Below are 144,179 nucleotides of genomic sequence, written 5' to 3'. Positions count from 1 at the left end.
ACAGCACGTCAGATAGAATTTGACTAGATACAGAACAGATTGAACCTTCCAGCGATGTAAGCAATACTTTCGATACACAGACTCTTGTTCACGAAAATGTTATTACTTTTGAAGACATCCGAGACACTCTTTTGCAGGAAAAACCAGTTATTCAAAAAACCATTTGCCACCCTGTCATTGAAGTAAAGATTGGATCATCCACATTTTCAGCAGTAATCGACTCTGGATCACCTATGTCAGTTATAAATGAGGAACCTTTCAACGCATGTGACAAAGAGAATACTAATCCTACGTTACCATTAGGCAAAAATAAAGTAAAAGGAGCAGTATTTGGTAAAGGAGTAGATGTAAAATTGCACACACACTTATCATTTTGTATTGCAGGTCATACGTTCCACACAAATTTTTGGCTTGTTCCCTTATTGACAACAGGCGTTATTTTAGGTAAGATTTTTTTTGTTACAACACGACGTAGTTATTGACTTTCAAAATTCCTATTTAATGTTAAAGGATAAAAATGTACAACTGGCATTAGAATTTCAGCACTCTTTATCTGCAGAAGAATAAACAATTAATCGGACAGAGGTCATTTCTGCATCACGTAACATAAACTGTCATTCGACATTGTTCACAGATACGTATGTTCACAACTACAATACACCAGACGAAGTCGACTATGACGTACGCAACTACGCAAAATTCTTTTACAGCAAGCTCCAGTTTTTGACAACGTCCCTGGTACTATGTCCGGTTTCATGTATGAATTTCAAGTTAAACAGCACGACACATTTAAAGCTAAACATTATCCCATCCCGTATATTCACAGAGAACAGGTTAAGAAAGAGTTGCAAGCTATGCTTGACCAAGGTATTATTGAACCGGCAGTTAGTCCGTACATAAACACGCTCCATATTGTTAAGAAAAAGGATGGATCACTTCGACTCGTACTTGATGCGCGTCATGTCAACGTCAGTATTATTAATGATACAGATCACCTACAGACACTAGAAGAACTTCTACAGAAATTTCATGGTACTGCTGTTTATTCCACATTAGGTTTGAAATCGGGATTTTGGCAAATTCAGCTCCATCCGAACTGCAGAAAGTACACATCAATTCTCTGTTTTGGTGACTGTTATCAATTTTGCAAATTACCGTTCGATTTAACAATTTCTTCAGCAGCATTTATTCGCGGTTTGAATACTATACTTCCGACAGAACTTAAAGACAGAATCACAACGTATGTAGACGACATTCTTATTGCAGAAGCTAACTGGTCTGAACACAATTTGATTCTGGAACAACTGTTGCAAACTTTTCGTGCACGAGGACTGACAGTTAATCTTAGCAAATCACACTTTGGCAAAACTTCTATAAAATTTCTTGGACATGTAATTTCAGCAGAAGGCATAGCGCCTGTCCCGGAAAAACTTCAAGCTTTACGTGACATTACTGTTCCAACGACGAAGAAACAACTACGCAGCTTTCTGGGTTTAATTAACTTTTTCTGTAAACTTATTCATTACTCTGCTTTAGACACCCCTAGATTATTCCAACTGACGGGTACAAACACTATTTGGTCCTGGGATAGCCAAGCGCAGTCTGAATTTGTCAATCTGAAACAAGCTTTGTTGAACGCACCACTTTTATCACACCCAGATCTTACTAGAAATTTTTCCATTGCCACCGACAGTTCTAACACCGCTTTAGGCGTACATATTTTTCAGGAAATTGAAGAAGACGGTACTACATTAATTAAAAACATCGCCTTTGCAAGTCGCGTTCTGTCACCTGCTGAACTCAATTATTCTGTTACAGAACATGAAACATTATGTGTTGTATGGGCATTTACGAGATTTAGGCATTTTCTTTATGGAAGACATACTACCGTTTACACAGACCACAGAGCTATCCAGTTTTTACTTTCAGCTAAATTTACACATGACAGATTAAGCAGATGGAAACTGTATTTACAGGAATTTTATTTTACAATTGTTCACATTCGCGGTACACAAAATATTGTAGCAGACGCACTATCCCGTTCTCTCTGCAACAATCAGCAAGACATCGCAACCAACTTCTGTCAAGCAAATTCTAGCGTCATGTATATTCAACATGTCGCATTTGAAAATTTCATTTCATCGTCATTACGAGACACAGCACAAGAGCAGAGTAAAGACAACGTATGGAAAGAAATTAAACACCTTTGGCAAGATAAGAATAACTTTACCATTAGAAACCATTATATGGTACGCAATAACATTCTGTTCCGCCGCTCTCACCCTGACAGCAACAACTGATTATTATGTATTCCTATCGAGCTTGTTAACAAATTAATTTGGTATACTCATTTAAGTTACGCACATTATGCAGCCAGAAAATGTTTTCTTATACTGAGACAGAACTGTTATTTTGCCAACATGGAGAAACGTATTCGACGAGTTTTAGCGTCATGTAAAACCTGCCAGAAAGCTAAATCAGACACGACTTCACATATTCCTCCGTTACATCCCATTGTACCTGTTAAATTGAGACACATGGCCTCTGTAGTCATTTTGGGACGGATTCCCAGAACTAATAGAGGTTTTTGCTACATCTTTGTCGCTGTTGAACTCACTTCGAAATTTGTTACCTTCACTCCGTTGCGCAAAGCTACTGCTAAACCTATTTCGAAAGCATTTGTAAAACATTTTTTATTTCATGTAGGGCATGTATTGAAAGTAATTTTCGACAATGGACCACAATTTCGATCTGCGATATGGACATGTATGTTACGAGCTAGAAACATTTCTCCGATCTATGTATCCAAGTATCACGCTTCTTCGACCCTTGTGAACGACAGATGAAAGAAATTGGTAAACTGTGTAGAATGTACTGCCATAAAAGACATATTGATTGAGATACACACATACTCTCATTCCAGGACGTAATTAACTCCATACCAAATGAATCCACTATGGTATCTCCAGCTGTTATATTGAAAAATGTTGAACCACCTAACAAAATTAAAGAATTAGTATCCTTTCTTGCATCTCGTCGACTACGACACCATGAAATAATTGAGATTGCGCTCGACAACATCAACGGAGAAGACAGCAAAAACAGGTTTGTACACGCCGTAACTTTCACATGGGACAGGAGATATTAGTACGCACACACTATTTATCCATCAGAGGAAAGAGTAGATGCAGTAAATTTGAACTTCTATACGCAGGTCCATACAGAATTCGCAGCATTCCTCATCCCAATGTGGTGCACGTCGAAACTTTGACAACCAGAAAAAGCAAGGGCAATCACTATGTTTCCAATATTAAACCCTTTATTGAATGAACACACTTTATGATTATAACACTGTAATGCCATTTCCTGATATATATATATATATTATATTATATTTATGTGACTACTTACTGATGATGATTATATTTTTTCTTGGCAAGTGCCCGGCAAGGTAAGGTTAGTAGGTCGCTTTTCTTGTCGTATATCAGACCGTGCACATTTTCGATTTTGTGTATGTATGATTGTTTTCCTATCGAAAGTAGAATTTTTGTCTGTATGCACTATGAAATGTTTAAGATGTAACAAACACCAGTTGACATAGATGTAACAAACACCAGTTGACATTGACATTTTGCATTATGATATCTCAACATCTTGAGTATTCTACATTTTTTGCTACTACATTATGATACTGTGTGTACATTTTTTGCACTTGAAAACTGTCTGTTTTTGACCTAATATGTTTTCTGTCATGCTATGCTGTATGCTTAATTATATTACTAGAAACAAGTTTTTATTTAATGGGTATATGAATTAAATGCAAGATATTAATCCATATTCATCATTTTTCAGAAAGCAATACCGTGTAAAAGAAATGATTAAAATGGAAATTTTACCATCAGAACGAAGGGAAGAAAATTCAATATATTGTCATGAAGAGTAAATGGATCAGCATTAACAAGCATTAACCAGAATATAGTGTACACATCGTATGATAGCAGTCTTGATAAATTGTTTTTCTTTCAGAATACAAGGCGATTGATGCAGACTGTCAGACAGAACTACAGATGTTAATTTTAGTGATGAAATATGCTAGAAGTAAGAAACTCTATAGTATATGAAGTAATGAATGATAATGAATAGTTGTATGAAGTAAATGGTAATATGAATATGCATAATGAAGTGTCTATTTTTTGCAGATGATAATAAATGATGATGAATAGTTATATTGTAAGTAGGATGTTAAGGTTTCTTTTTTATTGGTAACGCCGCCGCCACGTAGCGCTCTGTATGAAAATCACTGGCTGTGCCGTGTGCAGTCTGTGGCTGGTTTGCATTGTTGTGTGTCATTGTAGTGTTGGGCAGCGGCAGTTGGATGTTAACAGCGCGTAGCGTTGCGCAGTTGGAGGTGAGCTGCCAGCAGTGGTGGACGTGGGGAGAGAGATGGCGGAGTTTTGAAATTTGTAAGAATGGATGTCATGAACTGATATATATATTATGACTACAAAGGTAAATACATTGTTTGTTCTCTATTAAAATCTTTCATTTGCTAACTGTGCCTATCAGTAGTTAGTGACTTCCGTAGTTTGAATCTTTTAGTTAGCTGGCAGTAGTGGCGCTTGCTGTATTGCAGTAGTTCGAGTAACGAAGATTTTTGTAAGTGATTTGTGAAACATATAGGTTAATGTTCGTCAGGGCCACTCTCTTGTAGGGATTATTGAAAGTCAGATTGCGTTGCGCTAAAAATATTGTGTGTCAGTTTAAGCACATTTGTGTATAATAGTTCAAAGAGGACGTTTCACATAGACCATTCTTGTATAATTTTTCTAAGGGGACGTTTCAATATGAAGAATATGCTAATACGAATAATGAAGTTTTTCTTTGCAGGCAATTATAGTGATGAAGTTATGGTAATATGAATAATGAAGTTTTTCTTTGCAGATGATGATAATGATGTAGTTTATATATTTACTGTTAGTTAAGAAATGCTATGTAGTTATTTAAGTATTTGTTGCAGTTCCTTTTGACAGTATGTCTTATGTCACATAGTATAATGACTGAATGTTTTGGAAAAGACAGCTAGAGTACATACATATTAAGTATACGTCTCATTACCTGTTAATTCAAAGTTCACTATTTTTCAGCATAATATGCATTTCTTCTTTCAGCTCAATAATCCATTTTGTATTTTTTCCAGGAGAAGCTTTTCTTGACATAATATGCTATAAGTAGTTAGTTATTAAGCCTGTTCTAATACTTCCATTTTTTTACCCAGTTGTGTCTATCATTTATGAATGTGATCACATATACTGTACTTGTTTCATAACCTTGCTACAGCTGACTCATGACGAATGACGTTAATAATCCTTATTTCCAGCAATAGGTCAAAAGCAAATATTTTCGTGCCCCAGCAATTAATTATCGATCCCAGTGCAATGCATTGCTTAAAAAAAATTATTACGAGTCCCAACTATTACTAGTATACAACTAAATAATGCTACCAGTTTAAGATATATTTTTAGTCTTAAAGATAATGGAAATTTTCTGTATATTGATTCCATTATGTCTATGTATTATTGGACTACCGACCTTGAGTAATAGTTCCAATGTCTTACATTTTAAATATGTCTTATGTCACTTACATGATATCATATATAAACACCAGTAGCTTGCTGCTACACCCAATAGCTCCTGTTTTAAATGATGACTTGTGAATAACACTGAATAATGTTTTGTAACACTATACAAATACTTTGTAACTGGCCAGTGAATGCCACTGATTCAATCAGATGAGTTAATAATAGTGTTTTGTAATACTCAATACTTACTACATCTTTAGTAACTAGCCAATGAGTGCCAATAATTATTCAAATCGGTTGATACACTAGGGTAATTCTATGATGACTAGCATAAGACTTAATATGTCCTTCACCTTCTGACCTAATTATCAGCAATTACTGCAATATCCGTTTGTCCTGTCCATCTTCATGATCATGGAGCACTATATTGGTTTTTATACTAATTCTACGTTGCTGTAAGAGTATGGATTCTACAAAAATATGGTGTTGACATATCAAGCTGTCCACGATGGAGAAGTTATTATGGTCCTACTGTTTGGTGTACCTAATGTACTACCAAAATGAGAACACTGAATATTAATACAACATTTCAGTGTGTTGGCTACACTGATAAATACTTCAGGGAAGAGAACTTCAGATTGTCTCACTTGGTGTTGTGCTTCTGGAGAAAGATATGGACTTTCAGTGCAGCTAAGTGCAGCTTATTGTGCTACAACCATGATGCAATCCTTCCCATTCCTTTCCTAGTTCTAGTGCGTGTGCACTTTATTTCATTTGTTAATGTGATCAGTTCATGTAGAAATGCTAAGGACCTCTACAGTGCATGTGCACTTTATGTCATTGTTAATATACATATTTTGTACCCATTGCGTATATACTTTGTCATTTCTGAATATGTTTTGTACTCAGTGCATGTGCACTCTATTTCATTTCTTAATATGTTCTGCACTTATCAATGATGTATATACTCTGTGACTGTAGACAAAGTAGGTAAATAGATTATAGAAAAATTTGTTGCTCATGGCAAGTCCAATTGACTCACCATCGCTGCGAAATTTTGTCCCCCAGTGGAGGGTTATGTAAGAGGTCCATAATTAAAGAATTTGTTGCTAGCGCACTCGAGCTGATGTAATTTCGATGTATTGCTCATACGATGCCAGCGATATGTAAGCTAGAAGAGAATCTGAGAACAAAGAGCAGTATTGACTGCAGTAAGAACTGTGTTTTAGTAGGAGTATGTTGTTGCTAGCGAGCAGTCGCGTCTGGTGTATCGTGTTGGCTGGGCCGGTCGTGTGCAGCGATGGCGGAGCCTGAGCGTTGTAGGATAAGGTAAAAGCAGCCTCGCGCATATGTAGTATTGTTACATCAAGTCCCATGTAAATGTTTAAAAAAATCTGTTAATAATAATCTTTATCATAAAAAGTAACAGTTGACATTCATCTCAGTTTAAAGAATTCACTAATTTCTCTTATCCTTGGCCATCCCGATTATTGAAAAGGAAAATCAGTTTTTTTTCCGTTTATCTAAGACAAATCTATCGGCCAGCATTGCACTTAGGTGCGCCAGGAAAATTTCTTATAGGAGCAGATATATACGCGTTATCTGGCGATCTAATTGAGGTAAGATTTTTCATTTTATTCAGAATAATGTATCAGGGCCACGACGCAGCATTGCTGATGTCCAAAATTTACCAGGTTAAATTGACTGTCAATTATTGAAAGGTTATAAGCGACCCACATTTTTTTATTGAGAGATTAGTCACATTTTACCACTGATACGTTACGCAATTTTCGTGTTGGTAGGTTAACTGAATGTGAACGACACAATTATATATTTTTTACTGTTTAGAGGTTTAGGAATTTTTCTGTTTTGAGGTTACACTAAATGAGAATAATAATCATATTATTTTATTTTGTGGTGAGGTTACAAAGTCTGTTTTTCTGTAACTCGATAAATATCATAAAACTTTGGCTATATAAGAAACTTTTAGAGTAAACAAAATTTGGCATAATGCAACCATCTCGATTACGATGCGCAGAACTTTTATCTGATTGTCTTGAATAACAGCAAAATTAACATTGAGAAGGGAGTCTTTCGAAATGACACTCTTTTATAAAACATTATTGCCACATCAGCCAACCTCGAGCTCTCGACAATAACCTCCACCTTCATCGTCAGCTGAAACTGATTGTCTCCTCTCCTTCACCCCATGTGGGCTGGGGATGGGCTGTCAGCAGTACAGTTCCTTGATCTTCAGCTAGGCGAATTAAAAAACTTACAACGAGAAATAAAAACAAAATTTGGAACTATTTTCTATTTTAAATTTAAAAAAACAAATACATAAAGTTAAAAAAGAGAAAAACACAAGTACATCCATTTTCAAAACACACTGCAGGAAGGGGAAATAATTCTGACAAAGACACCAAAGCTTTCACTTAGTTTGAAGGACATGTACTAGAGTGTGAGGTACTGCTGGAAGAGAGAGTATATTCCATAGGGTTGAGAGGCGTGAGTAGAAAGGTAGTGTTTTGTTAGATAGAAAAACCTTGGAGATGAGAGGAACTGTGGTGAATAGTGAGAAATATAGTAGATGTGAGGGACAGAGGGTGAGGTGTCGTGTTCATGTGGGTAGGGAAGTAGTTGAAATAGGGAAGGGATGAGGTTGGACGGCGAAGGAAAGGACAGATAAGCCCTGATGTATGGTTGAATGGTATAGTTGGGGAAGAGTTAAGATCTCAGTGTTTGGGAGAATGAATTCGTTGGAGTTGCATTGATAAAGGATATGGAGTGTGTTTAGGTGTTGGGATGGAAGGCTGTGTTTGTAAAAGTATGGCAGCATACCAGGGTTGATAATCAGAGGGGAGACAATGCGGCTATTAGCATCTAGGTTGCAGACAGTATAGTAGATACAGAGGTATTCGACATCGGTGAGGTTAGGTGGAATTTTGATGAAATGGTAGAGCATCCAGGTGGAGGAAGGTAGACGGATGCACAAAACGAAATGGAGTCGATGGCGTTAGAGGTTTTGGAAGGATGTATAGAACTAAGGGGGGGGGGGGGGGGCACAGGAGGATTGGTTAGATCAGGGTTTGTAGGTGTAGAGAACAGAGTGCAATCCACGAGTCCAGCCTGTTAATAGTTGTAGTCTGTTGTGGGGTCTCTGTTGGGTAGTAAGTAGATGAGGTTTCCACATTAGCTGCCGGTTGAGGGTTATTCCAAGATACTTTATTTTGTTAGTTAGCTAGATAGGACGGTTGTAAATGGTAAAGTAGAAGTGATGGAGGAGGAAGCTGCAGGTGGTTTCTCCTATAACTATTGCCTCTTCTTGCGGAGTCATTGGTTACAACAGGAGGTGTACTGATTGAGGTGGATTTGGAGGGATCTTTCTGGTTTCTGAAGTGTTGAGTAGTGGGCAAGGAAAGTGGTGTCGTCAGCATACTGCAAGAGGCTGTGACGTCGGTGCCATTAGTTACGTTATTTATAAAAATTATTACATATATATTTTATATATTTTATACTTTATTTTTTATTTATCAGCATGAATTAGATTTTGAACGTAATGACTAAAATATAGTTGCCGTTAACTGAACTGAATGTAATTTTGGTAATTTCTATTTATTGATTGCAAAGCAAGGCTCGAGAGAATTTCGATTGTTGCCTTGGAGCGGCCAAGATAAAACTAATTGAACTCATAGAAACTATGTAATTTAAAAAATGAACTTTAACGTAAATTAATTATCTGTTGCAATTTAAAAAGATTCTTACAACGAAATCTCTCGCATTTACATTTACTGTTAACACTTTGAAAAATAAATTAATACTTCGGCGCGTAATGGCCGACCAGAGGCTGCATCGGAAGATGATCTTCTCGAAGCGCAAATTACTGAAAAAATGCGTATTAATAATACTTAGCCACTGCGAGCATTTGAGGTGACAACTATTACAAAGAAATTCATTTTGCGATAATAATAACAATTTTATTTTAGCAGAAATACGAATAACTTACGTAAAACATGTGTAGCCACTCAGTGGCTGCCTTCCGTATAGCGAAACAAAACAGTGTGTGTTCCATAAAGTACGTCCTTCCTTCTCGGCAGTACAATCGCATCTCTTTCTATCCTTTTTTATTTTCATAGACATTTAATAAAAATGCTACTCTTAAACTATCGTTGCATAACAGTTGTTTCAAGAACATTAACTTTATCTTTTACAATAATTATACTCATAAAATACTTTAACTGCGGTTTACAACCGATAAAAATATCAATATTTATGTGATGTACCGTCACAAGGTGGACTGTGGGGACGGTTTGGACATATAAGTTGTGTAGAGGAGATAAAGAAGAAGAGAGAAGACAGAATCGTGGAACACTTCTGCACTGTGATGGAAGATCCGGGAATTGGTATTGTTAGTAGTGACAAAGAATAGACGACTAGTTAGGAAGGTTGCAATAAGGCGGACATAGGCAGTTTAAGTGCATATGTCAGAATTTTTAAAGGAAGACCGGAATGCCATAGACTTTTTCTAGGTTCAGGGAGACAAATTAGCTGATTTATGGGATAGGAGGTAGGTGAGGTGCAGGAGCTAGACATCAGAGGAGAAACTGGGATGAAGGTGAAATTGGTACAGATGTTGATGGATGTGACAGGAGAGCATGGGTTCGAAGGCCTTGCTAAATACTGAGTTGAAGCAGATGGGACGATAGGAGGCAGTAGCAGTAAGAGATTTGTGGGGTTTGAAGAAAAGTAGGATTTTCAATGTTTTCCATTGTTGTTGTTGTTGTTGTTGTTGTGTTCTTCAGTCCTGAGACTGGTTTGATGCAGCTGTCCAAACTAATCTATCCTGTGCAAGCTCCTTCATCTCCCAGTACCTACCGCAACCTACATCCTTCTGAATCTGCTTAGTGTATTCATCTCTTGGTCTCCCTCTACGATTTTTACCCTCCACGCTGCCCTCCAGTGCTAAATTTGTGATCCCTTGATGCCTCAGGACATGTCCTACCAACCGATCCCTTATTTTAGTCAAGTTGTGCCACAAACTTCTCTTCTCCCTAATCCTATTCAATACCTCCTCATTTGTTACGTGATCAACCCACCTAATCTTCAACATTCTTCTGTAGCACCATATTTCCAAAGTTTCTATACTCTTCTTGTCCAAACTATTTGTTGTCCATGTTTCACTTCCATACATAGCTACACTCCATACAAATACCTTCAGAAACGACTTCCTGACAATTAAATCTATGCTCGATGTTAACAAATTTCTCTCCTTCAGAAACGCTTTCTTTGCCATTCCCAGTCTACATTTTATATCCACTCTACTTCGACCATCATCAGTTATTTTGCTCCCCAAATAGCAAAACCCGTTCACTACTTTAAGTGTCTCATTTCCAAATCTAATTCCCTCAGCATCACCCAACTTAATTCGATTACATTCCATTATCATTGTTTTGCTTTTGTTGATGTTCATCTTAAATCCTCCTTTCAAGACACTATCCATTCCGTTCAACTGCTCTTCCAAGTCCTTTGCTGTCTATGACAGAATTACAATGTCATCGTCGAAACTCAAAGTTTTTATTTCTTCTCCCTGGATTTTAATACCTACTCCAAATTTTTCTTTTGTTTCCTTTACTGCTTGCTCAATATACAGATTGAATAACATTGGGGAGAGGCTACAACCCTGTCTCACTCCCTTCCCAACCACTGCTTCCCTTTCATGCCCCTAGACTACTATAACTGCCATCTGGTTTCTGTACAAATTGTTAATAGCCTTTTGCTCCATGTATTTTACCTCAGCCACCTTTAGAATTTGAAAGAGAGTATTGCAGTCAACATTGTCTAAAGCTTTTTCTAAGTCTACAAATGCTAGAAGTGTAGGTTTGCCTTTCCTTAATCTTTCTTCTAAGATACGTCGTAAGGTCAGTATTGCCTCACGTGTTCCAACATTTCTACGGAATCCAAACTGGTCTTCCCCGAGGTCGGCTTCTACCAGTTTTTCCATTATTCTGTAAAGAATTTGTGTTAGTATTTTGCAGCTGTGACTTATTAAACTTATTGTTTGGTAATTTTCACATCTGTCAACACCTGCTTTCTTTGGGATTGGAATTATTATATTCTTCTTGAAGTCTGAGGGTATTTCGCCTGTCTCGTACATCTTGCTCACCAGATGGTAGAGTTTTGTCAGGACTGGCTCCCCCAAAGCGGTCAGTAGTTCTAATGGAATATTGTCTACACCCGGGGCCTTGTTTCGACTCAGGTCTTTCAGTGCTCTGTCAAACTCTTCACGTAGTATCGTATCTCCCATTTCATCCTTATCTGCATCCTATTCCATTTTCGTACTATTGCCCTCAAGTACATCACCCTTGTATAGACCCTCTATATACTCCTTCCACATTTCTGCTTTCCCCTCTTTACTTAGAACTGGGTTGCCATCTGAGCTCTTGATATTCATACAGGTGGCTCTCTTTTCTCCAAACGTCTCTTTAATTTTCCTGTAGGCTGTATCTATCTTACCCCTCGTGAGATAAGCCTCCACATCCTTACATTTGTCCTCTAGCCATTCCTGCTTAGCCATTTTGCACTTCCTGTCGATCTCATTTTTAAGACGTTTGTATTCCTTTTTGCCTGCTTCATTTACTGGATTCATATATTTTCTCCTTTCATCAGTTAAATTCAATATTTCTTCTGTCACCCAAGGATTTCTACTAGCCCTCGTCTTTTTACCTACTTGATCGTCTGCTACCTTCACTACTTCATCCCTCAGAGCTACCCATTCGTCTTCTACTGTATTTCTTTCCACCATTCCTGTCAATTGTTCCCTTATGCTCTCCCTGAAACTCTGTACAATCTCTGGTTTAGTCAATTTATTCAGGTCCCATCTCCTTAAATTCCCACCTTTTTGCAATTTCTTCAGTTTTAATCTACATTTCATAACGAATAGATTGTGGTCAGAGTCCACATCTGCCCCTGGAAATGTCCTACAGTTTAGAACCTGGTTCCTAAATCTCTGTCTTACCCTATATAATCTATCTGATACCCTTTAGTATCTCCAGGATTCTTCCATGTATACAACCTTCTTTTATGATTCTTGAACCAAGTGTTAGCTATGATTAAGTTATGCTCTGTGCAAAATTCTAACAGACGGCTTCCTCTTTCATTTCTTAGCCGCAATCCATATTCACCTACTATGTTTCTTTCTCTCGCTTTTCCTACTGTCGAATTCCAGTCACCCATGACTATTAAATTTTCGTCTCCCTTCACTACCTGAATAATTTCTTTTATCTCATCATACAGTTCTTCAATTTCTTCGTCATCTGCAGAGCTAGTTGGCATATAAACTTGTACTACTGTGGTAGGCATGGGCTTCGTGTCAATCTTGGCCACTATAATACGTTCACTATGCTGTTTGTAGTAGCTTACCCACACTCCTATTTTTTTATTCATTATTAAACCTCCTGCACTACACCTATTTGATTTTGTATTTATAACCCTGTATTCACCTGACCAAAAGTCTTGTTCCTCCTGCCACCGAACTTCACTAATTCCCACTACATCTAACTTTAACCTATCCATTTTCCTTTTTAAATTTTCTAACCTACCTGCCCGATTAAGGGATCTGACATTCCACGCTCCGATCCGTAGAACGACAGTTTTCTTTCTCCTGATAATGACGTCCTCTTGAGTAGTCCCCGCCCGGAGATCCGAATGGGGGACTATTTTACCTTCGGAATATTTTACCCAAGAGGATGCCATCATCATTTAACCATACAGTAAAGCTGCATGCCCTCGGGAAAAATTACAGCCATAGTTTCCCCTTGCTTTCAGCCGTTCACAGTACCAGCACAGCAAGGCCGTTTTGGTTATTGTTGCAAGGCCAGATCAGTCAATCATCCAGACTGTTGCCCCTGCAACTACTGAAAAGGCTGCTGCCCCTCTTCAGGAACCACACTTAGTTCTGCCCTGTCAACAGATACCCCTCCGTTGTGGTTGCACCTACGGTACGGCTATCTGCATCGTTGAGGCACGCAAGCCTCCCCACCAATGGCAAGGTCCATGGTTCATGGGGGTAGTTTTCGTTGAGGATAATAACCTGTGGAGATGATAGTGGTGTAAAGGGTTGCAAGGATGATGAAAAGGGAGAGGTTCTATTCTTTGAGATGTCGTTACGTAATCGGTCGTGAGTGGGAGATGTTTTGCGTATTTTGTGGAGTACTTGTTGTATGTAGCTTGCTGTAACTAGCGTATTTAATGCTGTTTGTGGCATGTTGTTAAAGTTCTGGAAGCTATAAACCATGGATGGGACATTGGTGTTTGCATGCTTACAGATAAGGAAAAGTGAGTATTAAAAATGTGGGCCATTAGGGATGCAGAAGATGTCAGACAGACAGGACGCAGAATGCTTAGCTTTACTCAGCGAGGAATGGCAGCGAAGGCGACGACGATGACAAAGACGATTGGAAACTATTCCCTGTCGGAAGTTCAATCTTGAAAGCAGCCATGGAAGTTTTATTCCCGAGAGTAAGAAGGGTCCTGCCCCTCGAATCTGTCTAAAATGCTGTTTTGGTGGCCTTACTTAGCTTATAGAGGCTTGTGATTGTTTAGTAATTACATAATGCTGACGCAGATGGTGCCATCATTTGCACTGGTGGCCCCACTACTCCAATAGTGGCGTAAATATTACAACGAATATCTCTGCCTCTTCTCTGCATTAACAGCTCGTCGTCACAGTTGAAGTTCTTCTCACACATTTTTATTTCCACAGCCTTTTTACCTACAGAATCCCAGTATCTAGGAACCTGGCGCAAAAGTTTAGTTTATGTGTGAGGCTGCTCTAAGCAACCACAGATTTCTGCAGTTCTCGATTTTTAGTATGCCGCTGATGTTCTATACAGTGGTCGGAAACAGTAAGGAACAAGAATATCTTACCAACAAAAAGTAAGCATACATCGAGAAATGTGTTGAGTAACTCACTGAACAAGAAATGCAGCTCGCGAAAAAAAAATAAATAAATAAATAACTACAGCATCAAAGAGTGTCACCAGATGAAAAATTTGAATATAACGCAGGCTGCTTTACTCGAGCAATCACAGCAAGCATTTTTATGGTAGGTTTGCAAGCATGCCGTATAGTGGGTGTTTGCAAATTTTCTGACTTCACATGAGACATGAGAATCTACGAAACATCCAAATGCATTGAATGAATGGTACAGCACGTATGACTAGTGTCTCCAGGCCATACGTTGCACACTGTAGCGCTATACTTACAGGTATACGTATTCGAATACAGAGATATTTATTCGGACCTGAAGTCGGCAACGTCTATATAATACAAGTGTCTCGCGCAGTTAGATGGATTACTGCTGCTGCAATGGCAGTTTATCAAGATTTAAGTGACTTTGAACGTGGTGTTATAGTCAACATGTTGCCTGGTCTGACAAGCCTCGTTTCAAATTGTATTCTGCAAATGGCCGTGTATGAGTATGGAGACAACCTCATGAATCCATGGAGTGTGCATGCCAACACTGTTCAAGCTGTGGTGAAGGCTCTGTAACAGTGTGGGACGAGTGCAGTTGGAGTGTTATGTGAACCTGTTACGTCTACAAACGACGCTGACAGGTGACATGTACGTAAGCATCTTGTCTGATCACCTGCATCCATTCATGTCCATTGTGCATTTCGACAGACTTGGATAATTCCAGTAGGACAATGAGAAACCCACGTCCAGAATTTCTACAGAGTGGCTCCAGGAACACTCTTCTGAGGTTAAACGCTTCCGCTGGCCAACAAACTATCCAGACATGGATATTATTGAGCATATCTGGGATGCCTTGCAACGTGCTGTTCAGAATAGATATCCACCCCCCTCGCACTCTTATGGCTTTATGGACTGCCCTACATGGCTTATGGTGTCAGTTCCCTCCAGCACTACTTCAGCTATTACTCGAGTCCATGCAAAGTCTTGTTGCGGCACTTCTGCGTGCTCGCGGGGCTCTACACTATATTAGGCACGTGTACCAGTTTATTTGGCTTTTCTGTTGCAAATAACGAAGAGACTTCTGTACTGTTGCAGCTTTCGTAATCAGGTTGATACTCGTATCGTTGGGCTACAGTACCAGGGTACAAACGAAATGAAATAGGTAACACTGCCTTCTTTACGGAATATATTTGTTTATATTACGTCGTACTCCGTGGCATTTAGAAAACAGCTTGTGTTCAGTGATTGACCAAAACACAGTCCTCGAAATATACAAGGGTTGACTGAAAAGTAATGCCTCCACCTTCGTAACTCTTCAACAGTTAGCAACGTTGGTATACGGCAGGTACTGACTTGTTTCGTAGCCTCTTCTCTACAGCTCCAGTTGGCGGGAAGCCTTAGCGTTGAACGTTTGGGTTGTTACTGTGTAAAGTATTGAACCTTGCGCAGACGGTCGATGAATGCGATTTAAGTAACGTGATGTCACTGAATTCTTGAAAGCAAAAGGTATCACCCCAAAGGAGATTCATCAGAGAATGAAAGCATTTTGTGGTGATTGTGTTGATGTGAGAAATGTGCGTCGTTGGGCGAGTAAGTTTAAAGATGTTCAGGCGGCAACATCTAACCAGCGTGACAAACAAGGAATTGGACGTCCTGTGACAGCAACCACAGAGTGTCGCAATCAAAACGTCGACAGATTGATTCAGGACGATCGTCATATCACTCAGAGAGAAACTGCAACCACAATCGGCATTTCACAAGAACATGTGGGTCACATTACTATCTTGCTTGGCTATGGGAAGATCTGTGCACGATGGGTACCCCGGATGACAGTATAAATCCGAAATCGTGCACACGGATTGTTTTAGCAAGGAGACTCCGATTTGGGCCCATTGTTCACACGAAACGTGTCTGAAGTCTATAAAGGAATAAAAGCAGAGCGCACATGTCACACATTGCTCAGTAGTAAATACTGCCTTTCTGTAGCTTACATCGATGCTATGCGTATTAGTGTAGATGTCGTAGCCGCGTCTTCACACGAGAAAGGCAGCACACTAGCCATACTTCCATGTCAACAAGCACCTCTTCGTCACCGGTCCTACTACTAGACTTTTCAGTTTGGTTACTCGAAACTGGCTCTTTTACAGCAAAGATTCGTACAGATACACTGAAACTTACATACACAGGGGGTGACGGGTGTAAGTGCAGGCTCTGTGATGCGTGGTACATTAATATGTACACACATCAATGTCTTGGTAAGTTTTCTCTGCTTCGAGCAGTCTTCCCACAAAAATCCCTCAAACATTACGACCTCATAGTGCATCACTAAATTATCTACATCTTTCAACATAGGCTGACCGTTTTGCCTCCCTACATCCACACTTCAACATCTGACCTGCTGCCTAGGAGAAAACAGGCATTAAATGCTTACTCTTGGAGGACGTAACAAGCTATAAACATACGACTTGTAATGGCTGTAATTATTAGTCTGCAAATGACGTAAATACTGATGGAATGTTACTCAGTACACCTTCCCCAATCACCAACGGAAAATCTGCACTTATACTCCTTACTCGCTGTATAAATAGACTAGCTGAGTACCTGGAATTACTGGGTATGTATTTACTCCTATTAGTCCATCTCCTCTTCGCCTCCCTCCCCGAGTGTCTTCTTCTGCCCCATCTTTGTCATTCTGCTCTCTCTCTCTTTCCTCACCAGCACCCACCACTCTGTCGTCTCCCCCTTCCCCTCTCTCTGTCTCTCACCCCTCTCTCTGTCTCTCTGCTTCTCCACCCTGTAAATCCTAATGCCCCCTATGTCTCCCCCCTATTCTCACCATTCGCTGTATCTTATTCCACCCCTTCCGTCCATCTCGCCATCTTTCTCTGCCCATTTCCTCCTCTCTCTGTCCATCTCTTCCCTTTCTCTGCCCATCTTCCATTCCCATTCTCTCTGTCCATCTCCTATCTCATATCTGTATCCATCTGATCACCCTGCCCCCTCTATCCATCTCTTTCTCTCCCCCTCCCCATGTGTCCCTTCATGTTATCATTCACATCCTAATAGAAGCTTGCTGGCTCTTTTCACCGAAGAATCACTTCCTACATTGTGTGCCAGATGTATACCAGTTTTGGTTTGGTTCTGCCAGCATGTGCACAAGTGACAGCTACATGTTTTTCTCATATGTAACATAGTTCACACGTATATGTACACACTTTTCCACCATATCTGTTGTGAATTTCGCCCTGCAGTTAGTTTCTACACAGGCCAATATTTATGACGTCATGTTTCCTGAACTAAGTGCCGTACATTGATATAATTATGGACATACAATGGTATGTGTGACATGGTGAAATGTTTTGCGAATAGAGTTCGTAGTAAAGGAGTCATAAATTAAAACGTCATACATTATCCGGTAGTTTCTTACGCGTCTCAACGTTTATGACGTCATATTTACTAAACTATAAGTCGTATAATGATGTATTTTTTCTGATACATTCAGTGGTATATGTGAATCCCGTCTACAAAATGTGTAGTGAGTAGTATTGGTATATGTGAATCCCGTCTACAAAATATGTAGCGAGTAGTATTTTTAGTAAAGAAGTAATAAATTAATAGGTCATGCCTGATGTGGTAGTTTTACTGTTTGAACAGCGAAAATGTAGGGGGTGATGAAGTTTGGTCCTTTCATCATTATGCGAAGGAAGTGAGCGAAAAGTTTCGCAAAGGTTTGAAATTGTGTGGAAAGTTTGTTGCAATTCAATAAGTGCTCTCATTTTCAAATTCGCCTTCGGTCCCAGGTTGGAATTCAACTCTGTTAAAATTTTGATTAATAATCTGCAATGGAGGCTGAAGACTTCCGACATAAGAAGTCACCCTCATTCTGCCAACAGCCTTGTCAGAGGGGGCGGAGGAGCGAACAGAGGTTCAGTGCACCCTCTTGTCCTAGGGGTGGTAATCAGCGATGATCAACGGCATGAGGAAGCAGAAGGCGATGGAAACCACTGGGTTAAAACACATAACATGTATCCACAGGACATGTGGCCTGTAATTGAAAGTGTCATGATGATTTCTTCATTGGCAAAAGTTTCCGGATTAGTCCCCATTCGGATCTCTGGGAGCAACTGCCAAGAGGGAGATGATTAAAAAAAAAAGACTGAGGAACCAGCGAAAGGATAACGTTCTACTAGTCGGGCCGTGGAAGGCCAGAAACTAGAACATTTGAAAAGGGAAATGCGAAGGGTAAATGTAGATATAGTAGGGCTCAGTGAAGTGAAATGGAAAGAAGACGAGGATTTCTGTTCAGATGAGTGAAGGATAATATCAACAGAAACAGAATGGTATAAAGGCGTAGAAATAAGAAGGTAGGGCAGAGAATGGGTTACTGTGAACAGCTCCACGATAGGGTTGTTCTTATCAGAATCGACAGCAAACCAACACCGTCAACGATAGATCAGGCATACATGCTGTTGTCGCAAGCTGAAGACGGAGATAGAGAAAGTATACGAGGATATTGAAAGGGTAATACACCACGTGAAAGGAGATGAAAATCTAATAGTGGTGGGGGACTGGCATTCAGTTGTAGAGGAATGAGTAGAAGAAAAGGTTACAGAGGAATATGGGATTGGGACACGGAGTAAGAGAGGAAAGAGACAGCTAGTAATAGCGCGTCCTCTGTTCAAATATCACAAGAGCAAGAGTTATACTTGGAAAAGGCCGGTTGATACGGGAAGATTTCAGTTAGATTACATCATGGTCAGATAGAGATTCCGGAATCAGATATTGGATTGTAAGGCGTACCCAGGAGCGGAATACACTCATATCACAATATAGTAGTGATAAAGAGTAGGTATGAAGTTTAAGACATTAGACAATAAGAATCAATCCGCAAAGGAGTGGGATACGGAAGTACTAAGGAATGACAAGATACACTTGAAGTTCTCTAAGGCTATAGATACAGAAATAACGAATCATTCAGTTGGCAGTATAGTTGAAGATGAATGGACATTTCTAAAAAGGGCCATTACCCAAGTTGGAAAGAAAAACATACGTACAAAGAAGGTCAATGCGAAGAAACCTTGGGCAGAAGAAGGGAAACTCAGGAATACAGAAATACAGGTCGCTGAGGAATGAAATAAACAGGAAATGGAAGGAAGTTAAGACCGAATGGCTGCATGAAAAATGTGAAGAAGTCGAAAAAGAAATGCTTGTCGGAAGGACAGACTCAGGATACAGGAATATCAAAACAACCTTCGATGACATTAAAAGCAAGGGTGGTATCATTAAGAGTGCAGCGGGAATTCCACTGATAAACGCAGAGGAGAGGTCGGATAGGTGGAAAGAATACATTGAAAGCCTCTGTGAGGGGGAAGACTTGCCTGATGTGACAGAAGAAGAAACAGGAGTCGATTTAGAAGAGATATGGGATCCAGTGGTAGAATCAGCATTTAAAAGAGCTTTCGAGGGCTTAAGATCAAAGAAGGCAGAAGGGATAGACAACATTAAATCAGAATTTCTAAATCATTAGCGGAAGTGGCACCAAAACGGCTGTTAACGTTGGCATGTAGAATGTACAAATCTGTCGACATACCATCTGACTTTCGAAAAAAGAAGTCATCCATACAATTACGATGACTACAAGAGCTGGACAGCGCGAGAATTACCGCACGATCAACTTAACAGCTCATGCATCCAAGTTTCTGACAGGAATAATATACAGAAGAATGGAAAAAATTGAGAATGCGCTAGATGACGATCAGTTTGGATTTATAGAAGATAAAGGCACGAGAGAGAGTTCTGACGTTGCGGTTGACAACGGAAGCAAGAAAAAAAAAACTGACACGATCATAGGATTAGTTGACATGGTAAAAGTAAATACTGCAAGAAGTTCGGAATTCTGAGAAAAACAGGGGTAAATTACAGGGATAGACGGGTGTACAAGAGCTAAGAGTGGACGAACAAGAACGAAGTGCTCGGATTGAAAAGAGTGTAAGACAGAGATTTACTTTTCGCCCCTATTGTTCATTCTATACATCAAAGAAGCAATGATGGAAATAAAAAGTTTCAGGGGAGAAATTAAAATGCAATGTGAAAGGATATCAACTCTACGATTCGCCGATGACTGTCACTCTGAGTGAAAGTGAAGAAGAATTACATGATCTGTTGAATGGAATGAACAATCTAATGAGTACAGAACAAATATAAGAAAGACGAAAGTAATGAGAAGTAACAGAAATTAGAACAACGAGAAAACATCAGCACCGATGGTCACGAACTAGACGAAGTTAAGGAATTCTGCAACCTACGCAACAAATTAACCAATGACAGCCGAAGCAAGGAGGACATCACAAGCAGACTATCAAAGGCAAAAGGGGCATTCCTGGTCAGGAGAATCGACTAGTATCAAACATAGGCCCTAATCCGAGGAAAACATTGCTGAGATGTACGTGTGGATTACAGCATTATATGCTAGTGAAACATGGACTGCGGGAAAGAAGGAACAGAAGAGAGTCGAAGCAGTTGACATGTGGTTTTACAGACGAATCTTGAAAATTATTTCGACTGTTAAGGTAAGGAATGAGGAGGTTCTGCGCAGAATCGGAGAGGAAACGAATATGTGGGAAACACGGATGGGGAGAAGGCACAGGATGATAGGACATCCGTTGACATGAGGGTACGACTTCCATGGTAGTAGTGAAGCTCTAGAGAGCAAAAACTGCAGAGGAAGACAAAACTGGAATATATCCAGCAAGAGGGTGGTACAGGAGAGGAATTTGTGGCAGGCCGCATTAAACCAGTCAGAAGACTGATGAATAAAAAAAAATGTTAAAAAAATTGCGCTTCGTAATTATGATTATTTCACATCGCCACCTCCACCCCTTTGTGATGTGCTTCTTTCTAGTCACAACGTCATACGTGCAGTGAAATCAGTACATCCAGAACACACATTCACTTTTATAATAGCTGTGGATGTATTTGTAACATTTTCACGTATTGGCGTTTGCCAGTAAACAAAATGAATAAAACAAATGATGAACAATAAAAATACTAGGCACCGCCTTGTCAACCGCTGTGAAAGTCAGACGAGCTCCAGCACAGGTACCTGGTTGCTCTGCGCATGTTAAAGACACAGACGTATCTCCAGAGCGAGTGCCCTGTAGCTGTTAAATGTTCGTCCTGCGCGGAATTCACATGTGTATTTGATGTGGTTTCACTTAGGAATTTCGTCTTCTTTTCCACTTAATATGTGTTGGCGTTCTGGTCGCTACAGCCAAGGAGTTTCGTCTTTGACAACTAAACTCAAATTTAATGGTTCCCATCTTCTATCTCAGGCAGTGGTTTCATTTTAAATAAAAATATTCAGTTATGGCAGCCGAAGACTTCCTGGATAAGGAGTTAACCTCGTTCTGCCAACGGCCCTGTCAAAGAGGGCGGAGAAGCAGACTATGGTTAAATGCACCCTTTGACCTTTGGGTGGGAAATTATCCATAAAAGGCGAAAGAATTAGCAATGCTCAACGGCATTACGATGCTAAAGGCAATGCATGGCATTAAAGAAACGTAATTTGCATCTATAGAACGTCCGGACTGTAACTGGAAAAGCATCTGCTTATATCTGGGCCGTATGCGAACTGCGAACTAACAAGGCGAAGCAACCATGAGGAAAAAGAAACAAGGGGCAATGTGCTACGAGTCGGGGCATTGGATGTCAGAACTTCGTACGTTGTAGGGAAGTCACAAAATCTGAAAACAGAGACGCTAAGGCTCAATTTAAATATAGTGGGGTCCGTGATGTGAAATGGAAAGAAGATAAAATTTTGGGCCAGAAGAACACGGCTAATAACAACAATACAATGGTATAACGGCAATACGATTTCTTATGAATAGGAAGGAGATCAGGGAGGATTGATTAAGTTAGAAGAACGTGTTGATAGGATTATGCTCACCGACACCGATAGCAAACGAATGCCAACTACAACAATTCGGATATACATGCCGAGGTCACAAGAATGATGAAGAGATATTGAGAGTGTACAAGTTCACTGCACGAGTCAGTCAGAATCTAAACGGAGACGACACTCTAATATTCATTGGAGATTGGAATGCTGGGATGGAGAAAGGAACTAGAGTGGGCACTACAGGATACTATTGGCTCGATAGTAAGCATGATGGAGGGGAAAAACAAATACAGTTCTGCAACAAGTTTGGAAATTGGATAGAGAATACGGTGTTCAAATACCATAAGAAGAGACCTGGAGTCGAGGGAAATTGCCATTTATATTATATCATGGTGACATACAGGTTCGGACATTAGATATTGGATTGTAGCGCGTGATACGCCCGCTAAACCTGCTGGGCAGAACAGGTGCTTAGGATTGTGGAAAGGGCCAAATAAGGTTGGCATCAGTTTCACTCAAAATTATGATTTATTGTAATTTAATAACACATTTACAACCAAAGCGGCACATAGCCGAACTTTTACAACTACGAGTTTCAAACTCAAAATCTTTCATGACTGAAGGCCTCCAAATAAGAAATCTTAAAAACCGAGAAGGTAATTTTCAAGTAACTGAAAACAGACAGTTACAAATAAAAAGAATATATATATATATATATATATATATATATATATATATATATATATATATATATATATATATATATATATATACGACAGCTAGGCTCAAAGCCTCAAGGTAAGGGTGGATATACAAGCATAAACAAGACGCAATACAAACAGCTGAAGGCCCACAATAAAATTTTCAAAATTTTAACATATAATACCATAAACTTTCAAAGGCAGAAGGCCGCAATGTTTAAGCTTGAAAGGTAATTTAAAGAATAAGGTTTGTAATGGGACTTGAATTACATAACCATTACGGCAGCTCACCTCAACCTCTCGATACCAGCAATATTATACTGTGTTTCAGTAATGTAGTTAACATATTTCTGAGACAACATTCAGATTTGATTTCATTAGTGTAGAGGTACTTTGATACATCGATATGTTAATACTGCAGTGATATTATTCTTACTGTTGTGGTTGGCAGGAGAGCCAACCGTGTTTTTCTAAAGGAGGCCGAAATACACGCGTCTCAGCTCCCGCAGGCTGGCGTGAGGTCTGGAACATGACAAGGGAATTAGAATTGAGAAATTAACTATAATCCATTAATGGACTTCCATGGGGCAAAATGGAAGGCAGCGTCGGTAACATCTGGGACTGAGGCGAGCCAGTAGATGGGTCCCCAGGGCGCTGACCGGACGGCACCGTCGCTGAAAGCAGACGGCGAGCGGCAGATCCTGTGCGACGACAGAGGCGCAGCTGATTGAGATGCCGACGCACCTCACCAGAGGCCCCCAAAACCAGATAGATAGCGCGACCGAGGCAGCGAAGAATGCGCCCTTCGAGCAAACGCCTTGAACCTCCATATTGGCGATAGTAGACAACGTCGCCGGGAGCAAAAGCAAGTGTCTGCTGCTGCACAGGAACCTGATGCGACGGATGTAGCAAAGACATCAAGGTTCGATGACGACGACCGTGGAGCAACTCAGCCGGCGAGCGACCATCTCGGGGCTGAGAGCGATACGAGGACAAAAAGAGCTATAACGCGTCCTCCCGAGAATGAAACTCTTTTAACTTCAACATCTGTGACCTGAAAGTCCCGACCAATCGTTCAGCGGCACCATTTGACTGTGACGAAAGCAGCGCGGACGTCAGATGTTGAATACCATTAGCCCTGCAGAATGACTGAAATTCTGCGGGCATGAATTGTGGGCTATTGTCGGAAACAATAGTCTGTGGAAGACCTTCAGTGCAAAAGATGGCGGATAACCCTTGGATGGTGGCCGATGACGTCGTGGAAGACATCCGGACAACAAAAAGGAAAATTACTGAATGAATCTACCACAACCAAACATCGAGCATTCCAGAATGGACCAGCAAAATCGAGATGTAAGCGTTGCCAAGGGGAAGTGGCTTTTGGCCATGCAAAGAATTTCCGCTGTGGTGCTGAGTGTTGTTCGGCACACACCATGCAAGAAGAGCACATATTCGTAATCGCGCCATCGATTCCGAACCAAGTGCAGTGCTGACGAGCAAGTTGTTTCGTTCTCACTATACCCCAATGTCCTTGGTGGAGAAGCTGTAAGACAGAGGATTGTAACGAACGTGGTATCACGACCCTAGACTGATCATTATCAGAACGCAAAAGCAAAACACCACGTCGTACAAAAAGTCTCTCCATGTGAGCAAAAGAATCGGCGAACCAATGGGTCACCGATCCGTGACTTTGACAAGGGCCATTGCGTAGCAACAAAACGCAGAACGGGAGCAAGGACAGGGTCGGCAGCTGTGGCTGTAGCTACACGACGAAAATAAATCGGAAACGAATCGACCACGTCCTCGGTTTCCGCATCAATGAACATGCAAGCAAGTTCGGAGGAATCGAATGCCCTATCCTCAGCAACAGGCAAGCGGGACAACGCATCGGCGTTTCCGTGCTTAGCAGGGGACCGATACAAGACATCGTAGCGGTACTGCGAGAGGAAAATAGACCAGCGAATGAATTTCTGCGCTGTACGTGGAGGTACAGGCTTGCTCGGATGAAAAAGCGATGTCAAAGGTTTGTGGTCTGTGATTATGGTAAAGTGACGACCATACAATAAATCATGAAACTTTGTAACACAATACGAGAGCCAATGCTTCTTTCTCGATCTGTGAATAATTTCTTTGCGCAGACGAGAGCAATTTGGACGCAAAGGTAATAGGGCGATCGTGCGATCCATCATTGTGCGCAAGCACAGCACCGATCCCGAAATCCGATGCAACCACCATCAACAAAAGAGGCTTCTGGGGATCGAATGGCGTAAGGCAAGTATTGGAAAGCAACGCCGATTTCAACTGGCGAAAGGCGCGTTCGCATTCTGTCGTCCAGACGAACGGAACACCTTTACGGCGTAAGCGATGAAGCGGAGCTGAAATAGAAGAGGCATGCGCAATATATTTATGATTATAGTAGATTTTTCCCAGCACACTCTGTAGCTGCTTCAAATTCTGCGGCGAAGGCAACTCTTGTACGGCACGAAGGTTCGTGGGACTTGGATGTATGCCTTGGGCATTGAGTACATGGCCCAAGTATGGCAAGTCCCGAGCAAAAAACACACATTTGTCCTTCTGCAAGCGAAGACCATTTTGTCGCAAGACCTGAAATAATGTTCTGAGATTGGCCAAATGTTCTTCTTCCGTCTTTCCGGAGATCACAATATCGTCCAAATAATTTGCTGCAGTAGGGACCGACGCACAAACAGTTTGTAGATATTGCTGAAACAATGCAGGGGCGGATGCACACCCGAATGGCAGTCGTTTGAATCGATACAAACCAAGATGCGTGTTAACCACCAAAACGCGCTGGGATTCTTCGTCCACCGGTATTTGCAAGTAAGCATCTGCTAGGTCCAACTTCGAAAAATATTTACCCGGGCACAGTTTGTCAAAAAGATCTTCCGGGCGGGGTAAAGGAAAAGTTGCAATCACTAGCTGTGGATTCACTGTTGCCTTGAAGTCCACACAAAGTCGCAATTTGCCGAAAGGTTTTGGCAAAATTACTAAGGGTGATGCCCAGAGAGAAGCCTGCACACGTTCAATTACGAGATTCCAAATCATGTAATGTTTTTGCGACCTCATCAGGCAATGCGTGAGGAACATTGCGCGCTCTGAAAAATTTCGGTTGCGCGTTTGCTTTCAGTTCCAAATGTGCTTTATAGTTCTTAGCGCAACCGCGGCCTGGTGCAAAAATGTCTACAAATTCTTCACATAGACGAGAAACACTGTCTGAAGGCACAGTCTGGTTCACTGATAGGACCTGATTTACTATAGACAAGTTAAACAACTGAAATAAATCCGAAACCAAACAAGTTCACTGCAGAAGAAGAACGGAGGACGAAAATGACACAAGTTTTGTTTGTCCTTTATATGTTGCAAGAAGGCTGCACTATTCTAAAACAGGGATCTTGACCTGAATAGCTAGTTAACATAACGTATGCGGCACGCAACGGAGGTGTGCCCAGCAGTTTGTAAGTGTCTTGATTCATCAGTGAAACTGCAGCTCCGGTATCGAGCTCAAATGGTATCACTTTGCCGTTAATGTCCAAGTCCACAAAAAGTTTATCGTCCTGCTGACGACAAGAGCGACTGTCTCGTGCAACGTGAACTGACACTGGTACATAATCACGTGCGACTTGACGGGAGTTCCGGCGATGTCGACGCACACTATTTGTGGAACGAACACAGTCACTGTTAGAGAGAGTGGCACTGCGCGGAGTGGAATGAACTACATGAATTTCCTTTGGCGAAGTTTCGCGAGCCTGAGTATCCTTGGTTCGATTCCGAATCCAGCTCGAAGCAAAGGGCCTGGAACGGTTTTGAGCTTCCGATCTGAGCGTTTTCTGACAAACACACTGAAAATGTCCTTTTTTATTACAATAAAAGCAAAAAGCGTGGCGTGACGGGCAGTTCTCACGCGAATGTTTAGTAGCACACCGCGGGCATGATTTGATCACTGCATTTGTTTGCCGGCGCGACACATGTGGCCCGGTGGGGCCAGTTAACCTGACACACTGCTGGCGAAGTTTCAAATGAGTCCTGAGCAAAGTCAAGTGTGTCCTGCCGATCCAATATGTCCATCACTTGTTGAAGGGAGGGATTTACTAGTTTCAAAATCTGTTCCCTTATACGAACATCAGAAACGTTCTGTGCAATTGCATCACGTACCATAGTATCTGAATAAGGGAGTCCACATTGACACTCAAAAGCACAATCCCTAGTAAGGGCTTGCAACGTTGTAATCCACTCCCTATTAGTCTAACGTGCCGTACGTTTTGTACGAAAGAAGGCATACCTTTTCGCAACTACATTGACTGATTCTTTGAAATATGCATGTAATGCAGACAAACTTTCTTCGTAGGACAGAGTTGCGGAAATAATTTGACTATCACACGGTACGTGGTCACACCTACGGAAGGAAGGAGAAAAGGCTGCCGCACGTTGCCTTGAATTCTGTAGGCGGCGAGATGGAATCCAAATTGGCGTGACCACTCCATCCAGCTTTCCAGTGCGGCATCAAAAAGGTCGAAAAGTGGGTGCAACAGCGTGTTGTGGCTGCGTTAGCGATAAAGCGCCTGCTGCTGCATCGTTTTGCATTGCACGTTGACCCTGGACGAGCTGTACAAGGGCATCCAGTAAGGCCTGCGTCTGCTGATTCTGTAAGGGATAGAATTCGGACAGTACATCTGGAGATTGTGGAGAAGCCATTATACAAGTAAATCAGGGCAATATCGATACGAACGCGGTTTTGCCTCGTCGCCAATGTTGTGGTTGGCTGGAGAGCCAACCGTGTTTTTCTAAACGAGGCCGAAATGCACGCGTCTCAGCTCACGCAGGCTGGCTTGAGGTCTGGAACATGACAAGGGAATTAGAATTGAGAAAAACGGACGTAGCTGGTGGAATACTTAACTTTAATCCATTAATGGAGAACGTCGCTCTTTATGGTACATGATTCACAATATCAATAGTACGGATACTGGCTCCTTGCTAGGTCGTAGCAAATAACGTAGCTGAAGGCTATGCTAACTATCATCTCGGCAAATGAGAGCGTAGAAGTCAGTGAACCATCGCTAGCAAAGTCGGCTGTACAACTGGGGCGAGTGCTAGGAAGTCTCTCTAGACCTGCCGTGTGGCGGCGCTCGGTCTGCAATCATTGATAGTGGCGACACGCGGGTCCGACGTATACTACCGGACCGCGGCCGATTTAAAGGCTACCACCTAGCAAGTGTGGTGTCTGGCGGTGACACCACACTTACGTGTATTCTTTCTTTTGTCACTATGATCTTTGACGTACTTGTAACTCTGATTATTGGGAGCAGAAGCGGTTATTAGAGAGTCAAGTCTTCGTCGTCATGTTGAAAAGACGCAAATGGAAGACAGTTTATAAAATGTGAACTTTAACAGTGAGGAAGATATTTTCAAGTATGTTTTATATTGTGAAGTGATTATTTGTGTGTTACGTGGTACTGTAACAAAAGTAATAAGAAAGAAGTGTAACTTAAATTCGGAGTGCTGATTACTTTTTTACATCACCATTGTGCTAACTTCCAAAAGTTCAATCTTCAAGAATGGTTTATGAAACATATCTGTAAGGCTTTTGAATATCGCAGAATAACACCTAGGCCTCTTTGCATCCTAGCTTGGAATCATCACAACCTAGATTTTCGACGATTGAGACCAGCGTGGGAAACACGAAAAGATGAATGCCTAGTTTATGATTTATTTCATGAATGACTTTATTAACTGTGCTCTAATGACACCTGCCACATAATATAACCTTGTGGTTGCCCGAAAATGCATTATTTAGCAACGTGAGCAACACCACAATCAGAATTAATTTTTGACCTTTGTTGTGGTAGGGTTGTTCGAGGTTCCAAGGCTGAACGCCCACAATTAATTTTCCAAAATTAAAAAAAAATAACCATAATCATTAAGTTTTAAATAGCTGAAACCGGACTAAAAGAACAGACAACACAACGGCAATAACCTTTCAGCAAATATCCGCTTGCCGGAATTCAAACTTACTTACATAAAACACAGTAAAACCAAGAACTTTTCCTTTATCATTGGCTATGATAGATTATAAACGGACAATTAAACACCAATGAGAAAGACAGTAAAGACAACAGCAGTCAGGTGCCTCCAGGGGGTCGGTCTACTCTCGATCACTTAGGTGAGACAGGTATTGAGCCCAACTACACTTGGTCCATCAGAACCCAATCAAGGGGCAGCCACAGACCGACCGACGAACGACTTATTTGCCACCAATCGGTACGTGAAAATTCAAACACAAAATTTTATGGGCGCGATTATCCACAATCAAATAAACTCCTGGAAATTGAAATAAGAACACCGTGAATTTATTGTCCCAGGAAGGGGAAACTTTATTGACACATTCCTGGGGTCAGATACATCACATGATCACACTGACAGAACCACAGGCACATAGACACAGGCAACAGAGCATGCACAATGTCGGCACTAGTACAGTGTATATCCACCTTTCGCAGCAATGCAGGCTGCTATTCTCCCATGGAGACGATCGTAGAGATGCTGGAGACGCTTCATCCAGTCCCAAACATGCTCAATGGGGGACAGATCCGGAGATCTTGCTGGCCAGGGTAGTTGACTTACACCTTCTAGAGCACGTTGGGTGGCACGGGATACATGCGGACGTGCATTGTCCTGTTGGAACAGCAAGTTCCCTTGCCGGTCTAGGAATGGTAGAACGATGGGTTCGATGACGGTTTGGATGTAACGTGCACTATTCAGTGTCCCCTCGACGATCACCAGAGGTGAACGGCCAGTGTAGGAGATCGCTCCCCACACCATGATGCCGGGTGTTGGCCCTGTGTGCCTCGGTCGTATGCAGTCCTGATTGTGGCGCTCACCTGCACGGCGCCAAACACGCATACGACCATCATTGGCACCAAGGCAGAAGCGACTCTCATCGCTGAAGAGGACACGTCTCCATTCGTCCCTCCATTCACGCCTGTCGCGACGCCACTGGAGGCGGGCTGCACGATGTTGGGGCGTGAGCGGAAGACGGCCTTCCGGTGTGCGGGACCGTAGCCCAGCTTCATGGAGACGGTTGCGAATGGTCCTCGCCGATACCCCAGAAGCAACAGTGTCCCTAATTTGGTGGGAAGTGGCGGTGCGGTCCCCTACGGCACTGCGTAGGATCCTACGGTCTTGGCGTGCATCCGTGCGTCGCTGCGGTCCGGTCCCAGGTCGACGGGCACATGCACCTTCCGCCGACCACTGGCGACAACATCGATGTACTGTGCAGACCTCACGCCCCACGTGTTGAGCAATTCGGCGGTACGTCCACCCGGCCTCCCGCATGCCCACTATACGCCCTCGCTCAAAGTCCGTCAGCTGCACATACGGTTCACGTCCACGCTGTCGCGGCATGCTACCAGTGTTAAAGACTGCGATGGAGCTCCGTATGCCACGGCAAACTGGCTGACACTGACGGCGGCAGTGCACAAATGCTGCGTAGCTAGCGGTTCCTGGTGTGTCCGTTGTGCCGTGCGTGTGATCATTGCTTGTACAGCCCTCTCGCAGTGTCCGGAGCAAGTATGGTGGGTCTGACACACCGGTGTCAATGTGTTCTTTTTTCCATTTCCAGGAGTGTATGTATATGTATTAAGCTGTCAAAACTACACAGTGTTACACAACAATAGCAGGTGAGGAAAGGACACTGCCTGAAATTACATTAGTGGCCGGTGCAGGTAACCGGAACACTAGCGGCCACAAGGCAGAAAACTCCGATGGTACACTTGAATTGTAGTCAACCAATAGAGTTAACTCCACCGCATGGGGACTAAATTTCAGCATTAGAAACACACGGTGTTGCTCACAGGGAAACATCCCCAACAGTGAAACACCGTAACCAACCACACAAAATGTTGGACATGGCTTGGGTACTTGAAAACACTACTCAACTTTGACGTCCTGGGTCGGTGAACCACGAAGCTCATAGCGATCGGACAGCTCCTAACACGCTCCGACACTGCGCAGGGACCGCCAGCAGACCCAGCCGGCTGCCCCGCGCGGAGACAACTCCCCCTTTTCCGCAGTAACCGACCGACTCGCCGCAGAATGCCGACAACATCTAAAATAGTCGTCAGTGGAAATAACGCCCACTACACACACAACCTGACAAACACTTGCACGAAGACCTGAACGATACCCAACAGTAAACACACACGAAGACAAATCGGGAGTCGAAGCGCGCGCGCACCCACACACCCACCCACCCACCCACACACACACACAGACACACAGACACACACACACACATACAGTCGACTCATGGACGATCGGCGAGCCAAAACGCGTCGTCCGGTAGGACGACCGACCAACGTTCCACCAAGACCGTGGCCCGGCTCAAGTGATGCGTGGCGGCAGCGGTCGGGCGAGCCATGCCGACGCAGACCTCACTGCTGCTCCAAACCGAGTGCACTAGTGCCGCATTGCAAATCCCCGACTTGCAGGTCCGGACTGCGCTCCAGACGCGTTCCAACTGGCTGGCAGACCCGACATCGCGATCCGAACTCCCCTACGACAGACAGCGACCGGGAAGTAATAGCAGTCGAGCAAAGATACTACAAGAGGGGATATATCGATACGCAGTGTTAGCGTCCCTCACTGTCAGGCAAAGTAGCCGGCACGGTAGCTCAGCGTGTTCGGTCAGAGGGTTAGCTGCCCTCTGTAATAAAAAACCGGAGTTAATAGATCAACAACGAACTTAAAAGGGTGTCTTACGACGTCCGCCCTGACCAGATGCAACGAACGAAAACGAATAAAATGAAATTAAAAAAAAAACAGCAACTCAGTGACACCAGTAACTTAAATTAACGTAGTGAGGTGGAAATACTTTAAAACAGGATGTAAATAAAATGCATGATTGCGGGAACATGAGCTACGCACGGCTCAACCTGTACACAGGAGTAGATACAGAAACAGATACAGACTCAGTCCACAATTTAGTAATGACAGAATTTTTTGAGGATGTGTCTGGAGCACAGAATTGTACACGGGTGAATCATGGAGTAGGGGAGACCGGGAAGGAAGAGAATCGAAGCATTTGAGATGGGGTAACATACAGTGCAGGATAAGGAAACACCCTGAAGGACGGCGTTCAACGGCGCCAGCGTAAATATGTACATAATTGTCGTGATCATCATGCAGTAACTGTGCAGACCTTGCACGTGAACAATGATTGTAATACAGTATTCATTCCAGGTTACAATCATGCCCCGACATCGCGTACGTTCTCCTGATGAGCAACTTCAGCCATTTGAACAGGGTCGCATTACGGATTTGCGCGAAGCTGGATGGACGTATAGACGTATTTTGTCACAAGGTACACGTGATGCTGCCTTCAGCAGTTGTCTGTGGAACACTCTGGCACCAGCACTGGACGTCCTTGTAGAAAAGACGCACATGAACGTCGACGCATTTTGAGCTCAACGTTGGCCGACCGAAAATTATCCAGGAAACAAATCCTGGCACACATTGCACCTGAGGTGTCTGCGAGGACCATTGGGAACTCTGTCTGTACCAGGACTGTGATCACGTGTTGCTCTGGCCAGGCTGTTACTGACACGACAACACTGTCAAGAATGACTAATCATGTGCCGTGAAAGATCCAACTGGAGAGTGAAATTGAACTGCTTTGCCTTCAGTGATGAGAGTAGCATCTGTCTCCATGCGTGTGGCCGACGTACCAGTGTACAGCGTATACCAGGTGAGCGCCCTATTCCGGTGTCCATTTACAGATGGAGCACAAGTCACAATCCAAGCTTCATAGTGTGGGTTAGTGTGGGCGAGGGCGTCAGTTAAAACTCGCAGTCACATTTAGTGTATTCGCATATAAAACCAACCATTGCTTATATTACAGGACCCTCAACAGGTGTAGCTGAATATTGACGAAAGAATTATGTTTGAAAGAATTATTTTTGAAACACCAATATGTGTTGCCGCCAGAGGCAGTTGGCAGTTGTACTGTGTAATCACTTTAGCACATGTACATTGCGGCATATGTTTGATTTGTTCTGAGATCGTTATCGTATACGCCTACGATGAGAAACTACGTGTCACATTAATTGTCAATAAAACATCGTTGCCCTATAGATTATGGCATTCCTTTCCGATTGTGTTGAAGGGTAATCAAAATTACCTAGTCCGATACAATGAACAATGAGGATCCGCAGAATCGCTAACAATTATGCAGAGGGCTCTAACAAGATGATAAGACAGATTGTAGAACATGTGTCCAAACGTCAGACTGGAACTTCTATCGTGCTAGACGGAGCTGTAGATTTTACAACCTCTAAAGAAAGACAAAGATTAGAATGCATAAAAGAAATAGTGGTGGACGATGGGCGTAAGTGCTACTTTGAAGTGAAGAAGTTATCATAGGAGATGAAGCCCTGGCGAGATCCATTAGGGCCGATGGCCAAAATCAATCTGAAAGTAAGACAATTATTTGCAAAGAAAATTACGACACTGAAAAAGTTTGGACTATACGGTTATTTTCGATTAATGAACGAATAATTTGACAAAGTAAAATTGGAGTCGAACTACAATTTCTTGAAACCCGCGAATACTTCACACTGAAGTAACTATTGATGGAAACTCGCAACATGTTGGCGAAACATTGATTAAACTGCCCCTAAAAATACGTATTAAATTTAGTCTCAAAGATGTGAAATTGAGTTTTTGGTTATCAGGGAAATGCAAAAAGAAAATGATGAACCAAGTGAACTTTGAACATGTTGTAGAGTGTGAGCCAGCTGAAATCAAACTGGACATAAAACATACTGTACAAAAAATGTAGTATCAACTGTTCCTATAAATGTGAATGTTATATATTTTAATGTTAACTAAACATTACTTGTTGTTGTTGTGGTCTTGAGTCCAGAGACTGGTTTGATGCAGCTCTCCACGTTACTCTATCCCGTGCAAGCTCCTTCATTTGCCAGTACTTACTGCAACCTACATCCTTCTGAATCTGATGAGTGTATTCATCTCTTGGTCTCCCTCTACGATTTTTACCCTCCACGCTGCCCTCCAATACTAAGTTGGTGATCCGTTGAAGCCTCAGAACAAGTCGTACCAAACGATCCCTTCTTCAAGTCAAGTTGTGCCACAAATTCCTCTTCCAAATTCTATTCAGCACCTCCTCATTAGTTATGTGAACTCTCCTCAACATCTGAGGTCATCAGTCCCCTAGAACTTAGAACGACTTAAACCTAACTAACCTAAGGACATCACACACATCCATGCCCGAGGCAGGATTCGAACCTGCGACCGTAGCAGTCGCGCGGTTCCGGACTACAGCGCCTAGAACCGCATGGCCATCGGGACCGGCCGAACTATCCATCTAATCTTCAGCATTCTTCTATAGCACCACATTTCGAAAGCTTCTATTCTCTTTACCGTCCATGTTTCAATTCCATACACGGCTACACTCCACACAAATACCCTCAGACACGACTTCCTGACACTTCAATCTATACTCGATGTCAACAAATTTCTCTTCCTCAGAAAAACTTTCCTTGTCATTACCAGTCTACGTTTTATATCCTCTCTACTTCGATCATCATCAGTAATTTTGCTCCCCAAATAGCAAAACTCATCTACTACTTTAAGTGTCTCATTTCCTAATCTAGTTCCCTCAGCATCACCAGATTTAATTCTACTACAGTCCAATACCCTCGTTTTGCTTTTGTTGATGTTCATCTTATATCCCCCTTTCAAGACACTGTCCATTCCGTTCAACTGTTCTTCCAGGTCCTTTGGTGTCTCTTTCGTATTTTGAGAAGTATGACTGACAATTTTTTGTTTTGTTTTAAGAATTTAATGAGTTTTATTTCATAAATTTGACATTTAGGTTGGAGCTCTACATTATTCGAGGTACTGGTGTAAACCTAATCGCGTTCTGAAGTAATGGGCTCAGGAAGAATGGGGACCACTGTGTCAGAGCGTCAAAAAGAAAAACAAAAACCGAGGGATGAGCATCTAACTCTCTTATATCTACATATACATACATATTCTGCAAGCCAACATACAGTGCGCGACGGAGGGTGTGTAGTACCACTGCTAGTCATTTCTCTTCCCGTTCAACCCACAAATAGAACGAGGAAAGAAGTGTCTATATGCATCCGCACGAGCCCAAATTACTCTTATTTCATATTCATGTTCTTTACACGAAATGTTCGTTGGCGATAAATCAGCTCCAGTTGTTGGTTTTGTACATTTTCTCAATAGTGTTACTCGAAAAGAATGTCCTTTTCCATCAAGGGACTCCCGTTTGAGTTCCCGGAGTATCTCCGCAATACTGAAGTGTTGACAGAACCTATGACAGAACCTACCTGTAACAAATCTACCATCCCGCCTCTGAACTGCGTCTATGTCTTCCTTTAATCATGCCTGGTGTGCCCCAAAACCTCGAGCAGCACTCATGAAGGGGTCGCATTAGTGTTCTATATTACAGATGAGACACACTTTCGCAAACCTCTCTCAACAAACCGAAAACGACCATTCGCCTTCTCCACTCCAAACGTTACATGCTCTTACCATTTCATGTCGCTCTGCAGCAATGAGCCTAGATATTTAACCGGCCTGGCTTTTTGTAAGTAGAGCATTACTAATGTTGTTGGGCGATCTAATGCTGTAATTTATAATCTTGGTAGTCAAGATCGCTTGATGTGGAACAGTTTATTTCATGACTAGTTTCGACAGTAACAAGCTATAAGGTTCAGATTCTCAGATCTCTCAAAGTATAACTACACATCAATCGCGTCGACCTTCTGGAACATGCTCCACTTCAAGCGATCTTGGCTTCTAACATTATAAATTCCAATACTAATTCTCTATTGGAAATGTTTGTCGTAAAACATTGCGCGGAGAGCGTTCGGTAGCCCTAATACAGGTTTCCAGCAGCTGAGAGGTACGGCTAGGGCTGCGGTGCGGTAGGTCGCGGCTCGCCGTGTTCTGCCGGTGAGTCTGCAGGCTCCAGAGCCGTCTGCGGGGTTGAGGACCTGGCGGACGCATTACGGTGGCCCTCACTTCCGCATGCAAATGGCCGCCCTGCGGCCTGAATATTCAGCAGCGTAACACAGAACCAACCGGCGCTACGGTTCCTCTGCTAGATGTAATTGGCCCCGTCTTAGCGAAAGTAAAAGCTTCCTGTCGGTCGATACGGTAGCCGATACGATTCTCTCGCAGACCTCTGTCCACATGCTATCTACTCTCACGTGTAAAGATTCTGCGAACAGCGTGGCAGTGTTTGTTTTAAGGGGGACATTGTGTAGTAATTCGCAAACAAGGAACTTGACTAGTCATAGCAATTCTTAAACTGTTATATTTATCGAAACAGAGCATACAGCAAGTAAAATATATCGACGGAACACCATAGTTATGTTCACTACCTGAAAAAAAGTGTCTAGACACCCATTAGTGAAAATCAATATGGGATGTGTACACTTTTCGCCTTTACGACTGTTTTGCTGGACACACTTTGAATGCGGTTTCTGAATATCTGTGGGAGAGTGGCAGCCCATTCTTCCTCTAGAGCCGAAACCAGTCTGGAAGGAAACCGAGGTTGTAACTCATACCAAGGTATAGCATTGGGTTCAGGTCGTTACACAAGGCATGCCAGTGCATTTCAGGAATTTTATTGTCCATAACCAACTCCCTCACTGATGCTGCTTTATGACACAATTCACTGTCCTGGTAATACAGTCATTATATTTCTGCTGTACACAGTACACAATGCTACAAAATATGTTACTATCCCTCGCATTCACAGGGCACAACATATTAACCACGAAAACACACCCATACCGTAACAACACCGCCTACGTACAAAACATTCGCCAATCCCTAATCTTTGCACTGAGCGAAGTGGCTCAGTGGTTAACATACGGGATGGCTCAAACCCGCATCCAGGCATCCTGAATTAGGACTTCCACAATTTCCTTAAATCGCTTCAGCAAAATGCCAGGATGGTTTCTTTGGAAGGGCATGGCCGATTTCCTTCCCAATCCTTTGCTATTTCGATGGGTCCGAAAACCTGTTTGCCCCCCCTCCTAAATCAACCAACCAAGCTAACCCTTCCAGCTGATTACCATCAGTTGATCAGTCCAAGTCAGTAGTTCAGTGATCCACTGTCCAGTGGCGTCGCCCTCTACACCCCATGAAGCGTCATTTAGCTTTGAAACAGAAATGTTTGGCTTTTTAGGAGCTGCTCGCTCAGTGTACCCCATTCTTTTAAACTCCCTAAAAAGGATCACTGTGCTAGCTGGGCTGACAGTAGCACTTTGGAGTTTCAATCCTTCCGCTCATTTCATGAGATTTTTTTACAACCACCAGGCGAAAAGATCAATGGTCCCTCTCCGTTAGCACATGAGATCTTCCTGCTTATGTTTTACTTGCGGTTGTTCCTTCGATTTTCCACTTTACAGTCATATCACCAAATGCCGACTTCAGAAGTTTCAGAATTGTTAAAATATCCCTGATGGATTTGTTACTCAGGTGAGGTCCACTAACCAGTTCTCGATCGAAGTCTCCCAGTTCTTTTGACCGCCCAATTATGTTGTTGGTTGGTTGGTTTAAAGGGGGGGGAGGGACCAAACTGCGAGGTCATCGACCTCTTGTTCCCGGTAAAATGATGACACAAGAGAAAGAAGAAAAGAAAGGAGACCCACAGCACAATAACAGGAGAATGGAAGAACCAGATGATCGACAGAAGGACAGCCAACACTACTATGGTCAAAACAGGAAAAGAAAACCACAGAGAGAAGCAAGAAACAGGTAGAAGGGATAAAAACAAGACAGCAGATGACCGTGGCTGGCCGACCACGAGAATAAAAAGGAAAAGCCAGCCACTCTACTACACATTAAAACATCCAGCCTAAAAACATTAGAGTGGAGAAGACGAAGCGACACAGGACATGCGCTAAAACTTATATACACTCCTGGAAATGGAAAAAAGAACACATTGACACCGGTGTGTCAGACCCACCATACTAGCTCCGGACACTGCGAGAGGGCTGTACAAGCAATGATCACACGCAACGCACAGCGGACACACCAGGAACCGCGGTGTTGGCCGTCGAATGGCGGTAGCTGCGCAGCATTTGTGCACCGCCGCCGTCAGTGTCAGCCAGTTTGCCGTGGCATACGGAGCTCCATCGCAATCTTTAACACTGGTAGCATGCCGCGACAGCGTGGACGTGAACCGTATGTGCAGTTGACGGACTTTGAGCGAGGGCGTATAGTGGGCATGCGGGAGGCCAGGTGGACGTACCGCCGAATTCCTCAACACGTGGGGCCTGAGGTCTCCACAGTACATCGATGTTGTCGCCAGTGGTCGGCGGAAGGTGCACGTGTCCGTCGACCTGGGACCGGACCGCAGCGACGCACGGATGTACGCCAAGACCGTAGGATCCTACGCAGTGCCGTAGGGGACCGCACCGCCACTTCCCACCAAATTAGGGACACTGTTGCTTCTGGGGTATCGGCGAGGACCATTCGCAACCGTCTCCATGAAGCTGGGCTACGGTTCCGCACACCGTTAGGCCGTCTTCCGCTCACGCCCCAACATCGTGCAGCCCGCCTCTAGTGGCGTCGCGACAGGCGTGAATGGAGGGACGAATGGAGACGTGTCGTCTTCAGCGATGAGAGTCGCTTCTGCCTTGGTGCCAATGATGGTCGTATGCGCGTTTGGCGCCGTGCAGGTGAGCGCCACAATCAGGACTGCATACGACCGAGGCACACAGGGCCAACACCCGGCATCATGGTGTGGGGAGCGATCTCCTACACTGGCCGTACACCTCTGGTGATCGTCGAGGGGACACTGAATAGTGGACGGTACATCCAAACCTCATCGAACCCATCGTTCTACCATTCCTAGACCGGCAAGGGAACTTGATGTTCCAACAGGACAATGCACGTCCGGATGTATCCCGTGCCACCCAACGTGCTCTAGAAGGTGTAAGTCAACTACCCTGGCCAGCAAGATCTCCGGATATGTCCCCCATTGAGCAAGTTTGGGACTGGATGAAGCGTCGTCTCACGCGGTCTGCACGTCCAGCACGAACGCTGGTCCAACTGAGGCGCCAGGTGGAAATGGCATGGGAAGCCGTTCCACAGGACTACATCCAGCATCTCTACGATCGTCTCCATGGGAGAATAGCAGCCTGCATTGCTGCGAAAGGTGGATATACACTGTACTAGTGCCGACATTGTGCATGCTCTGTTGCCTGTGTCTATGTGCCTGTGGTTCTGTCAGTGTGATCATGTGATGTATCTGACCCCAGGAATGTGTCAATAAAGTTTCCCCTTCCTGGGACAATGAATTCACGGTGTTCTTATTTCAATTTCCTGGTGTGTAGAATGATAAATCCCACCGTCACGTATAAAACGTAAAACTAAATTAGCCGATGAGGCGTTGTCAGGTAAAATTAATGGCAACGAGTTCGGTAACTGAAGAGTCCGTCGCAGGCGAGCGAAAGAAGGACAGCTCACCAAGATATACGCCACTGTCAGCCAGGCGCCGCAACGATACTGAGGTGGGTCATCACGGCCGTGTGTCACGCAAGCATGGCCAATGCGTAGCCGACACAGAACCAAAGAGACCCTGCGAGAGGCCCGCGTGGAGGTCTTCCACACATTTGTAGTCTCCTTAATGATAAGCAGATTGTTGTGTGTGTTGTGGTTGGCAGGAGAGCCAACCGTGTTAGTAAAGGTGGCCGAAATGCACGCGTTTTAGCTCACGCAGGCTGGCGTGAGGTCTGGAACATGACAACGGAATTAGAATTGAGAAAAACGGACGTAGCTGGTGGAATACTTAACTTTAATCCGTTAATGACGAACGTCGCTCTTGACATTACATGATTTCACAATATCAATAGTACTAATATTGGCGCCTTGCTAGGTCGTAGCAAATAACGTAGCTGAAGGCTATGCTAACTATCGTCTCGGCAAATGAGAGCATAATTTGTCAGTGAACCATCGCTAGCACAGTCGGCTGTACAACTGGGGCGAGTGCTAGGAAGTCTCTCTAGACCTGCCGTGTGGCGGCGCTCGGTCTGCAATCATTGATAGTGGCGACACGCGGGTCCGACGTATACTACCGGACCGCGGCCGATTTAAAGGCTACCACCTAGCAAGTGTGGTGTCTGGCACACCACAGTGTGTCCTGAGGTAAAGCCATTCCGTCTCCCAAAGCCGCAAAACCTTCCAGGACGCAGATGGACTCCTGGATGGTCGCCACCAAAGGATGATGAGGGTAGCACTAGTCGATAGCTTGCAAGCTACTCGTCAGTAGACGAAAGAAACGACTCCCCAGGGCATGAACGGATGTGTTCAACAGCACGAGAAATAGCCACGAGCTCGGCAGTGAAAGCACTGCAGCCGTCGAGCAAGGAATGCAGATAAATATGACCTCCATGGACATAAGCGAAGCCGACGTGACCACCAGCCATCCAGCCGTCGGTGTAGACCACTTCATGGTTTCGGTACATGTAAAAAATCGTCAGGAAGTGACAGCGGAGAGCCGCGGGGTTAACTGAGTCATTAGGGGCATGTAAAATGTTCAGGCGAAGCCGCGGCCTAGGTGTACACCGTGGAGGTGTACGTAATTGCGCTGCGAAAGCTTCCCTACAGAAAACGTAATACTCCATGCTTCCTTTTAAACATACGGTTCCACTTCTGGTGAGATCTAGTGTTCAATTCCGCATTACGTAATACTCGGTGTACTTGCCACTCTGTTTCATCCGTTTATTAAAGAACCTGTCATTTCTAACCGAAAAGGTGAGCTCGCTTAAACCACTAGCTACATCTACGAAGCCGCGCGGGATAGCCACGAGGGTTAGCTGCGCGTTCTGAGGCGCCTTGCCACGGTTCGCGTGGCTCCCCCTGTCCGAGGTTCGATGGTTCAAATGGTTCAAATGGCTCTGAGCACTATGGGACTTAACTGCTGAGGTCATCAGTCCCCTAGAACTCAGAAATACTTAAACCTAACTAACCTAAGGACATCACACACATCCATGCCCGAGGCAGGATTCGAACCTGCGACCGTAGCGGTCGCAGGTTCGCAGGTTCGAGTCCTCCCTCGGGCATGTGTGTGTGTGGTACTTAGCGTAACTTATTTTAAGTTAGATTGTGGTGTGTAAGCCTAGGGACCGAAGACTTCAGCAGTTTGATCTCATAAGAACGTACCACAAATTTCCAATTTTTTTCCATTTACTTATACATAAGTACTCTGCGAACGGCTGAAGGCATAACAGAGTATTTGAGTTTTTCAGATTTTAGGGTTTGTTCCGGTTTAACTTCTCTATACAGCGTGTGAAGAGAGACTGCTTAAATGTCTCTCTGCGTACTGAACTTACCGTCCCCTTCGGAGCGATACGTAGGAAGGTGAAGAATATTTCTAGACTTAAATTTGGTTTTTGTATCTTTACAAATTGTCTATTTTCTAGATCGGTCAATTTAGGTTTTTCAACATTTCCTTGACTTCTGCCTGTCAGTCAAATGAACATGTGACCATTCTTGCCGTCTTCCAAGGTATCAGGTCAATGTTCCCTGTCAGTCCCACAAGCCTGAGATATCTTCTTAGGAGGGTCGCACACATAATTTGTAAGTAGTCTCGTTTGTAGACTAACTCCATTTTCCAAGTACGCAGCTAATGAACAGACGTCTGCCGACTGTCTTATCTACAAATGAGCCTTTGAAATTGCATTTCGCGTCCCAACAAAGTTCCACATATTTAGTGCAAAGAGGGGTACAATGAACAAGATGCCAAATTTATCAAAAAGACCAGGGATTCGTAGTAATGTGGAGACGAAATGCTGAAATCAGTTTCTGCCACATAACAATATATTTTATTGGTAGCTGCAATGTTATTACTCTTCTACACTTTCCAGAGCGCTCGAATGATAAATGAATGCTTTAACTAAAAACACAATAGATGTTTCAGTGTTACGATATAAGAGAGCCCTTACGTAAGGGCAAGGGATGGCCGCTCCCCTCTCCCTTCCTGTCAGGGAAAGAAAAAAGTATAGTGTAGTCAGACGTTTTTCGTTCTGTTCCGATTATCTCACAGTATGTGATTCACTATCATGCAGTGCTGTGCTCCAAACGTACATTCTCAAAAATTATTTCTTCATATTTAGGCCTATGATTGATGCCAGTAATCTTCTCTTGGCCGAGAAAGCCCTCTTTGCCTGTACTAGTCTGCTTTTTATATTCTCTTTCCTATGTCCCTCAGGGAATATTTTGCTTACGAGTTACGATGATTATTCAACTTCATTTGCTTCATGGTTGAGAAATATTGATTTTAAGATTTACTCTATTCTCACTCCTGCTACTTCTGATACCGTTGTCTTTTTTCCGCTTTACTCTCAGTTCATATTCTGTTCTCATAGGCTGCTCATGCCATTCAACAGGTAATTCTTCTTCAGTTCCACAGAAATGTCCTCAACGGATCTTGACATCATTTCGCGCTGAATTTTAATCCCACCTTTCAACCCGTTTTTGTGCAACACAGCTAGCTCTTTATTCGCACGAAGTAATGGACGCTATCGACAGGGAATCTCAAGTTGATTCCGTATTTCTAGATTTCCGGAAAGCTTTTGACACCGTTCCTGACAAGCGACTTCTAATCAAGCTGCGGGACTACGGGGTATCGTCTCATTTGTGCTACTGGATTCGTGATTTCCTGTCAGGAAGGTCGCAGTTCGTAGTAATAGAAGGCAAATCATCGAGTAAAACTGTAGTGATATCAGGTGTTCCACAGTGAAGCGTCCTGAGACCTCTGCTGTTCCTGATCTATATAAATGACCTGGGTGACAATCTGAGCAGTTCTTTTAGGTTGTTCACAGTTGATGTTGTAATTTACCGTCTAGTAAAGTCAGCCGAAGACCAGTGTCAGTTGAAAAGCGATTTAGAAAAGATTGCTGTATGGCGTGGCAGGTGGCAGTTGACGCTAAATAACGAAAATTGTGAGGTGATCCGCATGAGTTCCAAAATAAATCCATTGGAGTTTGATTAGTCGATAAATAGTACAATTTTGAAGGCTGTCAATTAAACTAAGTACCTTGGTGTTAAAATTACGAACAACTTCAAGGGTGCAAAAAAGGGCGGCTCGTTTTTTATTATCACGTATTAGGGGAGAGTGTGTGGCAGATATGATACGCGAGTTCGGATGGAAGTCATTTAATCAAAGAGGTTTTTCGTCGCGGCGAGATCTATTTACGAAATTTCAGTCACCAACTTTCTCTTCCGAATGCGAAAATATTTTGTTGAGCCCAACCTACATAGGAAGGATCATAAAAAAGAGAGAAATCAGAGCTCGAACAAAAAGGTTTAGGTGATCGTTTTTCCCGCGCGCTGTTCGGGAGTGGAATGGTAAAGAGATAATATGATTGTGGTTCGATGAACCCTCTGCCAAGCACTTAAATGTGAATGGCAGAGTAATCATGTAGATGTAGATGTGAACCTGCGTTATATATCCGTCAATGGTTCTTAGGTATGTAGACTGAACAGAAGCGGCGAAAGACTAACCTCTCTCTGTCTTACGTCCTCCCTAATCTTGGTCTTCCAGTCTTAATGTTCCCCCTTGGTTCTTCTTCATATTCTATATTACCCACCTTTCCCTATAGCTTACTCCAATTTTTCTCAGAATTTCGAACACCTTGTGCCATTTTATGTTTTGAACACTATTTTCTCGATCGACAAACCCTTGCTCCCATTAGCGAGCACAACGTCAGAACTCCGTCTCTGTTGCTTTAACATTTTCTAAACACAAACTGATTGCCATCTAACAGGCCGCAATGTTCTTTTCCATTCTTCTGTATACTATCCTTGTGACTAGCTTGGATGCAAGTGGCATTAAGCTGACTGTGCAATAGATCTCACACTTATCTACCCTTGTATATATTGTATTGTATGTTAATCGGGGACCTAGAAACGACCGAGAGGCTCCGTCCCCGCCGCAGCCGCGGTGGTCCACAATCCCACGACGATTACCGCAGTCCATTTCACCCCTCCACCGCCCCACACCGAACCCAGGGTTACTGTGCGGTTCGGCCCCCGGTGGACCCCCCAGGGAACATCTCACACCAGACGAATGTAACACCTATGTTTGCTTGGTAGAGTAATGGTGGTGTGCGCGTACGTGGAGAACTTGTTCTCACAGCAATCGCCGACATACTGTAACTGAGGCGGAATAAGGGGAACCAGCCCGCATTTACCGAGGCAGATGGAAAACCGGCCAACCGGGAGGGCGTGGGATCTTTACTGCCTTCGGAGTAATGCGCACTATATTTCTGCGAATATGTGATGGTACGACGTCAGTCTCATAGATCCCAAACGCCAACTTGAATAATCGCTTGGATGTCTCTTCCCGCAATGATTTCAAAAATTCCGATAGCTTGTTGTCTATCTCTTCTTCCTTATTTGATCTCAAGTCTTCCAGAACCCTCTTTAGTACTGATTCTAATACTGGCTCCCCTATGTCCCCCATGTGGACTCCAGTTTTCTGTCACGTTATTGCACAAATGCTCCCCCTTGTGCAGGCCTTTAATGTACTCTTTACACCTATTCGTTCTTTACTCTGGTTTAACAGCGAAATTCTCATTGCACTTTTAATGTTATCATCTTTGCTTTTAATTTCATCGAAGGTTGTTTTGATTTTTCTATATGCTGAGTCAGTTCGCCGGCCGGTATGGCCGAGCGGTTCTAGGCGCAACAGTCTGGAACCGCGCGACAGCTACGGTAGCAGGTTCAATTCCTGCCTTGGGCATGGATGTGTGTGATGTCCTTAGGTTAGTTACGTTTAAGTAGCTCGATGTTCTAGGGCACTGATGACCTCAGCAGTTAAGTCCCATAGTGCTCAGAGCCATTTTTGGGTCAGTTCTCCAGGCTATTGTCTCTGCCTGAAGCGAAGTTGTAGATTTCACATATTACGCAGTATTGGCGAAGCATCAGGTGCTAGCAAAACAATTGTATTGCGTTTTTAAGAAAAAAATTCGTCTGCCAAATTTGGCAAATGAAATCGAAAAGTTAGTAACGGTATCAAGGGCTCTGCTAAAGTCTAAGACGCATATTACGTCGTCTCGTGTGCTTCCCTGGCTCCCTTAAAGTCATCATTTTGTGCGGTTTCTACTGAATCCTAGTTTACACAGAACCAAAGTTTGTTTCCTTGTTAAGTAGTCTGTGATCTGATTGTGGGGTACATTTTCCAGTAATCTCGGCAGTGCCAGGAGAATACAATAGGTCCTTGCTGGGTACTGGTTTTACAAATCCCTTTATCCAGACTGCTGGTGAAACGCTTGCGGTCGAGAATCGGGTGAAGAACTCCGACATTGTGGTCAGTAGTGTATCAGTAATAAACTAGATTATTGGCACTGTAACGCGCTGAATAATCCTCGTTTTTTATAGGTTTTCCGTTACATGTGCAATTGGCAGAACTCGCTAACAGCTAAGATTCCCTTAATCTCTTCTTTCAACTTTAAAATCACATGAGTATATTCAGATAGACTGCAGATATGCGGCATTCTTAAGCGATATTATTTCAAATATCGTCGAAACCCAGTCACAAGTATTATAAAAGTCTTTATGTGCTACCCTGATCCCAGGACGGTGATGTGTCGATAGAGGAAGCAGGTAGTGTCCGCGGATAAATCGCAGCGGCTTGTCAGCATACCAGATGGCGCCGAAGCTACAACTTGAACAACTAACGTTGCCCTACATGTCAGTCTATCACTAGACGGCTCGTTCTTCCGTTAGACTTAGCCACACGTGCTGTGGTATGCACAGCGCACGCCCACCTTGTCGTGTCCCTCGCCCCTATGACAGCCTACTTCTCGTGGCCCGGCCGTAGTACGACAAAGACCTCTATTTCCCATCTGTGGTACACGCAGCACTATCACCCCCAACTTCTGTAGGCTATCGACATTGTATTTTCTTCCTTCTCAGCACGTGAGTAAAAAAGTGACCAACTTATGATACAACTACCAGTTGTGATTTAAACTAATTTGGCTTAAATCTGAACTAAAATAACAGACCTTTTTCCTCAATCATACCTACACACAGTCCTGAGCTGACCAAGAACTGTTAATCTATACGCTATTACCTATTATTGTACAGGATATAACAAAAATGTACATCACAAATTGTGGGACACACTGCTCAAACGTGGGCGAAAAAAAGTACGTCATATGAACATCTGTCGAGAAACGCTTGTTTTCCACTTACAACTCATTTTCTCCAACTCGTTAATCGTGAGAAACGCACGAACAGGACGCAGTAGCAACACTTCCTCACTGCAGATGTTCCATACGCTCTCCGTGGGCACTGATACTTGCATCAACCCGCCTTCGTAACGATTCTCGGGTGCCCTATTGTATCCGTATACTGCTGAGCATGGTTTCACAGCCTTCCATAATACGGGCAAGGAGACTCTGAACATCTCGTACTGGAGTTCCATACACAAGAGCTTTGAAATGCCCCTAGAAATAAAAGTCCAGTGGGCTTAGGCCAGGAGAGCGTCGAGGCCATGGATTAACAGATGGATAGATAGAGATGAACCAGTTGCCTGCCCTCCACGCTCTCCGGTGCTAAGCTACTGGACTTTCACTTGTGGGGGCATTTGGGAGCTCTTGTGTATGAAACCCCAGTACAAGATGCTCATAGTCTACTTGTCCGTATTGTGGAACGCTGCTAAACCACACGTAATACCCCAGCGCATCCTAGATTCACTATGACTCCGTGTTGATGGATGTATCAATGCCCATCGAGGGCATATTGAATACCTCCTGTGAGCAAGAGTTGCATGTGGTACGCTAGTGCGTCCTGTTCGAGTGTGTTTCCCATGATTAATGAGTTGGAGAAAATGAGTTGTAACACGGAAACAAAACGTTTCCAGACCCATGTTCATACAACGTAATGTATTCGCCGACGTTCGAGCAATGTGTCGTGCAACTTGTGCCGTACGTGTTTGTTACACCATTTATACTGCGGCGTTTCCAGCATTTATTTGTTAGCTTTCCAGTGGTCTGTTGAACAGCGACGGCTAGAGATCAGAGAACACAGAAACGATCCATTCTTACCGAGAAAGAATGCACAGTCTGCATGAAAAGATACAATTTGCGTGCATCTATAAATGAAGTAACTGAAATCTGTATGTGGGTTCGTCGGTCCACAGTATATAAAACAGACTACGACATAAGAGAAAGAGTCAGTATTATATTTTGTAAGATATATACTTAGTGTTGTATTCACATTGGATTTTTGATGTGTACTGAATGGACACCCGAAATCACACTTGTAAATGTGTTGGCGAAGTATTTCGATTTCTCATGAATGGCTGGAAGTAAAGAAAGGAAAGATTAAAGGGTGGAATGTTCCACTGACGAAGTTATTAGGGACAGAACACAATCTCTAATGCGGAAGGAAATCGGCCGTGTCGCTTCCTAGAAGCTTACCCAGCATTTACCTTAACCATTGGACGCATAAAAAAAGTCTCTTGGCCGCAACAACTATCCATTTTATCTGTAAACTGTCTTGAAAGTTATTTGCCGGCGGGAGTGGCCGAGCGGTTCCAGGCGCTACAGTCTGGAACCGCGCGACCGCTACGGTCGCAGATTGGAATCCTGCCTCGGGCATGGATGTGTGTGATGTCCTTAGGTTAGTTAGGTTTAGGTAGTTCTAAGTTCTAGGGGACTGATGGCCTCAGAAGTTAAGTCCCATAGTGCTCAGAGCCATTTGAACCATTTTCTTTAAAGTTATTTCTTTTTGTTTACATGGTGTGAATTCCTTTGAAAAGTTCGATTTCTTTAGGAAAAACGTTATTTGACGGAACTCAAATTATTTTCCCTTGTTTATTTTGCTATTCTATACGTCAAATGCATGGCATGAACGAACAAGCGATTTTTCGAATAGTTTATGTATTTTAATCTGTCTTATTATAACAGCAAGATTACTGATAACAATTAGTAATTCAGCACACTTACAATAATAGTTTTAGTGTCAGAAGTACTGCAAAACTGCAACTGACTATTCTTTTGGAAAATAAGTATGTTTCTTTACGCCAGTGTTTCGGCTGAGCATAGCCGCGAGGGGTAGCCGAGCCGTCTTGGGTGCCTCGTCACGGTTCACGCGGTTCCTCCCGTCGGAGGTTCGAGTCCTGCTTCGGACATGGGTGTGTGTTTGTGTGTGTGTGTGTGTTTTGTCCTTAGCGTAAGTTAGTTTAAGTTAGATTAAGTAGTGTCTAAGCTTAGGGACCGATAAATAAATAAATGTCGTGTGACTAGGGCTTCCCGTCGGGTAGACCGTACGCCGGGTGCAAGTCTTTCGATTTGACGCCACTTCGGCGACTTGCGCGTCCTTCGGGATGAAATGATGATGATTAGGACAAGACAACACCAGTCCCTGAGTGGAGAAAATCTCCGACCCAGCCGGGAATCGAACGTTGGCCCTCAGAATTTACAGTCTGTCGCGTTGACCACTCAGCTACCAGGGGCGGACTAGGGACCGATGACCTCAGCAGTTTGGTCCCATAAGATCTCACCACAAATTTCCAAATTATCTGGTGTGGATAATTTTTGTTTCGTGAACCAAGTAATGATTCAAGATGTAACGGGTGATAAACAGGTTTCCGTTCGAAATCCGCACAGTCCAGAATAGGTATGGCAATCAGACAAAACCGCCGTGGGCACTGGGACAATCATCCCACCGACGCACCAGGTTGAAGATACCGATTTGGTAGTCATAGGTTCCAAGAGGAGCAAAACGCACCAATGAAAAGAAAGAACCTTCGCCCTGTCTTGAACAGGAAGAAACACCCTCTGCCCCTTGGGCCTAAAGCTGCCAGCATGTGGCGTGTCAGAGGTGACAGGATCGATGTGCCTGCGCAACATGGGAATTCACGACGCCAAATAAGACATTAGCATCTCACATCTGTTGCAGAATGATTCCTGAGGTGGTAATCAGTTAGTTCTGCTCTGATCTGGTGTGTTAGATTCCTGCATTTGATGGCTGTCGAGGGCTGCAGGTCAGTTGTGAAATCAGTGCCTGAGCAACGCATCGTGTCGCTTACTCGTAGACGGGCAGCTCACTCATCGGGCAGCAATTTGGACGTTTAGACTACTGTCCGATGACGCACTGTAGTTTGCCACCCACGTGAATCATGCGCTGACATCGTCTCTGCCACGAAAGAAGGGTCCCAGATGGCCTGGATAAGCAGTGCAGCAAAGTCCGCCAAGCTTCATCCCCTCCAGGTGTTGTCGGAAGCCACAAAGCAGCAGTTCCAAAGCGAAGGCGTACCATGTCTCGCCGAGCGCTGGATCAGGACTGATGGCGTGACAACATTGTTGTAGGACACCCTGGACGAGGCGCATCACTACCTCTACGACGGTGCCCGGGTACCCCATTTGTCGTATTTCCATTGCTATCGCGCAGAAAAGGCATTGATTACGTCTTGTCGCTTACACAAGACCAGAATTCCTTTGCGTGTTCTGCCAGGTTTCGAGACAAATTGTCGTTGTGGAAACTACTATAAGCATCTCGCATTGATGTCCGCGCTAAATTTCACACTTCTGTAAAAGATCGCTAATCTTGGGGATTTTTAGTTCGTATAAATTTCGCATGCTTTTTTCGTTGTGTCTGTGACAGTGTTCTGACCCGTTTCGTGTTCCATGGGGTATGAGCGTCGTTGTTTGTCAATTTAATTGGTATACATCTTTCAATTGCTGTCGGTATTATTTCTTTGAGTTCAAGCCGCATCTGGTCTACACTTGCACTGTTAATTTAGAAAGAGTGGAGATTGTCTCTCAGGAAGGCATCAAGCGAATCTTTATGTAGTTTTTTTGAATAGATAAATTTTCTTTTATTTATTTACAGGTTTAGGAGTTATGTTATTCAGTCTCGCTAAGATAACTCTGCGTTCACAAGTCCCTTATACGTTTCGATGCTCGTTAATAGTTCAGGATTATTTGTTACTAAGAAGTGAAGAGTGTTTTTACAACCGTTTGCTTTTGGATTGGGTTCATGAACTAACTGCTCGAAATAATTTTCAGAGAATGCGTTTAGCACAATTTCGGATGATGTTTTATGCGCATCTACGGGTTTAAATTTGTTTTTTTTTTTTTTTTTTCGGTACCATACTCATGGTAAATTGAAGTCAACATGGAGTCAACACGAAGTATAATTGTATGAGATGGGTACGTGATTGAAATTAGACTCAAGTTTTCTTTGACCGTTTCAGTAATTAGTAGGGAGGTCGGTAAAAGGATCCAATTATTACTTTATTGCGGTTGTTAAGAATGAGCTCTGCCTGTACTAACTCACAGGAAAAATCTACTTCAATTTCGATACAAGATGACTACTACTAACAGCAACAAAAACCGCCAACTGTATTTACCCTATCCTTTATGAACATGGTTAGGTCATCCTCAAAAGTTTTCGCTTAAATTACCTCCATTTGTCCGCCCCGGTAGCTGAGTGGTCAGCGCGACAGACTTTCAATTCAAAGGGCCCGGGTTCGATTCCCGGCTGGGTCGGAGATTTTCTCAGGGACTGGGTGTTGTGTTATCTTAATCATCATCATTTCATCCCCATCGACGCGCAAGTCGCCGAAGTGGCGTCAAATCGAAAGACTTGCACCAGGCGAACGGTCTACCCGACGGGAGGCCCTAGTCACACGACATTTCGGTTCATACCTCCAGTTTTAGCCAGCTTTCAGTGCCTGTAACTGTTTGAGCGTTAGCGCTTTCCATTAGCGCTTGGAGCTCTGGTACTTTCCCAATAGTTTACAACTGTTATACCGATGGTTCCTGGATCTACGTTCTTACTCTGTTCCAACCTGCACCCTTTGCGTCTGAAGCGCTTTTTGTGTTTCCCTGAGACCCTCTACCCTAAAAAACCGCCCAGTCCACTCCACACAGACCCTGCTACCCGTGTAGCCGCCTCGAGGAATCTGCAGCCTACGCAGTCGCAGAACTGTCTGAGCCTCTGATCCAAACCATCCACTCGATTCTGTACCAGAGGTCCTGCAAATGGCCAGCTCTGCTTTCATATCGCAAGCAAGACTAGCAGCCTTTACTACTCCTGTTAGCTGCTCGAAACCAGAAAGAATCTCTTCTGATCCAAAGAGACACACATCATTGGTACCACCGTGAGCCACCAACTGCAGTTCGCTGCATCCTGTGCTCTTCATGGCATCTGGAAGGACTCGTTCCACATCTGGAATGACTCCACGCAGTATACACACTGTGTGTACATTGTCTTTTTTCCCCTTCTTTGCAACCCTGCCTCTAAGGGGCCCCCTAATGAGCTCCCAACTATCAATAACCCCCCCCCCCCCCCTGCGAATGCCCAGATCTTTCAGGCTGACAGGTTTCCTCTGAAACAGGACAGTCGACTGCAACTGGCTGAGCGACAGTGTCAGCCACAGACAGCACCTGGAATCTGTTTGTCAGGCAAAGTGGGTGGCCCCGCTGGAAGTCTTTTGCAGCCTGCCGCACCGTGAGGCTCCCCCTCACTCGACCACGGGTGAGGCGTGAAACTCTATCACGGACATCGTGAATTTGACCAAGAGACGGGTAATCAGGCCCTTAGTTGGGTCCTAGCTCGTCCTAGGAAGAGGCGAATCGCGAGATGGGCGGTCCGCATTTCGGCTTTCCATTTTAAGGTTTGGCCCTTTAAGGGATGTGATAATCAGGTTGCTGACGCCTTTGGCAGGATGTTTCAACAGCACTAGCTTGATGAGGAAACACTCACCTAGTACATACGATCCTTACCAAGGTGCCCTAGCTGTTTAATAATTTGAAAACTGAACAAGAACAAGACCGATTTTGTGTGTGTATGTGTGTGTGTGTGTGGGGGGGGGGGGCCTTATGTGTAACTGCAGGGGTAGGTCTGGGGAAGCTAGAATTAGTCTCCCATGAACCTTTGTTATTCCGATCTTCCGGTACCTCAATGACTCTGCAGTAGGACAGCATAAAACATTAGAGAAGGTCAAGGAGCAGCGGGTATGGCCGACACTTTATTAAGACATTAGAGGTTTAGTCAAAGAATGCCGAGACAGTCAGAAGGGAAAACTACGTAACTCTCCGGCTAATTCCATCTTCCATTACCAAAATTTTTAGTTCAATCAATCTTTTGGTCAGGGACCCGGTAAAGGGGAAGCTCATAAGGTTTAAACAAGATTGCTTGGTTCAATGACCTTTCGTAAATTAAAATTTTTACCAAGGCTCATTTGTTTCAAATTCAATTTTAAGTTCATATAGGTTCATTCAGTATATTGGTGGGTCCTCCCTTCCACGTTTTCCTTAATTCCAGTAAGTGCAACATATCACCGTGAATATCAGGAATCAGATAAAACATCATACCTCCGACATTGCTGCGTCCGGAAAAAGATCCTGCAAGAACGGGACTAACGACGACTGAAGAAAATTGTTCAACGTGACAGAAGTGCAACCCATCCGCGAACCGCTGCAGATCTCAATGCTCCACCATCAAGAAGTGTCACCGTGCGTACCATTTAACGAAACATCATCGATATGGGCTTTCGGGCCCGGAGGCCCACTCGTACACCCTTGATGACAGCACGACACAAAGCTTTATGCCTCATCTGGTCCTGTCATCACCAACATTGGACTTTTGATGACTGGAGACGTGTAGCCTGGTGGTACGTGTTTCGTTTCAAATTGTATCCGGAGGATGGATATGTAAGGGTATGACAAACAATCTCATCCATATACCCTGCATGTCAGTAGTGGACTGTTCAAGCTGGTGGAGACTGTGTAATGGTGTGGGGCGTGTGCAGTGGGAGGGATATGGGACCCCTCGTACGCCTAGATACGACTCTGATGGGTCACACGCACGTAACCATCCTGTCTGCTCACCTGCATTCATTCATATCCATTGTGCATTCCGATGGACTTTGAGAATTTCAGCAGGACAATGCGAAACCCCACACGTCCGGAATCGCTAAAGAGTGGCTCCAGGAACACTCTTCTGAGCTTAAACACTTATATTATAGGGGGCGTCTTGCAACGTGCTGTTCATAAGGGATCTCTACCCCCCTCATACTCTTATGGATTTATGGATAGCCGTGCGGGGTTCATGATGTCAGTTCCCTCCAGCACTACTTCAGAAGCTAGTCGAGTCAATGCCACGTCGTGTTGTGGCACTTCTGCGTACTCGCCGCGACCCTACACAATGCTAGGCAGGTGTACCAGTTTCTTTGACTCTTCAGAGTAGAAAAGCTGAACAGTGTGCTGTGATGCGCCAACACACACTATATGGACACAGCAACAAACTATTTTTGCCACTCTGTCACGTCCTTAAATTTACACATGTTTACCTACAAAGTGTGTGCGAGGTTGAGTAAGTCATTTGATCGCCGAGCCATTTGTAAAGGCTTGATTTTTCTGTGCGTCTGTACTGGGGCGACCAATTTTTTTGTCTGACGAACTTACGTTTTATTTATTTCTTAAAAATACAAATTAATAATATGGATAACCACAGCCGTTGAAATTGATGGTACTCGGAACTTTTTAAACCACCATCAGCTGTCAAGTGATGATTTATTAACGACCGGTTTCGCTGCGTTGAAATAGCATCTTCAGTTTGTTAGCAATGTCACACAGATGAGGACAGAGAGACGACCCTGAAGATGCTGTTTAAATCAGCGAAACCTGTCGTTAATAAATCAACATTTAGCAGCTGTTTGCGGTTTATTAAGTTTATCTTACCAATCTTTCTTAAAGTTGTGACTGTGCGTGTTTGCTCACCATCTGTCAGTTGTAACTGACGGAGACGGTGCGCGCGGGGAAGCACACGAAGCCGTTAGCCTTTTTCTTTTTTTATACGTTAATAGCCACGCGTTAATTTTGCCGTGTTACACTTACTAACGGTTTTGGTGTGGCCGACATTGAACTGAAATATCCATTATTTAGTAACCATGGCATGGTATTTTACTATTTTTTTATCTTGCAATAGTCTTATGAAAATGTACTTTAACATTATTACATGCTCACATTAATCGAAAGGAACCTTCTCCTGTAAATTTCCATAGATCTGAGGATGTCTGCTAGTCAAATAGTACCATTAATGAAGCTGTAATGATATTTTATTGCGAGTAAGACCAAAAAAATTATAACAATTAATACAGGCCGCTGTCGCTGTGTGTCTTTCAATGGAGATATCAGGTCTCACAAAGATGGCATTCCAAGCAAAAAGAAGGTCGTTGTTATCAATCATAGGACTTAGTTTGAGGAAGAAATTCATTTCACTTTATATTTGGAGCAAGCTATTCAGTTTGACTGAATCACGGAGCGTGGGACACGGGAAGTTGTATATGTGGCGTTAGAGAATATAGCTGAAAATGAAGTGTACTGATAAGGTAAGAAGTGAGGAGGCACTCGAGAAAATGAGTGATGAAAGGAGTATGAAGAAACCAACGAGAAAAAGAAGGTACAGGAGGGCAGGAAATGTGTTAAGGCATCAGAGAATAACTTACATAGTACTTGTGGTAGGTTCAGAAGACGAAAGCTGTAGAGGAAGACAAAGACTGCAAAAAGTACCTAGAAATAATATAGGGCGATGGAAGTACTACTGTGAAATAAAAAGGTGAGCGCAGGTGAGTCATTCCAGCACTCAAAAGAACTGTGGAAAAAGGAAGTCTCGCTAGCCCTTACAACATTGCATATGTCCAACTTAATATTTGTACTTGTGGGTTTCTATAAAGTGGACCAAATGGTATAAAGAAAAATGGAGATGTTCTGTAACGGAAATGTTACAGTATCTAAGCAGCCATTAAACAGTTTTCACCTGAATACTCGTTTGTCAATAGAAAACCAGAAATACTTTTTTTGGCCATATTGCACAACTCCATCTTTATTTAATGGTCGTTTGGTTGGAAACTCCGTGTACTTCTTGTGTTGCTGTGGAGCAAAGCATTGTGTTTGGATGAATCATGGACTGTGGGGAAATCATCTGGACGTTTGCATAAAGTGATATAGAAAAATTCTGGAGAGCGCAAGGAGCTAACTGGCGTGCTTATTCCACGTATTCTACTGTTCCAATGCAGCGCTCCCAGTATTTTGTTATAGGAACAGTTGATTTCGATACTTTCTGTAGATCTCAGCAGTAGGTTGGTGCTTATAGGAATCGCGGTTTTTCGGTGTGGTGCTTTCTCCTGCTTTCGCGTTCTTTCTCCTACGCAGAATCTTAAAACACGAGGGTGCAGTTTACACCGTATCCTTCATCGTTATTATTGTCTAATATGCAGTTTGTATCACTTCACATCGGCCTCCTCGATCGAGTGTAGATATTGCAGCGTAGGAATACGAGCAAACTCTGATATCGCATTCATGATCAACCAGGAATATCGATTGCTATGCAATGAACTTGATCAAACATTTCGTGTAGTGTTCAGAGATCTCATCAATAAATTACAAGTGATCGCTACGACCGTAGCAACCCAGTTTTCTGAAGCTGCATCCAAAGCCTACCAAGGCCGCAACGAAAAGTCCAGGTCAACTGGTCCAGTTCTTACCTTTGTATTATTAAAGCGAAAAAATTATAGCAATGATTCGAAAATATAACTTTGGTTGTTGGGAATACTGGTAAACAGGACATCCTTACTAGTATTTCAGATAACATCTGTTGAGTTCCAAGCGGATCGCAGGTAACCAAAATACTTTACTGAACTTTTTCTACTAGGGCACTGTACTCGTTTAATGTAGCTGTCCTGTAACATTTTGGAACCTAGAGTTTTAGTGCACTATATCATTCTTTCCTAAAAAACAGTAATTTTTTCCAAAACTTCTTTTCTTGAGACTGGTAGAGGGTGGTGAATGCTGGCCAAATGTGTTTCTCAACAGGAACTCTTTTTTCATGTGTTGTTGTGGTCTTCAGTCCTGGGACTGGTTTGATGTAGCTCTCCATGCTACTCTATCCTGTGCAAGCTTCTTCATCTCCCAGTACTTACTGCAACCTACATCCTTCTGAATCTGCGTATTCATCTCTTGGTCTCCCTCTACGATTTTTACCTTCCACACTGAATTTGTTAACATCGAGTATAGATTTAAGTGTCCGTAATTCTTTCCTAGTCGTGGACAATGACTAGTTTAGACAAGAAGAGGGCAGAAGTTTTATAAATGTGGTGCTACAGAAGATTAGATGGGTAGATCACGTAACTAATGAGGAGACACTGAACAGAATTGGGGAGGAGAGGAATTTGTGGCACAACTTGACCAGAAGAAATGATCGGTTGGTAGGACATGTTCTCAGACATCAAGGGATCACCAATTTAGTATTGGAGGGTAAAAATCGTAGAGGGAGACCAAGAGATGAACACACCAAGCAGATTCAGAAGGATGTAGGTTGTAGTAGGTACTGGGAGATGAAGAAGCTTGCACAGGATAGAGTAGCATGGAGAGCTGCATCAAATCAGTCTCAGGACTGAAGACTACAACAACAACAACAAGTCGTAGGGTCATTTGTTTGCCTGTCTTATACATCTTGCTCACGAGATGATAGAGTTTTGTCATCGGTGGCTCTGCCAAGGCTATCAGTAGTTCTAATGGAATTTTGTCTACTCCCTGGGCCTTGTTCTGACTTAGGTCTTTCAGTGCTCTGTCAAATTCTTCACTACCTGTCATATCTTCGAATTTCATCTTCAGCGTCCTCTTCCATTTCCGTAATGTCGCCCTTGTATAGACTCTCTATATACGCCTTCCATCTTTCTGCTTTCCTTTCTTTGCATAAAACTGGTTTTCCATCTGAGCTCTCGATATTCATACAAGAGGCCCTCTTTTCTCCAAAGGTCTCTTTAACTTCCCTGTGGGCAGTTTCTGTCATACCGCGAGTGATATCTATCTGTACATCCTTACATTTGTCCTCTAGCCATCCCTTCTTACCCATTTTGCACTTTCTGTCGATATCAATTTTGAGACGTTTGTGTTCGTTTTTGTCTACTTTATTTATTGTAGTTTTATATTTTCTCCTTTCATCAATTAAGTTCATTATCTTTTCTGTTACCCAAGGGTGCCTACTAACCCTGATCGTTTTACCCACTTGATCCTCTGTTGCCTTTACTATTTTACCTCACAAAGCAACCCATTCTTCTTCTACTATATTTATTTCCACCTTTCTTGTTAGTTGTTGCCTAATGCTGTCTCTGAAACTCTGTACAACCTCTGGTACTTTCAGTTTATCCAGATTCCATCTCCTTAAGTTCCTACCTTTTCACAATACTTGGTTTAAAAATTATGAAAGACGATTTTATACGTGGGTGAGGCCTGGAGACATTGGAAGGTTTCGGATAGATTGTGTAAGGTAAGGCATAGATTTAGGAACCATGTTTTAAAATGTAAGACACTTCCAGGGGCAGATGCGGACTCTGACTACAATCTTTTGGTTATCATCTCTTTTTTAATAGCATGCATAAAAGACAGATGCAGAAAATAAACTTTTAAATAACTAAACTGTTTGAAAGTGCAGATCGTGTGGCTTAGCTTTACCTGATGTTCGCCATATAAAGGTTACCAGAATGGACTTTGACCAGTATGTGACATTGAAATGGGCCACTTGTTTTGTTGTGGCGTAACCACAAGCACCGGAACGAAGACGAAGAACACAAGAGAAGAGAAGGCGGTGAAACGACTCTGGCCAGTTGTGCGTTGATTAGGATCGCAACACGACACGAGCGGCCTCTACAAGATGAGAATATAAGCACCACTCCTGTCAGTCTTGGCCGCTCAGTATCGTAGACCGGCACCAGCAGAACAGTTATTAGTGATCCATATCCACTCCTTACTTGAGCATTGTCCATACGAAAGAACATTAGTCATTTGCATGTTACCCATCGCTTGCGACATAGTTCTAAAGCCTAAATTAAGTATTGTCCATCTTTTTAGTTGCAACAAAAACTATTAATGTTATTTTGCTTGAATTGTTGTATAGCATTCCAAGAATGTACCAACCTTTAGGCACCCTATACAAGTGGGCCTTAATCACCCCAGAGGTTTTCTTTTCAACAACATTCACTGTTCTATCAGAAATACAAATGCAACTGTTTTACACCACCAAATAAATCTGAGAAACAAATATGATAGATTAAATAACTGAAATAATTTAAGGAGCACTTATAACAAGTAGCTGCGCTAAACTTAATAATAAGAAAATTTTTAAGAAATCCAAAGATTGTGATTGGGAACACCGGTTCCCGTCAGATCACTGAAGTTAATCGCTGTCGGGATGGGCTAGAACTTGGATGGGTGACCATGCGGCCTGCCGAACGCTGTTGTTAAGCAGGGTGCACTCAGTCCTTGAGAGGCAAACTGAGGAGATACTAGATTGAGAAGTAACGGCTCCGGTCTCGTAAACTGACATATGGTTGGGAGAGCGGTGTGCTGACCACATGCCCCTGCATATCGCATCCAGTGACGCCTGTGGGCTGAGAATGACACGGTGGCCGGTCGGTGCCGTTGGGCCTTCCAAGGCCTGTACGGAGGGAGTTCAATTCAAACATTCTGAGAAGACACACTTTCTTCTTTGACGCTTTCAGACGTCTGCCTACAGTCGTGTGCATTAACTATTTCTGTGTGTTTGATGCAACAGAAGTATTTTTTCCCAATGAAAACCTGTTGTACAAATTTGTCATACGCAAGTGCTACCAGCTGTAAGGTGTCACTATGAAAATATCAGCGCAGCAGTGAGCAGCAGAATATATGAATGTAGTTGGTTCCCAATATTCCACTGTTTAACTGAATGTTGATGCTGTTATTTTGCATAGTAATTATAGAATGATAATTTTACTATGTATTATGATAAAAACATTTTGTAATTAGTAATTTTTGTGTATAAAATCAAGCCAAGTGTACGAAGTATGTTTTGAAAATGGGTACATATTTTTGTAGAAATCTTGTATCGAAAATTAATGAAGTATCACCTAGGAGCATTACTAAATACTTAAAAAAATTCTTCCTCATAAAAAAATCTAGGTCTGAACGTGTTAACCAAGTCAGAAGTATGAATTCATTACACAACCTAATAATTGGTTAACAATTTGAAATAAAAAAAAAGGTCACCAACAACAGAAAATTACACCTCTAAAATTGTGAGTGGGGCTCATTTCCACTTTCTTCGTCTGTAAGATACAACAGACTACATTTGTTACATAAGATTACTAGATATACAGAGTAAAAGACCACAACAATAATTTTAATTACCACTGCTAATCCCCCAAAGTTTTCAAATTCTAGGGCTCATTTAAAGAGAAAAAATACAGTAGGCATAGACACAGATCAGACAGTTCGCCAAGATTTCAAATTCAATGAAACTTCTCTGTAGAGTCCAAAACTCAGACGCATTAGGCTTCAATTGCAGTATGGGGACCCGTTGCCACTGATACACACACAGGCTGCACTGGCTGACACTTTCAATGTTTGAGTTGGCTGGATATCAAAGCTCCGGTGTAAATGGTGGGTCCCTCAGGAAGGCAGTCCTCCTTGATCGGTTGGCTGCAAGGTCGAGCCAGGCCAAGCAAGCGGCAGACCAAACTTCATGAAGTCCCTTGAATAACAAACATGTCAGACTCACCTAAAGTATAGACAGACCTATTAGTTAATGTATAAATATCATGTTCCGAGCTGAGGCACTCAACAGCAAATGTGCAAATTTTGATTACGAACGATTGTCCAAATAAGACGCAAGGAGCGGAAATACAGGTTCCACAGCTACTGTCTGTCTACATTCATGCTCATAAATAAGGGATAAGTGCAAAATGTGGCGCCACACAACGTGGCACCACACAAAACTGGCGCTAATAGCATAGGCACATGGGGAACACACACGACACAGATCTGTAAGTACATGGTATTGGTGATAAGTTGAGAAAACCGTCCCGAAACACATGTGCTACAAAACGGAACTGTTTCCTGCACATATACCTCGACATCAATATGGGATATGATCACCATGCACATTCAGAAAGGTCACACAACGGGTTGGCATAGTCTGGATCAGGTGGCCGAGCATTTGCTGGGGTATAGCCTCCCATTCTTGCACCAATGTCTGTCGGAGCTCCTGAAGTGTCGTAGGGGTTTGAAAACTTGCAGCGATACGCCGACCAAGAGCATCCCAGACGTGCTCTAAGGGGTTTAGATCTGGAGAACAGGTAGGCCACTCCATTCGCCTATATTTTTTTGTTTGAAGGCAGCTCGATGGGGCTGTGCGTTATCATCCATCAGGAGGAAGGTGGGACCCACTAAACACCTGAAAAGGCGGACATACTGGTGCAAAATGATGTCCCGATACACCAATCTGTTACAGTTCCTCTGTCAAAGACATGCAGGGGTGTACGTGCACCAAACATAATCCCACCCCACACCACCAAATCACGATCTCCATACAGGTCCCTTTCAAGGACTTTAAGGAGTTGGTACCTCGTTCCTGCTTCATGTCAGATGAAAACCTGGCGAGAATCACTGTTCAGGCTAAACCTGGACTCGTCCATGCACATAACCTGGGACCACTGTTCTAATGACCATGTACTTTGTTCTTGCCACCAGGCTTTACATACTCTCCTGTGACCAGGGGTCAGTGGAATGCACCTTGCAGATCTCCAGGCGAATAAACCATGTCTGTTCAGTCATCTGTAGACTGTGTGTCTGAAGACAACTGTTCCAGTGACTGCAGTAAGGTCCCAAGCAAGACTACCTGCAGTACTCCGTGGCCGTCTGCGGACACTGATGGTGAGATATCGGTCTTCTTGCGGTGTTGTACACTGTGGAAGTCCCGTACTGTAGCGCCTTGACACGTTTCCTGTCTGCTGGAATCGCCATGATCTTGAGATCACACTTTGTGGCACACGGAGGGCCCATGCTACGACCTGCTGTGTTTGACGAGCCTAGTATTCTACTCTTCATAACATCATCAATATGCGTTCTTTGTGCCATTTTCAACACACAGTCACCATTAGCACGTCTGAAAACGTCTGCAGACTTACTCGCTGCACTGTACTCTGACATGCACCAAGACACCTCTGCATATGTGGACTGCTGCCAACGCGACCATGCGACGACCGCAGGTCAAATGCACCGCATGGTCATACCCCGAGGTGATTTAAACCTGCAAACCGCCCACCAGAGTGTTGTTTCATCATGTATCAGCATTATCCTTAATTTATGAGCGTGATTGTAGAAGTAGTAGTAGTGGTGGTGGTAGTAGTAGTTTATTCATCCAGTGACGATGTACATTGCATGAATTTCATCAAAGAACATAGTATAACAAAAATAAGATAAGTGTGTACAGTTTCCTACATAATACAATGGTTCATGGAACCCATCACAATATTTTGGGGCAATACAACTTTGATTACTGTAATAATACAAAAGTATGAGAAGGATCTTTTACATGAAATACATTACAAGTAAATAATTGATTTAACAATTTTGTTAAAAAAATTAACATTTAGGCTGTGGCAATTATTTGATTTATGGTACTATTACAATATAGCAAATGAATGTAGTTACTTGCTACAAGGTTACTGCAGATATTCATTTATACTATAATAGCAGTTAGTCATTAAGAATTTAAATATTACTTCCTTGAATGTAGACAATGTTTTATTTCTTTTAGTTGGAAGTTTGTTTTACAAAATAGTACCTTGAATGTAGGTTTGTTTTTGTGTTAAAGCCTTGTTTACTCTTTCTCTGTGGATGTCATTGCACATTCTCCTGTTGTACGAGTCAAGATTTGAGTTGGTTTTATATCAATGTGCATTTTCATATTAACAACAATTTGTTATATAGAGGCATGGTAAGGGGTTGAAATAACTGTTTGGAAAGTGTTAGTCTTTTACTGTTTCAAATTATTCTAACAGCTCGTTTTTGTAAAGTGAAGATGGTTTTCATGTTTGCCTTATTATGATCCCAGAGGGTTACGCCAAAGGTGATACTGGAGTGGATGTAAGTAGACAGTTCTGCTACACTCTCTGCTACACACAGTGCTAATTATGTGTAATGCAAAGCAAGCTGAGAATGTGGGATTTCCAGTCTAAATTTTCATCAATTTGCACACCTAAGAATTTTGTGGCAGCTACCCTTTCAATTTGTTTGTTTAAGTTTTGAGGTCCACTTCATGATGAGTTTTTGTTTTCCTGTAATGCATATAATTAGTTTTTGAAATATTTAAGGTTAGCCTGTTCTTTTCAAACCAGTTTTGTATGTATTCCAAAACTCTGGTTGCAGATGTTGGCAATACCCTATTTATGTCCATTACAACAATATTTGTGTCATCAGCAAACAAAGTTATGTGCATACCACTGATTGGGATCTTGATATCATTAATACTCGTATATGTAAGAAATAAGAGAGGTCCTAAAACGCTGCCCTGGGGTACTCTGATTGGTACAGTCTGCAGGACCGATCTGTACATAATGCTTTTGTTTTTGTTGATTGCTGAGGTAATTTATAGTACCTGTTTTCTATTGTGGAGATACGGCTGAAACGATTTTAATGCAACTCCTCATATACCTATAGCTTCTAGTTTGTCTAGCAAGATATCATGGTCAACAGTATCGAATGCATTCGATAATTCTAAGTTTATTCCTACTGTGGTGTTATTTTTGTCAAGTTCTATTACAATATTTTCGATGAATTGGGTAACTGCTGTTTCTATACTCGTGCCAATGCGAAAACCATGTTGGTTTACAGACAAGAGATTGAATTTTTTGAGGTAATTTGTAATTATATTTTTCATAGTCTCTATTATTTTTTAACATACAGATATCCAAGCTATTGGTATATAGTTTCCCACTTCATTTATATATTACCCTCTTTATACAGTGGTTTTATTTTTTAAATTTTTAAATTTTGTAGGAACGCCCCTTCTGTTAATGATATGTTTATGATATGTGAGAGTTGGTCTGCTGTGACACTAGCGCATTTAATTATGACTGAACCTGGTACCTCATAAATTCTAGAGGACATTTTATTCTTCATTGTATTTAGTATCTTAAGAATTTCTAATTTGTTTGTGGGACATAGCGTATTGAATTACCAGCTTGCTCTCTTTCACCTGTAGTACTACTATTACTAGCAAAATGTTTACTCAGACTGACTAGAGTGTTTATGAAATAGTCATTTATGTAATTTGCTAGAGTACTCTCAGTTGATTGAGAAGTTTTAGGTTTTGACTGGATACTCTGATAGCAGGTGCTACACACTGGCTGCTGTTTCTTGGCATAACATTAATTTTTGTCAATTTTTTGGAAAACGTATCTCAAATATGGACATGAGAGTATTATAAAATGCATTGAATGATTGATCAGTTGATGATTTTGAGTACACATCTTCCCAGGTTTCTTTTGCTAACGACTCAATAAGTCGCTGGGTAGAAGTGCCTTTTACATTCCCACTTGTACTTAACCACCTGAGGTACAGAAGAATTTATGCATGTTACTATTGTGTTGTGGTCTGAAAGACCTATGTTTACGTTTTGTGGCTAAGTAACATCATTTTTTATATTTGTAAAGATATGATCTAATAGGGACGAAGATGACCCTGTTATTCTAGTGGGGTCTATGAAGAGTGATTTCATGTGAAAGCTATTTAGGATATTCAAAAGCTGTCTTTTTTCTTCATTTTCAATTAAGAAGTTGATGTTAAAATCCACACATAGTAATAAGTTCACTTCATTGTTATACAAAATATTTAGCACTGCTTCCAAAATATGTTTATGTCACCTAGTGGTGACCTGTATATTGATATAGATTTTTACGCTTCTCCTTAGATATTAGCTCTATGGCACATGATTAAAATTTTTCTCGATATTTACGTGATATGTTTCAGATCTAAGTTTATACTACAGCCCAGCCCCAGTGTATGTGCATACTCCACCATTTCTACAAACACTGCGGCAATAATGAGATGCTAATTCCAAATTGCTTACATTTTATTCATTGTACCTACAGCAATGTTCTGATAGACAAATACAAGGGATACCTACAAAGTTGTTTATGGCGACTTCTAATTCCAACACTTTATTCCTGAGACACTTAATGTTGTGACTTATTATACTGAAAATTTTACAAGTATTTGTTATTTTGTCAACACCTGGTGGAGTGCTGCTTTGTTGCTGATTTTTGATACTTATCTCCAATTTTTCATGCTGATTTGTCACAATCTCTTCCTTTTCTTCGTTTGGTGCCATGAACCATCATCACTAAGTGAAGCAGCTGTACCGAGCCTTTGGCTCCTCCTCAGGCAGTGTTGATCAGCTGCCATTGTTGTTGTAAGTTCAGTGGCCGCTGCCGTTGGTGCTGTCGGTGACATGCTTTCTCGTACAGTGAATGTGTTTGCTTCTTTTTACTGACACTGTTTCAGCTGCAGGTGGGTCTGCTGCTGTTAGTGATGTTGGTTTTTCCACAACTGCTGATGGTTCTTCTGCTGTTGATGTAAGTTTAGTTGTTATTGCTGTTTCTGCTGGAGGTGGGGCTGCTGCTGTAACGGATGTTGGTTATCCCTCAGCTAATGATGGTTCTTCTGCTGCCGATGTAGATTTATTTGTTATTGCTCTTTCTTCTACTGTTGTTGTTGTCGTTGTCCTTGCTTTTGTTGATGTTGTCGGTGGTGGTGGTGGTGGGCGTGGTACTACTGCTGCTGTGATTCGTTCTGTACTTGCTGCAACTGGCTTTGGCTATTTTACTGAAACTGCTTTTTGTGTTGCAGATATTGGCAGGTGCCTCTTTATTCTTTCGAGTAATTTCTGGGTCACAATTTCCTTCCCTAGACGGCTCAAGTGAAGGCTATGTGATGTGTGAAACCTGTGCTCAATGTCGCTAGTATCAACAACACCTACATTTTTGAATTGCTTGCATACATCAGAAAGAAGGTCGTTGGCAGCTCTGATCTCCTTGTTTACACAAGATCAATGTGGCAAATCGTAGCGGTGAGGAATGGTCACAAAGAGAACGTTTGTGTGCGACATATGAAGCAGTTGATTTCTTAATTCTGAGCAAGCTGTGCTGTGGGTGTTTGTATCTCGTTTGAGCCGCCAAACAGAACTATAAAGTCGTCTGAAGATAACTTAATAATTTCTTTGTAATAGATAGCATTTATTATTTCTGAGAGGGGCGCTTCTGGCTTGACAAAGCTGGTGGCTTTCACAACTGCTGTCTCACTAACACGTGATGCAATTCCGAATCCATAGCTATCGGCTAAAATACGAAGTTTCATCAAGCGGTCACGAATTTTATGCTGCGCCTTAGGCATATGTTGTCGTAGTTTGCGAGTCTGCAGAGGTGCAGAAACGGCTACTTTAGGTATCTGAATGTTTGCAGTAGCATTTTATAATGAAGAGTCGTCACTTAGTGTATTTTGGACGTTACATCGGTTTTTTACAGGAATTGGTGAATCTGGTAACTCTCTGCTATCAACGGTATCGCATTTCCACTCTGATATTGCGTTTTCGGCTGTTTTTTTAATTTTTTTATTTATTTTTTTGCGACGGGCTGAGTTTTTCGTACCGTAAATTGAGCTCTGTTTGGCATACAATGCATATAACACCAACTTTGCCACCTCTCACGTAATTTTTACACACGCTATAACATGTTCTAGTGTTGATACAAGTTCTTGTATCCGAGTGAAATTTATCGTACCATTTACCTATGTTCTGTAGCGTGCCTTTGTTACAGTCGTGTTTTAAAACCTTGATCCGCTCCAATAACACTGAGATAATTTTGTTTGAACAGTCTTTTCCTATAAGTTTGTGAACTAAATCATTTATGAGAGATTTTGAACATAACCATATCTGATGTATTGGATCTGTATTTACACATTTATAATGGAACATACTCTTACATACATCGCACGTTACACCTTTCTGCACGTTTCTCGCAGATGCAGTGGTACGAACGTATTATTTCACTTGATTCGTCATATGACGATGTGGACACTCCATGTGTAAAGTTTTCTTCATCTCTTCTTCTGGCTTCATTGTTTTTATAGTGTTACTTAAAAACCGTCTTGATTGCAAATTTTTATTTTATTCATATGACCGGTTTCGGTTCATTCAGAAACATCTTCAGATCTGTAAAAATAATGATACTAATTTACTATTTCACGGAAGCAAATCTTTTTCATCCTATCTAATCAACATCAAATGTAGCAGAGCGTACCTGATATTTCAGTTACAGGAGTAACCCGTCCAAATCCAGCAGTTTTAACATGCTACGTCACATAAAATTGGTTGGCAGAGTGCACGTCATTTATATTAATTATAACACTATTACCAACAGGTGGCGTCTGGTACATTTATTACATTCCATTTGCAAATACTATATTCAGTAGATCTTTTTTTATTAATTAAAAATACTTAATTAAAATATGTAGATGTCAAGGTTAAAATCTGTACTTGTCAGCATTAATAAAAAAAACAGTAAAATTATCATTTTTATACGATCTAAAAAACATAGGGCGATTTATATATCTATGGTGATGGTGTGAACTTGTTTTCCTCTACGGTCTGCTTCCGTATTTCCCGCCATTTCGGTGTTGTGCCGCGGTCCGCTCAATCGTCTGATGTTCATCGCCGCGGGCAAGAGGGCCGCACAGGAGGGCCCCGTCAACGACGCCAGGCACTGCACGCGTCTTCCGGCTTCTCCAATCTGTTCCAGACAGACAGTCTACAAGACCATCGAGAACATCGAATTTGCTACAACAGCTGGAGACAAGAAGAATCGTATTCCAGTTGTCAGTCGCTGCTCAAGCCATGCTGGATGGTCCTGCTGTTTCCGTCAGTTGCAGACTTAACTTTAGTTTAGATATAAATGATTCATTTGGTCATGGTAACGGTTGGTTTACCGTAGTTATTGTTCGTGGTGGTACAGGAGTACCAAATGTTCCTGGACTTGAAAGTTTTGTGGACAGAGACATTATTGCTTTTCGAACCTACCACATTTCTGAAGTAGCTAATAAGGATTTTGGTAAATCAGCATACGTCTCGCCTTCGTCTTTGTCTTTATATACACGTAACAGGAGGAAAATATCTGTCAATGAGTCTGTATTTATATGGGTTAAAGGAAAAGGTGTATGTGAATATGTAAAGTTTGTTGGTGATTGTACTGTATATCTTCATAAATAAAGTTTTAATTTGCAAACTGGAAGACGCGTGCAGTGCCTGGCGTCGTTGACGGGGCCCTCCTGTGCGGCCCTCTTGCCCGCGGCGATGGACATCAGACGACTGAGCGGACCGCGGCACAACACCGAAAAGAAGGGAAATACGGAAGCAGACCGTAGAGGAAAACAAGTTCGCACCATCAGCATAGATTTATAAATCGCCCTATGTTTTTTAGATCGTATAAAAATGATAATTTTACTGTTTTTTTATTAATGCTGACAAGTACAGATTTTAACCTTGACATCTACATATTTTAATGAAGTATTTTTAATTAATAACAAAAAAGATCTACTGAATATAGCATGTGCAAATGGAATGTAACAAATGTACCAGACGCCACCTGTCGGTAATAGTGTTATAATTAATATAAATGACGTGCACTCTGCCAACCAATTTTATGTGACGTAGCATGTGAAAACTGTTGGATTTGGATGGGTTACTCCTGTAACTGAAATATCAGGTACGCTCTGGTACATTTTATGTTGATTAGATAGGATGAAAAAGATTTGCTTCCGTGAAATAGTAAATTAGTATCATTATTTTTACAGATCTGAAGATGGTTCTGAATGAACCGAAACCGGTCATATGAATAAAAAAAAATTTTGCAATCAAGACGGTTTTTAAGTAACACTATAAAATCACTGATTGCTGTTGTCCCATAAGACATTATGTCTGTTTTTGCAAAATTCATTGTTTTTTCCGTTACTTTTCTGACGAAGAAGCACAAAAAACACAAATATTCGCGATATACATCTATACTATTACACACTGTACACTTTTCCTCGTTCTTTTTCTACATTTGTTCCTACCTAGTATTCTTCCAATCTAAACTCGCTAACAAGGATGTCAAACAATCGGCCTAAGCAGAAGTTCGTCTTCAGTTTACATACTTCAGTGGCAAGTATCGACTAATCAGTGCACAGCAACAATATACCTCAAACATTTTTCGCCTACGCTGCACAGGAAAGCATGAATGGCAATTCCATGTAAGTGCTTTTCTTAGCAATTGGGAATTAAAAGCATCTTCATAAAACGTTAAACTACAAACAGCTCAGAGCCCTGAGAGGGCGTATATATCACAGGTTGAAATTATATCACTGACTGAAATTATATCACAGATTGAAATTATATAACAGATTGAAATTCAGTAAGTTTTAAATACTAAGAGTAGTAGTAGTAGTTTTATTAATCCATAGACCTCTTTTTGTGAGGATGTAGGACATGTAAGTATTTAGAAGTTTAAATCAATTTAAAATAAGCTTATTCATATATACATATATTTGCAGATTTCTGGTTAGAGACAAGCATTAGATTTATTCCTGGTGTGCAATCCATTCTTTACAGGTAACTATTAAATAATATAATGCCACACTGTTTACTCACATTTCACTATCAGTCCTTGTAAACACTATACACGCTTTGTTTCATAACACTTCACTCATTACACCCCCCCCCCCCCCCCCCACACACACACACACTCTTGTGATCTCTGAGTCATTTTCTGTACCACAACTTCCCATTTGCTTTCCCGAAAAACTGACTCGACATCTCTCTATAATGAGTGAGATAGTGAACTCAGGTAGAGGAAGGGGGGTTTACTGTTGTGCAATGTATAGCGTGGGACACGTTTTACTAGAAAAGGAAAAATTAAGGAAAGAAATAGTGTGAAGATTTTATGTGTGTGTGTGAAGATGTTATGTGTAATTTTGGATGATTTGTACTCATTATTATTATTTATTTTTATACCTTTTTCACCAAACCCCCACTCTGTTCTTCCTAAGTAGTCCTTGAATGTATAACACGAATTGCATAACAGGTACTATTACCTGCCTTTTTAAATAAGTGTATTTTTGCAATTTCGTTAATGTCTTTTGGTAATTTATTGTACAGTTTTATTCCTTGGTAGAAAATGCTGTTTTGAGTTTTATGTTAATTTTTCTTGGTAAATGTAAGTTGAGTCTACCTCGTGTTCCATGGTTATGGACAGAGCTGTTTGTGCAGTAATAACCAATGTCATTTCTGATGTCTACAATTCACTGGTAAATATATTCACACAGAGCATTTAAAATCCCCAGTGTTTTCAACAGATATTTACAGTGAGCTAAACTACTATATTTGGTTATTAATCTCATGGCTCTGTCCTGGAGTTTAAAAATTGTGTTCATTTTGTGCACATTTGTCCCCCAAAAAGGAATGTCATAGCTAAGAATTGAGTGTACATATGAATAGTATGTAACCAAAAGACACAGCATGTTACACACTGGTCATTCTGAGGGCATAACATGCTGATGACATTGAGCTTGCTAGGACCTTTGTGTGTTCAAACCACTTCACTGAGTATCACTATTCATTCCCAGAAATTATGCATTTGTTACATAGTCCATAGCGGTGCCAGCTACATTTAATTCAACATTGTCATTTTCCCTCTTCAAACTGAAGTTCATAGCATTAGTTTTCATTATGTTCAATGTCATTTAATTGCTTATTGACCAATCGGAAACTTCCTTGAGTTTGCATTTGCTTTCTCTGCAAGTTTTCTTTTTGTCCTAGTGACTATAATACCGCTTTCATCAGCAAAAAGAATTTTTTCACCATGGGTAACATTACTGGGAATATCAGTGATGTATATGAAGAGTAGTATTGGTCCTAAAATGTTACTTTGCGGAACACCTATATTAATGTATTTTGGCTCTGATAAGCGTTTTACTAAATGTTTGGATCTATTTGAAGTAGGTGGTATATCTACTCTTTGTAACCTATCTGCTATGTATGATCGAAACCAATCATTAGGTGCCCCTCTTATTTCTAATGCTTCTAATTTATTTAATAGAATATTGTGTTCGACTGTATCAAAGGCCTTAGAAAGATCCAAATGTATGCCTAAGACACACTCGTTATTATCAAGAGCATCAAGTACAACTTTTGTGAATTCTACTATGGCTGACTGTGTTTTTACCACTTCAGAAACCAAACTGTGATTCGCTTAAAAGATTGTATTTATTCAGGTAATTCATTAATCTGTCTTTCAAAATTGCTTCTAATATTTTTGAGAATTGTGACAGCAGGGAAATGGGCCAGCAGTTTTCTATATCTTCTGCATTACCTTCTTAAGCAAAGGTACAACTTTTGCTTGTTTTAACTGCCCTGGAAATCTGTCTGATGTGAAGGATTATTTTTTATATTTGTTTAGGGCCTTTTATAATCTCTATGCAGTGTTTCAGTACACACATTGGTACTTCATCTAAGCCTACTGACTTTTTATTTTTTAGTTTTTGAACAGTTTTATTGACTTCATTCTCTGTGGTGAGAAGTGAAATCACTGTATTTAGTGCATCATTATTCACAGGTGTTATGTTTGTTTTGGAGAATTTTTGATGTAACTTCTCAGAAATACTTGAAAAATGTTTGCTTATATAGTTTGCTAAGTGTTGTGCATCATTTATTACCTTATCCCCTTCCCTTAGCAATACATTATTCTTTATTTGTTTACCTCTTCCCGTTTCCTTTTTGATAACATCCCAGATTGCTTCGCTTTTATTCTCTGCATTATATATGATTCTGTTATCAAATGACTTTTTACAGCAATCAGCACCTTCTTATAGACCTTTTGTATATATGATAAAAATTTAAGATTTCTGAGTCATTGCGACTCTTTTTCATGGAACTGAGGTATTTAACTGTTTAGGAGGACTTCTTAATACCTGCTGTTATCCATCTGTTTTTTGAGGTGTTGATACAGACATACATACATTTTGGAAATGCCTTTTCGAAGTTCACTTTAAGTAATGTGGAAAATTTAGAAAATTTCGTATTCATATTGGTTTCTTTACACACTTCATCCCAGATTTATTTTGCTAGTTCTTTTGAAAATCTTTTATTTTGATATCTGATGGGTGTCGTTCGTGGGCTTGTAGTTTAGGGAATGATTCGCTGCCTGATTTTAGTGTTGTTATTTGACAGAGATGGTCTGATAGTCCCAGATTTAGAGTTTCATCAAATTTTTCCCTGTGCATATTTGTGGCGACATGGTGAATTACCGATGCAATCGCTGTAGTAACCCTTGTTTGACTATTGACCAATAGAGAAATGCCAAAACTTTGAAGGATTTTTACGAGGGTGCTGCTGGATTAATTTATGATATTAGTGTGGATATTAATGTCCACAAACAGAATTATGTTGACCTTTGTACTTGAGACTTCGGTTAATTTATTGAAAAAAGTATCCACACTACCCCTGGGAGATTTTTACACACACAAAATAATTACTTTCTTGGTGATATTACGCCCTATAAATTCAATAGCTGATATTTCACAGCGTTTGTCTTCACTTACTGTACTGAGGTCATGGTTTGGTTTGAACTGTAATCCTCTACTGATATAAATGCATTATCCTCCTCCCCTTGAAGCAGTTCTGCAGTAAGAGTTTGCCCTTTCATACAATCATAATACTACATGTTGGATTTCTGTGTCTCTTCACCAGTCCTCAGTAACAAAAACTACTGTGCAGTTCAAAGATTGGAGCTCAATTTACAATACCTGTATATTATTTTTTATTGAGTGCAAGTTTTGATGGAGGGTTGTTAAGTCTGTGAAATGCCCCATGTTACTCTTCCCAGTGGTTTGTTTTTCTTTGTAACATCTGGATATTTGGAGTGTTAAAATCTGTCTTATCAATGATAATTTCAGTATTTTTTAAACTCCTGGAGATACTCTTTAGGCAGGGAAAATGTCCCTCTAGTGAAGAGATTGTCCCGCACCCACCAGCTCACTGACGGCCAAAATAACACGTCTAGAACACCAACCGGCAATACCGCACGGTGACGCAGTACACACTTAGTCCCATCTCAGCTGCATAGGCAGTACTAAAACACGCTACAATGCAGCTTTATGCGATCCACAGCATGGGATTTACATTCAATATGACAAGGAGCTGTTGCTTATTTGCAAGCTGCTCACATAGAATAACACACGACACATAAACTTATAAATATATAGATACGCAAACCTTTCATATCGATTTATAAGTCAATTTCTATCTCCCACAACTAGTAATTCACAATTCTGGCATGGAGTAAGAGAATAGGAACATATGATACCCGGTTTTTCAACGGTAAAAATTTTCACCTTCTGTCCAAACACCACAATTGGGAAAAGGGAAAAAGAAACTAAGACACTTACTCGCATATGTCTTTGTTTCTTTTCGCCTTTGCCGATGGCGGTGTTTGCGGCAAAACCACCTGTCTTGACAGGAGTTGACTCCATTCCACCGACAGCTGCCCCTTTCCTCTCCACGACCCAGATCACCTCGTTTCGGCCGAGCGCCACCTAACTTTCCTTTGGCAGCCGATTAAACACTGTTTGCTCAAACTGACTCGGAGCGCGACACAACGTCTCAGAAATGTGAGGGCCAAGTACTGAGAGCTACTGACAGAATAACCAAGAAGATACGCAACGCAGTGACGGAAGGAACCTGGAGAGTTGTAATACCAAAGCTAAGTTAGGTGCAAGGTGCCAAAGTGGGTGTAAAGAAAGTTAATAATTGGAGGATTTCTACGCTACGATCTGAATAATGTCTACAGGAGTCCAAGAATCGCGAAGCCCTATCATGCCACTGATGATGACAGTTACACTACGTCTCAAACGCATCTGTTATGTTGGTTCTCGGTTTTCCCATAGAGCACAATTGCCAACGGCCTTGCCGCAGTGGCGACACTGACGTTAAGCGATGTCGGACGGGGCTAGCACTTGGATGGGTGACCATCCGGTCTGTCGATCGGTGTTTGCAAGCGGGGTGCACTAAACCCTTGTGAGGCAAACTGAGAACAACTTGATTGAGAAGTAGAGAGAGCGGTGTGCTGACCACATTGCCCTATATATCCGCATCCAGTTACGCCTGAGGGCTGAGGATGACACGGCGGCCGCTCGGTGCCGTTGGGCGTTCATGGCATGATCGGGCGGAGTTGATAGACCACAATTCAATACCAGGTAGATCTGTGCTCCTGATGTACATTCTCATAAATTTAGTCCTGAAATTTACTTTGACAGAAACAGGTTTGTTTTGAGAGAGAATGTCCTATCAGGATGTGCTAGTCAGCATTTCAAGTTCTCTTTGCTACGTCCGTCATGTGTACTTCTGCTTCAGCGGTAGCAAAATTCACTTCGTCTATCTCGTACGTATCCGAGAGTTCACCATCAGCACAACAACGGTTCTTAACAGCAGAGTAGTGCCAATTGAACTTATCTGTAGACATCCCAGTGCCAAAAAAAAGTGGTTCATATGGCTCTGAGCACTATGGGACTTAACATCTGAGGTCATCAGTCCCCTAGAACTTAGAACTACTTAAACCTAACTATCCTAAGGACATCACACACATCCATGCCCGAGGCACGATTCAAACCTGCAACCGTAGCAGCAGCGCGGTTCCAAAGTGAAGCGCATAGAACGCTCGGTCACAGTGGCCGGCTCCCAAAGAAAAGACGATGGTTCACCTGCATAAAAAAGCGGTCATAACAGAACCGCCGGTCAGCACGGACGTTTTGGTGAAACACGACGCTACCCCTCGGTGAAAGCTGCCGATTCGCTCTTGCCGGCTAGACATCTGCCAGACTAGGTCAGACAGGTCACATTATGTACTACCACATCTCAACAGGCATTCTGTTTTTTTTTTCTGAAGATATCTGTGTAGCTGTGGAATCATTCGCATATATGCAGGGTCTGCAGAAAGATCTCCGGTATTTAGAGAGGCCGCTGTGTGTCCTGTGGGAATACTGTACGGAATGGGTATCGATCGGCAGCGGTGTACCTGCCATTTACAGTAGGCACAATTGCTTCGCTGGATTTACATCGTGCTTTTGTTGTGGAGGAGTGTACCCGTAATACTCAGCGACCATTTCACATTCATTTCGAACATGACCATGATTCTGTTCGTGATAGAGAAAATATTCGAGTTTGGATATCAGAGCTTAGAGCACTGGGTTCTGCATAGAGGACTTGAACCTCCGACGGGGTGGAGGAGGCACGCGAACCGTGGCAAGGCGCCCCAGACCGCACGGCTACACCGCGTTGCCATAAGTAGATAAAAAGAATGTTATTTTTCTGGGTTTGTCACTGCATTGTCAATACATATAAAACTACCGACTTTTCGATCCCTGTTGCAAGCGACCTTCTTCGGTGTGCTTTTGCTTGAAACAGGGGCCGAAAGGTCCTATATACACACATCAAACAAAGTTTTGCATCAATCCGGCTCCCAGAACTCCTGAAGGTACACTGTGTCAGTCTCTTTCACTGTTTAGAGATGTCACTAAACCCGCCAAAGATGTAAACAACCACGCACGAGCAGCGCCAATTAGACGGAGGGAGTCCGGCAGCCGATCAGTTCCAGTCATTCCACCAGGAAGGAGGTACACGGCTCGTGTTGTCAGTAGTTCCATCATGCCTAGATGGTCAATACCGCGGTTCAATCGCGTCCGCATTGTTACTTTGCGCCAGGAAGGGGTCTCAAGAAGGGAAGTGTCCAGATCTCTCGGAGTGAACCAAAGCGATGTTGTTCGGACACGGAGGAGATACAGGAACTGCCGATGACATGCCTCGCTCAGGCCGCCCAAGGGTTACTACTGCAGAGGATGATCGCTACCTGCGGATTATGGCTTGGAGGAACCATGACAGCAACGCCACCATGTTGAACAATGCTTTTAGTGCAGCCACAGGACGTTGTTTTACGACTCAAACCGCTCGCAATAGGCTGCATTATGTGCAACTTCACTGCCGACGGCAATGGCGAGGTCCACCTTTGCAACCACGAGACCATGCAGCGCGGTACAGATGGACCCAACAACATGCCGAATGGACCGCTCAGGATTGGCATCACGTTCTCTTCGCCGATGAGTGTCGAATATTTCTTCAACCAGACAATCGTTGGAGACGTGTTTGGAGGCGACCCGGTCAGGCTGAACGCCTTAGACACACTGTCTAGAGAGTGCATCAAGGTGGAGGTTGTCTACTGTTTTGGGGTGGCATTATGTGGGGCGACCTGAGGCGAGCCTGAGCGAGGTATGTCTCTCTCTATCTCCTCCGTGTCCGAACAACATCGCTTTGTTTCACACAAAGACGCCTGGACACTTCCCTTCTTAAGAGCCCTTCCTGGTGGTCATGGAAGGCGCCGTAACGGCTGTATGACATGTGAATGCCATCCTCCGACCTATAGTGCAATCATATCGGTAGCATATTAGGGATGCATTCGTCTTCATGAACGACAATTCGGGCCCCCACCGTGCACATCTTGTGAATGACTTCCTCAGGACAACGACGTCGCTCGAGTGAATTGACCAGCATTTTCTAACCAACATGCCTGGGATAGATTGAAAAAGGCAGTTTGTGGACGTCATAACACACCAACTACTCTGAAGGATCCACGCCGAAGGGCCGTTGAGTGTTGGGAGAATCTGGACCAACAGTGCCTTGATGATCTTGTGGACAGTATGCCACGACGAATACAGGCAGCCATCATTCCAAGAGGACGTGCCGCTGGGTATTAGAGGTACTGGTGTGTACAACCATCTGTACCACCACCTATGAAGGTCTCGCTGTATGGTGGTAGAACATGCATTGTCTGGTTTTCATGGGCAATTAAAAGGGCGGAGATGATGTTTATGTTGATCTCTATTTCAATTTTCTGTACGGGTTCAGGAACTCTCGGAGCCGAGGTGATGCAAAACTTTTTTTGTTGTATTTGTATTGAGATGCTGGTCACAGTTCCAGAAAAAAATTATTGACTGTGACAATGGCCGCGGAAGCCAACGTTTATAAAAAGGAATGTCGTTGATAATTGGGGCGGTGGTCAATAGCATCGTGCTTGTATTCGTACGGCATACAGGGGCAAGTGGGCTGGAACAGCCCTTCATGTTTCAGTTTCTGCTCGTTGGCAGTGAGATAGGTCTTCGCAGGACAGAGCGGGATCAGGTTGTGGAAAGGGGCCAAGATCAGTTACTGTTAGTTACACAAGAACACACAACTCTATTCCTCGAAAACCAGTGCACAGTTTTCTCTTTAAAACAACAAGGATAAATTCACGGCTGAGGGCAGAAGTAAATTCACAATAACAAAGTTTAAATAATTCCTTTTAAAACACAGCGATTTAGAGAAACGGCTGAAGGCCTTACTTAAGTCAAATTGAAATATTTTCTCGGCTTAAGTCCCAAATAATATTTCAGATCAGGAAAGGATATCCTTTAAAAGACAAGCATTTAGAAATCTCGGCTAAAAGCCACATTAAGGAAAATTTAAATTAATTCCTCGGCTGAAAGCCCAATGGCTTTTCAGGATAATAAAAGGCAACCTTTAAAGACAAGAATTTACGCAATACAACAGAAAACTATCTTAAGAAAACTTGAAATATCTTAACGGCTGAAGGCCCAAACAGTTATTCAAAATAATTAAAGACAAACCTTACGATAAGCATTTACACTGTATGGCTGAAGGGCATTTTAAAAATTCAAGTTAATTAAAGAGGAACCTTACAGACAGGAATTTACACATTACGGCTGAAAGCCACAAATTTTAAAACAAAGGCGGCTGAAGGCCTTAATACAGGGCAAACAAGAATCTTAAAATACTTCACATAAGTTTCGGCTGAAGGCCATATACTGAACATAGAACAGACAAAATTAATACACGGCTGAAGGCCTGGGAGGTACTTGCGATGAAGGAAAATCACAATCGCAAAGAACTGAACAGTCTGCTCAAAAGTGTTCTAAGGGTCGGCCTGGGGAGGAAACTCTAACAACAGTTTAGGTGAGACAGGCACCTAAGCGTAATACTAAATAATCGGATGGCAACACGACCCATGGACGGCTGAAGGACCTCCCTAATCAATTCCCTTCCTCCGACCAACGGCAAGACAACCGAAAATGTCAGCGAGAGCGAAGATACCAGCATCACTACATCTTCAAATGCTGGCGTCTAAATACAGCTAAGGCACAATAACCACTAAAATATGTGAACAAACACGAAGGCTGTGGAACTACACACCGTGCCGGACAGCATCAACTCGGCGAGGAAACACACACTCGCTGCTCTGTCGCAACCGACCGACAGGCTGCTCCAGTACATAGACAGCATTCGTCTGCTCAGTGGAAATTACAGAAGCTACAAACACTTCCACGTTAACACTTGCACCAACAACTACGGCATCCTGAAACCAATAACCGTGGAAGAATAAGGAGAAGCGACAAGTCGACGCACACAGAGTTCCATAAGCGGTCGGCGACCAAATACACGTCCGATGAGACGACCGACCTAACGACCAACCACGGGCGTACCACTCAAGTTACGGGTGTCGGCAACGGTCGGGCGAGTCTTGACTGTCCGGAACTCACTACAGCTTCAACCCGGCTCAACTCGATGCCCGTTCGGAACTCAGAGACACGGCGACCAGGGCACAGTGGCTCGGACCCACCCATGCAGAGGTAACTCTTGCCCATCGGCAACGACATCTCTGCACGAAGAAGGAACCGACCCACGTATGGCAAGTTGACCAACTGACGAGGCCCAGAAGCGGTCAAAAGACTAAATACATGTCGCCCAATCAGACGACCGACCGAACGAGCAGCCGGCGGTCGTTCCTGCTTGAATCTCCTTCCGTCGGACAGTTCATGCGTGTGGCCAGCGGTCGGCAAGTATTGGCTGTCCGCGCCTCACTGGCGCTCCGTCCCCCTACTGCTGCTCCGACCCTGAAATACTAGTGGTCGCTCCAGAGATAGTACGACATTGGTTGGTTCAAATGTCTCTGAGCACTATGGGACTTAACATCTGAGGTCATCAGTCACCTAGAACTTAGAACTACTTAAACCTAACTAACCTAAGGACAGCACACATATCCATGCCCGAGGCAGGATTCGAACGTGCGACTGTAGCGGTCGCGCCGTTCCGGACTGAAGCGCCTAGAACCGCTCGGCCACAGCGGCCGGCTGGGAGGACATTGCACTGAAGGATAAGCTCTGCTGCTGCCACTCACGGGCAAGCAAACCAGCAACTTAGTGACGCAAGTAATTCGAATAAAAAAAGAAAGAGGGAAACGGCGGAACAGGAAAGACAAGCTGTCAAGCAACAAACGGCACGAACACGAGCTGCACACGGCTCAGGCAGAAGGATGAAAACTGTCTCGAATTTCACGTATTATTATTTTAAATGGAATAATTTTTGTGAACCAACTTTAATCGTCATCAATTAGCAAAAATACCAAAAGTACTACCTGATTATTACTGACTCACTCTCTCTCCCTCCCCCCCCCCCCAATCCCTCCTTCTCTCTCTCTCACACACACACACTCTGTCTCCTCTCTCTCTTTTCTGTGTTTTTCGAAGACTAATATTGTTCCTAACGTGGCAGGCCCTCGTGGTGCCTCGGATTTGTCATAGACTTAGCGAAAGCAGAGAAAGCCTCTACAGCAGTTACCAAAACGTTTTCGCAAGCGTCCTTTTAGTCGTCGCAGGCCAGAATGAACGTCTGAAGCACAGGATTGTGTGGTAGTGTAAACAGTCTGTTCGAAAAACGGAAAAACGGAACGGAAGAGAATCGAAGCATATGAGATGTGGTGCCGCAGAAGGCTTTATAATTAAATGGACTGACAAGGTAAGGAATGAAGAGGTTCTCCGGCCGCTGTTGGCCGAGCGCTTCTGGCGCTACAGTCTGGAACCGCGCGACCGCTACGGTCGCAGGTTCGAATCCTGCCTCGGGCATGGATGTGTGTGTTGTCCTTAGGTTAGTTAGGTTTAAGTAGTTGTAAGTTCTAGAGGACTTATGACCTCAGCAGCTGAGTCCCATAGTGCTCAGAGCCATTTGAACCATTTGAAGAGGTTCTCCTCAGAATCAGTGGGGAAATAAATATACGGGAAACACTGTCAGTAAGGTGGGACAGTATAACAGAACATGTGGTGAGGCATCAAGTAATAACTTCCATGGTACTAGAGGGAGCTGTAGCGGGTAAAAACAGTAGAGAATGACAGAGATTGTAATGTATCCAGTAAATAATCGAGGATATATGCTGCAATTGCTATTTTAAGACGAAAATATTGGTACGGGAAAGGAATTCGTGGCAGGCCGCATCAAACCAGTCAGAAAACTGACAAAGAAAGAAGAAAAGGGAAAAGCTAAACAACAGAGTTCTCGCTTCCTCTTCTGAGAATTTCGAACCAGTACGTGACGTAGAAACGCTATATACCTATCGTTTTTGATTATGTTGAAGTGATACTTGTCCAGTGGCACAACTGGATATAATACGATTTTGGATGTCGACTGCGGATATGCATTAACGACAATGGATATTGTATTACACTCACTTTAGTTATGAATCATATCCACCAATTTAGTGAAGAGCACGATCCATCAAGTGAGACCTGGTATTTCTGAACAATGTAACACTTTCCACTAACGTCTGTTACTGTCAATTATACGCAGGTGAGTTATTCATTTGATAATAAATGAAGCCAAATTAATTATTTATTTGGAATATTATGATAATAATTGCTGTGTAAACAATGTTGAACCTAATTCTTTATGTACACCTTTTTAAACGGGAATAACATTGTTTCTAAATTTAGACCTCGTTTATTTAAAATTTTAATTTTTAGAGTTTATAGTTCGAAAGGTGGCTATTTATAATCAGCTTTTATGTACTTCATAACATTATAATTGTTGATTTTATATGTATTAGAATTAATTACAATTTGTAAAACACAGTAATTTCAACTTGCTTGATTAACAAAATTTCTCGGAAATATGTTGATACCAGTCAAATAAAATATATCTATTTTTATGCTAGTGATGTTAATGTCACATGTGTGAAATTATGTTAACATTTACTTACACAAAAATCATTTATTGTCACGGAAGATTTGTATGCAGAATTAATAATATGCAGAACATGAAATTTCTGGCGAATATTGTCGGAAAGAATCACGATTTACACAATGTTAGGAGGCAATTGGCGTTGTGGAGGGTGACAAGCAGGATGTGTAGAATAAAAGTGGCTTTACAGGAACTGATTGTTTACTGGCCACAGTTGGTGATATTGTTTGTAGACCATGAGTGGCATCCACAACATAAATTTAAATATGTGCAGCAGTAAAAGTGTTTTACATGCAAACAAGTGCTGAAAACTGAGGATCGTTGGAAATAGGAAACAGTCGTCATTAGTGAAGGACGAAAGAAGGTATCAGTGACGAAGAGACTTGAACAGTGTTACGTCATTTGTACCCAAATGTTCAATTCTGTAGTTAACTTTTGTCTGTAGACAGGAAAATTCAAACATTGTGAGTATGCCTTTGCAAGATACCGAAAATCTAAATTAATTTGCAAATTTATTTCAATTTCTGTTACGCAGCTTATGTTATAGCTATAAAAAAGATCTTGTTTTAAAATGTAAGGAGGATCTGAATATGTATGTATCGAAAACTTCCATCGCGGAATTTCTCTCCTTACAAACTAATCGATGACACTTGCAAGATGGGAATTTTGCAAGCGCGGTTTGGAGCCGATATGCAGTATGAACGTTAATGGACTGAGAAAACATTGTTTCATAATAACCGTACATATCTGATGTGATCTGTATATACAGTGGCTTGAACAGGTAATGTAACTTAACCATGATGAATAAGACCGCTTCAGCTGTATGACAAATCTTCATTTCTGATCCAACAAGCTTCGCGGCGTTAGACCCGCATCTACGGGGATACAGCTGTATGTACTTGTAAACAAAAGATAAAAACGAATAATGATCCTGTTTCAGTTAAAATGTAATTTTACTATACACAAAGCTTTATATGAATATATATGTACTCACATTTATTTAATAATTTAGTCCAAACCATATGAAGTAGATGATCCAACAATCTTTGTTCAATAGCGATGACACTGTTCAACCATCAAAATGTCGGTAGTGCAATTTAAACTAAAACAGATTGCAGTGAATATCATCCCGATATAGGAAAACTAGAATAAGAATAAAGTCCAGTGTAGCTCCTTTTACGTTCTTACGCGCATGCGCTCGCTTACCTTATCGTCGCCAGCGCCGGTTCAGTTCAGTTCGTCTAGGGCTCTTCCGAACAGGCCATAAAGGCACAACAGTACTGACCGGCCACCGTGTCATCCTCAGCACATAGGTGTCACTGGATGGATACGGAGGGGCATGTGATCAGCACGCCGCTCTCCCGGCCTTATGTCAGTTTCCGAGACCGGAGCCGCTACTTCTCAATCAAGTAGCTCCTCAGTTTGCCTCACAAGGGCTGAGTGCACCCCCCTTGCCAACAGCGCTCGGCAGACCGGATGGTCACCCCTCCAAGTGCTAGCCCAGCCCGACAGCGCTTAACTCTGGTGATCTGACGGGAACCGGTGTTACCACTGCGGCAAGGCCGTTGACCCTGTTGCCACTACGGTGTTAAATGTTAGGTACATCTATATAAGATTTTACGTCTTCCTCCCTCCAGTCCTTTTATTTAGATGACGATCTATTTTCGAATCAGCATTTTATCTAAACATGACTTATGGTGCAATGCAATCAAACAAACTATGCTCTGTGATGTATTTTACCTTGTCGATGTGAATGCAGCTTTCAAGATCTACCAATATCATCTGTTTTATCTCTAACATCAATCCGAGTTATCACTTTCTCCTAAAGTGCGCGTCATTTACGACGGCTGCCGAGTTTAGGTTCGTTCTGCGCATCTGACGTCACAAAACACAGTGCCAATGAACAGAGAACGACGTTGCCAGAGCTCGATTCCAGTGCAGAACATGGACGAGTGAATTCAGTTTTAGAAACATTCAGTCATAAATAAAGTAACAGAACAAAAGCAATGTCTTGATAGCAGACTTTCTGTTATAGAAAGTTTGGAAAAAGCATTCTTTATACCAATTGCTTCATATTCTATTAATTAATTAAATCAAGGAAGCAAATTGGCTCCAAATTCAGGCGATAGCAAGGAAAGGTGTTTGTATCATTCTCACAACCCGCATTTTCTCAATAAAGAACAGCGGTAATTGTTTATTTCCTATTGTACTTCGACGGAGCGTGAGTAATTCATAGTCATATCAACAGTGTTTGTCGGTATTTTGTGTGCCGTGTTAGAATCCTCCAGGAGATCCACTGTATAACGAGCTATGCTAGCGTAATGGATAAGGTGTTGCGCTGCTAAGTGGACGGTTGTGAGTTCGAACCTTCTGCGGTGCTTTTAATGTTTTCTTCACTTAAAAACAATATCGAAGTGTCTTAATTCATGAATTTTATTCGTCTGAATGCATTTTTTTGAAATTTCTAGTGCTTTGCCTCTTCATTATCCCTTTGGCTGCTGTAGAAACGTGCTCCCCGCATTCCGCGCTGTGCGTGATTTTGTCATCACTGCACTGCTCGCCTCTGCAGACTCATGGTGTGCCGACTGCTATGACACACTTATTCGATTTCACAAAAACTATTTGGCCCAAAAATTTGATTTTTACACATCTTCTTGACTGATACCCCCCCCTTCCTCCCCCCCCCCCCCCCCCATAAATGACTTAATTTTGTCTCGATGTTCAACGCAGTTGAGAAACAAGTGTGGACAAGATACTTAAATTTCATATAAAATTTACTGTATAACAATATCTCTTTTAATGTAAGTACCAGATAGGTGTAGTATGTAATATTGAGAAATGTTCCGTATTTCGCGACTGTAATAAAAGTTTTTTTTTACAACGGGCGCGTTTGGCTTTATTTTTAAGCACTTCAGTCAATCAAAAGGAAATAGACAAAATACATCGAAACAAAATTAAGTCATTTATGGAGGGAAGGTATCAGTCAAGAAGATATGTAAAAATCAAATTTTTTGGCAAAATAGTTTTTGTGAAATAGAATGATAAGTGTCAGAAATAAAGATTTATACACGGCTGAAGCGGTCTTGTTCATCATGGTACAGCTGTGGATGGTCACAATTCAAAATTTGCTGTAATTTAACTTAGTCTCAGCGGCACGATAGCCACATTATGAAGTTATGAGAGGGATCGCATACGAGTGCCGGTGCCATTGGACCCTGGGCACACACAGGCCACGCCCTCCACACTGTGCTGACTCGGCCGTCGTCACACCTGAGGCACGTGGGCGGAGTGCAGTCCGTCCATCAGTCAACACGTCGCCTGTTGTTGACCCACCACCTGCTGACGTCACAGCGCAGGACACGTGCTTCTCTCCGCTAGGACGGACAACCGAATCATGTACATCGTGCTTATGCCACCATTGTGCTTCAGGGAGAGACAGAAAAAGACAGAGAGAGAGAGAGAGAGAGAGAGAGAGAGAGAGAGAGAGAGAGAGAGAGAGAGAGAGAGAGGGAGGGAGGGAGGGGGAGCGTGAGTGACATAGAGAGAGAGTCAGAGAGAGCGAGAGAGAGATAGAGATGGGGATATAAGTATACTCAGAAAAAAATAAAAATGAAACCCTAAATATGACATTTAAGAGATTCTAAAAGAATAATGTACGAAAACTAAGCATAATATAAGATGATGAATATAATATGATGAAGAGTAGAGTCAATAGATTGAAGGTTGAGAGAACTGACATAGATCGAAGTTTAAAAGAACGGCACGCAAGAACCAGAGTGGAAGGTACTAGTATACTAAAATACAGAGGAATGATGAGACGGTGTGAATGAAATAAATAGTGCGTGCAGAGAAGTCAAGTCGAAATGGCTCCAGCGGATGTCTGAAGAAACACAAACGGAAATTATTGTTGCAATGTCTGATTCAGCATAGAGAACAGTCAAAACAACCTTCGGTGAAATCAAACCGAGAGCGGCAACATTAAGAGTGCGATGGGAATTCCACTGAGTGGATAAATGGAAAGGATATAGTGAGAGACCCTATGAGGGGGAGGAATCGACTAATGACATGCTAAAGAAGAAATTGGAGGGAATATAGAACACATAAAAGATCCAATATTCTGGTCAGAATTTAAGAGAGCTTTGGAAAACTTGGGATCAAATAAGGCAAAAACGATACATAACAGTACATCAGAATTTCTAAAATAATTGGAGCAAATGGCAACCAAACAATATTGGTCTGTAGCCTGTATGAGACTGGCGACATACCATGAGATTTCAAAAAAATGTCATCAACAAAATTTTGAAGACGTGGAGGGCACATAAGTGCAGCGAAGAAAACTGAGTATCTGTTTGCTGAGATCTGTTTGGCTGTAGAAAAGGCAAAAGTACTGGGGAGGCGGTTCCGACTTTGTGACTGAGAAAGGAAGTAAGACAGAAAAAAATCATGAGACTGTCATAAGATTTGTCAGCCTAGAAAAAGTGCGAGACAGTACAAAAATGAGCAAAAACTCAGGAAAACAGGAGTAAGCTGCACAGGAAGGGATGGATACTATATGATATGTACAGGAAATAAAACGCAACAATGAGACTACAGGACCAAGAAAGCAGTGCTCGGATTATAAAGTGCGTGAGACAATGATACAGTCTTTCGCCCCTACTGTTGCACCTATACATCGAAGAAGCAGTGACGGAAATATACCAGACTTTCAAGAGTGGGATAAAAATACAGGATGAAGGGATACCAACGATAAGATTCGCTGATGACATTGCTATCCTTAGTGAAAGTGAAGAAGAAATACAGTATGTATCAGAAGAGAATGGAAGCGTTCGAGATGTGATGTTACAGAAGAATAATGAAAATTAGGTCGACTGATAAGAAATGAGGAGGTTCTTCGCAGAATCGGCTTAGAAAGGAACATGTGGAAATCATTGACAAGGTGAACAGACAGGATGACATGATGTGTGTTAAAACGTCAAGGGAAGAAATCGTCGGGAATATTTTAAAATTCCCACACACAAAACAGTTTATTTTTGGATTGTTCGGACGGGATGGAAATTAAATGACCACAGACACCTATTCTGTTGGTATAAGATCGCATTATCAGTTATATTTAAGCAAATAGCTGGTAGTTTATTGATTATTTATCACCACGAATTACAAAAATGCCCACATCAAAAGAAACAGCTTACGTAAGTTTTGTAGAGAGATGGTGACTATACCAATCGCATTGGAGGCATCAGTTCTGAATAACGGTTAACTTCTGTTCATCAACATCATCATCAGCCAGTTCAATCAGTTGGTAATGCGTCCACTTTTAGTTGGCGTGCAACACAGGACTTAAATACAGCCCTGTTGTATTTCTTGTTCTGTTCGAACCTCAAATACAGATGGGTGACTGAGGGATCAAAATCTAAAAAGATAAGACATCTAACTGAATTGTTCTGCTTATTGAATTTATTTTTTCTGCTAATCGTTTCGCGAAAAGTGAGGGTGTGATCAACTGTACTTAAACGTGTGTAGAATCCAGTTTACTCAGTGGGTTGAGCCACGTCAAGTGTAACAGTCAAAATTCTAGTAAAACCTTGATACAGTATGAACTGAAGGCTGATAGGTATAATTATTTACATCTTTAGTTGCACCTTCCCTATGTGTTAGTATTATTTTGCGTTTATTCCGATCTCTTTACAGTTTTCCACTGTCCACAGACTTGAAAATATTTTAACTAAACTCTTTACAGATTTCTCATCTATCAGATTTAAACGTCGACTAAGAAGCCGCTATCTGGAGCGTTTCCTTTTTTCATCTTGTTTATAGCATGTTCAAATTCTGAGGGGATTATATCTGAGATTTTGGAAACAGAAGCGTCCAATTCCTCCAGGATTAAAGTATCATCGTGGGTTTTGCTGTAAAGGCTACCATAAAAATCCCAATATATTCGAATGTTTGTTCCTTATCTTATTTCGGTCTTGATCTGTTTATAACCCTATTAGCTGATTTTTTTCCTATCATATGCTTCTTTTTGGCTGCTTTAAGCTAGATTTATTTTCAATACTGCCTTTTAGTGTATCTTCTTCGTACTTCTTGATGTCTTATTTCACGGAGACTTGCACAGTTCTGTCTATTCTATCATTGTGTCATTCTACTTTCATTTTTCTTCTCTTGTCCGTCAAACTTATCGTTTTATTTGTCAGCTTCTTCGGATGGTTTTGAGATTTGCACAAGCCAACTACTTATTCAGATTTTGTGATTAGTACCTTTCTTACCCCTGCTTCACATTCTTTTAATTTTCTCTTAATTCTCCCTCTTTCGTCTCTTCGAAATTATTTATATTTAATATTTTTCTTTTTCCTCTAGTTAATTTCAGTCTTTCGTCTTTTTTACTCAGTTCAAATCCAGCCCTTATTAACCGATGTTTTTTTGTTATTGTCATTTTGACAATATTTCATTTATTCAATGAACATAAAACTATTCCCCTATACGAGGTAATGTAATTTGTAACTTCTTCACATTCTGTCTCAATACTAGTATAACCAGTGTTCTGGCAACATTTGCATATTTTGCTTACATAATTGTTACTGTCATATTGGAACCATTAGCTTTATTTACACGAAATTTTAGTTGACCATAAATATTATTTTTCATTTGACAAACAGTATTACTCCATAGCCATCTATGACCATGAAGTTTTAAGGTATTTGAACGGCTGTGAAAACTGTACATCTTAATTTGCCGTGTGCGCCTATTAGTGATCTCTGAAGACTCACTGAACGTTGCTTATCGAGGCGAAGAAAGTGATATACGTGGAATTTCTGTAGCTCTGTCATATTGCAAAGAATCAACATTACGCTGAATGTAAAATGATCTCATTTAAGTCTTCACAAAAGCCTCTGGGACAGACCTACCTTTGGGTTTGCTTGTATCCGCTCTAACAGGAAAAGCGTACTACCGTTCCTCATAGTATTCACCTATTCGACCTCATGAGCGCTGACTCCTTGTATAGCAGACACTAACACTGCCCTTTATTTGTACATGCGACTCTCTAGGTACTCTCGAGAAACATACAAACAGACAAGCATAGGGAAGTCAGTCGCCAGTTGCAATTTCACAGAGTGATATCATGTACATCTAAATCTAGACCCACCTTCACAATAATTCTCTATTATTCCAATCTCGAACAGCGTGCGGAAAAAAACAGCTATATTTTTCCGTGCGAGCTACGATTTCCCTTATTTTATTATGGTGATTGTTTTTCCCTATGTAGGTCGGCGTCAACAAAATATTTTCGCATTCGGATGAGAAAGTTGGTGATTGAAATTTCGTGAGAAGGTTCCGGCGCAACGAAAAAGGCCTTTATTTTAATTATGTCCACCACAAACACTCTCTCCGCCATTTCGCTATAATACAAAAGTGCTGCCCTCCTTTGAAGTTTCTCGATGTACTCTTTAATCCTGTCTGGTAAGAATCCTACACCACGCAGCAGTACCCTGAATGAGGACGGACAAGTGTAGTGCAGACAGTCTCGTTAGTAGAACTCTTAACAAGTTTCTGGCATAGAGAGACCATGCGACAAAAATTTCCGGCAAACATTGCTCCATCTTTTAGTTACGGAGAGTAGTACAAATTAGTGATTCCACGGCTCCCCTAAAAATCGGCCATATTGGTATCATGAATACCAGCAACGGCCACAAAACTCATCTAACCCGCTCCCATCATTAAACAGATAAACTAATGTAACCACCGCCTGTGTTCGGCACCACCGTGCTATAACCCAGCTGAAGGAAAGGTGGCAGCACCAGCAGTGGATGATGTATAAAACGTGTCGGGAGCACACAGGAAACAGAGTAGTCATTGTTGTAATGTGGAAACGGAAGGATTTATCTGACGTCCGATAGGACATCATCACTGGCTTTCAGGTCAAGAATGGAAGCATTTCGGAAACGGGTAAATTCACGGGCTGTCGTGATTAAAGTATACCGTGCACGGCAAAATGGCGCTATCCAAATACGGTAATGAGGCAATTGTGTTGCACCATGGGCCATGGATGACAGGGCTGAAAGACGGCTGCGGAGATGTATACGGCCCGAACAGACGTATAACTGTTGAGCAGCTGACCACTCAATGAACCAAGGAGCTGTCAACAGTGTCTTCTAAGCCACCGTTGAGCGACCGCTGCTGTGTATGGACCTCCGAAGCACGTGCCTGGTGCGTGTTCCCGTGCTGAATGCTGTTATCGGTAACTGTTGCTCACGAATACCGCAATTGGACTGGTGGCCTTTCCAGATGAATCACGTTTAATGCTCCATTAGACAGAAAACAAAAATCCTGCAATAATCACCGGGAGGGTCCAGCCCAAAGTATGGAGCGTTATAGTGGAATGCTTTCGGGGCCTTCCCTGAGAGATTCCATCATTCTGGAAGGACTAGTAGATCAACAAAAGTATGCGTCTATCCTTGGAGACCACGTCCATTCCTATATGCAGTTTGTTTTCGTCAGCACGATGGCGACTCTAGGGAAGACGGTGCGTCGTGTCTCAAAGCACACAGTCTATGGTTGGTTGGTTGGTTGTTTAGGGAAGGAGACCAGACAGCGAGGTCATCGGTCTCATCGGATTAGGGAAGGACGGAGAAGGAAGTCGGCGTGCCCTTTGAAAGGAACCTTCCCGGCATTTTCCTGGAGCGATTTTTGCGAAATCATGGAAAACCTAAATCAGGATGGCCGGCACACAGTTTATGTTTGTGGTTCTAAGACCACCATGAAGAGTTTATCGTACTCCACTGGCCACCAAACTCCCCGGATTTAAACGTAATGGAATGTGTGGGACCGCCTCGTGGGGCCGTTGGCTCCATTGGCACTCAACCGAGAAACCTTGCGCAGCTGGCACGGCATTGGAGCCAGCATGGCTCCAGATCTCTGTCGATAACTTCCAGAAGCTCACTGACTACCTGCACGTTTTGCAGAGATCCGCGCAGTAAAAGGTGGTTATTCAGGCCTTTGAAAGATTGGCACATTAATGCGGCTGCACGTACTAATTAAATATGTAAATTTCTTGAAATCAATATGAATTGAATATGCCTTCCAAAAGTCTCAAATTTCAGCTTAAGTGATGAAGTGTACAACTATGTAAGGGGAAGATAGATTGCTACTTACCGTAAAAATGATACGTTAAGTTACAGATAGCTACAGCCAGAAGACACACATTCGCTTTCGACCACTGCTATCGCATCCGTTTACACAAGAAGCAACACATCACGCACATTTGACCTCCATGCGTTCATGTGTGCGTGAGGTGTGATTGCTTCAATGAATGAAACTCTGTGTGTGTGCGTGCGTGTGTGTGTGTGTGTGTGTGTGTGTTTTGTGACAAAGGATTTGGGCAAAAGCTAATGTGTAAGTATCATTTAGATGCACTTGTCTGCAACTTCAAACTTCTTTATTTAGATGTGTGTAGATGAACTTAAATTGCTGAATGACTGGGACCCACAATATCCTAGCGCAACGCAATCTGAGTGCCCAAATATATATATATATATATATATATATATATATATATATATATATATATATATATAATTCAAAAGAATGTCCCTGACCAAAAAGAAATCTTAACAATATCCCATACCTTTCATTAAGCACTCACCTCACAAAAACTTCATTACACTATCTACTTCGATACAGCGAGGTTCCATACTGCCAGCTAATTAAAAGGTTCTAACTACTAAAGCCACTAACTACTAATAGGCATGTGGTTAGCAAAGGAATGATTTTGTTGCAAACCAAATAATGTATTTTTCTTTACCTTAATAATGTGACATCCAGTTGAGACACGAATATAAATCGTCATTGACATCTAGTACAAAGGTGTATATCATGAATAATATTCAATCCCCAAGTCGAACATTTACAGATCGTTAACCTACGCTAACGCTTCAGACCTCTACCCTCCATCAATGCTAGCTTCTCACATCTAACCTCCATCACTGCTGGCCTGTTCACCTCCAACTGCCCAACAGTAATTCCATCTCTGCTGTGCGACTAACTTCCAACAGCCCACAGCTATTGACGATTAACCTCCAATAACGAGTCGAACCAACTACAGAGTCTCTTACAAAGTAAGCGCTGTCAGAGATCCAATGCAAAGCGCTACACATCGCTGCCGATCAGAAGCAGCCCACTTACAAAGTTAACGTGACACCTTTACAATAAGTAGAAATCTATCTCTTCTTTACACTGCTGATTATCCAACGTGGAGTTTCTATTGCTTGAAGGGTACAACTAACTCCGTCCGTACAGGTCTCGGAAGACACAGGAGTACTGACCGGCAGCCGTATCATCCTGAGCCTATAGCAGACAGCAAACCGCTCTCCCAGCCGTTGTCAGTTTTCGTGACCGGAGTCGCTACTTCTTTATGAAGTATCTCCTCAGTTCGCCTCGCAAGGGCTGAGTGTACCCAGCTTGCCAACAGCGCTCGGGAGACCGGACGGTCACCCATCCAATTCTTATCCAAGCCTGACAGTGCTTAACTTCAGTGATCTGGCGGAAACCGGTGTTACCACTGCCGCGATGCTGTTCGCTGTACAACTAACTAGGTAGAAAGTTATATACGAAGGTCATTACAAAAGTAAAGAGCGTTTGTTTCTCGAAACATTTTTATTGAAGATATTGAAGAGAACTTAATTTACAACACATTTTAATATCTCAGCCTTTTTGTACGTAGACGCCATTAAAATTTAAACATCTGTCGTAGGGCTGCACAAGCTTTCTGATGCCCTCTTGTAACTTCCCCATAAAATAATTTCCGTAACCTCCCAACAGTAAGAAATATAATTATTTATAGCATTCAGCGTAACCTCCCACAGATAAGTTCCGTAACCTACCAACAGAAAGAAATATAATTATTTATAGCATTCAGCGTAACCTCCCACAGATAAATTCCGTAACCTACCAATAATACAATGCAACTAATCTCTCAATAAAATTGCGACTCACTTATAACCTTTCAATAATTGTCTGTCAATTTAACCTGGTAAATTTTGGACGTCAGCAGTGCTGCGTCTTGGCCCTGATACATCGTTCTGAATAAACTGAAAAATCTTACCTTAGTTAGGTCGCCAGATAACGCGTATATATCTGATCCTATAAGAAATTTTTCTGGCGCAGCTAAGTGCAATGCTGGCCGATAGATTTGTCTCATATAAAAGGAAAGAACTGATTTTTCTTTTCAATAATCGGGATGACCAAAGATCGGAGAAATTAGTAAATTCTTTAAATTGAGATGAATGATAGTCAAAAGTTATTTTTTATGAGAAAGATTCTTACTAAGCGATTTTTTTAAAACATTTACATGGGACTTGATATAACAATACTACATATGCGCGAGGCTGCTTTTACCTTATCCTGCAACGCTCAGGCTCTGCCATCGCTGCACACGACCGGCCCAGCCAACACGATACACCAGACTGCTCGCTAGCAACTACTTACTGCTACTGCCACACAGGTCGTACTGCAGTCAACACTGCTCTTGGGTCTCAGATTCTCTTATAGCTTACATGTCGCAGGCAGCGCGTGAGCAATACATCGAAATTACATCTGCTCGAGTGCGCTAGCAACATATTCTTTAATCATGGACCTCTTACACTCTGCACGCTTGGTCGAACCAACAACTAGCACCTTCTCTCAGTTCATTGTGATTTCCATAGTGCATTTCACCCAAAAAATTCTTCAGTTTGGCATAAAGGAGGTAAGCAATAGGATCTAAGTCCGGATTATGAGATGGATGGGCAAAAACCTCGAACATGAACAGCTAAATCAAATCCTTTGTCCATGCAGAAAAATGTGGACGAGTGATGTCGTGAATATGCACAATGCGGGTAGGCAACAATAAACGCCTGTTGTTTTGGACGGCGCGGTGTACTCGGTACAGCATCCGATAACATTTGTATTCGCTTTCGTAGGCGTAAGTAAATTTTCTTGGCTTCTTTTTTAGTTTTGTTGGAAATCGGGTATGGTGCCATTCCATTGATCGGAGCTTTGTTTCTGGACTTGAACGCGAAACCTTCTCGTCACCAGTAACAGTGTGGTTCTCAACCTCCTCACAATCCTTTGTCGTACTGAGCATGAAGAGTCGTTGCAGCACTCATTAGCTGTTTTTGGTGTTCGTGAATAGAAAGTCGTGAAACTTTCCTATAGCCTGCACAATCACTAACAACTTCACACAGAATATTCCATTAGTGTGTACTTTCCTTCCACTCAAGCACAGTATTACTCTAAGAACTTCACACATGAGGAGACTAATAATTTTTTCAAACATTTTAAAATCACATAAATAAACCGTTCGTGATCACTGTTAGCGTCATAGAGACGCCAACGATCAAAAAGGTGTATGACACAGGGCCCACCTGGCGGGAGGATTTCACGGCTGATAAGATCAAACTGGCCTTCACTCCCATATAATGAGCAAATAGCAACTGTTGAATTGCCAGAAGAAATATGGATACAAAGCAGAGACTCTTCATGTAGTTAGATTGGCGTTTGGTATACCGATTGTATAGCAAGCACCTAATCACAGAACAGGTAGTTTGATGATCACAAAAATCTACTAGTACATTGTTGAAGGAAAAATGTGTAGTAACTACCGAACAGGATGGAGCTGAAGTAGGATAAATGAATCGGATGACACTGTCAAACCAGGAGAAACAAATACCCGTCAATAAAATTTCCACTCTCTGAACAATTCTTAAGACTTTTTCTAAATAGACAGATGTGTTACATCCTGGCAGTAGGACAGCTGTATGACAATTCGCGTGCTCTTCATTAAAGCCGTTCGATAATTCTCTCTTATTCATTCTAACAGATAAAGTAGTGTATGGGCGAATCCTCTACCGTTGATTTATTTTTCCGTGTTTCCAAGCACTGGAAAGAAACCTTTCTGCCTATATATTTGCAAATGAACGTGTTTGATCATTTGAAAGATGAAAATCGAAAACCATTTAAGTGCCAAATCTTAACTTTTTCAGGAGAATAAAAAAAAACTATGTATGTTTTTCTGTTGATAACTTACCTGTATCCAAAAACTAAGAAAGTAATTCGATACCACAGAATTATGCGGCCCACTTCAACTCTGAAAAACTAATAAGACAAATTAGAAAGTAGATAATTTATTAAGAACGGTCTAAGTTACTTACCAGGAAACTGACAGGTTCTAGGTGCCAATAACAAAGGTTTTCTTTCATAGTCCATTCATATTTAACCACATCATTTTGTCTATCGTAATACAAGTAGAGAAATATAGTAGTAATATCTTAACTGCCGGCCGCGGTGGTCTCGCGGTTCTAGGCGCGCAGTCAGGAACCGTGCGACTGCTACGGTCGCAGGTTCGAATCCTGCCTCGGGCATGGATGTGTGTGATGTCCTTAGGTTAGTTAGGTTTAAGTAGTTCTAAGTTCTAGGGGACTAATGACCACAGCAGTTGAGTCCCATAGTGCTCAGAGCCATTTGAACCAATATCTTAACTAGCGGAAAACCTATTTCTCATTTCCTTTCAAAATTGTTCAAGACCAAAAAAAAAAAAAAAAAATGGTTCAATTGGCTCTGAGCACTATGGGATTTAACATCTGAGGTCGTCAGTCCCTTAGAACTTAGAGCTACTTAAACCTAAATAACCTCAGGACATCACACACATCCATGCCTGAGGCAGGATTCGAACCTGCGACCGTAGCGGTCGCGCGGTTCCAGACTGAAGCGCCTAGAGCCGCTCTGCCACTCTGGCCGGCTGTGGAAGTCAGTAACAAACTAAATTCAGAGATAAAGAAAGTCACAGTATTGACAACTCCATGCTTGGGATTAGTTGTTACAGAGTATGCTGTAAAACGTCTTGTGCGGTTGAAGAATAAATGGCGAAATCGTCAACAGGTCTTTCCGTTTTGCTACTTAGAAACAGGACTGATCTTTCGGATGAAGTACGGTGTGGCACACATTAATCATGATCTTTTCTCTTTTGAATACATTATCATTTTTTCATTCCTTTGTCTCTGAGTAAGAATATCAATAGCAATTTATGATGAGTGATCGCGAGACATTTCGATCACACTGCATTTGGAGATCTTGTACCTTTGCATTGATAACAATGTTTCAGCACCATCCTTAAAATCGTGGAGGTCCATTGTATGAATTGGTCACAAGTGGAATAGGCACATACCTTTAGCTGACTCAACTGTGTGGTGTTAATCTTGCGAAACAAAACCACTGCGTAGCTCTCTTCGTCTTTCTACAGTTGCAAAATCACCGTCGGAGCTTAAAACGCTGTGCCTACTCACGTAAAACTTGTGTGTTATCCCTTCAACCTATCCGAGGGTAGATGGAAGAGGGCCTGAGGCATAAAGCTTGTAACTGGAGAGGGGAGCACTGGTTGGCAGAAAGACTGTCATCTGGTAATGAACGTTTGGACCATTTCTATCTAACATTCTGCGTGGTGTCCGTGTCTCCATACCACTTTCGCTCAACGACGCTCTGAGCGTGTTTTTTAGGGAATTGACTATTTTGAACCTGGGACCTGTTGCTGGTAAGGAGACGCCAAACCACACATGACATGTAGAGATCAGAAGAGTTTAGTGAGACTAGCGATGATATAACCAAATACTAAATGATTTCAGCGTCAGCTCCACTGCACTCCCTGTAAAAGAATCTTAATACTAACTAAATTTAGTGGAAGGGGTTCAAAGCTTTCCTATTTTTAGTTAGCTGGTAAAATAACGTCGAAAAGCAGTTAAGTTTACCATTGGAAATTTTATTCTACTCACAAAACATTGTTCATAAATTGCACTATTGATAAAAGGAAATATTTTAATACAGGATGATAAAAACCAACTGCGTTCAACAAAAATGTGAACGAATATTCCCTGAATGGGTTTCCAAGTTCTACAGTGGATCTAAGGATGACCTATGCCATATCACATCTATAATCAAGGTTTAAGTTAAGTTTCATAAAAGAGAAAACTATCCAAATGGTCTACAGTGGCCCTCAATTTAATTTACAGTGGCTGATGTGGCCTCTCAATAATTATATAACAGAAACATCATCGCGTTTCAGATTTTAACTTACGTAGCAAATATGAATACCATGAGCTTTAACTGACGATTGACACTAGTATTATGTAACAGATGAGACTCCTGCAGTTCTGAGTGAAGCGTTATGCGCTGTTATGCGCCATCGCGTGCGTTCATTACCTTGACGGTGTTTAGGCAACGGCAGGGGGCGGCGGGCGGTGCAGCTCCAGACATCTCGCCGTCTCGGAAGCAACTCTCTCCTAACTTCTCCTTACTACAATTTACCGAAGTTGGTTTAAAAAAAGCTATCTGGCTGTGTTTCCAACTGACCAATCATGGTCTCAATGTTCCTTTAAGTTCTTCCTACAAAAATTCTGTCTATCAAATGAGAAACGTTATACTTTTCGTGGTGTGGCAATGTAAAAGAGACGCGAAAAAGTCTCACGCTAAAACTTGCATCTGGTGTAGCCCTTTTAGTGTTATCGTAACATCTATACTGTTCTTCTGGAGGGCTCTATCTTTTAACATGGGCTGGGAGGTGGTTTTGGCGGTCGGCTGGCGACATGGGTGTCCATCTCTTATCGTAGGGCCTTCTAGCTTAACACGATTCTGCTCTCGACTTCTCGTTTCTTCCCTCGGAACTGCGTCTGTTTCACGGTGGGAAGGTATCACATGCATTTAGGCGTTCTTGTGTTAGTCTGTGGTATTCCATTTGCTCACTCGTTGATCGTATTACTTTGGTTAATTTAATGTCAGGATTTATTCGGAGCTATGTGATATACTGCCGGATTTGCTATCACGTTAGGGTTTAAATGGAAGGTGTTGGATTTGCCTGACACCTTACACATTTCCTCCATGATTTGACACTTGGTGTAAGTCTACGGACATACAGTAGAGGGCTAAGAACGCAGTAGCTCTGAAAACGGTATTGTGAAAAAACTGGCACCTGGGACTCCTCATTTACTGTCACATTCTTACGCACGATTCATGGTTTAACCGCTTGCACTAAAACATTCGATTGTTTTCAGTCCAGATTAGGCGGTAAGTGTATCAGCCGTCGAACAGCCGAAAAACAAGTGATAATCGGCAGTTGGCTGCAGTGTGTCAAAGGGATGAAACGTGTATCTGGCGGATTACGTTACGCACTGTGAACGTCCATCAAGCGTAAAGACCTGCCAATGATGCCGCTCCGTGATAGATAATCCCACCTGTGTGACACGTTTGTCGTATCCTGTTGCGCGTCCTGGCATTCTCCGATATCCCATGTACCGTTTCGCATTGCATGCGAAATTGATGAAGCGAGGACAGAGTATCCTGATTTCCCTGTTGCGGATACGGTTTTGATGCACTCTCTTCCGCGGAATGAGGACATTCACTTTCACATAATTAGTAGGATTGCCCATATGTAATGAACACATATTTGCAGTGACATACGGATACACGAGGAATTAGACTCCTTTTCTGCTGGCAGCACACATGCTGTATTGATACTTTGCAACATATTATTTTGTCTTCTAATTTGGGACTCTGGTACACAAACATGTCTACTGGCTTCAATTTTCTTCGCATTGAGACAGTAGACCATACCTCACGAATGACAAAGTTGCAATCATGAGAGACTGTGGTTAAATCAGACCACTCACTTCGTCCATTACACACAGGCTACTGAAAATAAGGTGTGGAATAATATGCATGACTTATGGAAACAATAAATAGAAGCTAATGGAGGCAGTGCGGCGACGTCAATGGAAAAAGCATTACTGTGAAACAGACTGATAGCCTAGTTCGATTTCCAGTGTCACAGACAGTTTCAGCTCGTTACAGACCAGCAGCTGAGGTTAGCTCTCATCGATGCCATACTTTCATCATCTTCAGCAGCATGCGGGAACAGATGTTCCTACCATCAGAATACTCTCCGTTTTCGTCATCTGCCATAAGTTAAAGTTTTACTAAAATGCTTCTTTTCATTTCATGGTGGCAGATGCAGTCATTGTATCCGAGCAATTTTTTTTTTTTTTGTTTTGTTTAGTTGCACTGCATCTGGATGATACTTGGTATCAATATGAGAAACACACAACAGTCAGTTAGCGAACAAAGAAGCAAACTGAAAAGAAAAGTTTTATAGAAGGGAGCATGTTATAGTCAATCGTACGGGGAAATGTTCATCAAACGACAGCAGATATTTTCTACAGGTTATTTCAAGAACAGATGTCCGTCAGTAATAAAATCATTTTTTTAATAAAATAAAAATATATTCTTTTAGAAAACTCATTTTCTCTCTGCAGGTGCATGCAAAACTCTTTCAACATCAATTCTTATTCGTCTACCTCACTAAAGTGTCTACATCTACATCTACATTTATACTCCGCGAGCCACCCAACGGTATGTGGCGGAGGGCATTTTAGATGCCACTGTCTTTACCTCCTTTTCCTGTTCCAGTTGTGTATGGTTCGCGGAAGAACGACTACTGGAAAGTCTCCGCGCTCGCTCGAATCTCTCTAATTTTACATTCGTGATCTCCTCGGGTGGTATAAGTAGGGGGAAGAAATATATTCGATACCTCATCCAGAAACGCACCCTCTCGAAACTTGGCGAGCAAGCTACATGCGATGCATAGCGCCTCTCTTGCAGAGTCTGCCACTTGAATTTGCTAAACATCTCTGTAACGCTATCACGCTTACCAGATAACCCTGTGACGAAATGCGCCGCTCTTCTTTGGATCTTCTCTAACTTCTCTGTCAGCCCGACCCGGTACGGATCCCACACTGATGAGCAATACTCAAGTATAGGTCGAACGAGTGTTTTGTAAGCCACCTCCTTTGTTGATGGACTACATTTTCTAAGGACTCTCCCAATGAATCTCAAACTGGCACCCACCTTACCAACAATTAATTTTATTTGATCATTCCCCTTCAAATCGTTCCGTACGCATACTCACAGATATTTTACAGAAGTAACTGCTACCAGTGTTTGTTCCGCTATCATATAATCATACAATAAAGGATCCTTCTTTCTAAGTATTCTCAATACATTAAATTTGTCTATGTTAAGGGTCAGTTGCCACTCCCTGCACCAAGTGCCTATCCGATGCACATCTTCCTGCCCTTCGCTGCAATTTTTTAATGCTCCAAGTTCTCTGTATACTGAACCATCATCAGCGAAAAGCCGCATGGAACTTCCGAAACTATCTACGAGGTCATTTATATATATTGTGAAAAGCAATGGTGCCATAACACTTCCCTGTGGCACGCCAGAGGTTACTTTAACGTCTCTAGACGTCTCTCCATTGAGAACAACATGCTGCGTTCTGTTTGCTAAAAACTTTTCAATCCAGCCACACAGCTGGTCTGATATTCCGTAGGCTCTTACTTTGTTTATCAGACGACAGTGCGGAACTGTATGGAACGCCTTCCGGAAGTCAAGGAAAATGGCGTTTACCTGGGAGCCTGTATCTAATATTTCCTGGGTCTCATGAACAAATAAAGTGAGTTGGGTCTCACACGATCGCTGTTTCCGGAATCCATGTTGATTCCTACAGAGAAGATTCTGGGTTTCCAAAAACGACATGATACTCTAGCAAAAAACATGCTCTAAAATTTTACAACAGATCGATGATCAGGTCTATAGTTTTGCCCATCTGCTCGACGACCCTTCTTGAAGACTGGGACTACCTGTGCTCTTTTCCAATCATTTGGAATCTTCCGTTCCTCTAGAGACTTGCGATACACGGCTGTTAGAAGTGGGGCAAGTTCTTTCGCGTACTCTGTGTAGAATCGAATTGGTATCCCGTCAGATCCAGTGGACTTTCCTCTGTTGAGTGATTCCAGTTCTTTTCTATTCCTTGGACACTTATTTCGATGTCAGCCATTTTTTCGTTTGTGCGAGGATTTAGAGAAGTAACTGCAGTGCGGTCTTCCTCTGTGAAACAGCTTTGGAAAAAGGTGTTTAGTATTTCAGTTTTACGCGTGTCATCCTCTGTTTCAATGCCATCATCATCCCGGAGTGTCTGGATATGCTGTTTCGAGCCACTTACTGATTTAACGTAAGACCATAACTTCCTATGATTTTCTGTCAAGTCGGTACATAGAATTTTATTTGCGAATTCACTGTACGCTTCATGCATAGCCCTCCTTACACTAACTTTGACATCGTTTAGCTTCTGTTTGTCTGAGAGGTTTTGGCTGCGTTTAAACTTGGAGTGAAGCTCTCTTTGCTTTCGCTGTAGTTTCCTAACTTTGTTGTTGAACCACGGTGGGTTTTTCCCGTCCCTCACAGTTTTACTCGACACGTACCTGTCTAAAACGCATTTTACGATTCCCTTGAACTTTTTCCATAAGCACTGAACATTTTCAGTGTCGAAACAGAAATTTTCGTTTTGATCTGTTACGTAGTCTGAAATCTGCCTTCTATTACTCTTACTAAACAGATAAACCTTCCTCCCTATATTACTCCATATATTAATTTATAAACGATGTTTTGTGAGTAGAATAAAATTTCCAATGGTAAACTTAACTGCTTTTCGACGTTATTTTACCAGCTAACTAAAAATAGGAAAGCCTTGAACCCCTTCCACTAAATTTAGTTAGTATTAAGATTCTTTTACAGGGAGTGCAGTGAAACTGACGCTAAGATTATTTAGTATTTGGTTATATCATCGCTAGTCTCACTGAACTCTTCTGAATTCTACATGTCATGTGTGGTCTGGCGTCTCCTTACAAGCAACAGGTCCCAGATTCAAACTAGTCAATTCCCTAAAAAAAACACGCTGAGAGCGTCGTTGCGCGAAAGTGGTAGGGAGACACGATATAGAACAAACAGACACCACCATGAATGTTTAGAAAATATTTACTTCCATATTCAGGGATGCTGGAAAAGCCTTATGGTCATTGATTCACTGTTCTGCGCTTACAGAGTCGAAAAGTTTGGGTCTGTTTGTTATCAGTAGGTCCAAGAGGTTATCTCCACGAGTCGGTTCTCTGTTTAATTGCTCGAGGTAATTTTCGGATAGTGCACTCAGTAGAATGTCGCTCGATGCTCTGTCCCTACCACCCGTCCTAAACATCTGAGTGTCCCAGTCTATATCTCGTAAATTGAAATCTCCACCTAAGACTATAACATGCTGAGAAAATGTATGTGAAATGTATTCCAGATTTTTCTCTCAGTTGTTCTGCCACTAACGCTGCTGAGTCGGGAGGTCGGTAAAAGGAGCCAATTATTAACCTAGCTCGGTTGTTGAGTGTAACCTCCACTCATAATAATTCACAGGAACTATCCACTTCTACTTCACTACAGCATAAACTACTACTAACAGCGACAAACACGCCACCACCGGTTCTAAACACCGTGTGTGCCTTTGTAAAAATGTCAGCAGAATTTATCTCTGGCTCCAGCCAGCTTTCCGTATCCGTACCTATAAAGATTTCAGCTTCGGTGCTTTCTATCAGCGCTTGAAGTTCCGGTACTTTACCAATGCAGCTTCGACAGTTTACAATTGCAATACCGATTGCATGTCCTGACTTTGCCTCGCACCCTTTGAGGCTGTTTCCCTCTCTGTACTTTCCCGACGCCATCTAACCTAAAAAACCGCACAGTCCACGTCACACAACCCCTGCTACCGGTGTAGCCGCCTGCTATGTGTAGTGGACTCCTGACCTATTCAGCGGAGCCCGAAACCCCACCACCCTATGGCGCAAGTCGAGGAATCTACAGCCCACGCGGTCGCAGAACCGTCTCAGCCTCTGATTCAGACCCTCCACCCGGCTCTGTACCAGAGGTCCGCAATCAGTCCTGTCGACGATGCTGCAGATGGCGAGCTGTGCTTTCATCCCACTAGGGAGACTGGCAGTCTTCACCAAATCAGATAGCCGCCGAAAGCCAGAGAGGATTTCATCCGATCCATAGCGACACACATCATTGGTGCCAACATGGGCGACCACCTGCAGTTGGGTGCACCCTGTACCCTTCATGGCATCCGGAAGGACTCTTTCCACAACTGGAATGACTCTCCCCGGTATGCACACGGAGTGCACATTGGTTTTCTTCCCCTCTCTTGCTGCCATATCCCTAAGGGGACCCATTACGCGCCTGACGTTGGAGCTCCCAACTACCAGTAAGCCCACCGTCTGCGACAGCCCAGATCTTGCAGACTGAGGGGCAACCTCTGGAACAGGACAAGCAGCCATGTGCGGCCGAAGATCATTATCAGCTGGAGACAGCCTGAAACCGGTTCATCAGACAAACTGGAGAGGCCTTCCGTTCAGCCTTCCGGAATGTCTTTCGCCCCCTGCCACACCTCGAGACGACCTCCCACTCTACCACAGGTGAGGGATCAGCCTCAATGCGGGCAGTACCCCGGGCAGCCACAGCCGTAGTCCGATCGCAGTCTGCGTCGGACGAGCTGGCCGTCCCTGACAAACCTTCATCCGGACCCCCACAGTGATGCCCATTGGCAACAGCCTCAAGCTGTGTGACCGAAGCCAACACTGCCTGAAGCTGGCAGCGAAGGGATGCCAACTGAGCCTGCGTCCGAGCACAGCTGTCGCAGTCCGTATCCATACTAAAAACTGTTGTGCAAAGAACGTCTGAACTAATCTACAGATAGCACAAAGAAATAGACACAAAATTTAAGCGGTTATTAAAATACAAGACTGCCTCGTAAATGCAGTAATGCTCCTATTTCCGCACTGCTGACACGCTGCTCGGCGGCAGAAGGAGACTACGCGATTTTACACTATTCAAGTACTAAAACGCGATGCTACAACTCTCAAATACTATAATACGCCCGAAATTTATGAATTAAACAATGCAAGTACCCAAAAAAATGCAAAGAAATTAAGAATTAAACTATGTAACAAATAAGTGAGCTAAGAGTATACGACTTGCTGCTGGCAGCTGGTTATGCAACGGCGGCAGGGAGCACACTGGCTGTGACCAACCGACACTGACCGTTCAAAACAAAAACAGAAGACAGACAACTACGCGAATTTACACTATTCAAGTACTAAAACGCGATGCTACAATTGTCAAATACTATACCACGCCAGAAATTTGTGGATTAAACTATTTATTGCATTAATGTGGTATTTACAGGTAATCACGCTGTAACAGCATGCGTTCTCAGGAGTCATAAGTTCACAAAGGTACATGCATCACATTGGAACAACTGAAATAATATGTTCAAACGTACCTAAGTTCTGTATTTTAATTTAAAAACCTACCTGTTACCAACTGTTCACCTATAATTGTGAGACATATGTTTGTGACTATTACAGCGCCACACTCATTCGACCTATACTTGAGTATTGCTCATCAGTGTGGGATCTGTACCAGATTGGGTTGACGGAGGAGATAGAGAAGATCCAAAGAAGAGCGGCGCGTTTCATGACGGTGTTATTTGGTAACCCTGATAGCGTTACGGAGATGTTTAGCAAACTCAAGTGGCAGACTCTGCAAGAGAGGCGCTCTGCATCGCGGTGTAGCTTGCTCACCAGGTTTCGAGAGGGTGCGATTCTGGATGAGGTATCGAATATATTGCTTCCCCCTACTTATACCTCCCGAGGAGATCACGAATGTAAAATTAGAGAGATTCGAGCGCGCACGGAGGCTTTCAGACAGTCGCTCTTCCCGCGAACCATACGCGACTGGAACAGAAAAGGGAGGTCATGACAGTGGCATGTTAAGTGCCCTCCGCCACACACCGTTGGGTGGCTTGCGGAGTATAAATGTAGATGTAGATGTAGATCCATCACAAAGCGAAAAAATTGCTCCAACTAAAAGATCATATTTCTTTACATACTACACGAATATGTAATAAAAAATGGGGGTTCTTATTTTAAGAAGCGCAGTTGATATCCGTTTGACCTATGGCAGCACCATCTAGCGGGCCAAACATAGCGCCATCTGGTTTCCCCCTTCAACCTAAACAAGTTTCGTTCTTTGTAGTTTTGTCGTTTGACGCTTACTTCGTGATATATTTGGCCCGGTCACGATCAATGGACCATCCTGTATAATGAATACAGAGGGACCTGTACCAACATACGCAGGGTTCGATGGTACGAGCAGTAACATAGACTTAACGCTAGCAAATAATGACGCAATGTCATACCTAACACAAGGAACTGTACCCAATAATTTAACCAGTAGTGACCATAGTGTCATAACACACATACAAACACACACTCAGAACACAACTACCAAAACACACTCCGGTCTCTTATTGTTCCACAAAGCAGGGGAACAGATGAACGGAAATTATCCAATAACACGATCTAGAAAAGATCAATGGAGCTATCGTTTCCAGAGCACACAGACCAACACAGATAATACAACATCCACAAATCACATCAATACTGACGGCAGAGAACACAAAAAGCCAGCCAGTACCTTGAATCAATGAGCTCACGACACTCAAATAAGATGCCAGAGGGAAACGAGATCCATACCAAAGGACATTACTACGAGGGTTCGAATTTAAAAAGTGACAACTATTTATTCGCAACCGATACAAAAGAGTTACATGTTTGCACCTGTTACTGTCCTTCAAAGTACCAGCGTTTTGTAGAACCCGTTGCTAGTGATGTGTAAGGCGTAGTATACCGTTAGCATAGCCTGTTCTGTAGATGGTGCGAATGGAGCGGTCTAAAGTTATGGTAATTCTCGTTTACGACTGTGATGGTGTTATCCTAACGCATTACGTTCCTCCATGGCAGACCGTCAGTGCACGGTATTACTGTTCGGTTCTGGAGCATGACCTGAAACCAACTTTGCGAAAGAAGCGGCGACACTTTCTGCGCAACCCACCCTTCATTTTGCACGACAATGTGCGGGCGCATACAGCGCAAGCTGTGGCTGATGTGTTCGGTCGATGGGACTGGGAGGTACTGTACCATCCACCATACTCCCCGAACTTAAGTCCTTGTGACTTTGATTTGATTCCGAAGGAGAAAGAACCCCTTCGTGGCATTCGCTTCAGAATCGTTCCAGAGATTCGACAGGCAGCAGACCGCTCCATTGGCACCATCGACAAAACAGGCTCTGTTAACGGAACACTACGCCTTCAACATCGCTGGCAACGGGTTCTACACAATGCTGGTGACTACTTTGAGGGACAGTAACAGCTGTAAACCTGTAACTCTTTTGTATCGGTTGTGAATAAATAGTTACCACTATTTCAGTTCCAACACTTGTAGATAGACAGACGCTTAAGACTTGAAGCATATAGCCGTGCACAAGACTTACATAGACATACCCTCTCGAACACGCATAAACAACACCGGGAAAGATTTGTGTAAGCAGGCTGTTTAAGTTTTCTTATATTGGTAACGCCACGTAGCGCTCTGAAAATCATTGGCTGTGCTGTGTGCAGTCTATGGCTGGTTTGCATTGTTGTCTGCCATTGTAGTGTTGGGCAGCGGCAGCTGGATGTGAGCCGTGCGTAGCGTTGCGCAGTTGGAGGTGAGCCGCCAGCAATGGTGGACGTGGGGTGAGAGATGGCGGAGTTTTATAATTTGTAAGACTGGATGTCATGAACTGCTACATATATTATGACTATTAAGGTAAATGCATTGTTTGTTCTCTATCAAAATCTTTCATTTGCTAACTATGCCTGTCAGTAGTTAGTGCCTTCAGTAGTTTGAATCTTTTATTTAGCTGGCAGTAGTGGCGCTCGCTGTATTGCAGTAGTTCGAGTAACGAAGATTTTTGGTGATGTAAGTGAATTGTGAAATAAGTACACTATCGAAGAAAGTAGCCGAACTTTCAGATCAGTTCACTAACTTATCTGCAAAGGTATATGATGATCTGAATGACATAGAAGAGTGCGAACAAATTAGGAAATACAAACAAAATCAGAATCAAATTAATACGCAACACCAAAGAGAAATCCAGGGAAGTACAAGATCAGATGACACAGGTAATACAAGAATTACGTATTTCAGAGGACACTCGTGCTCCAACATGGGAAGAGGGACTTAGAAATACGGAAAAGCCACAAAATAATAACACAGGGCATTTTGGAAGAAATTGGCAAGGTGTACCGAATTTTGAGATGGAACCGCCGACACGACGTAACAATGTCCGATTTGCTACCCGCCGACATGATGATTTTGACTATAAGCTGTTCATTACTACAAGTAAATTCAAAACATTTAAGAATTCGGGCAACGACATTCATCCACAAGCGTGGCTCCATCAATTCTCTCATTGTTTTCCTCCCGACTGGTCATTAGAGCACAGATTAGAATGTATGTGTGGCTACTTGGAGAATGAACCAGCTGTAAGAATGCGATCGGTCATTCACGATTGTCACAGTGAAGGAGAATTTTATTATCCCTTCTTCTCAGCATATTGGTCTCAAGATACACAAGACCGAGTAAAACATAGCATCATGATGATGAAACACTTTTAACTATCTGAATTTTCCAGTCTTGTCAAATATTTTGAAGACATGTTACATAAGAATCAATATCTTTCAAACCCATACAGCCCATCAGAACTCATCCGCATTTGCTTAATGAAATTGCCTGAACATTTACGGCATATTATTTTGGCAGGACGTAGCAAAGACGACATTGAAGCTTTTCTGGGACTCTTTCAACAATTAGAAATTGACACCAAAAATCGCGGAACGCGAAAACAGGAACACAACAATTACAGGTCACATCCGTCGCAATTCCGCGATGAAAGAAATAATAACTGGACACGACAAGGCTATTCTCACAACACAAATCGTGACCAAAACAGACACCACCCGTATGATAACAATTGGCAGAGTAGTAATAATTACAGGGAATAGCTCACCTCTCCGCAGTAATGACTATCACAGAGACAATCAGAGAAACAGACAACATAGGAACCAAAATAAATATTATCAGGGGAGACAGAATAACTTTAGACGCAACTGTGCAGCGCGCAGTTACGATTCAGGGAGAAATTCTCCACCACGTGACCGACGAGAAAGAAACTATGGTATCTACCGACATGACGACAAACGATATGGTCGCAATGGCAGACCTGAATTGCATCAGAATTGGCGGGATTCAGACAGGGCAGAGGCCTCTCGACAAGGTGAATTTGTACAAGTTAGGTCTCCAAATCCCAATAACGACGCACGTCAACAAAGAGATAGTAGACAATGACTCTCACTGCAGGCAGCCACGTGCGCCGGCTGGCTCAGAGAAAAATAACATAGGCGCTAACCTTGAGAAAAACTTCAGTATTCTTACCGACGTTTACCGCGTGATAATTGCCCTCAAGTTGAAACTCTTAGTACTAGGAAGAGTAAAGGATTGTACTACATTTCACACGTAAATTTGTTTAAAGATTGGAAGATAATCTGCTTTTTAACTTTGTCTTTGCCATATAACTTTTCACTTTACATTAATAGTATGCTTTGTCAGACTAAAAAATTGTTAACATGCAACAATGTTTGAAATTAACTATCCAGTCTAGAGCGTAGGGAGAATTTCTAAACAGAAATTACGAATGCATTGTTATAGTGAACAGACGATGCAGTATTGTTATTTGTACATTCTTGCTTGTTAGTTGCACGATTATGTAACGACTATAAGTCTTACATACTTAGAACATATACTGTTAATGAGATTTTAATACAACATTATGGTCTACTTGAAAAGACATTCTTTATTTGAAGTACTTTGTGTGAGATTAAACATCACTTAGCATTTGGTTTATTTGACAGCTACACGATTTTATCACGACGCTACTAATGAGTGACAATTTACAATGTTGCTTTTGCGTTGTTTCTGTTTTATATCTGCACAGTTTTTCTGAATTATTCTGGAAAGTAAAACAAGTTTTAGTAATAACTTTTGTGGTATAGCTATAATGAGACAGCCTTTTCTGTAGTACAACAATACGTTACAGTACAGTACTTACTTCATTACGGCAATAAGCGTAGTAACTACGATATCTATACCCAAAGCATTTCACTTTTGTTTATCATGAGGTAAGTACATTGACTTCTGCAGAACTTAGCTTTCGGAGGACGATAACTACGACACTTCCACAGAAATTATCTTACAACACGACGCACAGTTTAGCGCTACAGTACACGTATTTGAGTGATTAATTTTGTACATAAAACATTTATTTTTAAAGATATTTGAAGTACAATGATACAAAGGTTTTCTGTGATACATTTCATTCCATTGCTGTAATCTGTAACATCTGAGGATATAATTACATTAATCCTCAGGGGGGTACACGCCTACATTGTGTACCATGTGTTTGGCTAGCACAAGGAGCCCTAGCTAATATGGTATTTGCTTATACAAGCTTACACATTGGTACCATATTCCTCTAACACAGAATTACACAGCTATCTGATTATTTAACAGAGGAAGAAACATTTTTTTACTACGTCAGTGACAGATGTTTACGTAATTACATAGTTGGATAACTTCACACTTATGAAACTGGATTTTGTCTGTACTTTGTGAACTGTTCATATTTTTTTCAGAATCATTGTGATACTATGAGAGCTTTGAATGATGTATTTGGTGTGAGATCATGATTTTTAAAGTACGTTTGAGGTAGATGACATTATTGAAATGAGCAGAGAATATTTTTTAGGTTTTGAAATTATTTGAGGAAACTACGACGATTTTGAGAATTGACTGAGATGTTATGATATTATTACGACTACGATGTGTATTATGCTGTTAAGATATGTTTATGATCAATAAGATGATGCTACAGTATATGAGGAATTTGATTATGCTACGTGTTTCTTATGATGAAATATTGAAGAAGTGTCGACGAATATGTATATGTATATTAAGGTAAGGAATAATGAGTAGTGATTAGAGACTCTGATTTGTGGAAAAGGATGTTGGAAACCGAGAATCGTACTTTAAGAGTTACGAACAGTGTGTATATGCGTGAATGTATCACTATGCTGGCGAAAACTTTTTGGACACTGTTGTATCAATAGGATTTTGTTTCTACAGATTTGTAACGCAAATTCTTGACCTGTGAAATTTTTTTATATGAGACTGCCACTGTAGCGGAAACTGCTGTCGTAAATATTTCAGTAAGAAAGGTAAGTGACCTTGACGTAATGCATTTTGGGCGCCCAGCTGAGAGGTAGTCGTCTGACAAAAGAAAGCCATTAGGAAAAAAAGAGGCCATTATCCTCGCTATTGACATTCCTTTGTAGAAAGCATCGCAAATACGACAGGCTCATTACCTGGAAAGATACTTACATCTCCACACCTGACTATGACAAGCGTCTTTCTACGAGAATTGAGAGAATTTCCACTAACTTATGAAATGCCACATGACTATTGAATGATATTTTTATGCTTTGTACATAGTTGCTTATTTCATTTGATATCTGTATTCCACCTGTGTTGCAGCATTGGTTTTATAAAATAAAATTAAATGCATTTGCTAATGTGAAAACTTTCTCTCAACAGATCTATTAAATAATCATTTTATGATCCACATTCTTCGAAAAAGGAGCACTTAGAAAGGAAAGAACAATAAGTAGGGCTTAATAACAGTTACTGCATACTTAAGTTTCTTTTCAACTACTTGGTAATATCTTTTGTAGAATTAGTTTTGTGGTGCACCATATGTGAATAGACATTTCCCTTTTCTGCATTGTTGTCTTTAGTGTAATATTTTTTCTACTTGAGCTTTGTCATGTTTAGATGAAAGTTATTGCTTTTGATGCTGCTGTTTGCCAGGCATAGTGCTACTAAATTTCACTTTGTATTACTCTGTTAAGCTAGTTTTACTACTGATTTATTTTTCTTGCTGCTGCACACTCATATTAGTTGTAATGTTGCATTGCTTGGTAATTTAGATTTACTGTAGCTTACTTTGGCAATTTGCATTTTTTTGTCATTGCTCTTTGTGTAACTTGTTTTGTGCTGCTGCATTGCCTCGTCCCTTAGTTTAGCATCTGAGCTCAGTAGATTTAAGTTAGCTTAAGAGGGGGTAGACTATATAAGAGAATGAGTTGCGATGAATTGGAAGGAATGCATTGAGAAGCTATATGAAAATGGTTTGGCCAAAAAAAGTATTTTGAAAGAGGATAGGAACAAAAAAGTAGGGTTTAGGGACAACAGGTTTAGGTAGGATTTTCTTGGAAATAAATGATGAGGTAAAATAATGGTAAATAAATAATGAGATAAGAAATATGTGAACATATAAATAAAGAAAGAATGCTTGGATAGGATGTTTTGGTGGAAACAAATGTTGAAATGAGATGAAAGATCTATGGAATGAAGTTTTGGGTTGGACTGCAGTACCAAATGTTACACTGAACACAAACCCTGTCTTTCATTTTGTATTATTCCGCTATGTGTTTATGTACCCTTGTGTATTTGTCTTCTTCTTGTCTTTATGTGTTTAGCTAATAAGATTTATGTTGTAGAATTTTTCAAATACTATGTTAGTTTCTTTGTAAAGATGTTTAGACATTATTAATCCAGTTCTGTTTCAATGCTCCTGTGTGAAAGTAATGTTTTGAAAACTATTCTCATTATTTTATGTATTTACGTATGTCATAATTCCTGTAACACTGATGTATATGTTTATTTCTATTCTTTTATAAAGCCTGTATTATTGCAAATGTTGTCTGTACTATTATGTTCTTTAATGATATATTTTTACCTTTGTAATTGTATTCTTATGTTGTAAATTTATAACTGTATAGACACCAGTTCTTCAAATTAAGTTTCATTTCACTGCACACATTTCTGTTGGTCACAGTATATGGACGATATGTGAGAAGTAGGGACTGACAGTGTTGTCACATGTGTTAATAATTCAGCAAGGGACTGGATAACAGCATTGCTGGTTCTAAGGACATTTCAAAAAAAATTTTGTTAGTGCACAAGTGGTGGTTCATGGACTTGCTATATTCTCAGCAAGACGCTTCGATGGTGATTGTGCACCTTCGCAGTCGCAACAGATGGCTGCTGGCCGTCTCTACAAGGACTACAGTGGGTCTGCATCTTTGATGATCCACCAATACCATTATTTCTACAAGGACTGCACTGGATCTGCACCTCTGGTGGCCCACCAATACCGTAATCTCTACCAAGACTACAGTGGATCTACTCTGTGATGACCTACCTACCAATATCCTTCAAAACTTCGACTGACTCTGCGGTGGGTTTGCTCTGTTGTGGCCCATTACCTGTCTGCATGTCAAGAGTTAGCACTGTCTTTCCGTTGGAAGGACAACACTACTTCTTCAAGACTGCAGGGAAATCCACTACTTCCGTGTGCATTTTCTTTTACTGCTCAGACTTTGAGAAAAAAAACACTGCAATTTTACTGTAATGCTGTGATGAATGATCAGGACTGTCTTTATGGACTGTTAGAACATTTTAGCTTTCGACCAACATTGTATCGATTAGTGTGTGCATTTCATTTCTTTGTTATTGTAATTATGAACAATTTTATCAAATAATTATTGGCCACAGCCCAAAACAATTTGTAATTTTTTTTGTGGGGAGCATGGGGGCTATGTAAGCAGGCTGTTTAGGTTTTCTTATATTGGTAACGCCACATAGCACTCTGAAAATCACTGGCTGTGCTGTGTGGAGTCTGTGGCTAGTTTGCATTGTTGTCTGCCATTGTAGTGTTGGGCAGCGGTAGCTGGATGTGAGCGGCGCGTAGCGTTGCACAGTTGGAGGTGAGCCACCAGCAGTGGTGGACGTGGGGAGAGAGATGGCGGAGTTTTGTAATTTGTAAGACTGGATGTCATGAACTGCTACATATATTATGACTATTAAGGTAAATACATTGTTTGTTCTCTATAAAAATCTTTCATTTGCTAACTATGCCTGTCAGTAGTTAGTGCCTTCAGTAGTTTGAATCTTTTATTTAGTTGGCAGTAGTGGCGCTCGCTGTATTGCAGTAGTTCGAGTAACGAAGATTTTTGGTGAGGTAAGTGAATTGTGAAAGGTATAGGTTAATGTTAGTGATGGCCATTCGTTTGTTGCGATTTTTGAAAGTCAGATTGCGTTGCGCTAAAAAATATTTTGTCTCAGTTTAAGCACAGCAAACTGAGCAAATTATATCGGTGGAACCGTACAAAATACTGGCAGAGAAGATAAAAACCCCACTAGTTCTGGGATCGCTAAGCCAGGATGTCGGCATAATTACGAAGGGATGAAGGAACATAGCAGAGCTTTTGCTGTATAAACTGCTCCGTGACGACATCATCGATACAGACACACAATATTGCACAACACTAAGTGAAGACCTATTTACAGCATTTAACACTGTAAGTGTCACCCGTCATTTTGCGTTATCAACTTCAGAGCTCAAAAACACCAGAAGGTATTCACTGATAAACAATGAGAAAACTAGCACCTCAGATTACACCGTTGTTAACAACGTTACTGAACGATGCCATACGGCTAGGCAGAGTATCTATAGTATGGAAAACATGCACAGCAGTCATTACTAAGAAATCAGCACTTAGAGATCCTTCAGATCCAAAGATTTACAGCACAATTTGTCTAATAAAAGTCCTAGCAAAGACTCAGGAGAAGCTACTTTGTGAGCGCCTGTAGACCAACAGAGCTCTCGGAGGCATGAGCCAACACCGATTCGGGTTCAGAGCCCTCAGATCTATAGACGATGACATGATCCTTCGCATAGTTAATTCTACAACACACAAATACGCCATAGCAATAACGATTAACTCTGCCGGTGCATTCGATAACCTCTGGTAGCCCGCAATGTTTTAAAAGTTAAGACCTCTTGAAGTACCGCAATTACCAATTACTCTACAACAGTTTCCCATACTACTGTAAAGACCGAGTATGAGGACTGATAGGAAAGCAGTTGAAAGAATTACCAAAGAATATCCTCAATAGTCGATCTGTGACCCCATCCTCTGGGACGTAACAGTCGAACCCCTCCCACTACTTCAAGATGGGAGTGATAGACGGAATTGTCCTCTACACAGATGATCTATTAGTTGTAATCACTGCAAAGCCCAGGCAGAGGATAAGGCCAGTGGAATACTACAAAAAAATTACACAATGCTGTCACAACAGCGAACTCAGCATGGACGAAAACAAAATAACATACACATTACTGAAAGTATCACTTTAAAGGAATCCTTCAGTTCAAATAGGGGACACAAACATCAAATGAACATATGTTACACGCTATCGTAGGGTACAAATTGATGACAAATTGAGTTTCCACGTACACATAAGGCAAATGACAGACAAAGCAGACAAAATACTACAGAAACTGGTGAGGCCAATTCAAAATATCACAAACTGCCTCTATCAATCAAAGAGACTTACCACTTCCAAACAGTGAACCTGATCACCAACAAAGCATCTCTCAGATGAGGGCAGAGAACTGTCCTGCTTAGGCTATCTGAAGCCTACGGCACCACCTCAGTTAATGCACTGTGTGTGGTGCTGGGAGTATGCCCCACAGATTTCACGATCAAATACGAAGCTACAAGGTACTGGTTGAAGACTGGGAGGATTAGATAACTTACACACAATTACTGATGTAGCAATACAGACGGCACGTAACTTGAAAGCTGGCTTTTGGATACATCGCAAGGTGAGTGGGATGTAAGTTATAAGGGCCGTACGTGAACGACTTCCGCCGACACAACGGAGCTGTTGGCAATGAATCACGTTGATCCCAGGCGCGGCATGGTACCTTTCTTATCTCGACACGGACCTTATCCTACTCATTTAAACCACGTGATTCTGAGACGGAAGAAGGTTCCCCAGAATGCACTGTCTTCTGCGGGGGCAATACGTGAACCATAGACTACACAGAAAGAGACATTCAGTACATTTATACACAGGATTAAGAAACGAAGAACAATGGGCACAGCTAAATGCAAACAGTATTTCAAAACAACACATGAATAGTGCCTGCGGATATGACGTAAGAGAGATGCGTACATCCAAAGTAACAACAGTCTACAGAGGGTAGACAGCGACACCCACATTGACAGCGAAACAGTGAGTCAGAAGAGGTAGAGTATGAGTAGGAGGAGGAGCAGGCGAGATGCAGCAGTAAATAAGACGCCTAGAATTATGAATCAGGCATAAAATGACCAAAATACACTCACGAATTGTACATACCAGTCAAACAACAGCTAAGGATAGCGAATACTAGAGTAAATATAGTGTGAGATGCTGGCGATCTAGCCAAGAATAGACCAAATGTTGTACACCGATGAGTACCTCACGTTGATGCATAGGATTAGCAATATTATTTCTGTAGTAATAGCTTAACCTTTTTTTTATAACTGGTGGTCAACAGCTCGAAGAAACCATTCCGAGGTATTTACCGCCAGTCACAATCGGTGACGCTTCTAACAAATATCGCCTCTATCCATAATCTTTTTACATTCTTCTTAAACCAACAAAACTTTATTTATATTTCATCATGAAGTGATTTTTATTTTAAAAACAGTATTCATTGTCAAATGTTGCGATTAAGAACAAAACTAGGAAAAAGGTACAAAAATTGTTACAATGAAAACTTGTTGTAAAACATCAGGTAACAGGAGTTTAAATTTGCAACAAATAAATAAATACATTTACATATAAAATAGTAATAAGAAAATCAGTAGCAGCAAATAGGAACTGTGTTTACGGGGGTACAAAGGTGGCATTTTCTGACATAGTGAGTGCGCTGTAAGGATCTCTCCTTAAGCATAGAAGGCGAGGGAAAACTAACTGAGATTATTTTTGTCTGTTCTGAACGATGACCATGGAATCCATAACGCATCCTACAGTACTAACTTTTCCATTAGGCATCATGAACCCATTTTTGCGGCTTCATGTAAGAAAGTACAGCTAAATGGACGTACTGACGAGAACAGGTTTTGTGATACTCTTCTCTGGTTTGCAGATAGACCTCCGTGTCAAGTTTAAACATGCTAGTGATCGAACGAAAATGAGGGGTTTGGCTATCTGTAATATAACTATCTGCGTAATCTGTAAATTCATGTTAACTGATAACTACTATGGAGGCGGATCTGCTATACATGGTGTATCAAAATTTATGATGTAAACATATACCGTCCAAATTAGATGATACTAGAAGTAAAACAGTCTCAGTAAGCATAGGTCCACAAACCGTTTGCGAGATAACTGCGACTGTGGTTAGCAGTTACCACTGACGTGATCTGTGTAAGCACCGCATGCCGGTCTCTGTTGGTGTCCTTGTTTACATTTTCGGGACGTACAGTTGTGAACAGAATCGATCCGACAATACAGTACAGAGTCAATAGGACAGCTCACGTTAGTTGTTAGCAAAGTGTGAGTTGTGTAGGGCGGGTATTGGCGGTAGCATGGAGCCATTACTGTAACGAGGAGTGTCTGGCAGAGCAGATGCTACTCGTACAGCGTGACGGTTCCATGACATTTCCGTTGGTACAGATGCACTAACATCGTCCGAACTCTTAAGGGAATCGATAATCTGCGAGTAGGGGGTATATGGGTGAGGATAGATTTCAAATTGTGGTCGGTCACAGATGTTCAAAAGATCAAAGCGGTTAAGGAAACCACTTCTGAAATGCGATAAATTCGGGTTCGAGTCCCGACCCGGTAAAAATTGTTAACTTCCGCTATTGCATATGCACAATGCTCTATGCGGCTGGCGTCACTAGTTTCCCGTCCATCCTTTCTCTTACCTTCATATACAGTGTACCCACTGGCCGCGTCATTGGTGTCTCTGTAACATACCCCTAGAAAAATTTATGAATTACTGTGCTGATAAACCCGTCACGTTATTTGATTTTCAAACAATTGAGCAAAACTGAACGTACTGAGATATTTCTCTCTTTACTTATTCTGATCATCACTAAACTGACACACAATATTTTTAGCGCAACGCAATCTGACTTTCAATAATCCCTAAAAAAGAATGGCCCTGCCTAACAATAACCTATACCTTTCATGAATTACTTACCTCACAAAAATCTTCGTTGCTCGAACTACTGCAATACAGCGTGCGCCAATACTGCCAGCTACATAAAAGATTATAGCTACTGAAGTCGCTAACTACTGATAGGCATAGTTAGCAAATGAAAGATTTTGATAGAGAACAAACAATGTATTTTCCTTAATAGTGTTCAAAAGTAATTATATGTATATATATTCATGACATCCAGTCTTACAAATTTACTGTCTCTGATGGGCACACGTCCATATCATACGCTCTCAAAACTCTGCCATTTCTCTCCCCATATCCACCACTGCTGGCGGCTCACCTCGAACTGCGTAACGCTACCCGCTGTTCACATCCAACTGACCAGCACTACAATAGCGAATATTCCAACAATGCCAATCAGCCATAGACTGCACACAGCACAGCCAGTGATTTTCACACAGAGCACTACGTGGCGTTACCAACATAAAAACATAAACAGCCTACTTACATCTATTGTGTTGGATATGTCGGATAGAAAAGACACTGTTCGTATGTATAGACATTTCTGTATCCATTCTGGTGTCTATGTTCAGGGTGGCGATCGACTACAGTGCGGATTATTTGTCCGTGATTTCCACTGCATTCGTATGAGACATGGTATAACTTTCAAGTCTAGGCTTTTACTCTTCGTAGGAAATCTTCAATTTTCTGTGGAGATTGGAATACTAATCTAATATGTAATATGCGCCAAATCTTACTGGAGGTCGTCCTACAGAATGGATGGAATACTGTGGGTTTTTCTTCTCCCGTTGGGCGGATGGGTTAGCGCCAATGTTTATCAGAAAGTGCAGCTCTAATATGATGTGGTCTGCATCCGTTTTCTGAAACACATTTTAAGGTATTCGCAATCACGTCCAGCTGATTATTGATTGAAATTGTCTGCAATGTGTGTAACCTAGTAACGTGCTGAATATAGAATGGTGCCGCACGGGATTAGCCGAGTAGTCTCAGGCGCTGCAGTCATGGACTGTGTGGCTGGTTCGAGTCCTCCTTCGGGCATGGGTGTATGTGTTTGTCCTTAGGATAATTTAGGTTAAGTAGTGTGTAAGCTTAGGAATTGATGACCTTAGCAGTTAAGTCCCATACGATTTCACACACATTTGAACATTTGAATATAGAATGCTTGTGAGTGGACAGTAGATTTTGCACTCAAGTAAATAAAAATATTTGTAAGTCGGTTTCCTGCACATTCTTGATCCAATTTTCCATCTAATTTACTTACGACCAACACATCCAAAAACAAGAACACCACTCTATCTCCATTTCTAGAAAAGAAATTGACATTAGAATGTTTGGAATCTATAAGGTTCAAGAACTGAGACGGTCCATCTATTCTGCGAGGCTAGATTAAAAACGTATCGTCTGCATACCTACATTAAACAAATTTAGTGGAGACGAGCAGAATGTAGACCGTTTTCTTCGAAATCTTTCACATTAAGTGGAGGTTTACTATCTTTGGCCCCAAAAAATCATGTTCATTGAGATTTTTTTTCTCGGGATGTCTCAAATTTGGTCAAAATGTTTACTGATATTTCCTCTGCAAACTGGAATTTTTTCGACCGGAAACGTCGAAGAGCAAAGGTGGAAGTGCCGTCGGAACGAAACAAAATTTCGATGTAGACCTTCACGCGCGGTATGTCGCAGGTCAGCTGGCTCGTCTGAAATCAAAATTATTTATATGAGATTATTTAGGACTTGTACCTCGCTTAAGTTATTTGAACCATAAGAAACAAAATGGCAGCCATTTGAAAAAAAAATAGGGATTTTTTTCATCGTTTTTTCGACTTCGCTGGCCAAGCAAAAATATTTATAGTTATGGATCGCAATAAAAGTGGTCCAACTGCTAGGCAATTTAGTTAGCTTTGTCGGAAACAAAGAATCATGGCAATCGGTTCAGTAGATTTGAAGTTACAGCACCGCATGTTAAAAAAAAGTCATTTCGAGAAAAACGCGTTTGAAGTTTTGACTACATATAAATTCAATATTATGCAACGTACGTTCAATCTGCTATTCTGGGTCCATATACTAGTCCTTCCTCTTCCTCACAGAGGGTATACTGCTCGATCTGGGCCATCCTGCGCTGCTCCAGAGCCGCTCGTAAGGCCGGCGACAAGCGGTTTCCGGCTGCTTGAATCCGGTGGTCATCCGAATGCTTGGCGAACTGCGTCGAATAGAGTCCCAGGGTGACGTCCATCGTTGTCATGGTCTTCAAAATTGCTGAATGCCCTTTGTTGAAGCTGCTCACTACCAGCAAAGTCGCAATCTCTACAGTCTTCGCACCAGAATGCAAATTCTTGGGGGCTAACTTCCAAACACACGCGTTCAAACTTTCATTTGAATTTTGTGTGTCTCCTCCCAAGCACTGGTACAGTAACTCGTCCTCCGAAAGAAAAAAACTGGTGCATGAAAAAGGCCGATTTCAGGCAGGTGCATTTTTTGTTCAACCGCAAATAACAAACATTTCCGTTCCGTATTCGGAAAAACCGTTTCAGTGGTGGATACTAAACACTGTTTTCGATCAAAAAATGTAATTTCAAAAAATCGATTTTTTGAACCAAAAGATAGTAAACCTCCCCTTAAGTCAGCAGTAGTGATGATAATGCAGAACCTGAAGCCCTACCATCAGTCTTTTCGTGATATTTCCCACAGTACAAGAAGTTAGTGGTAGTCAAGAGTGCTGAAAAAGTTTAGTAATGTCAATTGGAAAATCGTTGGCTAGAATCCCCAACGCATCTGGAATAATTTCTTTCGTAAATAAAGATAATACGTCTAGGCTCAACACAGTATCAGTTGGGACGCACACCACACCTTTAGTTCTGTCGACATAAGCCTTCGAGATCCGGGGATGATGATTACAATTGACGCCTGTAGATGCAAAAATCTTTGTCAGATATCTCATCATCATGTAAGTTGAGGAACCAGTGGTGGTAAGGACTAGTCTGACTGAATTACCCACTTTTCGTATTTTTCGTAAACCATACTATCTCGACTATCTGGCGGGTTGAGCCAGGAGTGCCGTTAACAACGTCATAAGCAAGCTCAGAGGTTTTCAGCAGGTGCCACGTTCTTCAGCTGATTGTTGATGTCTTATCTCTCTCGAGCAATCGGTATGTGACGTCAGCGAGTAATTATAAACTTTTTTATGATGATCTGCAGCATTATCTATAGCCGCTGAGAGCATTCTACGTCGCCGTTGTTATGTAAGAATCGAAGATCTTGCCATTCTGGAAAGATGATGTCGAGTGGCTTAGCTATAGCCACAGTGCGACTTGTTGCTCGCCTTTCTGTGTCAGCTGTATCTTGTGAGAAGTGCATGACAGACTGTTTCATTCCACTTACAATGTCCGCACCTGATAATCGCCAAATCCTTGGTGCAAATTTAAACTTTTACTCAGGTCCGAAATAGTCCTCTCAGCCAAAACTTGGTCGGAGATACCGATAAGAGCCCTGTGTGCCTGCACTTTTGTGGTCACTCCTTATCCTCTGGTGCGGGGTCCAAACTTGTTTACTTGCCATGCGGTTATAATTTTCATAATGACAATAACAAAGAAATAAAATGCACACACTTATCGATACACTGTTGGTCAAAAGCTAAAATTTTCTCACAGTCCATAAAGACAGTCCTGATCATTCATCAAAGTAAAATTGCAGTGTTTTTCTCAAAGTCTGAGTAGTAAAAGAAAATGCACATGCAAGTAGTGGATTTGCATGCAGTCTTAAAGAAGTAGTGTTGTCCTTCCAACGGAAAGACAGTGCTGACTCTTGACATGCAGGCAGGTAATGGGCCACAACAGAGCAAACCCACAGCAGAGACAGTTGAAGTTTTGAAAAAAAATTGGTAGGTAGGTCGCCACAGAGTAGACCCACTGTAGTTTTGGTAGAGAGTATGGTAGTGATGGGTCATCACAGGTGCAGACCCACTGCAGTCCTTGTAGAAATAATGGTATTGGTTGGTCATCAAAGGTGCAGACCTACTGCAGAAATAATGGTATTGGTGGGTCATCAAAGGTGCTGACCCATTGTAATCCTTGTAGAGACTGCCAGCAGCCATCTGTTGCGACTGTGCAGTTGCACAATCACCATCGAAGAGTCTTGCAGAGAATATAGCAAGTCCATAAACCACCACTTATCCACTCAAAAAATTTGTTTGAAATGACCTTAGAACCAGCAATTCTGTTATCCAGTCCCTTGCTGAATTGTCAACACACGTGCTAACACTAACCGATTCCTTTTTTTCACATATTGTGCATATGTTATGACCAACAGAAACGTGTGCACTGAAATGAAACATAATTTGAAAAAATGGTGTCTATACAATTATAAATTTACAGAATAAGAATACAATTACAAAGGAACAAAATACATCATTAAAGAACATAACAATACAGATAACATTTGTAGTAATACAGGCTTTACAAAAGAATCGAAATAACATATACATCAGTGTTAAAAAATTATGACATAAGTACATACATAAAAGATCAGAATAACTTTTGAAACATCAACTTCACACATGAGCATTAGAAAAAAAAAACAACAGAATAAACAATGTCTAAACATCTTTAGGAAGTAAATAACATGTTATTAATGCAAATTATATTTGAGAATAACATTATTCCTCACATAGTGAATGTAGCTTAGTATTAGAAGAGAAAAAATTCCATGAAACAGTACACAGAGACAGGAAGAAAATAAATACACAAGGGTACACAAACATATAGTGGGATAACACAAAAGGAAAGGACAGGGTTTGTTTTCAGGGTAACATTTGGTACTGCAGTCCAACCCAAAACTTCATTCCATAGATTGTCCCTCTTATTTCAACATTTGCTCCAGGCAAAAAAAAAAAAAAATCATATCCAAGTATGCTCTCTGTATTCTGTTCCCATCCTCTTTCAAAAATAGTTTTTCTCCGCTGTACACTACTTTTTTGGCCAAACCATTTTCTTATAGCTTCTCAATGCTTTTTTTCCAATTCATCACAGTTAGTTTCATATATAGTCTACCCCCTCTTAACCTAACTTAAACCTACTGAGCTCAGATGCTAAACTAAGGGACGATGCAATGCAGCAGCACAAAACAATTAACACAAACAGCAATGACAAAAAAAACAAATTGGCAAAAAAAGGCAGCAATATAGGACTTGGCAAAGCAAATGCAACATTACAACTAATATGAAGCAATGAACAGCAAGAAGAAAAATAAATCAGTAGTATAACTGGCTTAACAGAGTAATACAAAGTGAAATTCAGTAACACTATTTAGTAGCACTATGCCTGGCAAGCAGCAGCAGCAAATGCAATAACTTATATCTAAACATGACAAAGCTCAAGCAGAAAAAATATTACAGTAAAAAGAACAATGCAGAAAAGGGAAATGTCTATTCACATATTAATATCTATGTCATTTAAGTGGTGCACCACAAAACTAATTCTACAAGAGATATTACCAAGTAATTGAAAAGTAAACGAAGTATGCAGTAACTGTTATTGATCCCTTCTTATTGTTCTTTCCTTTCCATGTGCTCCTTTTTCGAAGAACGTGAATCATAAAATGATTATTTAATAGATCTGCTGACAGAAAGTGTTCACATTAGCAAATGCATTTAATTTTATTTTATAAAACCAATGCTGTAACACAGCTGGAAACCAGATATCAAATGAAATAAGCAACTATGTACAAAGCATAAAAATATCATTCAATAGTCATGTGACATTTCATAAGTTAGTACAAATTCTCTCAACTCTCGTAAAAAGACGCTTGTCATTATCAGGTGTACAGATGTAAGAAAGTATATTTCCAAGTAATGAGCTTGTCGTTTTTGCGATGCTTTCTACAAAGGAATGTCAATAGCGAGGATAATGGCCTCTCTTTTTTTTTCATCTAATGGCTTTCTTTTGTCAGGTGGCTGTCGCGCAGCTGGCTGCCCACGACACATTACGTGCAGGTGGTCACTTAATTGTCTTACCGAAATATTTACGACACCAGTGTCCCCTACAGTGGCAGTCTCATATAAAAAATTACACAGATCAAGAATTTGCGTTATTCTTCTGTAGAAATAAAATCCTATTGATATAACAGTGTCCAAAAAAATTTCGTCGGCATTGTAATACATTCACGCATTTACATACATTTCATAACTCTTAAAGTACGATTCTTGGTTTCCAACAAACTTTTTCACAAACCATTTTTCCTAACCACTACTCATTATTCCTTATCTTATTCGTCGACACTTATTCAATATTTCATCATAACAGATTCTCATATAGCATCAGTTTATTGATCATAAACATACCGCAACAGCATAATACACATCATCGTCATAATAATATCATAACACCTCAGTCAACTCTCAAAATCGTAGTAGCTTTCTTCAATAATTTCAAAACCTAAAAAAAATTCTCTGCTCATGTCAAAAGTGTCATCTGCCTCAAACATACTTTAAAAATCATGATCCCATACCAAATACATCATTCAAAGCTCTCATAGTATCACAATGGTTCTGAAAAAATATGAACAGTTCACAAATATCACAATGGTTCTGAAAAAATATGAACAGTTCACAAAGTACAGACAAAATACAATTTCGTAAGTGTGAATTTATCCAACGGTGTAATTATGTAAAAATCTGTCACTGATATAGTAAAATAAATGTTTGTCTCTCTCAGTTAAATGATCAGATAGCTGTGTAATTAATGTGTTAGAGAAATATGGTACCAATGTGTAAAGTTGTATCAGCAAATACCATATTAGCTAGGGCTCCTTGTGCTTCCCAAACACATGGTACGCAAGGTAGGCGTGTACCCCCCTGAGGATTAATGTAATTATATCCTCTGGTGTTACTGATTACAGTAATGGAAAGAAATATATCACGGAAAACCTTTGCATCATTGTACTTCAAATACCTTTAAAAATAAATGTTTTAAGTACAAAATTAATCACTCAAATACGTGTACTGTAGCGCTAAACTGTGCGTCTTGTTGTAAGATAATCTCTGTGGAAGTGTCGTAGTTATCGTCCTCCGAAAGCTAAGTTCTGCAGAAGTCAATGTACTTACCTCATGATAAACTAAAGTGAAATGCTATGCATATAGATAACGTAGTTATTACGTATCTTATTGTGATCAAGAAAGTACTATAATGTAACGCATTGTTGTGCTATGGAAAAGGCTGTCTCATTGAAGCTATACCACAAAAGTTACTAGTAAAACATGTTTTACTATCCAGAATAATTCAGAAAAACTGTGCAGATATAAAACAGAAACACCGCAAAAGCAACATTGTAAATTGTCACTCATTAGTAGCGTCGTGATAAAATCGTGTAGCTGTCAAACAAACCAAATACTAAGTCATCTTGAATGCCACAAAAACTACTTGAAATAAGGAATGTCTTTTCAAGTAACCAAAATGTTGAATTAAAATCTCATTAGCAGTATATGTTCTAAGTATGTAAGCCTTATAGTCGTTAGTAGTCATGCAACTATCAAGCAAGAATGTACACACACATTAAAAGCTGTGTCCTCTGTTCACTATCACAATGCAGTGGTAATTACTGTATGTTCCGTAGGTTCTAGACTGGATAGTTAACTTCAAAACATTGTTGCATGATAACAGTTTCAAAGTGTGACAACGCATACTAGTAACGTGAAGTGAAAAGTTTTATGGCAAAGACTACGTGAAAAAACAGATTATCTTTAAATAAACGGTTTTACATGTAAAATATGGTGGAAGCCTTTACTCTTCCTACTATGCAAAGATCGAGCTTCAACGGAATTATCATGTCGTATACGTCGGTAAAAAATGATAAAATTTTTGTCAAGGCTAGCGTCTTACGTTATTATTCTCGGAGCCAGCGGGCGCTAGTGGCTGCCTGCGGTGCGTGTCATTGTCTGTCTCTTTGTTGGCGTGCGTTGTTATTGGGATTAGGAGACCTAACTTCTACAAATTCACCTTGTCGAGAGTGCCCTGCTCTGTTAGAAACTCGCCAGTTCTGATGGAATTCAGGTCTGTCGTTTTGTCGGTAGTTTACATAGTTTCTTGTTTGTCGGTCATGTGGCGGAGAATTTCTCCCTGAATTGTAACTGCGCGCTGGACCGTTGCGTCTAAAGTTATTCTTTGTCCCTTGATAATAATTATTTTGGTTCCCATATTGTCTGTTTCTCTGATTGTCTCTGTGATAGTCACTACCGCGGAGAGGTGATCTTTCCCTGTAATTATTACTACTCTGCCAACGGTTGTCAAACGGGTGGTGTCTGTTTTGGTCACGATTTGTATTGTGAGAATAGCCTTGTCGTGTCCAGTTATTATTTCTTTCATTGCGCAATTGTGACGGATGTGACCTGTAATTGTTGTGTTCCTGTTTTCGCGTTCCGCGATTGTCAGTGTCAATTTCCAATTCTTGGAACAGTCCCTGAAAAGCTTCTTCCTGCCAAAATAATATGTCGTAAATGTTCAGGCAATTTGATTAAGCAAATGCGGATGAGTTCTGATGGGCTGTATGGGTTTGAAAGATATTGATTCTTATGTAACATGTCTTCAAAATATTTCACAGGACTGGAAAATTCAGATTGTTCGAAATGTTTCATCATTATGATGCTATGTTTTACTCGGTCTTGTGTGGCTTGAGACCAATATGCTGAGAGGAAGGCATGATAAAATTCTCCTTCACTGTGGCAATCGTGAATGACCGATCGCATTCTTACAGCTGGTTCATTCTCTAAGTAGCCATACATAAATTCTAATCTGTGTTCTAATGACCTGTTGGGAGGAAAACAATGAGAGAATTGATGAAGCCACGCTTGAGGATGAATGTTGTTGCCCGAATTCTTAAATGTTTTCAATTTACTTGTAGTAATGTACAGCTTATAGTCAAAATCATCATGTCAGCGAGTCGCATGTCAGTCATTGTTACGTCGTTTCGGCGGTTCCATCTCAAAATTCGGTGTACCTTGCCAATTTCTTTCATAATTTCCGAAGTGCCCTGTGTTATTATTTTGTGGCTGTTCCGTATTTCTATGTCCCTCTTCCCGTATTGAAGAGCGAGTGTCCTCTGAAATACGTAATTCTTGTATTACCTATGACAGCTGATTTTGTACTTCCCAGATTTCTCTTTGGTGTTGCGTATTAATTTGATTCTAATTTTGTTTGAATTTCCTAATTTGTTCGCACTCTTCTGTGTCATTAAAGACTACCGGTTTTTTGTCATTCAGATTTTCATCTACCTTCGTAGATAAATTATTTAGCTGTTGTGAAAGTTCAACTACTTTGTCTGATAATGAACTTATTTCCTCCATGTGTCTTTCTGGACCAATTTTCAGAGTATCTACTGTATCCTTTAAGTTTTCTTAAGTTTTTGCAAGTTGTGTAACCGAATCGGTAGATGCAACTGAGTCAATTTTGGATTGCAAGGTCTCATGACTTTCATGAGCAATAGTTTCCAATTCTTTTATGGCTGCTTCGTGATTCTGTAATGCATTTTCATGCTGCGAAAAAATAGGTTGAAAATGCTCACAAATTTGTGTTTTAAGTCGTTACAGGCTTTTTGACATTTCAATTCGATTTTATGAACTCAGTAGTTAAATCTTCACGTGTTTGTTCAAGCGCATGTTCCACTGAGTCTAACTTTTGAAGCTTTTGTTCCATTGCGTCTAACTTTTGCTGTGTTTGTCTCTAATTTTGTTCCATTGTGTCTAACGTTTGAAGCTTTTGCTGTGTTTATCCCTGATTTTGTTCCATTGTGTCTACCTTTTGAAGATTTTGTCCCATTTGTTTCTGATTCTGTTCCATTTGTTGCATTTATTGCAATAATAATGTATTAGTGTCTGGAATCTGTTTCTCTATGCTTTTTGACAGTGTATTTTCACCGGCAACATTTACATTTTGACAGGCAGGAAATGTGTCTTGACTCATTTGAGAGAATGGTGAGGACGCAAAACCTGAATGTACAGTATTTGCAAGATTGTGTCCCATCGTTTCGGATTTCTGAGGCGAGCTGTTGCTGACCGATTGATCGATAATGCTTCCCTGTTCACTAATTGTTTCACTGCCTACACAATTATTTGACGCCCGCTCCATTTCCCTATGCATAGTTACCAAATTACTACTTTGAATGTCTGTTAATTCATTACACAGTGGTGCTGGGAAGCTACGCTCTTCATCACTATTATTTCTCAGTTTACTTTGGAGCCTAGTGTTACGTTTTTCACAAGCCATTATTGTCACAATATTTCACACGACAACACAGAAAACCACAATTTGAAGAGCAAAAATAAGAGAACACATTAACATAGCACTGAAAATAATATCTAGTTAATTGCAAGCGCAGCTGAGAAATACTTGGTGCAGACCTACATGCATGCCACAACTGTTTTACTGTACAACAATGAAAAACTACAACTACAGAGGAAATTCTGTCTACAATTACACACTAGCAATAAACAAAGGCTACACTAACTACACAAACTACAAGAAAAAATCAGAAGATTCCAATGAGGTATCCTGGCAGGGTCGCCATATGAAATATCCCCTTGGAAAAATTATACATAACTGTGCTTAAACTGACAGACAATATTTTTAGCACAATGCATTCTGAATTTCAAAAATCCCTACAAAAGAATGGCCCTGACTAACATTAACCAATACCTTTCACAAATCACTTACCTCACCAAAAATCTTCGTTACTCGAACTACTGGAATACAGCTATCGCCACTACTGCCAACTAAATAAAAGATTCAACCTACTGCAGGCACTAACTACTGATAGGCATAGTTAGCAAATGAAAGATTTTGATAGAGAACAAACTATGTATTTACCTTAGTAGTCATAATATATATATCAGTTCATGACATCCATTCTTACAAATTTCAAAACTCCGCCATCTCTCTCCACATGTCCACCACTGCTGGCGGCTCACCTCCAACTGCGCAACGCTACGCGCTGTTAACATCCAGCCGCCCAACACTACAATGGCGAGTATTACAACAATGCCAACCAGCCACTGACTGCACACAGCACAGCCATTGATTTTTCATACAGAGCGCTATGCGGCGTTACCAATAAAAAAACCTAAACAGCCTACTTACAGTGAAATCACCTTAAGAGCGGGATTCACATGCAAAAATGCAAGAAATGTGACAATAAGTCCGACACATTCCTCCCCTCCCCCTCCCCCTCCCCCGCGACCGAGGGGCGTATCCCGCCCTTCAAGTGATGTCACCGCCAGTAGAAAATAAAATTTAAGAAGACGTCAAACGCCACAGTAAAGCTGGGGAAACAGCTGAGAAACTCTTGGCATCTAAAGTCAGCAACTGCAGCCATCACATCAAGAACTCTAAACCTGTCCTTAAAATAATTAAAGCCGTATAGTTAGCCCCAAGCGACATTGTGGAGAGCCAAAAAATGGTGTCCTTTTACGTAAGTGCAGATAGCAGGTGTGTTGGAACTTGTAGGTGATAACTTTTCGCATTGATTTACTTAATCTTTTTCAACACTTCTTGACTACCACTTACTTACTGGCAATGGGAAATATTACGCGATGAACAATGGTGTGACTATGGGTGCGCCTTTGTCACAAGCTGTTGCTAACTTTCATATGGAATTCTATAACTACAATATCAAATTAGCTATTAAAGTAAAAACACAAGACAAGCTGCGATTAGTCGATGTGTTAGTTGAACGTTAATTGGACGGAAGATATCTGACTGCAGAGACCACAGTTCAGTTGAGGAACACTCTGTCTTCAACGTATTATTACACATAGTCCAGACAAATGGTTCAAATGGCTCCGAGCACTATGCGACTTAACTTCTGAGGTCATCAGTCGCCTAGATCTTAGAACTAATTAAACCTGACTAACCGAAGGACACCACACGTATCCATGCCCGAGGCAGGATTCGAACCTGCGACCGTAGCGGTCGCTCGGTTCCAGACTGTAGCGCCTAGAACCGCACGGCCACTCCGGCCGGCCAGTCCAGACAATTTCAGACCATTATCAACTGATATCTGAACTGCAACGTCTTAAAAATTCAGAGAAAGCGGACAGAAATCTCATCAAATTAGTGCTTTAGTTGCTGTCAAACATAGGTGCAAATCCAACAAGTCAACGGAAGAAGACAAACACGCAGCATTAAATCCGTTTTGCTGGGCGAACTCAAGCAAAATTGGGTGCATATTACGTAAATGTGGTATTAGAGTATTATTCCGTCCTCCACGGAAAATTAAAGATTAACCGTGTCCAGTGAAGGACAGCCTGGATCTGAAAGTACCTGGCTTATATAATGTGCAGCATGAGTGTCACGAAAATTATTTAGAACAGATCATCCGCGCCATAACCAATTGCTACACTGAATGTATACGGAACATCAACGACAGCGAAACAGACACTTAGGGAAGGGCACCAGATCAAATTCGAGATAACGAATGATTCTCCCACTCATAGACCTATTGAGATAGCGTAATAAACAAAGCCACAGAAATCCGCATGAGGAGTGACATCAGCGTCGGGGACTACAATCTGAGTATTGCCTGAAGACGAACTCTTGAAACATGGCCTGTTCTCAGGTATGCAACAGTAAACCGTAACTCTTAAGGACAGAGGTGATGCTGGGGTGGTCTCCACTCCCCTTCCACCATCAGTAGCGGTCATTTTATGGGTGCTAGGTGGAGCCTTACACCTCATTACCAATTTCCTGCATTTGTACATCCGGATCTCGCCCTCCAGATAACTGACGTTATTATTAACACAAATACAAACGAATCACTCAGTCAGCCAGAAGCTTGAAAGCTCCTATAAAGGAAGCTCCTGACAGACAGGAACAGATGCATCATTGCCGACGGTTTTTCGTCACCAGTTGTCATTATCCTGATAGAGATTTTGTAGAAAGATGCAAAGGTGCAACCATGTTACTTCTCCATGCATCGTGATTCTCCTACCCACAATATATTAAGTCGTCAACCTGGCCTTTCCTTACCTGTCGAAATCGAACAAACACTTTCTTTGGCCCCTCAATCCATTCTTCTCTCTATGTGCCTCACAATTCTCCATCTCACTTCCACCACTGTAATACAGGTTGTTTGATAAGTCTTTCAAGAAAGCAAGAAAAAGGTTTGTTTCTTATAACAACTTACCTTATTTCTGGTCATGGTCTCCTTTGAGGGATATACATTCTGTCCAGCCCTTTTCATCCCGGAGAAACAAGTTTCGTCAATTTTGCGAAATACTCTTTGACTGCTACTACATCTGATGAAAATTCTTCCCAGGAAGCGAAAGTTTCGAGTTATGGAACAGGAATCAGTCCCTTGGTGCCAAGTCTGGTGAACTGGGTGGATGAGTAACCAATTAAAATCCCAATTGCTGCACATTCATCATTGTTATCGCTGATGTGTGGGATGGTGGATTATCCTGGTGAAAGAGCACATTTCTGCATGCCCACCTTTAGTCTATTTTTAACCAATGCAAGTTTCATATTATCCAACAATAAATCGTAATACGTCCCATTACGTTCTGACTTTTTCCAAGTAATTTCCTTCTTCGCTACACTTTCACCAGCGTTCATCCATTGTTTTGACTGATGTTCTGATTCTGGTGAGTGATGATAGATCCACGTTTAATCGACAGTCACAAATCGGCGAAACGATCTTATGGAATGCGATTAAACATCACCAGACATTGTGCTGAAGTGTTGTACCAGATGCGCGTTAGGTCGACTGTGAGCAATCACGGCACCACGTCGCACACATCCTCGTAGCCAATTTTCGCTGCAGGATATTATGCCCTCTCTCAACTAAGATGCCTAGGGTCTCACATATCTTACGAATTTTTATTTGGTGGTTTCGCGTTACCACATTGTGAGTTTTGTGAATGGTTTCGTTTTATGGTGATCTCTTTTAAATGGCCAGAGCGCGCTTCATCTTCGATACTTGTCCGACCAAGTTTACAGTCATTATTCCAAAAGTAAATAGCTTAAATGATGGAGTGGAGCCCGAGTGAACTTCAATAGATTCTACAAGAAATGTATTCTGAACTGCGAATGTGATCAGTCTCCAGTACCATGTACTGGTGACAAGGTAGATTTGTGTCAATTTACGCATCCATGTCTGAAGGACGCTGCAGAGTAGATAGCAAAAACACAGGAAGTCATATCATCCCATGCCGAGACAAAGCCTCAACAAATCCGCGACAGTAATCGTATGTCTCCCCTGTGAAGGAATCACAACAACTGTGTGAGTACAGGAGGTATGAAAACTTGGGTCGGCCTTGGAGGCATGCGCTGATGGCCAATGTAGTTAAGGCCACCGTTGGCGTGAAGCAGGAAATTGTCACCAATACACCGTGCAGCAATTACGAATCCACTTCTTGCATTTCATACAGATGTCGATCATAGCATTACCTGTTCCTCATGACACGCATGCATGTCTAAAGAACATTGCAGCGTACGTTGTAAAAATATAGGAGCAGCAATATACTACTCATCTAGTTCTGTTCTGACTTTGCGGCAATACAAAGCGTCAAATGAATGTCTATAAAAACAGCACGAAACCCGATTTTCTCAATTTTCAAACGTAGTCGGCACACTGACCGATTCGGTCGGCTGTCAACAATGATCTGTAGGCTGTACATTGTTGAAAATCTTAATACCATTCTTGAGGTAATTAAGCTTACCAAAGATGAAGGCACAATAAAAGTGTTCCATTCTCTCATGGAAATTTACCAGACTTATCAAACCACCCTCTTGCGTCACAAACTCGCGCCATTTCTCTTATCTGTACGTTTTCCCCACTCTTCTTGCAATCATCTCTCCATTCTTCGCTGAGTGATCTTCAGTTTGTGGATTGTCTTCAATTAAAACTGTATCTCACTGCTATACCAGGACTGATAATACACACTGAATAGAAACTATGCTTCCCAGTAACATTAGAGGCTTGATTTTGGTAACGGTGTTCGGTTTACTGAAAATCATATTAAACCATTTTTACTCTGCTGTTTATTTTGCCGTTCATCCGCTCATTCCCATGAGCTATCGTAAATATAAACTCACATCCAATGGTTCTGTGACTTTTTCTTCACTTTTATTATTTTGTTACCGAAAACCCACGAACTCAAAATCTTGCTGATGTGGCGCGGCTTGCGTGCCTCGACGATAAACCTAGTCATACCACAGGTGCAGCTATAAAACAGGGAAACCTGTGGAGAGGCCTGACCGACATACGGTTCTGTAAGTTGTAGCACAGGGTTTTCAGCAGCTGCAGGTGTAAGGGAACTGTACCCTTACATGTCTGATTAAAATGCGCAGTGCAAGTCAGAAAAGAGCAACTGTTGCCAGGCGGTGTAAGACTATGGTGAGCTTTGGGTGACAACTTAGGAATATTCTTCTCGTTTTTAAGTTAATGCACAGAGGAGCCCACAGTAATGTACTTTCAGACGCTTTATGTCGGAATGTGATTTAATATTAATAATCAGTGTTCAAAGTTTATATGGTGAACGATTTAGTAGGTGGTGGAAGCTGATTCATCATAGTTTATAATTATAAATGTCCGCTCCGATAGCTGCATGGTCAGCGTGACGTACTGCTGTCCTCAGGGGTCCGGGCTCGATTCCCGGCTGTGTCGGAGATTTTCTCGGCTCAGGGACTGGGGGCTGTGTTGTCTTCATCGTCATTTCATCCCCATCCGGCGCGCAGGTAGCCCAATGTGGCGTCGACTGTAATAAGACCTGCACTATAACGGCCGGACCAGCCCCGTATGGGGCCTCCCGGCCAATTACGCCAAACACTCATTTAAATTTTTCATGCTTATTAATTGGCAACGCCCAGCATTACAATCAGCACAAGTATTATCAATCATTTCAGTTTTAACGGAGGTCATATCGAACATGAAGGATTAACGAGACCTAGAGGACTTCGGATCCAACGCAGTCTTCGGATACGTCGGTGAAGCTGTTGCCCAGTTAATGCAGACAGCTCCACTTCGCATAGAACTGGATTTAATGCTGTTAATGAGTGAATAAGCAAGGACCTGCGAACTATGTTAATTTGCGAAAGAACTTTTAAGTTATGTACAGGTGTCAGCTATAATGAACAGTGGTGATCATTATAATCATTAATACAATGGCTGGTACGTTGTAATATGATAGTGAAACCGTTAATGAAGACGGACAGTTTGCTGATTGGCTTAACGTAGAACAGAATTATGAAATTGAAAATACCATGATTTGTGTAACTGGTCACATCATCTCAGTTTCAATGAAGGCCATATCGTACATGAAGGATTAACGGTATTTTTGTTTTGACAGTAATAATTCAGTAGCGGCAGCTACTCGGAAAACTGTTAGAAGCTGAAGACATGAATGAAGAGTAGACTCGAACCTGGGTCTTGTTGCTCACTAGGCAGGTATGCTGACCACTACACCACCGCAGCACTATAGTCAACATAGCTGCACGAACTACTTAAGTCCAATTCAACACCAATTGACATCTCCGGCCTATTTTCCCCTTACATTGTCACTATTACCAGGGCTCTCTGACATTGGAATAGCAAACCCAGTGTTGGACGTAATGGGGGAGTCCTGTATTACACGCGATCGTATCGATCTTATAATTAAATTTTCCCTGACACATTTTAGTCTCATCTTCGTCTACGATAATGTTGGGAGCTGAAGAAATGAATTGAAATTTGTGGCAGGGTTGGGACTCGAATCTGGTTCTTCTTGCTTAGTGAGCAGATATGCTATTACACCACCGCGGTACTATAGTCAACATAGCTGCATTTATTCAGCTTCCAACATTGTTCTAGATAAAGATGAGACTTAAATGTCTAAGGGAAAATTTAAGTATAAGATCTATACTCAGAAAAGTGAAAGGAGTGTTGTTATCAACAAATCGCTGTTTCAGATTTTGCAAAAAAATGGGGAACACTGCGCAGGAAACCGAAGATTCTAATCAGGCAACTGAAAAATCTAGTCAAGAAATTAAAAAATATCGCCAGAAAAATAAAAATTTTCAAAATAAAGTGAAAGGCTATTACAGTCAGTCAGCATATGTATTCGTTAGTTTGCGAACAGAGCTTTCTAAAACGTCATAAGAATGGTGAGTTCTAAAAAGAAGTTAACAACAAACGTAGTGGTCTCAAAACTGAAATTTAAGAACTGAACACACCTACTTCAAAACGAAACAAACAAAACAATGTTAGTTGCACACGCTGCTGGATGCTATCTTATCTTTACTGATAAATAAGAAATTTTTGCAACCAAGTTTCATTATTTCTAGAAGCTGACCTGTCGAAATCGGTCACTGAGAAAATAAAAATATTTCATCACGCGATCTTGGCTGCAAAAAATTCTTAATTACCTATGAAAAAAATAATACTGACAAGGACCGGAAATATGGAGACACCGAGCATGATTAATGATGGCGCAATTATCCAACGCAATAACTGCGCTGATGTGGACATGTTACTTGAGGAAGATGACGACAAACGAGTTACTGTGTCAACTGTAGGGAACGATGAGAAACCGGATGTGATTAATGACAATGTAATCGTTCAGTAACAATTCCTGTGCAGAAGCGGATGTATAATGTGGAACAGATGATTTAAAAGGTATCCGAGTTTTCAAAAACAGACACACTTTGAACGGAATGTACTAAAACTTCCTTGAAAACTATTGCATGTGAGAGATGTGTTTGGCAAATTGTGTTTGAATCGCGTAAAACTATTAATACAAAGAATTTGTCATCAAATGCTCTTAACGGGAGTAGTATGCACTAGAAAGATTTCTACAGGAAAATTCTTTTATGGCTGCTTCGTGATTCTGTAATGCATTTTCATGCTGCGAAAAAATAGGTTGAAAATGCTCACAAATTTGTGTTTTAAGTCGTTACAGGCTTTTTGACATTTCAATTCGATTTTATGAACTCAGTAGTTAAATCTTCACGTGTTTGTTCAAGCGCATGTTCCACTGAGTCTAACTTTTGAAGCTTTTGTTCCATTGCGTCTAACTTTTGCTGTGTTTGTCTCTAATTTTGTTCCATTGTGTCTAACGTTTGAAGCTTTTGCTGTGTTTATCCCTGATTTTGTTCCATTGTGTCTACCTTTTGAAGATTTTGTCCCATTTGTTTCTGATTCTGTTCCATTTGTTGCATTTATTGCAATAATAATGTATTAGTGTCTGGAATCTGTTTCTCTATGCTTTTTGACAGTGTATTTTCACCGGCAACATTTACATTTTGACAGGCAGGAAATGTGTCTTGACTCATTTGAGAGAATGGTGAGGACGCAAAACCTGAATGTACAGTATTTGCAAGATTGTGTCCCATCGTTTCGGATTTCTGAGGCGAGCTGTTGCTGACCGATTGATCGATAATGCTTCCCTGTTCACTAATTGTTTCACTGCCTACACAATTATTTGACGCCCGCTCCATTTCCCTATGCATAGTTACCAAATTACTACTTTGAATGTCTGTTAATTCATTACACAGTGGTGCTGGGAAGCTACGCTCTTCATCACTATTATTTCTCAGTTTACTTTGGAGCCTAGTGTTACGTTTTTCACAAGCCATTATTGTCACAATATTTCACACGACAACACAGAAAACCACAATTTGAAGAGCAAAAATAAGAGAACACATTAACATAGCACTGAAAATAATATCTAGTTAATTGCAAGCGCAGCTGAGAAATACTTGGTGCAGACCTACATGCATGCCACAACTGTTTTACTGTACAACAATGAAAAACTACAACTACAGAGGAAATTCTGTCTACAATTACACACTAGCAATAAACAAAGGCTACACTAACTACACAAACTACAAGAAAAAATCAGAAGATTCCAATGAGGTATCCTGGCAGGGTCGCCATATGAAATATCCCCTTGGAAAAATTATACATAACTGTGCTTAAACTGACAGACAATATTTTTAGCACAATGCATTCTGAATTTCAAAAATCCCTACAAAAGAATGGCCCTGACTAACATTAACCAATACCTTTCACAAATCACTTACCTCACCAAAAATCTTCGTTACTCGAACTACTGGAATACAGCTATCGCCACTACTGCCAACTAAATAAAAGATTCAACCTACTGCAGGCACTAACTACTGATAGGCATAGTTAGCAAATGAAAGATTTTGATAGAGAACAAACTATGTATTTACCTTAGTAGTCATAATATATATATCAGTTCATGACATCCATTCTTACAAATTTCAAAACTCCGCCATCTCTCTCCACATGTCCACCACTGCTGGCGGCTCACCTCCAACTGCGCAACGCTACGCGCTGTTAACATCCAGCCGCCCAACACTACAATGGCGAGTATTACAACAATGCCAACCAGCCACTGACTGCACACAGCACAGCCATTGATTTTTCATACAGAGCGCTATGCGGCGTTACCAATAAAAAAATCTAAACAGCCTACTTACAGTGAAATCACCTTAAGAGCGGGATTCACATGCAAAAATGCAAGAAATGTGACAATAAGTCCGACACATTCCTCCCCTCCCCCTCCCCCTCCCCCGCGACCGAGGGGCGTATCCCGCCCTTCAAGTGATGTCACCGCCAGTAGAAAATAAAATTTAAGAAGACGTCAAACGCCACAGTAAAGCTGGGGAAACAGCTGAGAAACTCTTGGCATCTAAAGTCAGCAACTGCAGCCATCACATCAAGAACTCTAAACCTGTCCTTAAAATAATTAAAGCCGTATAGTTAGCCCCAAGCGACATTGTGGAGAGCCAAAAAATGGTGTCCTTTTACGTAAGTGCAGATAGCAGGTGTGTTGGAACTTGTAGGTGATAACTTTTCGCATTGATTTACTTAATCTTTTTCAACACTTCTTGACTACCACTTACTTACTGGCAATGGGAAATATTACGCGATGAACAATGGTGTGACTATGGGTGCGCCTTTGTCACAAGCTGTTGCTAACTTTCATATGGAATTCTATAACTACAATATCAAATTAGCTATTAAAGTAAAAACACAAGACAAGCTGCGATTAGTCGATGTGTTAGTTGAACGTTAATTGGACGGAAGATATCTGACTGCAGAGACCACAGTTCAGTTGAGGAACACTCTGTCTTCAACGTATTATTACACATAGTCCAGACAAATGGTTCAAATGGCTCCGAGCACTATGCGACTTAACTTCTGAGGTCATCAGTCGCCTAGATCTTAGAACTAATTAAACCTGACTAACCGAAGGACACCACACGTATCCATGCCCGAGGCAGGATTCGAACCTGCGACCGTAGCGGTCGCTCGGTTCCAGACTGTAGCGCCTAGAACCGCACGGCCACTCCGGCCGGCCAGTCCAGACAATTTCAGACCATTATCAACTGATATCTGAACTGCAACGTCTTAAAAATTCAGAGAAAGCGGACAGAAATCTCATCAAATTAGTGCTTTAGTTGCTGTCAAACATAGGTGCAAATCCAACAAGTCAACGGAAGAAGACAAACACGCAGCATTAAATCCGTTTTGCTGGGCGAACTCAAGCAAAATTGGGTGCATATTACGTAAATGTGGTATTAGAGTATTATTCCGTCCTCCACGGAAAATTAAAGATTAACCGTGTCCAGTGAAGGACAGCCTGGATCTGAAAGTACCTGGCTTATATAATGTGCAGCATGAGTGTCACGAAAATTATTTAGAACAGATCATCCGCGCCATAACCAATTGCTACACTGAATGTATACGGAACATCAACGACAGCGAAACAGACACTTAGGGAAGGGCACCAGATCAAATTCGAGATAACGAATGATTCTCCCACTCATAGACCTATTGAGATAGCGTAATAAACAAAGCCACAGAAATCCGCATGAGGAGTGACATCAGCGTCGGGGACTACAATCTGAGTATTGCCTGAAGACGAACTCTTGAAACATGGCCTGTTCTCAGGTATGCAACAGTAAACCGTAACTCTTAAGGACAGAGGTGATGCTGGGGTGGTCTCCACTCCCCTTCCACCATCAGTAGCGGTCATTTTATGGGTGCTAGGTGGAGCCTTACACCTCATTACCAATTTCCTGCATTTGTACATCCGGATCTCGCCCTCCAGATAACTGACGTTATTATTAACACAAATACAAACGAATCACTCAGTCAGCCAGAAGCTTGAAAGCTCCTATAAAGGAAGCTCCTGACAGACAGGAACAGATGCATCATTGCCGACGGTTTTTCGTCACCAGTTGTCATTATCTTGATAGAGATTTTGTAGAAAGATGCAAAGGTGCAACCATGTTACTTCTCCATGCATCGTGATTCTCCTACCCACAATATATTAAGTCGTCAACCTGGCCTTTCCTTACCTGTCGAAATCGAACAAACACTTTCTTTGGCCCCTCAATCCATTCTTCTCTCTATGTGCCTCACAATTCTCCATCTCACTTCCACCACTGTAATACAGGTTGTTTGATAAGTCTTTCAAGAAAGCAAGAAAAAGGTTTGTTTCTTATAACAACTTACCTTATTTCTGGTCATGGTCTCCTTTGAGGGATATACATTCTGTCCAGCCCTTTTCATCCCGGAGAAACAAGTTTCGTCAATTTTGCGAAATACTCTTTGACTGCTACTACATCTGATGAAAATTCTTCCCAGGAAGCGAAAGTTTCGAGTTATGGAACAGGAATCAGTCCCTTGGTGCCAAGTCTGGTGAACTGGGTGGATGAGTAACCAATTAAAATCCCAATTGCTGCACATTCATCATTGTTATCGCTGATGTGTGGGATGGTGGATTATCCTGGTGAAAGAGCACATTTCTGCATGCCCACCTTTAGTCTATTTTTAACCAATGCAAGTTTCATATTATCCAACAATAAATCGTAATACGTCCCATTACGTTCTGACTTTTTCCAAGTAATTTCCTTCTTCGCTACACTTTCACCAGCGTTCATCCATTGTTTTGACTGATGTTCTGATTCTGGTGAGTGATGATAGATCCACGTTTAATCGACAGTCACAAATCGGCGAAACGATCTTATGGAATGCGATTAAACATCACCAGACATTGTGCTGAAGTGTTGTACCAGATGCGCGTTAGGTCGACTGTGAGCAATCACGGCACCACGTCGCACACATCCTCGTAGCCAATTTTCGCTGCAGGATATTATGCCCTCTCTCAACTAAGATGCCTAGGGTCTCACATATCTTACGAATTTTTATTTGGTGGTTTCGCGTTACCACATTGTGAGTTTTGTGAATGGTTTCGTTTTATGGTGATCTCTTTTAAATGGCCAGAGCGCGCTTCATCTTCGATACTTGTCCGACCAAGTTTACAGTCATTATTCCAAAAGTAAATAGCTTAAATGATGGAGTGGAGCCCGAGTGAACTTCAATAGATTCTACAAGAAATGTATTCTGAACTGCGAATGTGATCAGTCTCCAGTACCATGTACTGGTGACAAGGTAGATTTGTGTCAATTTACGCATCCATGTCTGAAGGACGCTGCAGAGTAGATAGCAAAAACACAGGAAGTCATATCATCCCATGCCGAGACAAAGCCTCAACAAATCCGCGACAGTAATCGTATGTCTCCCCTGTGAAGGAATCACAACAACTGTGTGAGTACAGGAGGTATGAAAACTTGGGTCGGCCTTGGAGGCATGCGCTGATGGCCAATGTAGTTAAGGCCACCGTTGGCGTGAAGCAGGAAATTGTCACCAATACACCGTGCAGCAATTACGAATCCACTTCTTGCATTTCATACAGATGTCGATCATAGCATTACCTGTTCCTCATGACACGCATGCATGTCTAAAGAACATTGCAGCGTACGTTGTAAAAATATAGGAGCAGCAATATACTACTCATCTAGTTCTGTTCTGACTTTGCGGCAATACAAAGCGTCAAATGAATGTCTATAAAAACAGCACGAAACCCGATTTTCTCAATTTTCAAACGTAGTCGGCACACTGACCGATTCGGTCGGCTGTCAACAATGATCTGTAGGCTGTACATTGTTGAAAATCTTAATACCATTCTTGAGGTAATTAAGCTTACCAAAGATGAAGGCACAATAAAAGTGTTCCATTCTCTCATGGAAATTTACCAGACTTATCAAACCACCCTCTTGCGTCACAAACTCGCGCCATTTCTCTTATCTGTACGTTTTCCCCACTCTTCTTGCAATCATCTCTCCATTCTTCGCTGAGTGATCTTCAGTTTGTGGATTGTCTTCAATTAAAACTGTATCTCACTGCTATACCAGGACTGATAATACACACTGAATAGAAACTATGCTTCCCAGTAACATTAGAGGCTTGATTTTGGTAACGGTGTTCGGTTTACTGAAAATCATATTAAACCATTTTTACTCTGCTGTTTATTTTGCCGTTCATCCGCTCATTCCCATGAGCTATCGTAAATATAAACTCACATCCAATGGTTCTGTGACTTTTTCTTCACTTTTATTATTTTGTTACCGAAAACCCACGAACTCAAAATCTTGCTGATGTGGCGCGGCTTGCGTGCCTCGACGATAAACCTAGTCATACCACAGGTGCAGCTATAAAACAGGGAAACCTGTGGAGAGGCCTGACCGACATACGGTTCTGTAAGTTGTAGCACAGGGTTTTCAGCAGCTGCAGGTGTAAGGGAACTGTACCCTTACATGTCTGATTAAAATGCGCAGTGCAAGTCAGAAAAGAGCAACTGTTGCCAGGCGGTGTAAGACTATGGTGAGCTTTGGGTGACAACTTAGGAATATTCTTCTCGTTTTTAAGTTAATGCACAGAGGAGCCCACAGTAATGTACTTTCAGACGCTTTATGTCGGAATGTGATTTAATATTAATAATCAGTGTTCAAAGTTTATATGGTGAACGATTTAGTAGGTGGTGGAAGCTGATTCATCATAGTTTATAATTATAAATGTCCGCTCCGATAGCTGCATGGTCAGCGTGACGTACTGCTGTCCTCAGGGGTCCGGGCTCGATTCCCGGCTGTGTCGGAGATTTTCTCGGCTCAGGGACTGGGGGCTGTGTTGTCTTCATCGTCATTTCATCCCCATCCGGCGCGCAGGTAGCCCAATGTGGCGTCGACTGTAATAAGACCTGCACTATAACGGCCGGACCAGCCCCGTATGGGGCCTCCCGGCCAATTACGCCAAACACTCATTTAAATTTTTCATGCTTATTAATTGGCAACGCCCAGCATTACAATCAGCACAAGTATTATCAATCATTTCAGTTTTAACGGAGGTCATATCGAACATGAAGGATTAACGAGACCTAGAGGACTTCGGATCCAACGCAGTCTTCGGATACGTCGGTGAAGCTGTTGCCCAGTTAATGCAGACAGCTCCACTTCGCATAGAACTGGATTTAATGCTGTTAATGAGTGAATAAGCAAGGACCTGCGAACTATGTTAATTTGCGAAAGAACTTTTAAGTTATGTACAGGTGTCAGCTATAATGAACAGTGGTGATCATTATAATCATTAATACAATGGCTGGTACGTTGTAATATGATAGTGAAACCGTTAATGAAGACGGACAGTTTGCTGATTGGCTTAACGTAGAACAGAATTATGAAATTGAAAATACCATGATTTGTGTAACTGGTCACATCATCTCAGTTTCAATGAAGGCCATATCGTACATGAAGGATTAACGGTATTTTTGTTTTGACAGTAATAATTCAGTAGCGGCAGCTACTCGGAAAACTGTTAGAAGCTGAAGACATGAATGAAGAGTAGACTCGAACCTGGGTCTTGTTGCTCACTAGGCAGGTATGCTGACCACTACACCACCGCAGCACTATAGTCAACATAGCTGCACGAACTACTTAAGTCCAATTCAACACCAATTGACATCTCCGGCCTATTTTCCCCTTACATTGTCACTATTACCAGGGCTCTCTGACATTGGAATAGCAAACCCAGTGTTGGACGTAATGGGGGAGTCCTGTATTACACGCGATCGTATCGATCTTATAATTAAATTTTCCCTGACACATTTTAGTCTCATCTTCGTCTACGATAATGTTGGGAGCTGAAGAAATGAATTGAAATTTGTGGCAGGGTTGGGACTCGAATCTGGTTCTTCTTGCTTAGTGAGCAGATATGCTATTACACCACCGCGGTACTATAGTCAACATAGCTGCATTTATTCAGCTTCCAACATTGTTCTAGATAAAGATGAGACTTAAATGTCTAAGGGAAAATTTAAGTATAAGATCTATACTCAGAAAAGTGAAAGGAGTGTTGTTATCAACAAATCGCTGTTTCAGATTTTGCAAAAAAATGGGGAACACTGCGCAGGAAACCGAAGATTCTAATCAGGCAACTGAAAAATCTAGTCAAGAAATTAAAAAATATCGCCAGAAAAATAAAAATTTTCAAAATAAAGTGAAAGGCTATTACAGTCAGTCAGCATATGTATTCGTTAGTTTGCGAACAGAGCTTTCTAAAACGTCATAAGAATGGTGAGTTCTAAAAAGAAGTTAACAACAAACGTAGTGGTCTCAAAACTGAAATTTAAGAACTGAACACACCTACTTCAAAACGAAACAAACAAAACAATGTTAGTTGCACACGCTGCTGGATGCTATCTTATCTTTACTGATAAATAAGAAATTTTTGCAACCAAGTTTCATTATTTCTAGAAGCTGACCTGTCGAAATCGGTCACTGAGAAAATAAAAATATTTCATCACGCGATCTTGGCTGCAAAAAATTCTTAATTACCTATGAAAAAAATAATACTGACAAGGACCGGAAATATGGAGACACCGAGCATGATTAATGATGGCGCAATTATCCAACGCAATAACTGCGCTGATGTGGACATGTTACTTGAGGAAGATGACGACAAACGAGTTACTGTGTCAACTGTAGGGAACGATGAGAAACCGGATGTGATTAATGACAATGTAATCGTTCAGTAACAATTCCTGTGCAGAAGCGGATGTATAATGTGGAACAGATGATTTAAAAGGTATCCGAGTTTTCAAAAACAGACACACTTTGAACGGAATGTACTAAAACTTCCTTGAAAACTATTGCATGTGAGAGATGTGTTTGGCAAATTGTGTTTGAATCGCGTAAAACTATTAATACAAAGAATTTGTCATCAAATGCTCTTAACGGGAGTAGTATGCACTAGAAAGATTTCTACAGGAAAATTTAAAAACCTCATCAAAGTTCCTTCCGTTGGGGATGTGAGTGCACTCAACGACTGTAATATAACTTTTAAAAGATGGAGCGCAGCAATCAGTTGTCCTTTTCATTCATGTTTTATTCAGTAAATGTAGATTTCAGCTGGTGTCTAACCATTATCAATGCACTATTTCATGTCAATGCGTGTCCTAGTTCGTTCAAGACTTGAACGAACTGTGACAGAAGCCCTACCAACAGGGGACTGACGTACAAGGACATACGTTGATACTATGAAATAGTGCATTGATAATGGCTAGGCGCTAGCAGAAATCTAGATTTGCCGAAGAAAACCTGAAAGAAAAAGCGACTGATCACTTTGCTTTATCATTTGAAAAAATTTAAAAACAATTACAATGAACTTAGTGGAACCACATCAAATAAGAGTAACTTGTCTGAAGTGTGCCGATTGTACCAAAAAATTATGAAGATTTAATCTGTCAGATTCATTGTGAGAAGATGCCACTGAAGTGCATGCAGCGGAGTTGAGTTTTTCATCGTTCAAACGTTAAATTGTGTCTAATCACGTAGGAAAGGCACCATAAATAGCGCTAAATGAGAGGGAATGGATACCTAGCAGGTTAACAAATTGCAACCTTAAAAATGAATGTAATGTTTGAAAGTAACGTGACTTTTAATTAACAGACAATAGTAAGCAAATGATGTGGCTGTTTAAGTATTTGGAACAGTTAATTATTGAGAACTAGTGACACCCGTGTACTGAATTGTTAAATTAACGTATCTAAGAATAGTGTACCCGTCACGTAGCTGCAACAGATCAACAACCAGACAGCTAGAGATGCGGGGTCATGCACACACAGAGCGACTACGTTGCTGCCAACGTTGCCGCATTGTTTGTGTATTTTCATGTTGACGAGACATCCATTGGAATAATAAGAGCTGGCGTATGAAACCATAGGAGGCTGACGCTATCAGACGACCAGATGGCTGCGATATTCCACACACTGACACAAATGTGGATCACCTGTTACTCTGTGACAGCGGCATCGCAGAAATCCAGCTGCCATGCCTGTACTCTATGTTCTTCAGTCCCCAGCGGCATCGTTGTCACACCCCTTCTCTTAATGAAACTGTGTAATTGCGTGTGAAGCACAGCTCAACATACAGAACATGTGTTCTAAGTAGAGTCGAGTAATGTGTAGAGAGTCTATACGATGATTTTCCATGTTATTTAGTCCTCAGCAGCGCCTATAGAACAGCCGGGTGTTTCAGAAGATTGTTTGTGAAGCACAGCTCAACATGAAGATAGGACATTAAAAGCAGAGTACCTAATAGAGTTTGTAAGACTACTGTAGACTACCGTACACTATAACAAGTAATCGTACAATACCGTAGCTTTCCGAGTAGCCTTGATCAGTTAAGATCGTAACCGCGTTTCCTTTATTTTAGGTGTGTTTGATGACTATCGGATATACCTCATTTCGATCACTTTGTTGGCGTATGCTGTCAGTGTCTTCATAGATTCCCCTATCAACCGGAAGCGGTGAACCGTCTAGTAACCGAGGATATAAATGGTTGAGTAATCTACGGAACATGTTTGTCCTATGTTACTTAAAAAGAATCAGTATTTAGAACAAAATTGGACTGTCAATGTTTAAAGAGGTTTTACTCCAAAATTGTTGGTTTCTAACGTGAAACAGTGACGCCGTAGATTTATCATATAGCGCTAGAAAACGCGATTTCCCCAAAGGAAGGTGAAATTTAAGGGAAAAAAAGTCACACAAAACAAACATGAAACAGCGCTTCAATACTTCGTTGACCTTATACATGTTTCTGCTATCCATGAACAACTTTCGCGCTTATCAATAATAACAGGACACTATTGCCTTTGGTCACGATGAAGAGCTTTCTGTTGAGAACAAAAAAACGAGTGATTATCTGGATATTTTATGTTTGTGCATGTAAACGGTAGTTCCATCAAATTTTTTAAATTGCTTTGGTTATATGAAAACGCAGAAGTTATATTAAACTAATTTTTATTACTGTAGTTTTGGTAGAACGGAACTCAAAAGATTTGAATTAATCAGTGCAGTGTAGTAAATAACAGTGTTTCATGATGTGTTACAAAGTTCACTTCTTTTGATCTCTTTATTATTGGATCATGCCAAGGATTCTGCCAATTTGTAATATCATTCTATGAATAAATTATAGAATGTGTGTTGAGTTAAATTCACTTTGCACGATAATCTTTAGACGATTTTCTGCCTATGTATGGAACCAACATGCTCTTGTGGGGTAATAATATGCGTATATGGCAGTGCAATATTTCTTTGTAGATAGTACAGTGCTGTAAATACCTGTAATTCGTATATAGACATGACATGTATTTTCTGCTGGTACTTTAGATCGATGGCTTTTATTTATCTAATAAATAAAAGGAAACACTCTGAGTGCTTTCCCTGAGATCGAAGATTTCGCTGTTGTTCAGCTATTGAGCACTATTCATTATAGATATGCCATTGTTGCTGTGCAAATATTTACTCTTGTCAACTACCTGTCTATGTGTGTGACTGTATATACTTGAGTTGTTCCATATATACATACATTTATTTTGCAGCTATCTACACTCCACGTGCCGTGTTCAATTCCAGTATGTATGTAGTGTGTAAACTGTGCTTCTTAATCGATCAGTCCAATAGGGCCTAAGAATTGCCAGTGAATTCGAAATACCCTACAATAAGCTGCATACGTGCAGTTTCTTTGCCACTTTTCGTTAATCCAAATACCTATATAGTAACATGTAGTGTGAGCAACCTTTTCTATACATTTTGTGAATCATTTAGTTTTGTAG

The 144,179-nt window shown here is 41.6% G+C and overlaps 1 pseudogene; it reads right to left on the bottom strand.

The window, feature by feature from the left end:
• Positions 1–81,659: 81,659 nt before the first annotated feature.
• Positions 81,660–81,777, bottom strand: LOC126268400 (5S ribosomal RNA; annotated as a pseudogene).
• Positions 81,778–144,179: the final 62,402 nt, after the last annotated feature.

Source organism: Schistocerca gregaria, chromosome 4 (assembly GCF_023897955.1).
Source record: "Schistocerca gregaria isolate iqSchGreg1 chromosome 4, iqSchGreg1.2, whole genome shotgun sequence".
NCBI classification, from domain to species: Eukaryota; Metazoa; Arthropoda; class Insecta; order Orthoptera; family Acrididae; genus Schistocerca; species Schistocerca gregaria.
The sequence above is the reverse complement of the archived record's forward strand: the minus strand, read 5'-3'. Positions and strand labels throughout refer to the sequence as shown.